This window comes from Zingiber officinale, unplaced genomic scaffold, assembly GCF_018446385.1.
Source record: "Zingiber officinale cultivar Zhangliang unplaced genomic scaffold, Zo_v1.1 ctg230, whole genome shotgun sequence".
NCBI lineage: Eukaryota > Viridiplantae > Streptophyta > Magnoliopsida > Zingiberales > Zingiberaceae > Zingiber > Zingiber officinale.
Genome location: NW_024589905.1, coordinates 25,687 through 154,555, shown reverse-complemented (window position 1 = coordinate 154,555; position 128,869 = coordinate 25,687). Strand labels below are relative to the sequence as shown.

General features: G+C 37.4%; 6 protein-coding genes, 1 long non-coding RNA gene and 1 pseudogene across 16 annotated transcripts; 2 read left to right on the top strand and 6 right to left on the bottom strand.

The window, feature by feature from the left end:
• Positions 1–6,117: 6,117 nt before the first annotated feature.
• On the bottom strand, positions 6,118–14,173 carry LOC122037022. Of its 6 annotated transcripts, XM_042596469.1 has the most exons (8): positions 13,949–14,173; positions 13,724–13,836; positions 13,448–13,480; positions 9,426–12,800; positions 7,689–9,313; positions 7,533–7,564; positions 6,959–7,447; positions 6,118–6,879 (listed from the first exon to the last, which is right to left on the bottom strand). In XM_042596469.1, the coding sequence occupies exons 5-8, from the start codon at positions 7,742–7,744 to the stop codon at positions 6,287–6,289; spliced, it is 1,170 nt and encodes a 389-aa protein (XP_042452403.1). In that variant the 5' UTR covers positions 7,745–9,313; positions 9,426–12,800; positions 13,448–13,480; positions 13,724–13,836; positions 13,949–14,173; the 3' UTR covers positions 6,118–6,286. The 6 variants fall into 6 exon arrangements, with proteins under 6 accessions (XP_042452403.1, XP_042452402.1, XP_042452401.1 ...); XM_042596468.1 differs by having other exon boundaries at positions 7,689–7,986; positions 8,733–9,313; positions 9,426–9,663; positions 9,805–14,173; XM_042596467.1 differs by having other exon boundaries at positions 9,426–13,480.
• Positions 14,174–15,185: 1,012 nt separating this feature from the next.
• Positions 15,186–25,399, bottom strand: LOC122037030 (sec1 family domain-containing protein MIP3-like). Of its 2 annotated transcripts, XM_042596482.1 has the most exons (8): positions 25,166–25,399; positions 21,997–22,140; positions 20,872–21,024; positions 18,061–18,567; positions 16,415–17,914; positions 16,269–16,337; positions 15,812–15,944; positions 15,186–15,717 (listed from the first exon to the last, which is right to left on the bottom strand). In XM_042596482.1, exons 1-7 carry the CDS (start codon positions 25,211–25,213, stop codon positions 15,816–15,818), a joined length of 2,550 nt encoding a protein of 849 aa, XP_042452416.1. In that variant the 5' UTR covers positions 25,214–25,399; the 3' UTR covers positions 15,186–15,717; positions 15,812–15,815. The 2 variants fall into 2 exon arrangements, with proteins under 2 accessions (XP_042452416.1, XP_042452414.1); XM_042596480.1 differs by having other exon boundaries at positions 15,186–15,944.
• Positions 25,400–33,115: 7,716 nt separating this feature from the next.
• Positions 33,116–33,738, bottom strand: LOC122037021. The gene is made up of 3 exons (XR_006127488.1): positions 33,721–33,738; positions 33,381–33,576; positions 33,116–33,166 (listed from the first exon to the last, which is right to left on the bottom strand). It is a non-coding gene; the product is annotated as an uncharacterized LOC122037021 (long non-coding RNA).
• A 3,672-nt stretch (positions 33,739–37,410) lies between these two features.
• On the bottom strand, positions 37,411–38,829 carry LOC122037024 (calcium-dependent protein kinase 13-like). Its single transcript, XM_042596473.1, has 3 exons — positions 38,763–38,829; positions 37,799–37,942; positions 37,411–37,571 (listed from the first exon to the last, which is right to left on the bottom strand). Exons 1-3 carry the CDS (start codon positions 38,827–38,829, stop codon positions 37,411–37,413), a joined length of 372 nt encoding a protein of 123 aa, XP_042452407.1.
• A 9,806-nt stretch (positions 38,830–48,635) lies between these two features.
• On the bottom strand, positions 48,636–50,374 carry LOC122037020 (F-box only protein 13-like). The gene is made up of 2 exons (XM_042596465.1): positions 50,080–50,374; positions 48,636–50,011 (listed from the first exon to the last, which is right to left on the bottom strand). Exon 2 carries the CDS (start codon positions 49,992–49,994, stop codon positions 48,783–48,785), a length of 1,212 nt encoding a protein of 403 aa, XP_042452399.1. The 5' UTR covers positions 49,995–50,011; positions 50,080–50,374; the 3' UTR covers positions 48,636–48,782.
• A 22,005-nt stretch (positions 50,375–72,379) lies between these two features.
• LOC122037037 (protein STRUBBELIG-RECEPTOR FAMILY 6-like) lies at positions 72,380–93,696 on the top strand. 2 transcript variants are annotated; one of them, XM_042596493.1, is made up of 17 exons: positions 72,380–72,528; positions 72,620–72,785; positions 73,496–73,628; positions 73,710–73,781; positions 73,845–73,916; positions 73,995–74,066; positions 74,139–74,210; positions 75,118–75,189; positions 75,281–75,346; positions 75,418–75,483; positions 75,572–75,876; positions 86,968–87,248; positions 88,902–89,173; positions 91,433–91,568; positions 92,973–93,109; positions 93,173–93,329; positions 93,418–93,696. In XM_042596493.1, exons 2-17 carry the CDS (start codon positions 72,680–72,682, stop codon positions 93,526–93,528), a joined length of 2,130 nt encoding a protein of 709 aa, XP_042452427.1. In that variant the 5' UTR covers positions 72,380–72,528; positions 72,620–72,679; the 3' UTR covers positions 93,529–93,696. The 2 variants fall into 2 exon arrangements, with proteins under 2 accessions (XP_042452427.1, XP_042452426.1); XM_042596492.1 differs by having other exon boundaries at positions 72,496–72,785.
• A 593-nt stretch (positions 93,697–94,289) lies between these two features.
• Positions 94,290–103,580, top strand: LOC122037038 (annotated as a pseudogene).
• A 1,920-nt stretch (positions 103,581–105,500) lies between these two features.
• LOC122037026 lies at positions 105,501–124,479 on the bottom strand. 3 transcript variants are annotated; one of them, XM_042596477.1, is made up of 5 exons: positions 124,338–124,479; positions 118,842–124,084; positions 117,117–118,741; positions 114,019–114,214; positions 105,501–106,152 (listed from the first exon to the last, which is right to left on the bottom strand). In XM_042596477.1, exons 3-5 carry the CDS (start codon positions 118,631–118,633, stop codon positions 105,817–105,819), a joined length of 2,049 nt encoding a protein of 682 aa, XP_042452411.1. In that variant the 5' UTR covers positions 118,634–118,741; positions 118,842–124,084; positions 124,338–124,479; the 3' UTR covers positions 105,501–105,816. The 3 variants fall into 3 exon arrangements, with proteins under 3 accessions (XP_042452411.1, XP_042452409.1, XP_042452410.1); XM_042596475.1 differs by lacking the exons at positions 105,501–106,152; positions 114,019–114,214 and adding exons at positions 116,053–116,550; positions 116,634–117,030; XM_042596476.1 differs by lacking the exons at positions 105,501–106,152; positions 114,019–114,214; positions 118,842–124,084; positions 124,338–124,479 and adding exons at positions 116,053–116,550; positions 116,634–117,030 and having other exon boundaries at positions 117,117–118,798.
• Between the last annotated feature and the right edge of the window lie 4,390 nt (positions 124,480–128,869).

Below are 128,869 nucleotides of genomic sequence, written 5' to 3'. Positions count from 1 at the left end.
GTCGCACACGTTCTTCTCGTCCACCGATGTACTCCTCCGCAGCTCTATCGTCCTTCGGACGTACCGAGACCGTCAGCTCCTTTCCCGTACCGTCCTTCTCGCTAGCTGCGTCTTCTGCTCGACTTTCTACGCTCCTAAGCTCCTGTACACTTAGACACAGAGATCAAATAACAAGCAGGACCTAACATAACTTGGTTGATCACATCAAAACAACCACGGGGTCCAACAATCTCCTCCTTTTTTATGTGCATTAACCCAAGTTCAAGTTAGGAAAAAATTAGACAAACAGTAATTTATAGAAATTACTAAACTAACAGTTTAAGCATAAAGATTGCAATAATAGAATTTGCAACACCAAATTTTATTTTTTTCTTTTAATGCTTAACTCTTCCTAACTTGTTCCTATCTCTTCCTATTTGATCACAGCAAAAAAATGGGGGTCATAACTATCAAGTAGAAGTTTTCTATATAAAAGTTCAAGTTTTAAAAAAATCATTTTCAAAATAATTTCTAAGTTAAAAACAATGTTAAATAAAATTTTAACTTAGGCAAACATAAATATTTTTGAAAATTTTTTAAGTAGAAATTTGTTTTTAACTTAGGCAATTATTTAAATAATTTTGAGAATTTATTTTGAAAGTTTTTTCTAAGTTAAACTTAGGTAAGATAATTTTCAAAAAGAAATTTAAGTAAAAAATTTCTAATTTAAGAAGAAATTTTACCTTAGGAAATATTATTTTAGAATTTTTTCTAATTAAAAATTTTATGCATGAAATATTTTTCTAAGTATAAAAATATTTTTGAAAAAATTGTTTAAAAAATGTTTGGAAAACTTTTTAAAGCATTATTTAATTCTAATTTTAATAGTTTATCAGAAAGTTAATTAAACATTTTATTTCAATATTTTGGCTTTCATGTCGTGGTGAGACACTAGGCCTTCTTGGTTATTGGAGCAACAACCACTTCCTTAGACAAAGCCTCTTAAAGAACTTTTAACGTTTAATTTTCTCGCTGAAAGCTTTTAACTAAAAACAATTTAGTCTAGAAAAGATTTAGGAACCCAGTAAAGGTTCCTTCCTACTGGATTAATCAAGAACTTAGGGGTATATAACTTCCAGGAACTTTCCTACGTTGTCCCTGATGTGTTTCTGATGTACCAGTTTAATTTTCCATTTAACTCGAGTCTTGATTTTGGGGATTTATTTAAGCATGCATAATTATTTTCAATTTTTTAATTTTTCAATTTCATTTTTCAATTTATCATTCTCTAATTTTAAATTATCGTACATTTCTAGAGGATATGCTTTTGCTAAGTTTAATTTCAACTCATTATTCTCCTTTTCTAATTTAACTAAGTCTTTATTGAGAACTTTTATGAATTGAAATGACTGCTTGGGAGTCAGATTATGTAGCTCACTTATCTCTATATCTGATGCTCCCCCTTTATCGCAACTTTCTTCTTCTGATGATCCTCCCCCTTCATATATTCTCATCTCCGAATTGGTTTCTTCAAAAAGATGATTGGCCATCGGTGCTAATCCCAAGAAGGCTTCGACTTCTGATTCCGAAGATGATGATTCATCCCATGTAGCGTTCAGACTTTTGCGCTTCAAGGATGTTGGCTTTTGAAACTTCTCCTTATCCCTTTTCTTCAGTCGTTGTAGTTGTAGCAACGAACTGTTCTTTTGCTGCATTAATGCCTTTTTGACTGCGATCTAAATTTATTATTTTTAATAAATTTATTCAATTTTCTTACTAATAGAGCCGCTTCAGACTCGTCGATCGACGCTTCAGAGTCGGGATCGTCCTTTTCGGCTTGTAGGGTAATATTGAGATTTGACTTTGCTTGACTTGGCTCTGCAATTCGAGACTCGTGAAGTTCGAAGGTAGAAAATAAGTTTTCTAAAGTACTTACCTCAAAGTCCTTAGAAATATAGTATACATCTACTAAGGACGCCCATTCTGGAGATCTTGGGAAGGCGTTGAGTGTGTACTGGATCGAGTCTCGGTTTGTTATTGATTCTCCGAGGTTATTTAGTTGAGTTATCAACTCTTTGATTCTTGCTTGGAGTTCCGCTACCTTCTCGTCGTTGTTCATCCGGAGATTCGTTAGTTAAGTCCGAAGGATGTCCCGCCTTGCTAGCTTCGCTTCTGAAGTACCTTTGTGGAGCTCCAGGAATTTTTCCAAGAGGTTTTTGGCGGAGTCGTAGCTTCCGATCCGACTTACCTCCTGGGGCGGCAGAACGTTGAGCATAGGGATGACAATTTCACCCGAATCCGATGGATAATCCGACATCCGCCCTGAATGGAGGAGGATATGAAGGGAATTTTTATACCCGATTATAGTAAATGCGTATTCGGGTATGGGTATTTCGGGTATGAGTATGGAGGCGGATGTGGTAAAATCCTACCCATACCCTACCCGATATATTTATTTATTTATAAGCCTCATTTTTATTGGAAAATAAAAAACTTTAGTTTTTCCGTCTTAGAAAAAAAAAACTTAGTTTGTCTCTTTATCCTGTTATTAACACGTATCTCATCTTCTTTTCCACGGAAAATGTTCACCCGATCGAAGGAGGACGAAATGAGGAAGAGCTGACAAGTACATTGAAATATTTTTTTTTAAATGAGAATGGTAGGGAATAATAGGATGATGGGTAGGATATGGGTACTCGAAACTCCGACGGGTATGGGGATGAGTATGAAAGTTAAATACTCAATGAGTATGGGGATGAGTATGGGTATAGATATAATAAATGAGGATGGGTACGGAGGATATGAAATCCTACCCATTGCCATCCCTAGTTGAGCAGGTGAAATTCTGCCTTTCCGTTGGCCACGAAATCGGCTTGCTCCTTCTTCGTCCATTGATACTCTTCTTTGTCTTTTGGTGTTGCAAAACCAAATTTCATAGTTAGAAGAATGTCAAAATCTGTTTTAAAAAATACCTCCATTCTTCATCTCCATGTAGCGAAGTCTCCGTCGAATTTTAGGGGATGAATGTTTGTTCCGGCCATCGTCTTGATCTTTGTGCTTCAGTCGGCGGTCAGTCCTTCTGAGACGGTCTGGCTCTGATACCACTTGTTAGTGCAGCGGGGTCGGCAAGAGGGGAGGGGTGAATTGCCTGCAAATAAAGAATACCCTCCTCAAGACTTTTCAACTCAAAAATTAATAGCAACAATAAAATGTAAAACAGCAGTAACAAAAGAGAGACAGGAAATTTAACTTGGTTACAACCCAGGGGGTTATTAATCCAAGGCAGTCGAACAACTCCACTAGAATATCTCATTCACTGTAGGCGGAGAAGTTTTTTTTACACACTAAGAACGCTCAGAAGTTGCTAAAAACTTAATACAGAGTTGATTGATTTATTAATAACTCCAGGGGCCTTTATATAGCTCCTGAAAATTCTATCTCAGGTCTTGAAAGCGCCTCCAAAAGGGTTGAGGGTGCCTCCAATGGATTTGACCGGATAAAACCTTATCTACTTCGCAAACGACCATCTAGATTGGGTCTGAGGCACCTCCAATGCCCTTGAGACACCTCAGACAAGGTTGAGGCGCCTTTAAGGTAATGGAGGTGCCTCCAAGACTGCAGTCAGCGCAGGCCCCTTCAGCACTTTGTTGAAGGCGTCTCCAGCTAGCTTTTCAGCTCATTTTGACTTCTTTTCTTTTTCCGAAGCTCCGATTGCTTGGGTGATTGCGGCCAACCGAAATAGGACTGACTCGAACCCAATTTCCGACATTCTCCTCGAGCAGGCTTCCGACCCGGCTTCTCGTCCCTCGGACGTCGCGTACGTTCTTCTCGTCCACCGGTGTACTCTTCCGCCGCTCTCTCGTCCTTCGGACGCACCGAGCCCGTCAGCTCCTTTCCCGTGCCGTCCTTCTCGCTATTTGTATCTTCCGCTCGACTTCCTGCGCTCCTAAGCTTCTGCACACTTAGACACAGGGATCAAATAACAAGCATGACCTAATGTAACTTGGTTGATCACATCAAAACAACCATGGGGTCCAACAATGTGAACCATAAATATTTAGTTGATAAGATATTTTATTATGGAATTTGAGATATTTAAGTAAGATGTTTGGTAGGTGAGACACATAAATATTTTGTTGGGAGAATATTTGATTGTAGAATTTGAGATATTTGATTGATGATGTAGGAGTGGGAATCATAAATATTTAGGAAAAATATTTAATGTTATTAGTAATACTCTTATATTAGTGATGGTTATGATTTGGCAAATTTAATTGCTTTTTGAGTTAAACTTATAAAACTATTAAATATAAGTTAATAGTATGACCAAGCTAACATAAATTTTAATTTGAGTAATCTATTAAGTAAATTATTCTTTTAAAAGTTTGAGACATATATTTTAGAATGTATAATTAGTTTTAAAAAAGATTTTAAATTTTATATAGTTTTTATGTTACACCAATGACGTGATTTACTTTTAATATAATTAAGAAAACATAGAATATTCGTAAGTGGCAAAGTGTAAAAAGAAAATCGAAGTTTTTGTCATGTTAAAAGAAAATTTGCACATCAAAGTTTTTACTATAAAAGGAATATGTGGTGGGTATTAGGTTAATATACATAATATTATGGGCAAGCGGTTATATATATCACAAACTTTACCCATTTTATAATAAATTAATCCTAAACTTATTTATCATAAATTTTATAAGATCATAGTAAATGTATCCCAACCTTATTCAAGTTAAGTCATAGATATGGCAAAAAAAAATAATAAAAATGTGACTCGTTCCCTCACGGGTCACTTATAATTAGCCCTATAGTGAGATAAAGATGATAAATTATAATGATTGAGCGATCTCTCTAAGTGGGAGAAATTTTATTTTCTAAAAAATTATTTTTCTGAAAATTTGATCTATGCTCTCGTATGATGATTTATAATCCAAATGTCAACCTCGATTATACTCGTGAGAGTAACTTAAGTTATATGTGACATCATGCTTACATCACCTATTAATTAAATCAAATAAAGGACAATCCGATATACAAAACCTCCATTAATATGGATTCTGAGGAAGTGCTGCATGAGATTATTTTAAAAACTCGAATTCATGATCTCTAGATCACATGACGATAATTTAATCATTAGACTTTTTTTATTAATTAAATTAAATCTATTAAAAAACAAAAGATATCCCAACAAAGATGTCAAATATCACATCATTTTCACAAAGCTACCACGTAAATATCTCTTTTTATATTTGAGAATAATTATAAACAAAGAGAAGAGAGATATTTATATGTATTTTTCTCTCAAATAAATAATTAAGATTAATTTAATCCAACGATTTATGTTATGCATGATGAAAGGATTCCAAAGAAATGTCTAAAATAATCTTTAAGGAAAAACTTGGAAAAAAAAGCCAATAGAGTGGACCAAAGAGTATATTAATAACTTTTATCGGGATTCAAAATTAGTGAACTATAACAAGCCACTTGAAATTCTTCATTTGTAATTTTCAACTATGTCCATCAATTTAAGAAATTCACATATGATCTTGCATGGTATCATTGTTCACTCAAAAATTGATTGTTCTTCTTATTTACGTAAAAATATTCTAATATTTGTCAGCGATCAAATGATCAAATAGACATTACTTTTTTATTTCACCATCTAAATAAGGAATTTCCTATTGGAAATTTAATTAATGTTCATTTTTTTCCTCTATATTTTGAAGGTGGCCTTCTCTTCCAGAGTAAAAATATTTTTAGACTTCTTTACTGAACTAAAATGAATAAACACACATTTTATCTCTATACCAATTACCGAAAGTAGCTTCTCTATATCTTCATCTTTAATGTAATGACTAATCCTCAAATCTATTAAATAGTAGCTTCCTCATCAATTGTATCTGTCAATTTATACATAGCAACTTATCGAATAGATAGATTATATGGCTACAGATATCAGCTGTGACCTCAATAAATTTATCTTCCCTACATTATTTAGAATATCTATATATGTGCACTATTTAGATCTGCAACGCAATGCCTTCCAGCTCGACATTATTATAAGGTTTTGTCCTCACTCCTCGCCCTCCCCCTTTCTAAGATGATTCCCCATACAAACACAGGACAAACACACAAATCTAATCTGTAGCCTTATCATATCTAGTTCACAGTGTGCCAATTAAACAAAGCCACCCTTCGAGATGCGTTTAATCCACCGTTAAACACGCATCAAACAATTCACATCAATTGCAGAAGACAATCAACTCGACAACAATAATAATAATGAAAAAAACACTTAGACACCTCTGTAGAGCACAACAAAGCAAGGAAGGATAGCACTGGGACTGAAGACGGACAGCTCGTCCGAGCTGGAAACTGAATCATACTCACCACCATCATCATCTGATTGGCTCTGTTTCACTCTCCCTGCAATCACCCTGCTCACCAGCATCGCCCTCATCCCCCCGTTGGAAGGCACTTGGTGGGTGCATGCGCCGTGGGCTCCAAAGCTGGTGGCCATAGTTTGGGTTTTGCCCAGCTCATCCACTTTGAAGCCATCGCGTAGAATGCCACAGAGACTGCAGAGTGAGGCTGATTGGCAGAGGGTCGGGGCGCCATGAAGGCCGACAGAGCAGCCAACACTGGTGCAGTAGAAGCGTAGGAGTTCATTGCCATCGGCAATGCACCTCGAGTGCTTCAATGGAGGCTTGTTAGCCTTGTCCCTGATGAAGTCTCTGTAGGCCTCGAACCTCGATGTGGTGGTGGGGGTGTTTTGGACCTTGAGCACTCTCTCTATGTTGGGGATTGGAGCTTGCTTCTTGAGCCAGCTTGAAAGGAATATCAGTTCAATTATTTTTCTGCTCGAGTCTTGAACGCCCATTTCAGACACTGTTTGGAGAAAGCACAGATGAGCAGAGAATAAGCTTATCGAAATTGCAAAATATAGCGAGAAAAGATTCAAGAGTACCTGCGTGCTTTTGTATCTGGTGAAGCTCAAGATCATCAGGAGTCATAAAAATGTCCCTGCACTCGTAGCACCCTGAAACCCCCCTCAAATGCATTGCTCCAAAAGATCCTTCTAAAGAGGAGGATGCTGAGGACGAGGAAGCAGTGACAGAAGAGGATGAGTTTGAAGAAAAAGAGGTTGAGATTGCTCCAGTGATGCCATCAGAGGGGGCTTTCAAGGATCTGCTTGAACTATTACAACTGCTGTCTGAGGCCAATTTGTTGTTAGCTTCAGAACTCTTTACTACTGCTGCTGGGCTTATGACACTAGAACTGTCTCTCATCCTACATAGAGACCCCGAGCATCCAATCTTCTTCCAGTTCTTCTTCTTGTTATTGCTCTTCCTTTTCAGCTCTTGCCGATATCGATATGAGAATAAGCTTCTCAGAGGTCCCCAGGAAGATCCATTGTCCATTTGCATCTTGCTCATGCTGCTCCAGTTGCTCATTGCTTCATCCATTTGGAGAGAGGAGTTTGAGTAGGTTGTCCTCTCAGGATCACAGTATATTTGATAGTTGAGAAAGGAGGAACTTACACTGTGGGCATATCAATACTTTAATAATGAAGCTGCAAAGTAGTTCCATTTTGTTTGTAATGAGGCTCCAGATAACCTTAAATTGGTGCTTACTTGGATAAATGGCCTTACCATTATATCAAATCAACTATTCAACTATTAAATTACCATGATTACCTTGTGGTCCTTGGAGTAGGAGAACTAGGAAGTTGTGCATTTTGGTCATCAGTCATGATAGCTCACCCTTCATTTGCAAACATCATGTGCTTACTGATGACAGTAATCAACAACATATCCAGTAACAAGTTAGCAAATATGAACTTCTCTTGGCCAAATCTGATGCTTGTTGGACCATTCCATAGACTATCATTGGGCTCAATTAGTGCGAGTCTTTTTAGTTGCAGGTATCATTGAACGAAGTGGTCAACTAGTTAGAGAGCCAACAGTATAAAAAAACCTGGAAATTCTAAGCCATCTGCATGATATCTTTGAAATTAGCATAAAAATCAGAAACAGTCAGCTCTGTACTAATCCTAAGAATTGATCGTATAGCATTTTCACAGCTTCAGTTTTAAGAAAAAGCATTTTTGCTCCATACTACTAAAACATTACAGAATTAATGATTCTGGCAACTTGTTAATAAAAATAAAATGAAGCATTATAGGAAGGCATGCGGCTTAAGTGAACATATGATTACATGCATTTTGTTCGTTGCTCAAGGTCACATAGTGCAGTGTCTTGTATATAGAAATGATTCCCCCATCTTGTTTGTCTCCAAAAGGGGGAGAAATCATGCACGCAAACAAAGCATACAGGAATAAATGCCTTTTTAGATACTTGCGAAATCGTAAGAAAATAGAAGGTTTGAGTTCATCCGTAGTTCGTTCTTTAGGTGATTATCCCTATCCATTCAATCCATGTAAAATATGTAGGTGAACAAACTGAAGCAGATGAGCATGCAGTGAGGAAGATATGAAGTGAATGTTACGGAGAACGCAACTCAAGGCAAGTCAAATCATGCTGACGATTCTGCAAAGTTTGTTCAAAATAATAGGAATAAACATTCTGTTAGACTAGAGGAACAGAATGAAATGGAGCAAATATAACATATCAAGGTTTAAAGTCAGCATCAGTTTATCCCCTTGTCACATCACCGAGATTTATTCTAAAGAGACAAGTTGCCTGCTAAATGATTGCATTATACAATGGAATGAAGTTGACCTCAGATGTAGCAGACTCCACAGTAGCTTCAGAGGAGTATCAGTTCAAATATTTTGAGCAATAGTCTCTTGTTGATGGTTCTTCAGTCTAATCCCAGGCCCCTAGCTGCTACCAGTTGAAATGAAAAAATGTCAATGAGCTCCGATGTAATTTACAGAAGTGCTACATCACCACTCAGATGCCATGATTCCTAGAGGAAGATCTAGACAAAAGATCACAAGCATGCAAAAAGGCAGTCAACGTGAACTTTTGCTTGTATCATAAGGTGGTGCACAAAGGTATGTTCAGCAATCTCTAACGAATGATAAAAATCCTTGCCTAAATTATTTTTGCTAACCGAAATAGACCACTGAAAATTTATTCACTAGGAATTACTTCGGAATTGTACAATTTAGGCTTGGTTAAATATAACTGTAGAAAGTATTACAATGTCTTCTAGCCCCTCATATGGATAAATTGACAAGTTCAAACGAGGTGCCATGTCACATAATTTCAAAGTCAAACTCAAATTTTCTAAAATATCTCATAAGCCCCTCCCACTCCGTCACACGGGACAGGTCGCAACTCAGAGCCATGCTGACCTGCACAAGTAGCAAATAGGAAAGAAAATGTAGATGAGCTAATGCTTCAAGAATTTGCTATGTGAAGCAGGAAACAACAATCAAGACTAGACAAGATTGAGCTTCAGACAACCTCAAACATCATGGTTGATACTTGACAAAGCATGCATTATTGGACAACTATTGCATCCACCTGTTGCTAAAAAGGGTAAGCTCCAACTATTTAACTGGGCAATCACAGAAATTAATGTAGTTATATAATTAGTAATATCCAATTCATTTAGGTTTATTTATGATTCTATCCGAAAGTCGAAGACACGGATGTTGGGGACATGAGACTCCTGCTGACCTTCAATGGACTCCACTCCCACCTGCGACACAAGTAGCGTCAGTCCCGAGCCAGGGAAGGGGTCCCCGGCGATGACCCTCCAACGCTCAAGTCAGTCTCCGGCGAAGCAAGAAGAAGCAAAGAGAACTGTAGCGCAACAGTAGAAATCGTGAGAAAAGCATACCTTCGTCGATGCCTAGACCCCCCTTTATAAAGAGCTCCTATAGCGTGTGTGCACGCTTCTTAAAGCGGGTATGCTTTCCCAAACTTTCCCTGAAAAGACATGTCAGTAAAGTATTCCTGATAGGCCGAGCATATCTCTAAAGTGACAATGGAAGTTTCCGCCGTACGATCCTCTGTCTGATCATGCCACCTGTCAGCGGCACTAGCTCCCAAAAGGATGTCGAAGGATATCCCACTGTGTCTGTTGTTTGGCCGAGTGGAATGGCCACTCGGCCAGAATTCTGATATCCCTGCGTTATCTGCTGCCACGCCGAGCGGGAGAGCCGCTCGGTTGAAAGTCCACTGTCCGTGTTGTCCTCCGTCAGGCCGAGCTGGATAGCCGTTCGACATGAAGTCCCCCGTCCACATGCTCGGCGGGTATTTCACTGTTTGCGTGCCCAACTGATGTCAAATCTGCTGTTAGGCCGAGCAGGAGAGCCGCTCAGCTCGGCTTCTACACGTCCATTGAGCGTCAGTTTGATTACTCCCTGTGCCCAAGACGATGGGTCGGTGCTCAACCCCCGATCGGCGTATAACTCGTCCGATCGACCAACAACATCCACCCGTTGATCATCTTAACTCTAACCTCCATGCGACAACAAGGTGAGGCCCCGCCTAATCACCGCATCAATTTATATTAACAGATTTTCTCTACCCAACTACATTTATAATTTTTAAATTGGTAGTTATAAAATCATCATATCCAAGATCCATCATCTTAAATAAGAAATATGTTTCTCTTGTTCTATTTCTCAATAACTGTACATGTGTATCTAAATATTCTCATCTTTATTTATATATTTTCGATCTTGTTTTTTAATTATCACAATGTACGATCATTGTACATATGTGAGGGCATATAAGTCCAAATTAAAAATGTTAATAATTATTAGGCGATAAAATGCTAAGTTATAGATAGTACACTAATCAAGTTATCTAATCAATAATTGCATGTAAAATATATAAGTGATCATAAAACATGAAATGCATGATATATAATAATCTATATGAATCATTATTGCAGAATATGTCATATATTAACATGCATATAATTTAATATCTGCACTACAAATGTTTAAATTGTCACTTACAAGTTACCAACATACTTTACAAAAGTATTTCGCAAACATTGAAACTAAGCTTCGTAGAAGAAAAAAGATATAATAAAAGCCCTTATTATTTGAGAAGAAACAGAGGCAAGTAATAAATAGAATTTTTATTTAATTTTGGTTCAATCCAAAGTGGCTTGAACAAACCACAGTTTTTGTTTATAGATGTCTACACAAACTTAGACTGCATACGTGGCCATCTAGATGACCTGCTTCAGTCCAACTACATATAGAAGACTGCATATGTTATATGCGATGTGGTCCACTCCTATTGAAAAATCCTGTGCAGCCACATATGTGGAGACCTAGGTTGGTTTGTCGAACTATGTTCACCACCCATCATATTATGATTGCATGAGAGAGGACTCTTTAAGCCCCTCTCCATTTTGACAACTTTAACGTACCAAACAAATCAAATAATGAGATTGTTTACCTTATTAAATGACACTTCAAACAACCTAGTGTTTGGTATCAAATTCACATTGTCTTAAGTTTCATTTAAGTTTCAACCCTTTTCTTGTGCAAATCTAAGAGTGCTTGTTGTTTTGCTAATTACAACTTCGAAAGAGAAAACACAAACACTTATTTGTTTGAATGGGAACAAATTTTCTCGGTTGTTCAATCTCTTACAAACCTATTTCCTTTTTTTTAGAGAAGATTAAGCATCTCAGAGTAAAACTAAATTTCTATTGTGTAGTGAGGTCAAAAGAATGATGGCGAATGTTTTTTTTTCCATTTTCAACTATGTTTACCTGAAAAACGAAATTTAAAACTGAAAATTTTCCCACTCTCTGAGGCACAATGTTCCACATTTCATACTCAATCATTGTTGATCAGAACAAAAAACAAAGATGTCAAAGCAGATCCAAATATCTATCTTAATTCAGTAATATAACACAAGCAAAATACAATGAATTATCCTCGGAGAATCAGTTGTACGAAGAAAGCTCAAGCTCAAGGATGTTGATTCACAAGCAATAGATGTTTACAACACAACAGGAAAGCTTAATACATATTGATGTTCTGCATCTCAATGATTTTTCATTGTCTTATAAATTTCTTGGATGGAAAATAAGAGCCATAGAAGGGAAAGTGAAATAGTAGATGTAAATAAATGACGGAGCTCATATGTAATTTTGTGAGCCTTTCTATCCACCATTCATCCAAGTAAATGAACCCTAGATGTCTAATCTATGAATTCAAAAATAAGTGAAGTTCAACATTTAGTGAACATCTCCCAATGCTAGACTACAAATACTGCAAATTTAAATACAATACTACAATAGTAACTAAAAACATGAAAGCCGACTTCCCAAGTTATGCAGTCAAATACTGAAAATTTTCATGTGTATTTCAGGACAAAAAAATTACAAGAAAAGAACAAGTTAAATTTTCAACTTCTTTTTTTTTAAAAAAAAATATTTTAACAAACAAAATATTGAAGCCATTATCAAATATCAACCATAATGCTTCCTTCTCTATTTTCTCATCCAAGTGGCCAATTAAAAAAAGGATAATAACTGAACTGACCAATTATGACAGCATTGCTTTGAGTTATTGTCCTTTTTCCTAGTTTGTTGTTTGAGTTCGTAATATGTTATTAAGTATCAATCTCATCCAGTCATAACTCAAAAGAATTATATAAAATGACATAACTATAGCAAAGATGTTTACTGGAACCAAGAGTCACTCTAAATCCATGATGAACTCACATAACTGACATGATATTTACAAAAGATAGTTAACTGCTACTGAGATTTCAAACGTAACAAAACATATAAACTACACTTACATTCATAGCAAGAGCTAAAGATACAAGTTTTGGCTGCTCAGATTACAAAAGCAAGTCCTGTGCATATCCCAACTATCTGGAGTTAGCTACATTGAACTAAATTTTGCCATGGAGATCTATACAATGAGCCATCAATGCCAAGGCCATTTATATTATAAAGTTTTCTCAGACATGTATCACATAGCTAGAATTTCTAATTGATTCAACTTATGTTATAACAATCAATCACATATATCAGATTCGTAAGGACATCAAACCAATGTGAAATTATTCAAATACTCATGGACATGGATTCCAAATTTCAAAGATAACACATTAAAGTAAACTTTTGTAGGGTATTTTGAAATCACCATTCTTCCTGTTCTTACCAACTAATTTAATAATTAAAACTTGATTGCGTGTGATGAATTATTATTTTCAAGTAAAAGAATAGTACTAAACAGCTTTCTCCAAATGTTCAAGGTCTTGGTAATCGCAGTAAGAACTTATAGGAATATATAATTAAACAAAAATCTTGGGAGGGGATTTCATGAGAAACTAATTGCTCCAATGTACTAACATATCAGCAAGATCTAGGTCTGATGGCATGGAACACCTGTCTTTGTCATCCAATTTCATTTGGCAAAATGGATGTGTCATGACAAAATTACAAGTTTAAAATATAATGTTAACTATTGACAAGTAAAGCCAGAATGATGACTTACCAGCACTCTGTTGTGGGTTGATACCCACGCCATCTGCAAGGGGAAAATATATCAGATATTAACAAAAATAAAAAAGTTCCTTTCGACAAGAAGGTAGGAAAACCAGAAACTCGTTCAGGTTTAACCAATCACTAGAATACCGTCGTCATCATTCATTTTCCTTTCAATCTATAACAGAGAACATTGCAACGCCGAAAGGATAAAATAGCATATCCAAGACAAGCGTATTCCTTATCAAGGGGAAGAACTCAATTGAAACTAGAGAGAAACACCGACCAATATCAAATTTGGTGAATGGTGATGACGGCGCTAGTCTGATTAAGGACCTTGAACTCCTGGCGGCGAAGTTTAGGACTGCGGTAAAAGGGGCTGCCTCTGGGACGCTGAAACTGAGATCTGAAGGGCGGATCAATAGCAAAGAAAAAGATCGAGCGAAATCCTAGGAATCGAAAAAAGGAGATCGCGAGGACGAGATTGGTCGAGAGAAAAGGGAATGCTTACACTTCGTCCGGGAGCTTGGGATCGGAGATCAGGATCACCTTAAACGAGACCTTTCCGCCGCCACAGCTTGCCGCAGCTGTCGCCGGCATCTCAAGAGCCTGCACGGAGAAGATCCCTCGAGAAGAGCTCGATTGAGGGCGATCGCCGGTCCGTCGATGTTGCATACATATATATATTGCAGCGGTTACATTAAAGTGACGTCATGCTGGATAGGGAATGGAAGCATGCATAGGCGGAGCCTTACCTGCATATTATAAATAAATAATAAAAAGATTAAATAATTAAATAAAATAAGAAAAATTATTTAAAAATTAATATATATATATATATATAAAATATTTTTCCTATTTTTTAACTTTTTAATTTTTTATTTTTTTCTTCTAATGCTTTAGATTCATTATTTAAATAGTTGATTGGACTCGTGCCAATTTACTCATGCTTGTGAGTTGAATTAATATTTAATTATTTTAAGTAAAATACTAAAAAAATAAAAAATAAAAACAAATTTAATAAAAGAATATTTATTTATTTAATAATTAAAAAAAAAAAAAATGAACTACACCATAGATTAGGAGCAGAGTTTTCAAACCACGTCATATCCATATGTTTACATTATTTTTGTAAGAATTTTAGAATTAGGTGAGTTCACCCCCTCTTCTTTAGTTGGCCTATCATCAATCCTAACACCTCAAGGAGACCATAAGGATCCTAATAAAATTAACTCCAACTAGATTCTTTTCCTCTGACCTTAATACCAAATTATTCAACTTAATGTTGTCGAGGCTATCGAGTATCGAGCCAATAAGCTTCAAATTTTCGCTATCATATATTGTAACCTCTTGAGGATTTTGTGTATAGTGCGCATCGACGACTTCCTCTATCAATCATTGATCAGAGTTCATTATCAAACTAATTAATGATAATACCCTTCTTAATCTAGAACATTTGTCGAAATCAGAAGCATGAACAACCATTACATGGTGAACATCCCTTAAAATCATAGAAATCTCTATGCTAGTCTACATGTGTGTTTTGCCTCTTCCCTACATAACAAGTTGTCTCACTTCTAAGATACTTTGTGAATTTCTTATGTTTCTTCCTTCTAACATCTTTAGCTCGAGTGATAACAATAATCTGCCATACAAATTACCAAGTAGCATTAACATTATTTTTGAAATTTTCCTTATGGTTAATACTATCTCATACAGTAAATCTTCAAGATCATACTCTTTATATGTTACATATGAATAATTAATTTGATGATTAATACCATTTTTTTGAAAAAAAAAAAAACACAACAGTAATTTTTATTACATGGTGTAGTGGGAGGCCAAGCTCACATCGACAATGTAACTCCATCCTTTTTCCATCGGTCAAAAATGTGAACTTTTCTATTTCTGAATAACAAAGGAACAAGAAAACATGTGTAAAAATATATAGGCCCCCTATCCAACTGGTATGCAACTCTCTTGCAGCATGAAACCTTCGCCATGCACTTTTCACCAAACAAACGTTAGCACATCAGTGTAAAGGGCTTAAGGCAGCAAGAGCATTTCAGAATATGATAGTCAGAGATCATCTAGTCTCTCGAAATGGCAAACTTTATATCAGAAGCATGTTTCTTCTGAGTGTTCAAAACTCCCAGGCTTGCAAGTGAAGGATTATCCGAAACCTTTTGAGGGCACATCTGCTGAAGGAGCTTAGTCGAAGGAGACCGGCATAAATAGGCATAGCATAGGATCAACAAGCCCATTCGAAAGGACATCAGGCTTCAACAGGATCATGAAGTCCATTTGGAAGGCCATCAGGATTCAGATAGATTAACATGTTATATCAGTTGAGACAAAGAGCCGGAGGTCTTACACGGTCAAAAGTAGCTGGATGAGCCCAAGAGCAAATCAAACATGTCATTGGGTGTCAGCAAAGTTGTTCCACCAACAATCAATTCTATGCCAGATCTACCGTATTCTGCAATTGCTTCCATAGCCTCCCGAACCTTAGACGTTTAAAAAAGTAGGTGTCACTCTTGGTCATGTATTTTAGTACTATAAATTACGACACTTGTAAGTTACAACATCACCAAATTGCTGACAGTGTGCAAAACATCTTAAATTGCTGAACTCAGCTTTCCTACATTGGTGCTAAAATGATCTATTGAAAAGCAACTTAGAATATGATAATGCATCCTCAAATGACTACCAACAATGTCCAAAATCTGCCATGCTCAAAAACCATAGAATGGCCCTAAGTGCAAGACAAAACTAAATAACCAGGTAGCTAAATTGATGCCAAAGAGGAAACAAAAAGGAAGCAACCATACCTCAAGACTATTCATGCCCCCCACGACAAAAATGAAAAGAACACTTTGATCTCCAAAACTTGGTTTAGCCTGAAAAAGGAAATTTTAAAAAGTTGATGCAGATAATCAATGGACAAACACGAATAAGAATAAAGTAAACAACCCACCTGTCCAAGCCCAAACCTACCAAATCCGCTCTTCAAAAACCGTCCTACTGCTGATGAATGGTACACAAGTCCAGGAACATCATACTTTGCTAATAAAGTGGTTAGAAGCTTATAAAGTAAGCTCTTCTGAGTTTCCATGTCACTTCCATATCTACTATAAGCAGCCAACCCTTCTCGGAGAGTTGAGTTTCTTTGCCTCAAACTAGACAATTTGTTAAAGAATTTAAAGAGTTGATCTACTCTATCTCGTAACTCTAATTTAAGCTGCATGTCATCATATGCTTGTGCATTTTGATTATCTGTATCTTCATCATCCCAATTACCCCATTGATCATCAAAGTCATCTAGTTCTGATGACTTGGAAAAATCATCCTTCTCCTTGTCCAACTTGGCAGCAAATTCATTAGATAATCCATGTAGGAAATGAAGCTTTGCAGAAGATGGATTTTCCATAATTGCATCCACTACAGCTTCTTTCAGCGAATGTTCTTCTTCCCATGAATAAGGTCCAGTAGATGCGCTTGTTGGAAAGCTTTCCCCAGCAAGAATATACCCTATCATTGACAGAAGCAATGCATCTTGAAAAGAGAGAACATTATGTGATGGTCCAATCCTTTTATCCTGTTCATTAGATCTTAATAAGATACTCGTATTGATGAAATCACGGATTTGGCTTGAAAGGCTTTGACTGGTGTCTTGAGAAGTTACAGCCAGTATCTTCTCAGCATTGACAAATGCTTCCCAGTGAGAACTACGAGGCTCGCCTAGGACTATTTCAGCTGCTAATGCTAATTGAATGATGCCCTTATTTCGAATTAAAGACATCTGATTTTGAGCGAATTTTTCAAGCATAGTATGAAGCTCTGAAGCAGAAAAGGATCCAGATCGACCTTTCAGGGAAAGGTTTAACTTCTCATGCCGCAGAGTTTCCAAAAGCCATTTCTTAACTAAAATTGCCCCATCTTTAGCTCTTCTATCAAGCAAGGTTTCAAGATAGTTTGTTCCTGAATTATTAGATAAAAATGATCCACCTAGCAAATCAACTTCATGCTGTACAGCATCAGTGGTAAATTTGTCAGTGTGATCATCAGACTTTGACTCAATTGCACCAGAGCTCCAACCAGATGCAAAAGCAGTCATTCCTTCGGAAAGGTTCAATACAGATTCATTTTTTCCAAAAATAGCTCCAAATGGGACCCTTATATCGAGTGGTGCACGTTGAACTTTGATATGGGCATCTATTTTTGGTGCTTGTGATGACAATGCAGGTAAAGAAGACAAGATTCTCTCTCTACGTGGCAAGGAGGATAACAATCGATCAAGAAAAGAGTCACCATGGCAGCAAGGTGTAAGAAGATCAATGGTGCGGTCAATAAGCAGCAAACCAGCTGATCTTTTATTACGCCTTCCAACATCATATAAACTTGACATGTCCATCATCATCTTGCCAACTATCTTTGATGTATCTCCTAAAGAAAATATTTCCATCTTCAAATCCATCTGAACATGTTGGAAAACAGACATGAAGCAGGTAATCTCCAGTAAATAATAGCCAAAAGAAAACTAGATAAATGAAAAAAAAAAAAAAAAAACTATGCCAAATCAAATGCACATAATTATAAGCATATCAATGACAAAAAATCTACCTTTTCTAGAAGATGATAGAGGAAATTAGCCGTGAGTGTTGCACCAGGAGGCACATCATCACCATCAGAAGATGATCCAGCCGAAAGAGAGGGAAGTCCAGGACTAATAGAATTTTCATAGTTAGTTGACAAGCATGCTTCTGCAACTGTTCCTTCCGAAGGCAAAATGAAGACTCGTGGGGAGAGAGGACAAAAGATCATTGGGAAGTGATCAACAGAAACAAACAACTTTGCAGAGAATTCTACTCTTCCTGTAAAATTGATTGAATTATCATCATATACAGTTCGATCATTTTCACAGGAAGGAAGCTTCCTGCAACCATCATCTTCAGAAGCTAGATTTTTCTCATAAATAGATCCTGTTAGCTTTTCTGAGTCCCTCTCTTGTTGGAGCCTTTTCTTGTCAGACTTTTTCAAGAGTTCTTCATAGTCTTGAACAAGCAATGTTTCATATTCATGAAAGGCATCAGATCCAAGGGGTGAATCAACATGTACTGAATGAGCAATCTGAAAGTAAAAAACAGCAACAATAACAGTCCAATACAGATCAAACAGAAGGAAATAAAGGGAATGTTTTAAATTCTTCAAAATGGTCAAAACAAGCAGCTGAGTTTATCAGAAGTTGTATATCACTTGCCAACTTTATGGTATGTTTTTGGTTCAGCAACCCCCATAGTAAGGCAACTAGATGAGAACTTTATAAGATTAATAATAGAAAATAAGAAAACAGGAGAATGCTAATAACTTAAAAAAAATGATAACCTGTAACAATAATCACTAACCCAGATTAAGTTAGACACTGAACGCAGTTGAGCACCACAAAACACAATCGAAGAATATTGATTCACACTCATTGACACTGCATTTGTCATAATCTTTGTGCGCAAGAGTCTTAGAATGCTAATAGAGATATTTAAATTGGCATGGCAGCCAAGGGTCACAAGATGATCTAAACACAGTTGCATAGACAAAACCCAGACTTTCAATAAGCTAAGCTACAAAACACATATTACCTAGTCAAGGGCTGAAATCGGGATGACAATTTTCACCACGGGTTCAGGGCCCTGTGAGGAAAACCCGAAACTGGGGCAGATTCAAGAAATGTTTTCAGGTATGAGTTCGGGTTTGGGGATTTTTTAAATTCCCATAGTTGAATTGGGGCGGGTATGGAGATGCTATCCCCATCCCCGAATCACCTCAATAATAATAATAATAATAATAATAATAATAATAATAATAATAATGGAATTTGATTTCTTCTGTTTATTACAATTATTAATATTATTATATATGTATTGATTAATTAATATTAGTATTTATATGTCATTGGATTCTTGTATTAATAAAAAAAAATGATGAACCAGGTAACACTGAACTTGGGGCAACCGGCCTAATCCCACGGAAGTTTCCCGCCAACCGCCAAGGTAAATTGGGAAGCACTCAAGGCGGGCAACCTAGAAGCCATCATCCCGTGGTTGCATGCCTCACTTGGAGGAAAAATCCCTACAAATGCAGCATAGCTAGGGATCAAACTGCGGGTGCTTGCGCAACAACTTGGTACCGTTCCGCTGCACCGTAGCCCTGGGAGCTAGATTCTTGTATTAATACTTTTATGAAAGATGTTGAAAATTAAAAACCTTTTTAGCCAAGTACAATGAACATTCGAAGCGGGGATGGGTATTCCCCAATTAGACAGAATCAGGGATGGAGGCAGGGATGGGGATGGCCAACCCACCCCCGTCCCACCCCATTGCCATCCCTAGGCTAAAATTCTTAACCTTTAGCAACCAAAATCTCCAGCTGAAATAAGACTTGAGGCTATGAGATCAGACAGAGAAGGAAAGCAAGGATGCTAGACCTGTCTCTAGGGCTATTCAATGTGCAATTACTGGAGATTCTTTGTAATGTAGGAGAAAAGGAAATTGTTTCCCAGGCTTGCAGATACAGATACTAGAGAGAGGAGACCAGCAACTTCAGTATCATAAGCATTATCATAAACATAAGTAGGCACAAATAAAATTTAAGGCTTTCAAAAGCCTCTAGACCCAGAAGAATGCAGGTAAATGTTAATGTATGTCATCACCTAAATTTAATATCAGATTTTATAACTCTAAGACAGCAGGTATAAACCTATGTTTTCCATGTAAATAACATCAAACAGACTCTAGCCAGCTAACAGGTCAGGGACAAACCAGCTGAAACTAATTAGTGTAACCCACTAAAGAATGGAAAATCAGCTACGTAAGACCAGCAACAGTTGAATCAAAATCAAGCAGAAGCTAGAAAGTAATGAAAAAATTAAGCAACACCAAATTATATGTAGGCCCTTTCAAATTATTATTATTAAAGATACAAGAAATAAATAATTTGATTCATTTCCTAACAGTTCGAACTTTTGGGATAAATGGTTAGACACGTTAATATGGTATCAAAGCAAAAGATTCAAGCTACAAATCTTGCTTGTGAGAAAAAAAATCTCATCAATTCATGATTTGGGTTTAGGCTAAACAAGTGAGGTATACCCACCCATATGAAGGGGGAGTCAATGTTAAAATTGACTTAAGCTTTTGAAATAAGTGGTTAGTCAATCCACTTAACAATTAATTTATATTCACTTCTAGTGAACAATTGATGGGAAGTAATGAACAGATACTACACCAACATATTAAAATTGAAATTCATAGTTTGCAAGCAAAAACTTTGAATCAATGATTTCTGATAGCAAAAGCAAAAATTTTCCTTGTTCTTGATAGGACCTCGTTACATTTGTGAAAATAATTACCAATTCAGATCAGGACTCTAGAGATGCACCTCTGAGATTGAAGTATAAATAATACATTGGAGAACAGTTCGATGGGTGCCCAAGCAACGTAATATATATCGGTGCGCATCACTTAGGAGTCTTGAGGTAATAATTACAACCTTCTTTGCAGGACCCACAAACATTGAGTTCCAGCTCACAATCTACAAACAAATATTGTACCAAGATGAAAATGTTAAGATAAATTTATTACGCTACTAGAAAAAATAAATAAAGAGAATTCCAATATTAGAGATAAATTAACTGTGATTTTCCGATCAATTGGGATCCTGATGTACGTCAAATTTTAAAAAGCCTATGTGAATGTGAATTTATCTTATTAAGTCATGATTATCTTGATCCTTCCTAGGAAGGTTGAGAAAGCATAGGATTGATGGGCATATTTGCAAGATCCTAACCAATCAAGGCCCTAACTGAGATTTAAATAGGCCAAAACCAATTTGAACCTTAGGATTATCAGATCCTAAGATTTGTGTTGCAAACTTCACAACTATGGTGTACAAGGTAGAGGGGACCAAAGAAAATATTAGTTAATGTAAAAAGGGCAACCCAGTGCACGAAACTCCCACCATGTGGGGTCCTGGGGAAGGATCCATTGTACACAACTTTACCCTGCTTTTTGCAAGAAACTATTTCTAGGATTCGAACCCGTGATCTTTTGGTCACATAGCAACAACTTTACCATTGCGCCAAGGCTCCCCTTCATATTAATTAATGTAATAAAAAATAATTTAATTGATTTGGATGATACTAGTGATATAGTGTTGCATACAGTTCATTGGAAAATAAGAGTTATGTAGCCAACCCAAAACATTTAGAAAATTAAGACTTGATGATAATGACATTGATTTGAATAAAAGAAATAAATGAGTAAGATCTCATTTTGGCATGCCAAATTTATGGAGCACCACTTATTTTACAATTGAGCTCACCTCAATTCTAAAAACTAATATTTTGTGTCGTTCAGACCTGCCATCTACGTTATACAAAAAAAGACATGTACTGCACATGTAAGTGATTAGTGTCTAATCATATACCAGAAGAACTTACAAGAATGAACAAAGAACAAAAGAAAGAAAAGAACTTTGACAGAAAAGATTATTTAGAATCCTTACAGCATCAAGTGGAGATGCATTTTCCAAGCTGCAAATGCTGTGCACTCCAAGCTCCAATAGAACTTTGAATGCTCCAATGAACTGGAAGGCTTCCAAACAACCCGCATCAAGATAAAGAATGGAATCTGCAAGCTTATCTGAAATCTGACAGTATGGAGCAAAGAAATAGTAAACTAGGGTTTCTGTAAAATGAATTTATGTTGCTTGAAAACATGCTAAACTTGTTTCACACATTTCAAAGTAGAATACAATAGTTTTTTTCTGTGATAAATGAAAAGATAAACAATTAACAGTAGAGTAACATGAGAAAAGAAATGAACTGGACCCAGTAATAGCTATTTGTGTTTTCTTCCACATAGATAACAAAACAATTTTTTATACAAAATGGCCTTTGTATCCTTTCTCTGTATCTTTTACCCAATCTTCTTTAGTTTTACACTCCTGCTTTTGGGGCGATAATTCCATCTAACCAAGGACAGGACTTTATTGTATAGGGAAAATAATAGTCCACTAGGTTATTTAAGTTTTTTATGTACATATTCAGATACATAACCATGCAATTGAATGAACTATTGTGTTTCAGTGAGATAATGGATACATTAGGGCATGCAATGAGGGTATTTTGTAGGTGGAATGAACCATATAATCATCTTCTCAACTTCAATGCTTTGTATATGTGCAACAGTATGTGTGAGATTATTTACAATTTTGGCTCAATTTCTAGAAAGCTTCTAGAGAACATGAGCATCAAAGTTTTGAAATTGCATCGAGATCCCTTGAACTTAAAGAGAAAACAAAAAAAATGAACATTTTTAGCAACTTTATTCTGGTATGAATTTTTGGGTTGACCAAAGATGGACAAAAGGTGATTAATCAGATTCAGAATAGAATCCCCAAGACGAAAACAAGATAACAAAAGGAGAAGCAAGCATACATCCTCACTTGTACGAACAATTTTGATAAGAACATAGTGGAGACCCAGAAAACACTCATTTTTAGATTAGCATTTGATTACAAAATCCCTTTAACATAATTAAAGGATTCAATGAAATGCATCCATTTATTTCAAACCATCAATCCATATAAGTGAAAAAAGTAGAAATCTATTTTCTACTCTTACACATTGTCTAACCAATTCATGGCAATGCTCAACTGCCCATTTCCATTATTTTCATTTGTAGATATTTTGTCACATATATCTTTCTACAGGTGTATGATAATACAGAGAAAAGCATTTTTATTATATGGTGATGTGTGACTGAATACATTTGGCACATAAATCAAAGAAACACTTATGACAAGATACTAACTAGAAAACTTCTACCCATGCTAGTCAAGATGGTGATTCAGAACTTAAGGTTAGGATCCAAACTAACCTGAACAATTCAGATCCAAAGTAGGATTTGAATTGGGCAAGGATTTTAGGAAACTATGATCCAATCATATGCATGATTAGTATTTCTATGCAAGATTCTGTCCCAACAACTTTCAATAGAATATATTTGCACAATTGCACTCAATTAGAATTGAAATTTCCCATAACAAATAATTTTTTGACATTTGAAATAAGAAAATTTTCAAGTATATAAGATTTTTTGACCCATAAGTAGAAGAATCTTTTTCTAATTAATGTTATCATTATCCATATTATAATAATGTTAAGTTTATATTTGCTATGTAGAAACGAAACACTTTTTAAAAATTGCATTTTATTTTTAATGCATTTATTGTATGAATAATTTTATTTATTCTTCTTAATATTGAAATAGTATTGTTTAAAATATTCATATACTATAAGTTAAAAGTCAATAATAAATTATAATTGCAAATATAATTCTAAAGCATTCTTATTAAATTGTAGGATCCTGATATCCTACGCTTCAGTTCTATGATCTAACCCTATGGATCTCTTCCCATTCCTATGTAGGATTTTGATCCTAACACGCTTGTTCCTATCCTTCACAGGCTTTCACAAAGTCACATAGATAAAAAACTGAAACATCACAATCAACAACTTTCCCAATATCCAACACTGAAACATCACAATTGACAACATTCCCTATATCCTACACTACAGGAAGAAACTTTTGTTAGAAGTTATATGTATAGTGCTCCTTTTCTAAAATCATATGATATTGTTTAGCGAAAATATAAAAGCTTTAGATTGTCAAGAAATCATAGACACTAAGACCGCCAATACATTTAACTCCAACAAATAATCAAAACTAGAAGCAAGATTAAAAGTCCACACTTTGTAATTCAAAATGTGAAAAAAAAATACATGTAGATAATCAGAAAATATCGCAATAAATTTTCAATCTTCCACATTGAAAGGAGATTTGTGTTTTTGTTGACGCTCACTAGTCAGTCGATACTATTCATTATGTTGTTATTCTTAATTCTGAATGTTTATGTAAATGTGCTCATTCTTGACCAAGCATTCAGTATTAATTTCAATTGTGATTTTGAGGAGATTCTCCAAATACTAACTTAAAACATACAACATTTATCATATACTTACATTTCACTAAAAAAACTCGTTTGGCATTCACATGCAGCCAAAAGCATGCACTAGCAAGATAAATCACGCACTAAACCATTCTTTAATAACAGAAACCTTATAACTGTGACCACTGTTCCTGTTAATTGTTAATTGTACGAGGAAAAATCAATGATAATTTTGGTGAGTTCTGAATAGCAAAATAATGCGACAATCTTCCACATTCATAACCACATCATAATATAAAGAAAACTAACAAAGTTAATATCGATCCTATTCAAGGTAACAAGAGGCCAATCGTCAACCATTTGCCAAACATAGAATCATCAGTCGCAGAAACCGTCACGCGTCAATAGTCCGATCCCCATCCACCGATCATGCACAAAGGTTAAACTCCGGTCGGCTAGCATGCCCTAAAACTTAATTAAACTCTTAGAAAGACTGCGCTGAGTAGCTACCGCAATAAAACTACAGAACTCTTCGACATTTACAACGCCGCAGTCGCCAACTCGTCTCGTCAGCCCAGTGATGGATCCGATGAGTTCAGAAAACTTATTCGCGAAGTAATAAAGAAAAACAACCCGATGAATTCAAAACTGACAAAAGAGGAAAGAACAAAGGGCGACGATCGAGGAGAGAGAATAGAAAGTAGACCGTCGTCATGCTCACCTGGAGAATGGAGTCTCTGCAAGTTCTGATGAGATCGGCGGAGGCCATCGCCGTCCCACGACCTCGATCTGTGGAGAATTGGAATCGAGACAGAAGGGAATTGGCTAAAGGGAATGAGAACTGGACCGATCCATTTGTTGAACCTGACGGCCGCCGGATTTGAGAACCGACCCACTTTCGTCAAGCAATCGATGATTGAATCTAAAATTTTGAACACAAATTAGATTCGATTAAAATTGATCTAATCGATTGATGTTTTTAATCAATCGATTAATATTAAATTCAATCCATTAACAATCTTAAACTTATGACTGTATCGTTAATTTATTAGAATTATTTTTAATCGATTGAGATTATTATTATTATTATTTTTATTTCGATTAAGTTTTTTCCCCGATGAAAATTAGTGTTTCAACGAAATTTCGGAAATCGAAACGAAAACCCGGTTTCTTATTAAAAAACCGTGTTTTAAAGAAATAATAATAATAATAACAATAAAAGTAATAAACTGTTTCGTTGAAACAGTAGCAATAATAAATAAAAAAACTATTTAACGAAACAGTGTGTCGTTAAATATATATATTAATACTGTTTCATGATCAAAGTTTTTTTTTGTTTTGTTATTGGAATTCTATTTCGACGTGAATTTACATCACTGTTTCAATATTAACAGTAAAATAAATTAATTAATTAAATAGTATTAAAAAAATACTATTTAATTTATAGAACTAAAAGAAGTTTAAACTTTTTAAGGGAGGTTATATATATATATATATAGTCATATATAATAAGCTTTTAAATTGATTGGGATAATCGATTAGATTATACCAATCGATTATCATAAAGTATCAATCGATTAATAAGTCTAATTTTATGTTGTTAAGGTTGATTAAGTATTTTCTGTTCGAATTAAGTTTCTAGAATTTTTTTAAGTCTATCCACACAACGTGTTACTAAGTTGAATTAATGTGTCAGCCTAAAAGAAGGTACCTTAGGTAGGTTTAGTGCATTTTGTGTTGATAGACGTATATCTATGCTAAAAGTAATCGGCCCAAAGGAAGATTATTTTTATGTCAGATATATGCATAAGGTAGCTTACAACTATAGAACAAAATATTATTTTGTTCAAATCATGCACAGAATGTGTTGGCCCAAAGGAAGACATATTATGTGGCCGATTAAAATTGTTGTAAGTTATGAACAAAAATATAACTCATATAAAGTATAATATTATGCGCACAATGAGTCGGCCCAAAGGAAGACACATGTGTGGTCAATTAAAATTTGAGTTATATAAGAGAGTATTGCTAACAAATAATGTGTTAGCCCAAAGGAAGACACATTATGTTGTACTTGGTATCTCATAAAGAGCTCATTCATATGCATTTAAAATTTTATTTTATTTGCATAATTTTATATTACTTATATGTTCTTGACTTTAGTTAAATCGTGAGCTTAAATAAATTTTCTCTTTAATTTCAGTGCAATCTATAACTGTCAGCATTAACAACATCCCAACACTAACTAGTTCGAATTTTGCTGAATGAAAAGAATACGTAACTGTACTCTTAGGCTACATGGACTTAGACTATGCATTAAGGAAAGATCGCCTCGCACCTCTGACCAGTGCTATCACTATAGAGCAGAGGGCTAAATTTTAGCTGTGGGAGAAATCAAATCGCATGTGTCTGAGTATCATGAAGCTTTCTATACCGGCACCAATAAAGGGCTTAATAACCGAGGGAGGAGATGCTAGGAGTTTCCTAGACCAATTAGCAAACCGATTCACCTTAAATGAAAAGATCGAGACTACCACACTTCTTACGAAGTTAGTAATCATGCGGTATACTAGAAAAGGAAACATAAAGGAAGAGACTGAGGCTTGAGACGCCTGAAAGTGTTCACCTAGCATCTAGATCTCAAGGTTCAAGTAAGAAGAGAAAGAGGATCAATAAAGGAAAAGGAAAACAAACTGCAGATTTTAGGAGTTTTCTCAACTTTGTTAGTTCGGAAGTCAACATAGCTATAGTACCTACTGACACTTGGTGGATAGATACCGGTGTTACTACTCACATAAGTGTCACTATACAGGGTTGTCTCAGGTTGTCTCAGGGTTGTCTCTTTTCGACGGAATTTAATTTCAATTTCTTTTTTGGACAAATCAGGTTATTCTTGTTCATTTAGAAATGGAATTTTTAGTATTTTCTTTAATTCAGTGTTGTTTGGCAATGATTTCTTGGTTGATAAGTTTTATAAATTAAACACTTTTACTCCTACAGTTGACAACGTGATAATGCATAGTATAGATACGAAACGTAAATTGGCTAACGAGAATTATTCCATGTTGTGGCATAGACGTTTAGAATATATATCCAAACAACGCCTAGAAAGGTTAATGTCACATGGAATTCTCGATTCCCTTGATATGTCAGACTTTGATGTCTGCATAGAGTGTATCAAGGGAAGATTACTAAAAAAAGGAATAAGGGGGCTAGCCGTTGTAGTGATATTTTGGAGTTAATACATACGAATATTTGTGGACCATTCCCTAAGACATCTTGGAATGAACATGTATATTTTATTAGCTTCATCAACGACTAACTCTTAAATTTTAGGACAAAATTTAATTAATTTAAGTGGGAAGTTAAAAAAATAAATTAAAAAATACTATTAGGTAAAAATACAGGTAAAAAAATACTATGGATAAAATTTGCTCCTAAATTTTCTCGACTCACCATTTTATAAAAATCTTATCTGCAGAGTCTTTGTGTTGGATATATCGAGATCAGTGAAACAACGATTACGTGCCTGTGATTTCGTTTCCCAAGAAATACGTGCAGCGAAAGATCTTGAATTTGAAACTTTCTACACCAAAAATATTCTCTTAAACGAAGGTATTCGTGCTTGGATGGCGGTTCAGGATCAACCTCATGAAAACCTTATATTCCCTGAGGAGGTTCTACCACGTGGAAACGTTCTTTAATGGAACTTTAACTTTAGCTGGTTGTGACCAAGAAACCACAGGTTTCGCTTGGTGGGCCAGGAATGCTAGACTTATTAATTTATCCGGTAAACTACTTGGAGCTCACGTAACCCATGCCGGATTAATCGTATTTTGGGCCGGAGCAATGAACCTATTTGAAGTTTCTCATTTCGTACCAGAGAAACCCATGTATGAACAAGGATTGATTTTACTTCCACACCTAGCTACTCTAGGTTGGGGGTAGGTCCGGGGGGAGAGGTTATAGACACCTTTCCATACTTCGTATCTGGAGTACTTCACTTAATTTCCTCTACAGTCTTAGGCTTTGGTGGTATTTATCATGCGCTTCTTGGGCCCGAAACTCTTGAAAAATCTTTTCCATTCTTCGGTTATGTATGGAAAGATCGAAATAAAATGACTATCATTTTGAATATTCATTTAATTTTGTTAGGTCTAGGTACTTTTCGGAAGAGTGACACTTCTGTGGTCATCGACATTGTCCTGAAAAAATTCTTCATTTATCATCAAATTTAAAATAGAGGTGACTAATAGCCCAACATCTCAAATTTTTATTTTTGCAGGAAAAAAAATTATCCTGTAATGTGTTGTGAGGGCAAACATTCAAAGCCGTGCCTATATTTGAGAGGGCCTAAATCGCATATAAAAAATATCCTTTTATTATAATAAATAATGATAAAATTCAATTTATAAATAATATATATATTTAATATATAAATAAATAAATAATAATATATTATTATAAATACTATTGGTCTAACTATTTTTGAGATAAAATATTTATAAAATCTAAATAATTTATTTATCGGACTATTTTTTTTTTCATTCTATATCATTGATAGCTCATTTAATGTATCCTGTAACATTGAAACTAATACGGTGACTGCAAGTAATAGCAAGGCGATAAATAGTAATTACTATGCAATTATGTTGTCGTTCACACAAGCGACCGGGGTAGCGTGCGACAGCCACCATGCCATGCAATTAGGTCACACGAGCAAAAGTCAACAACCAGCTCGTGTTGCGTGAGATAGCCACTGTGATAATCAACGTGATTAGATCACACAAATGACCGTTGTTGCATGATTAGGATACAATTGGTGCCACATGTTGTAAGACGAAAAAGATGGTCAAAGAAGAAGATTAGGATTACCTCTTGTTCAGTGAATCCATGCATTGATAGAAAAGAACGTTAGAGAAGAAATCACGTGCAAAGAAGAGCAACATAAGAGAAGAAATTGCATTCAAAAAGAGTCATGCATCGATGCGTGTCTCGAAGCCGTGAGAATAGGTTTAGCGGTTATTTAGGGTCCATCCCTCTCATTTTGTTTTAGGTATAATTAAAAAAAAAATAGATTCTTCATTGGGTTGGGCCCTGAGGCGATTATCTCTCTGGCCTCATGGAAGTTATGGATATTTAGGATGTCTTGACGGGGCTATTTTTTTCTTCTTTAGTTGGTATAATACATCCCGTTTATGTCAATTAATCTTAGGACGATTTCATCCTACAAAAATTTCATTAACATAAATAAAAAAATACTTGTAACAGATGATTCATCAACCTAGCGTTCTTAAGTCAACATGAGAGTGAGAGTGAGAGTGAGAGTGAAGAAATACTGAAAAATTCGGTAAAGTGTACACACCATACTAATATATATCTTTATACTGAAAATTTTAGTATACTAAAAATTTTCGAACAGCATTATACAGTAACAAATTTTTTTTATAGATTTATTATTTTTCAAAATCAAGCACTATAGACAGTTGATTTTCAAAATCTAGCTGTATTGTGGTTCGGCATGTATTTTTAAATATTAGAATTTGTAATACTACATAATATAAAATTTAGATCAATTGTTGACATTAAAAGAAATTTTTAAAAATTCATCTGTTAATTTATTATTTTTTCTTGAATTCTATGACGATGAATCAAAATGCTTTATTAAATACCGACGTGCCAAAAGTTATGCGATCAATTATCATTGCTATAATTAATCATTTGGCATCAATTACATACTAAACAGTTGAAACGAGCAATAAGGTGAGGTCCTTAAAGTCAGATCAAAGTTAAAGAGGAGTCCATCTTTAAAATCAACTCAGTCGATCATTGTAGTTAAGAAGTTATTTGATTAGACCATTTGGTCGGTCAGATGCTAAATTTTTTAATATTGATCAATAACTAAAGAGGAGTCAGTATCCTCTGGAGTCACACCACAAAAATATCCAGCAATACCGATGAAATTATCCGTCGGTAATGGGACTTACCGACAGATTACCGACAGATATTAATCTGTTGCAAGAATATGCGTTGGGACCTATTTTTCCGACGGAGGCAATATTTCCGTCGGTAGCTACCGATAGAAATCTATTTCCGTCAGTAAACACGCGGACACCTGGCGCCAAAGTTTTCCGACGGAAATATAATTTCCGTGGGGTCTGATTAAAATCTTCAGATCGTAATATTCCGACGGAAATTTCCGACGGAAGTAGGGTTTCCGTCGAAAATTACTCCGTCGGAAATTGCCGACGGAATTGGCTTTCCCGTCGGCAATTTCCGACGGAAAAGCCAATTCCGTCGGTATATTACGATATGGAATACCGACGGAATGCATATTTCATCGGTATTCCGTCAGTAAAACAAAAAAAAATTACCAGGTTCTTTTTGTTTCCCATTCACCCCATGTATACAAATTATAATCACAAATATAATCACAGCTATAATATCAAATACAGATATAAACTAACACAATCACAGATATAATGACAAATACCGACACAGATACAATCACAATTTACAAATAAACTAACCCTAATCACATGCAGATACAATCATAGTTAACAAATAAACTAACTCAATCACAGTTTACATATTATAACAAAACATATATAAACAAAATATTTCCTTGCTCAAATGTATAAATTCATACCATGATAACAAATACTCCAAAAACAACTAATAGTATAAAATCCTGCAAAAAGAAAAATACAATAAATTATGATGAGATTGATATCAATCTATAATTCGAAATGTTACATAGATGTATAATGAATTTTACATTTGAAAAAATAAATACTTAGATAGAAAGAAAATGATGATGATGATGATGATCGTGCTGAATATATACACCCTGACGCCTGAAACATATATTAATGTAAATATTAGAAATGAGCAGAGTAGAATAAAACAATCAAATATATTTTGCATGTAACTTGTATGATAAATAAAGATTTAAATAGTAGTTGAACAAACCTCGAAACATAGCTAATCATCACGGTCTGATGGGTCTTGAGTCTCCTGGGACTCAAGACCATCTGGCGTCTGGGTGCGAGCAAAATTTGCCACGATCTCTCGCATACTAGCAAAGAGAGTTTCCTGGTCGGTCCTCCTCTTCTCCTCAACAGCCCTCCACTCATCCATAGAAGTCATCCTCTCATCCATTGTCTTCAGTTGAGTGCGCAGTTCTTGATTTTCGCGTCTTAATGACTGCACCTCACTAGAAGAAGAGGAACTAGCACGGTCCCTAGGAGTCCTCAAACGATCAAATGCCACTTTGGCCTGGGAGCCAAGGCCGTAGAGGGTGGAGTTTTTTGTCCTTCCACCGACAACATCATAATATATCTCATTTAGCGCATCGATGGATAGAGATTGTGACTCCCCCCCCCCCCCCCCCCTCTGATGGTGGCTGAGAGGCCTGAGCCACTCTTTCTGTCATTTGATCCTGTGTTCAAAATTATAATATATCAATATTTAATTTGATAACAATTATTAAAATTAATCAAAATATAAATGCATGAATAAATAAAATAAAGTTAATAATCTTACGTGTAGGACCTGAAATCGAGAATCGACAAATGACCCATCTTTCTTCTTATGGGTCTTCAAAAATACCTCCATGCATGTGGGCTGCCGAGCAAGATCATGCTCCTACATACACAAATATTTTGAGACATAATTATACATACTAATGTGATAATAAAATAAAAAATTATTAAAAATTATAGCTTTAAATTAAATTACCAAATCCATAGCATGATCAACAATAGATTTCGATCCTGACGTATGTCGAGCGATTCCGGTGCTCGGGCCACCTGGCTCTGTATTCCTATTAGATCGAGCCTTTTCAGCATTTTCTCGTCATCTTTCTGCAGCCCAGGTGGCCATCCATGCACTCCATATCGTCTCCGAAATATACGCTGGCCTAGTGCCCTTTTTCCTGATATAATACATGAGGTCTCTGTACAGTTTAGCACAATAACTATTCCATGTAGCTTTAAACTGTTCTTCTTGACCATCTTCCCATGTATACCTTTTCTGCAATTATAAGTATAGATTTTAGTATACGAAAGGATAAATATATTCTCTACAACAAAAACTCTCATAGACATCGATTTTCCACCGGTGTCTTTTACATTTTCGACCGATGTCTATGAAGCTGATGTAAAAGGTCTGCCATTTTAGACATCGGGTTAAAACCGGTGTAGTATCACTTAACGACACCGGTGTTCGAATCGGTTATTAACTGGTGTAGTATCACTTAACGACACCGTTTCATCAACGGTGTAAAACCGATGTAATATTATATGTTAATAACACCAGTTTTGGCAGCGGTATACGACCGATGTAATATTAGTTAATAACACCGATTTTGCAGCGATGGAAAACCGATGTAATATCATAATTTTTAACAGCACAAATTTTATTTCCGAAACCGACAGTAACAAAAATACACAAATTACACAAATATTCTTCATTCAACAGTATCCATAAAATACACAAATATTCACAAATTACATAAATAATCTTCTTACAACAGTATCCATAAAATATACAAACATTTTTTTTACATCAAAAACTAATAGATATCAGAATCATTAAGGTAGAATATTCTTTTAACAACACATCAAGGTAGAACCGCACTTCAAATGTAATCTAGCATGCATTCAGCCCACTCGAACCGCACTTCATCAATTTCAACTCTGGAGTACTTGAGATTTGTAAACTGTAAAAACACATAAATAATATATTAGTAAATCAAGACCAAAAATCATAGTTGAAAAAGCAGTAAGAGCACCAGGTAACAAGATGAGTAATTGGAATGCTTAAAAAGAGAAACATTCATCAATTTTCTCAACCACAAATAAATAGAAAGAAGAATCATAGATGTAAGATACTGATATAGTCCAACACCAACACAAATTCAAAGAAGAAATTACCTATCTTTGTAAGCTGAAGCCAAATTTGCATGGGCTTCAGGCATAGTTGGTCTGATATTCACAGCACGTATATAATCCTGAATTGCTTCAATAACTCTACCAATCTCCTTAAATGTGTTCCCTCTATTGACAAGACCATCAGCAACAGTCTGCGAAGAACTTCATTGTAACAGGCTATCGCTTCTGCATAATTTCCCTGGTGTAATATAAGAGAACTATCAATTTCCAACTAGGGCAGCAAAGAAGATGATAGACAAATTATATGACTTTCTTCCATTAAATGAGGCAATATGCAGTAACTCTCAAACTAGCAATGAAAAAGGCAGATATAGTACTCTACCTGTTGCTTGTATATAATAGCCAAGTTGTTGAAGGGCGCAGATATCCCTGTTGTAACTGCTAAAGTTGCCTTATAGAATGATGCAGCAACACTCATCATGTTGTTGCATGAAGAGAAGTTTCATTAAGGAACAAAAATAAAGTATCCGCACAGTTGTCATCAAACATTTCTAAAGCTTATCAATCCATGTATATGTTGCCAAGGCTTGACAATGCTTGTGGATGGTTAGGTTGTAAAGCAAAGGATGACTTGGGAAAAATTATTAAAATGAAGTTATTCAACAAGGAAAAAAAACTTAAGAGAATAAAAATATCCAAATTAAAAAGTCACCCTATAATGTCCATCGTCTTTGAGAGCATGTCCAGCGTCTTTGAGAGCATTCCCCTTTTAATGTGCAAGAAAGTCGATCATTAACTAACTTGGCTCACCATCAAGAAGGATACCACATTTTGACATATTAGACCATTATCAACTTACCAGATTATTGTAAGCTTCAATAAAGGTAGAATCACAGTTGATAGCTTGCTTGTAATGCAGAATTGTCATGTTAAGTTGACTTTGTTCATAATAGATGCCAGCAAGGTTTCCTGCGTCCAGATATCCCCAATGCATAGTTGACATAATAAACTCTCTTCAAAGCATAGTTTGCAGCAAAGTTATCCACAAAATCAAAAAGAGATTAACAGTCCAATGACAAATGATAATCAAAGTGAAGAAATAAACAAGTAGATAATAGGTTCCATTATCACAACAGTTCACAGAACCTAAACATTCTAAAAATACTAAATCTAAGAATTTATTTCAGCCCTGGTCGAAAAGAGTACTCAGTTACTCAACAAGTTTACCATGAACATAGTTTCTCAAGATCACAACATAGTGGTAGAAGAGCTTTGCTTCAGGTGTCTAAAACACCTACATTACAAAAGGATTCAAAACAGCCTATCAGGATATATTTAAATTATGATGTTGTGGGTCATTCTTATGATAGGGATTGCTTAAATGTTGGAGATCTTGTGAAGGTAATCTATTAAAGTAAAATAAATCGCTCAATTATGGACAATGAGTTCCTGTATTTTATAAGCATGAACCATTCTCTGGTCTTGGTGTTATTTCAGCTTGGTGAACCTTCTGCAACATCAGTTCCAAGAAGCTCTGTGTGCACCCCTAATGGAGATAGGCCAGTATTTGCAGATTGTTGGTACAACTGCACATTGGAAGATATTTTAGGGGAAGATAAGAAGCAGCGTCTTAAGAAGGTATGACACATAATGTGTACAGATGAATTTAAATTGAACATATAAATTTAATCAACTTGTATATTTGATGATAGCAGATAATAATATGTACAGATGATCCATTATTCTGAGAGCGAAAAACGTTATAAACTTCATCCTCTTATCGTACATGTGCCTCAATAACCAACACATTTCTTCTTGTTTCTGTTTCGGAGGTGGTTTATGAAATCTCATGCATTCAACAATTTAGGAATCAATCTCTCCTGAAGCATTAATTAATTACATTAACTGCAAATATTACTCTACAGAGATTACCATTGCACGGTCATTGCTTCCTTATTCTATACATGATGGTTTGCCTTTTTTCCTCAAAATTATCCAGGTCCGAAACCCATCTCTTCCAGGAGTAGCGCCATGCTCCTGCTAGATACAAGTTGGACTAACTTACAAATAAATGAAAAATATAGTATACAACAACTCTACTCAATAACATACATTGAGAAGCAATCCTTGTCTTTATGTTCTCCAATCTCCAAACACTTCTAGAGATGTTAATTCCCAAGACAACTAAAACTTGAGGCAGTAATACCAAACTCGAGGTCCTATTTGTCCAAAGATTGTTATAGCAACAATAAATGTTAAATGATGATGCTCAAGATTTATTACCACGGCCCCTGAATCTAGATCTTAGTATTATTGAGCTTATAAGTTTGCTATAAGCTTGCAATACAATTACCAAAACCTAAGCTCCCTTCAAGACATAAGAACAATAGAGAATGCCAATAGATTGAAGAGTAATTAGTATGAGCACGCAATGACTGAGACAATGTACAAAAACTCATTATTAAATCAAGAGATTATGAGATATAATGGGCAAACAACCTTCTTATAAATGGAGGATAGCAACAAGGGTGACTTAGCTATGTGCCACTGTGATGATAACCTACATTGACAGTGACAAAGGAAGAAGAGGAGAGATAAGTGATCATGGGCTTCTTTCGATCAAGGTTTTGTAAACGATCGTGGCAAAAGGGCTACTATTCAAATGGGTGAACAGGAGGAGGACGTGCTTGCTTAGCTCGCAAGAGAAGAGAAAAGAGATGGGCCCGCTTGTAAGGAGCATTCAGGAGTTCAGGGAAAATAAGGAGTGGGTTTTGATGCACAAAACTCTAATTTATCGTTGAACCAGTCAACAGGACCATCCCAGTTTAGTTCAAGCCTGGTCCCACCTCGGTTCGACCATAAGATTAAGCCTAATTTGAACACGAGATTAACTTAAATATATCTATACCAGTTCTAACTCTCAAATATTGATTAATAAATTTCCAAAGGAAAACATGAAGCAAAGAGGTCATCAAATTCATGCCCTTTGCTCCATAATAAAATGGATTAGATTGCTCAATAAGAAAATGGGTTAGATTCTATAGGTTCAACAAAACCTATGGGAACTTAACAGTAGAGTGGAGTGGAATAAAAAGACTAGAGAGAAAGAAAACTAAAATAAAATAAAGAATAAAGCAAAAAAATAGCTATAAAAATAAATAGAAAATGGAGAGGAGTCCTAATTGTGAGTGAACAAATTCACACACAAAATTTAAAAGGATCTTTCTAATACTCAGAAAAGAATAAGGGCCAAAGGAATGATCATGAAAGATTTCATGTTTTTAGCAGTTAAATTATAAAAAAGTTTCTAATTTTTAGGACTATTGTTTACTTGAAAAATAGTTGTAAGGATTTTTCAAAAAAATTTTAGGTAAACTCAAAGGAATTTTTCAAGTATTGAAGAAGTTTGTAAAAATTCTTTGACATATAATTTTAGGACTATTGTTAACTGCTAAAAATTTTGAAGAAGTTTACTTGAAAAATTCCTTTGAGTTTTTCTCAGAGTTGCATTCTGTTTTATTTTAATTCTCTTCGCCAGGCATCAAGGTTTGTTACAGAGCAATCTTGGCCTCTTTTGATAGGGTTCAGATGGAGTTGCAAATGATAGGTTTGTGACTTTCTACCCATTTTCTATGCTTAAAAGTTGGTTGGTGAACATTACTATACTGTTATGTATATCACACAAATGACAAATCCTTTGAATTGAATAGCAGTTTTGAACTGATTTTTGTCAGACTACATTAGGCATACCCAAGAAAAGTTTTCTTCCTGATAATGATAATAGACGCTAGTTGGGCTTCATATTCTTCTAGCTAGAACTAAAATGAGAAGAAACTTAGGGAATTAAATCATGTAAAATTCAACAGAAAAGGGTTGGATATAAGGAATATGTTTATGATTAAAAAAAAAAGAAGTATGAGCAATTCTGAATCCTGAAGATATTTTGTTATGGAACTAACAGTAACGATTGTGTTTAGTTCAAGCTAATCTTTATAAATTAGCAATACCATATCAGAAAATAATGAAGAATCAATACTCACATAAAAACTTTGAATATGTGAATCATGAAAGATCATGAAAGACTGCCTTGCTTTGTAGTTAACCGAAGCTTGGGATCAGGTTCCAACATCAGCCGAACTAAATTTTTAGCACTGTCAGAAATACTAGGCCATGGTTCCCGTTTGAAATCTATTACGCCCCTAAGAATTGCTTGAGCAACTCCCTGTTCAGTTTCTGCAATTAAGAAATCATAGCTCGTTAGATAGAAAATGTATATGAAGAAATACAAAAAGTGTATTAATTAATAGACAATAAGTATCTTATTAGCATAAAGTGATAGAACTAATAAAGAATAAATCTATTCATGGAAAGCTTACAGTAGACACTAAGTAACTTATTTGTAGAAAGTGGTAGAACAAATAATGAAGTGTGCAAAATGGATTTATTGATAGAAAGCTTACCAGCCCAAAATGGTGGAACTCCACACAGTAAGATATAGAGTATAACTCCAGCACTCCATATATCAATTTCTGGTCCATAATTACGTTTTAAAACTTCTGGAGCCATGTAATAAGGGCTTCCAACTATCTCAAAAAATCTTTCACCTAGAATTGGGGTAAAAAGAGAAAAAAAAATAAGTAGAGCATGCCCTTGTAGTAAAACTAAACTTCAAGTTATGTCATTGAATGGAAGTGATCATTAATGAGACTCAACAAAAATGAAGATCATTAGTATGCATTCATATGGTAACTAATCATTCTAACTTCATTAACCAGGAGAACTTTCAGACTAAAATAAATAGATGAATACAGTAAAAATAAAACTCTCCCTCAACTCCACTGAACAAAAATTGCTTCTTGTTCAAGCAGTGCCATTGCCAATAGTTCACTCCATTCATAACATTATGAACTTAATCTTCTCATTCCAGACACTCAGAGATCAAAATATTCAAATTAGACATGAAAACAATCTCAATAAGTGCATTGCCAATAGTTCTTAAAATATTACCAAGGAGGAGAAAATAAGGAAAACATTCTTACGAAGTGTTCTTTTGTTTTAGCAAACTAACTTAGCGAAATGCAAGGAACAAAATGTTAAGTAAACAATGAATTGTGAGATAAATTCTTTCCTTAGAACAACATTAACGGCAATACACGAACTATTTTAGAAGACAACACTAGCATAGATAGTTCCACAGCTGCACCACATTGTTAGCAACACAAAATAATCAGATAAAGACAGTATCAGTGGAAGAAATGTTATGTTAATTATCTATTCTGAACCAATCACAGGATTAAATCAATGTGCCCACATCCGTACCTACACAGAAACTTCAACTGGTCCAAGCTTTTCTAATTAGAAAGAAGACACTTCATCAAAGGGGGAAAAAATCAGCAAGCAGTAGAAGATGAGGATGATTTGGACCTGCGAAGTTCAAAGTGGCGAGGGTCTTCTGGTAGGACTTCGCGCAGTACAAGCAGCCATACACCATGGGACCTAAACTGATAGATGATGATCGTTCTTTGTCAATGAAATATGCAGCGAAATCAAGTGATCATAGTGGGAAAGAAGGGAGGAAATGGGGGATGAAGGAGAAAATAAGTGTACCCAAAATGGCGCCTCTTCCGGCTTCATCAATGTCCATTATGCAGGGCTTCGCAGTCCATCTTAGAAGGGAGGAGCAGGAGAAGACATCCTCCCTTCTCCGCCCAAGTTGCTCCCAATTCCAACACAAGGAACTGAGGAAGGAACTCACGGATCATGAAGACATCCTCAACAATGGTCTTCATGACCACAGCTGCCACGCGCTCTGAGTAGTGGCCCCTCGCCACAATGCGGTCAAAGAGCTCCCCGCCCTCGCACAGCTCCATGACCAAATTCACGACTCCGTCGTCCTCGCACGCCTCCCACAGGTTCACGATGTTGGAGTTCCTCGGCAGGTGCCGCATTATCGCGACCTCCCGTCGCACGTCCTCCACGTCAACCGTCGTCCGCAGCTTCCTCATCGAGATCGACTTGCAGGCGAGCAGTTCCCCGATGAAGTGGTCCAGGCAGAGGTAGGTGACTCCAAACTCCCTGAGACAGAGCTCGCGATCTAGCACGTACTTCTCCTCGATCCCGCCAACCACCCTGGCATCTCCACTAAGAACCGCCGCCATTCACTTGGAGTGCCCGCCGCTGTTTTGGTGGAGGTGGTTCTTGTTGGCTAGTGGGCGGGTGTCGTGGTCATGATGGGGACGGGGGAAATTCTTGATGTCCTCCCGGGCGACGGCCTCCGGCGAAAGGCAGCAGTTTCCCATATCGAGCTCGGATATGATACCTCCGTTCACACAAATCGACCTAACAGCATGGAAGTGACTAGGGTTTCACATCAAATCAACCTCTCGCAACCACAACGAAAAAGAACCATTTTTTCCCTTTTGATTGGGGAAAAAGAGATAGAAGCAACTGAGAAAGCATCCGATTGGGGGAAGGTGAAACTTTTATCGCCGACTGGACCGACAAAAAAAACAAGCGAGACTGCGAGCAACGTGGCCGAGGTTTCACAACGCGGACGCTTCTCCTCCTCCTCCATAACCGTGGCCTTGGTTAGCGGAGTTACAGGCGAGATGAGGATGAGAAGCGGAAGCTGCCATGGCGGTAGCTTTATCCTCCGCTTGGTCGAGTGCGAAGTGTAATGAGGACGTTTGTCGGTCGTGCTCCGTCTTCTTCCTCGTTTTGTGTGCTTGAAGCCTTTTGAATTTGATTAGGGAACAAGAAGATGAAATTAGCGACAATGGATAATGGAAAAATTACCGGAATATGAAGAAGGACTCCAGCAGTGGCAGTGAATGCTGGACCGGAGATGATGAAGGAAAAACTACCGGAATGCGAAGAAGACCTCCTCTTCTCACCCAAAGGGAGGAGTTGGAGGAGATGCGGTGTGGTTGGACGGAGAAGCAAGGGCGTCGTGTCTTGATCCTGATCGGGAGAGGAAGGGGCGTCGATCTAGGAAGGGGAAGAGGGAGATGAGGTTGAGAGAGATGGTCGGAGGTTTAGGTTTAGGCGAGAGAGATGGTCGTGCGGAGGAAGGGGCGCGAATAGATTTAGGTTTGGAGGGAACTTCACAGTGTTGCAAATTTTGGCTGTGGGAATATTAAAATATTTTATTTTGGTTCATTAACACCGGATTTTAAAAATCGCGGTTAAAATCGGTGTCTATTAACGAAAAAAAGGGCGCTCATAGACATCGCCTAAAAAATCGATGTCTATGAGCTAAAATCTGCGCTCATAGACACCGGTTTTTGAAAAAAACCGGTGTAAAATACTCAAAGACATCGATTTTTGCTTAAAATCGTTGTTGTTCCACTGATGTCTATGAGGATTTTTGTTGTAGTGATTATTGAATACCAAATATATTAATTTTACTTACTACGAATTCATTGTAATAAAATGTCTTCATCTCCTGATCTACATGCCTCCATGTAGTACCAGAAGCACATACTCGCTCTTTAAACTTACTAGTGATATAAGAGGCTACCCGGTGTCCATCAGGAACAAATCTGCAAGGAAAAAAAATAGATATGAATAATAACAGGTCTTCAACAACTCTAATAACTTGTATTAATCATAACAAAAATACATACATATCTCCGACAACTCTAATAACCTTGTAGTCACGGGGTGCTACTGTCTGCTGCTCGGCCATAATAATATATCTGCACAAAAACATAGCATGCATGTACTAGTAATAACATTAACATTAACATCACAATACAAAAATATATATACACACATGCATAACATTAATATTAGCAACACAATACAAAATTATATAGAAAAATACAATTCAGACATTACATTAGCAACTATTTAATCAACATTAATAGTTTCCAAGTCTTCATCGCTAGACTCTGTTAGTACCAATTCATCTTCACTGTTGGGCATCTCTCCATCATCTATCTCCTCATAAGTGACATTATCAATATCAACAAGTAATTGAGATGTAGATTCAAGTTGTGTATCAATTGAATGTCTCTCAACTTCGTCAATCTGAAATGCATCAGTAGCCTGAGTGGTATTCGGCATTTCTATAATCGAGCGAGACTTCATTCGACAAACAGACAACCATTCACTGGGCCTTCTTCTCTTTGTAGGGTATTCAAGATAGAAAACCTGTGCTGCTTGTACCCCGAAAATAAAAGGTTCAAACTTGTTGAACCTTTTGTTTGCATTAACCTCAACTAAATTATACTTTGGATGTATTCTGGTACCTATTCTTGGGGTAGGATCATACCATGAACATTTAAATAGCACACACCTCTTAATAGGTAATGCAGGATATTCAACTTCTATGATTTCCTCAAGTCTATCATAATAATCATACTAAGTGTTATTGTTGTCCATAGATCCTTTGACACAAACACCAGAATTATAGGTTAATCTCCGTGAATCTCGTAGTGTCACGTGGAATTTGAGGCCATTAACATAGAAACCAGAGTAGACCTTTATTTTACGAAGAGGTCCTGATGCAAGATTCATGATCCTATCATCTGTCGCATTTGATATTCTACGGTCTTTAACCTACACAATTAGTAGACATTAGAACACTACTTAACACACACGAACTTAAATACTTAATAAAATCTCCAACTTACATATATTTCAAACCATAATGCAAATTCAACCTCTAACTTTTCAGCTACACCATCTGCATCCATTGATGAATTTTGTAGATATAGTTGTTGTTCATATAAGCTGGAAAAGAAGGTAATTTTAAGGTAAATGAGATATCAAGCAACAAATTGAACGGGGAATGCTTTTTTAATTAGAGAAGTCAACTTACTCTATGTAGGGTTTGACCTCTTCACAATTCAAGAGTATGTATGTTCTTGCAGCATGATATTCTTCTGGAGTTAAGAATCTAGAAATAGATGCACCCATTGGTTGCCAGGAAACTTAAAAATAGAAAGCATCGAATTGTCTATTTCTTGAGCATCATCATAATTTCTAGGAACCTTGCGATGTCTGGTTTTGACATTATCAGCAAAATAATAGGAGCAGAAAGAAGATGCTTCTTCAACCAGATAAGCATTACATATTGAGCCCTCAACTCTTGCTTTGTTACGAACATTATTCTTTAATTTTCTCAAAAACCATTCGAATGGATACATCCATCTATATTGCACAGGACCAGCTATTTGTGCCTCATATGGCAAATGTACCGACAGATGTTCCATTGAATCAAAAAAACTGGGTGGAAATATGCGCTCTAACTTACATAATATGAGAGGAATGTCTATCTCTAACCGAAGCATATCGTTCATCGTAATACACCTCGCTATCAAATCTCTAAAAAATAGACTTAATTCTGTGAGAGCTTGCCAAACATTATACGAAAGTAAATCATGGAAAGCTACTGGAATAAGTCTTTGCATGAATACATGACAATCATGACTCTTCATCCCAAACATCTTTAACCTATTCATATCCACACAACGAGCCATATTTGAGGCATACCCATCTGGGAATTTTACTTCCTTCAACCAACTACATAAAGCCTGCTTCCCATCTTTGTCTAATGTATAACAAGCTTTTGGAAATCTATTAGTTGTTTCATTTTGATGCAACTCTGGTCTGTTTATTAATTGTTTTAATTCTTCACGAGATTTTATAGTGTCCTTAGTTTTTCTAGGCACATTCATCACAGTGTTAAAGATATTATCGAAGAAATTTTTCTCCACATGCATGACATCTAAATTATGTCGAATAAGTAGATACTTCCAATAGGGGAGTTCCCAAAAAATACTCCTTTTTTTCCAACCACACTGGCACATCCTAACAATGTATCTATTTATCTCATCAGAACCAGATTGAGATACTGGTAGAAATCCATAACTGTCTATTTGTTCAATAATTTCTTCACCTGATATATAGAATGCTGGAGGAGGTTTTCTGACTACAACATTTTTTAGGAAATATTTCTTATTCCGCCTGAAAGGGTGATCAATAGGTAAAAACTTCCGGTGATTATCAAACCAGGATACTTTCCGACTACAAGGTAATGAAAAGGCATCAGAATCTGTCATGCAGTGTGGACAAGCTAATTTACCCGCCGTGCTCCATCCTGACAATATTGAATATGCTGGGAAATCACTGATCGCCCATAATAATGCAGCATGCAATCTAAAATTACTTTTACTTGCAACATCATAAGTCACTGACCCTACATTCCATAAATCATTTAATTCTGCAATTAAAGGTTGCAAGAAAACATCTATCTTCTCTTTGGGATTGGTTGGACCAGGAATAAGCACAGTAAGAAACATAAATTCATCTTTCATGCACATCCAGGGTGGTAAATTGTATGGAGTTAATATAACTGGCCAGGATGAATATTGTTGTCCCGATTGACCAAATGGTTGAAATCCATCAGCGGAAAGTCTCAATCTCACATTACGTGGTTCCATTGCAAACGAGGGAAATACAGTATCAAGATGTTTCCATGTAGAAGAATCACAAGGATGACACATAATACCTCCTTCATGCTCATGTTCTGCTTTCATATTCAACATAACATCTTTTAGAAAAATGATGTTCTACTTTCATATTCAACAACCTTGCAATAGTTGATAATTGCGAGTGACCTGAGGGAATGCCTTCCCACACTTCTCTTTCACTAGCCTTTAACATTTCATGTAGTTGCTGATATTCAGGTGCAGGTGTTTCATTTATATTGGAATAATCAACTGCGGCATTCATTGCATCGTGAACCATTGATTGCATTCCAATATCATAAGTTGATGAGTCATGTGCAGTAAAAGTTGTGTCAGATGATGAACCACCGGAAGGCCCAATTGGTTCATACAAATAAGGTTCTCCATGACAGTACCAATTGTAGTAATTTGGCACAAAATCATTCCTATATAAATGCATTTTTACAATATCTTCATCACGGAAAGCTCTATTTTGACATTTTTTATGATTGCACGGACACTTTAATTTTGCACCATTCATACATTCTGGATGACTTTTAGCATAGTTGACAAATTCTTCAACTTCAGCAATAAAATCATCTCTAATAAATCTATTTTCTAATCGATTGTACATCCAAGCTTTATTCATAGACATTTTCACCTAAAACTAATAAATTGATAATTATAAATTATCTTAAATTAACGTACAAACACAAAACAAACAAAAGAATGATATTATATTACAGATTAAGATACGAACATAACATATATGTAAATTAAACAATGGCAAATAATATAAAATAAAATAAACTAAAATATACTTGAAGATGTGAATGTGTACCGGAGAAGAGCAGCAATTGCTATCTGTTTACAAAATAAAAATAATTTAGCACAAAATTTATCAAAAAATTAACAAGTAGAAAAATGAATGGCACAGGCCAACACAACAACATATATCCGACACACCCGTCAGCATAGCAGTTCCGACATACCTGCAGCTGGCACAGTAGCGTCCGGCACAGCGGCCAGGAGGCCGCCGGCGTCCGGCACAGTGGCTAGGAGGCCACCGGCGTCCGGCCTGGTCGCCGCTAGCGGCCGCCACAGTGGCCTAGTGGCCGCTGGCGGTCGCCACAGCGGCCGCCACGCCGCTGGCGGCAGGCAACTGCCAGCGCCGGCCGGCACAAAGGCCAGCAGGGTGCTGGCGGCCACAAAGAAAGGAAGCTAGAAATGAGGAAGAGGAAGGAGCTTATCGGCGAGATCGGGGAGGAGGAAGAGGAAGGAGATCGGCGAGATGCTGTCGCGCGCGTGGAAAGAAAGGAAAAGGGGTCGGTTAGGGTTTATTTTGGCTTTACCAACGGAATCTTGATTCCGTCGGTAAAGCTATTTTTTTTAAAAAAAAAAACAAACATCACCGACGGAATTAAAAATTCCGTCGGTAATGTCAGTAAATTACCGAGGGAATCTTTTATTCCGTCGGTAACGTATATATTACCGATGGAATATAATATTCCATCGGTAATATGCACACTCTACCGACGGATAGATATTTCCGTCGGTAGCCCCGTCGGTAAAACTGCTTTTTTTTGTAATGTCAAATCCTCTTCATCATTCAGAACTATTATCATTAACTATTCCGATCGAGTCATCTAGCCGATCAGATCTATGGTCTGATCTAACAAAATAGATACTTAGTTTGATTGAATTAAGTGAACAAACTAAAAGGTCGAGCAAAGGTGGAATCCCCAACAACATCCCCTAAAGCCGACCCAATGGCTCTTAAAAGCGATGGCCGGTCCGACTTTATGAAGGACTCGGTTGGCTTGCTAGGGAAGCATATTATGGGCTTCTCAAGTTATTAAGTTCACAGTGTTCAAAGAAGGATCAGGAGATCCAAGAAATGTCAAAACGTTCCTTATGCGGAACCGCCGCATCAGCGGCCCCTAGAGCCGGTCCCACTGATATAGAGGGAGGTAAATGTAGGTACACAACTGAAAGCACATAGTCGGGACGCTAACCCCATGTAATGACACCCTGAGATTCGAACCCTGGACCTCTCAGTTACGAAACCATGCGTCCCCAGCTGTGCTACAGCTTGTGGACAATGTCAAAGGTTCCTTATGCCGGTGCAGCTGGTTGTCTGATGTATGTCATGATTTGTACGAGACTAGATTTGGCGCAAACAGTTAGTATGGTGAAGTTTCTCTCAGATCCTGGTTGGTTTGGGATGTAGTAAAGTGAATTTTCATATATTTAAGAAATATAATTGATTATAACATTATGTTCAGTAAACAGCCGGGAGATCCTTCAGTTGCTAGGTACATAGATAAAGACTATACATAATATTTAGACGATAGGAGATCTACTACATGATACATGTTCATTGTGGTGGGATAACCTATCTGTTGGAAATCTATGATTAAAGCTATTGTTGTGTTGTCCACTACGAAGTCTGAATACATGACAGTAGCTGAGACAACAAAGGAAGTTTTATAACTTACGAGCTTAGTTAAAGAACTACACATTTAGCAAAGTGAAGTTAAATTGTTATGCGATATTTACTCTACTATCTATTTGATGGAGAATTATGTATATTATGTAAGAACCAAGCATATTGATGTGATGTTTAACAAGATCAGAGAGTTGATTGGTTCCGAAAAAATTTAACATGAGAAAAATTACACTACATACAATGTTATAGATATGCTGACAAAGCTAGTGATCGTAAAGAAATTCAAACACTGCTTGAACTTGATTCATTTCTCTATATGCTAGAGGAAGGAAACTCAAACCTAGAGTTCCGGGTGGAATTTTGCTCAAATGCTCGTGTTCTCTGAATGTGTGGATATTCAGCATGGTGGAGATTGTTAATGGGTGACTCATATATGAGCGAAGGACAACATGAAGATCGTCATGAAAGAAAGGAGAAAAGAGGCACAACTAGGCACGATTGTGCCCTCGAACACGGCTTGGCCGTGTCTGATTTTGTACTCAATGTGTCACGGTCGTGCTAGGAGGCACAGCTTAGTCGTCTAACATTTTGGAAATCTTCACACAGCACACACAGTCGGGCCAGGAGGCACGACCTGGCCGTGTGGTGTTCTGGAGGCGGCAAAAGACCTAGCTTTTGAGGGTTTTAGTCTTTTTAGTTCGAGAGATTCTGTAAGGATTTGAGCACTATAAATATAGGGTCCTTATGGGTGGATCTGCCACCACAGTAGGCCCTTAGAGTTGGTTTCACGGGTACGAAGGGAGGTAAATTCAAGTACACAGGTAGGAGACACATAGTGGAGTGAATTATATATAGTGAATTCCTGTGAGATTTGACCTCCCCCCCCCCCCCCCCCCCCTCCTCTTGTTACACCAGAAATATCATGTGCTCATCGTCTGCGCTACTCCCTCGGATAATATAGGATCCTTAAAGGTAGATTCGCTACCTTAGCGTCCCCCTAGTACCGGCCCCACGGATATGGAGGGAGGTTCATGCAGGTACACAGGCTATAGGCTTATGGCGGGGTAAACCCCAGGTTGTCAGTTCCTGAGAATCGACCCCTGACCATTACACCAGAGATATCATGCGTCCACCGTCTGCGCTACACCCTGGAACAATATAGGATCCTTAAAATCTTATGTAATGTGGTTAAGAGAATTTCAATTAAAGCTTTGGTCATTTATGGAATAAGCATACTATCAAATTATGATGACTCTTCTTCTTTCACGTATTTATTCTTTTTTATATATTTTTATCTCGTTCCATATAATCTTTTTCTCTCTTTCTTTTTCTCTTTATCCACGTTAAAAGTTGAGAGGTGTTACCTCAGTTTGTGCAATAAGCGAGAGCAAAGATGAACAAAGGAACTGAGGACTAAGATGAACGAAGTCCATAAAAAAAAAACAAAAAGAAAATAGGAGTGGAAGGGCAAAAATGAAGGGGGTGACAAATTTATAGGATACCATTAATTCTTGCCTAACAATTAAGAAGAAATATTTAAGAAGTCTATAAAAATTTAAATATATAAGTTTTAAAAAATTAAAAAATATTTTCTTAACTTTCTTTTAAATTACTTCACTTTTTTTATAAAAAATAATGGTGGATGAATTCTAAATCCGTACGCAGGTTGATTTTGCCCCATTTTTCGTCCAACCAAAACTAGCCAAAATGAACTCTCTGCTCTCTACACATCACGCGAGGTATTCTATATGACATGTGATGTCATCTTCTTACCAGATAGAACCTACAAACTTTTCATAAGGCTTGGCCCTTGCCTTCATTTAGGCTAAACTTTAGCAATCTCATGCTTTAGCCTCTGTTTACTCCGAAAGAATGAAAGGGAAAGGAAAGGAATTGATGGTAGAAAAAAATTCATAGGGAAAGATAGGAGAAAGAAAAAAAAGAAAAGAAAAGTATCAAGGGTGAGAGAAAAGAAAAGCTCTTCATGGAAGAAGTGAAAGATATGAAAAAGAAAAAAGATAATTACCTCGCACTCGCCCTTGCTCTCACTCGTGCTCACCCTCGTAAGGCCACTGACCTTGCACGCTCACACCCGCCCTTGCCCTCACAGGGCCACCAACCCAGCACATATGCCTTCACAGGGCCACCAGCTCAAAGGACATCGAGTATAGTCGACTATCATCGTCTTGTATTGTCAGTAGCACGATGAGAAATAGATATGTGCATTGTGACAGAAAGGAATTGCTTTCAGCCGCCCAATTTGGACGGAAGTAAAAAATAATGAAAAAATTATCCACGGAAGGATTTATAAATCAATTGGTCCATTTGGTAAACAAAAGAAAAAAATTTCTCATATTTTTAGAAGTAAATAAAAGAAATGAATATAATCCCTCTTTATTTATAAAGTAAACAGAAAAAAAATTCATGATTAGAAATTTTTTTCATAGTTTTTATTTCCTTCCTCCTAAGGAAAGAAAGCATTAGGGAAATCGGAATATACAATGATGAACAAGTAAATGGAGAAGAAAAAAACTTCATTCCTCACACAACAACTTCCAATCTTGGCTCGAAAGAGAAGGCAGACATGAACTCCTTAGCACAACCATACACAAAACACTCGGGCAGCTCGACCCACTCGTTCGCTTCCATTCGAAACATCACACACCTGCTGAACCCATCGGAGTGGAAGCACATCAAGATCATACTTCCATGGCCACAACAGTTGATGTCCAATTTCTTTCCATAGAACTCATGAGCCATCGCCGGCGGCATCGTGGCTACTTGTCTCCAAGATACGTCCTCTTTGGAGAACCTCCACACCCTCAAACTTGCCGTATCAAGGAACTCCGACAAGAGGACTACTAGCATCTCCCCGTTGCACTCGACGACATCGATCGAGTACTCGGAGTAAATCGGCAACAATCTAGGATACTCGTACCATGCCTTCTGAGCAAGATTGCAGGCCACAACAGTAGCAGAGGGGCTAATGAAGTAGACAATCTCCTCCCCGTTTTCGATAATCAGAACTGACGAGTATTGCTTCGACAGGCTTCTCTGCGTTCCGGTCGCGACGACATCACCGGCCTCGCTGAGGAAATAGAAGGCCTCACCGTCTACCATGCAAGACATGGCTGAGTTCTTAGTTTCATGAACCAGCTTGACCTCATTGTCCCACAGCCCTCTCATGGAGTCGAAAACTCGAAATGCAAGGCTGGGGAATTCGCCAGAAACTACAACAACCTTGTAAGAAGATGAACTGCTTGGAGTCGAATGCATTGCAATGGCACGCACATAGCAGGCCTTGGTTGCCTGTCGCAAGTGCGGAAGCTTGCGGCAGGAACCGGTCACCGGATTGCACACCTCTAGACCGCCGTCGACTGTCTGATAACAAACAGTAGCTCCGGAGGCCGCCACAGGGATAGGCTTTCCTTTACGGCGATCGAGAAGCTGAATTGGAGGGTTTAGAGCCTTCCAGTTCCCTTCGGCGGCATCGTAAACAATCGACTGATCGAGTTCCTGGTCGACCATGAGAAACCATGGGCTCCGGGACGGTATATGCGCGCACGCCGCCTGAAATGTTCTGGATTTAGCAATGGAGTTCCATCTCTTGCAGACAGTGCGCAGTCGCATGAAGCTTGAGGCAGGGAGCCATGAGAGGACCCTTTCGAGAAGATCTTGATTCAGATCATTGAAGGAGAAGGCCCTTTCGATTTCCTTCCTCTTCCTGCTTTTCCCTGCCGCGAGATGAATCATGGCACTTGGTGAAGAATCTACAAAGGAAAAAAAACAAGATGAACAAAGCGATTGAATCTGGAATGCACAAAAGAACAGATCTTACAAGCGCATTGGTATCAATGAGAATGCGGATGAGAGAAGAAAACCGATGCCCTAATCTTGGTGTCCGTCGGCATTCCCAGAAAACCGCAGGCTCTACTTTTCGCCGACTAAGAAACCCCTAAAACCGCGCCCGAGAAAAACCGGCGAGTTAGAAACAGGTCGCCGGCATTTCACCAAATCACAACTTGCCTCCGGTTCTGGCAGCGAGTTGTGGCGCCGCCGCCTCGGGTGGTCAGATTAGGGTTTGGCAGAGTGTCGGAGGAGGCAGCTCCGGTGGCGTTGATACTGGGAGGGAGGAGCGTGGGCAGCGGACAGGACCATGGAGGTAGCTATATAGAAGTCTAATCTATCAGATTGAATTTACGAATTAGACCCATTTTTCACATCCCTAATTGATAAATTCTATTTTTATAAATATATCTTTGCCTTTAAACCACAGATTCATTATGATTTATATTAAAGTTAATTAAAAAATAAATAAATAAATAAATACAAATTCATTATATATATATCTTACTATCTTACTATTTTATTAAAAATCTCTCCCCCTTTACTAACTAATTTTGGTGAAGCCTAAAATGAATTTACGTTAATATACTTTTTTTTATTGACACTAAAAATAATTCCAAAGTTTAATAGTAATTCCACAAGTAAAACAATCAATGATCTAGAGTTCGAGACTCAGCTGCGACATATTATTATGAATTTTTCTCATCATTAATTTTCTCTGGTTATTTTATATAAAAAAAATATAATTCTCTTTAGTCCCACATTTTAGAATTGACAATACTATGATCAAAAAAACTTCTATAAATATTTTAGGTCGACAATGTTAAGGGTAAGAAAATCTAAATAATTTGAATTTTCAAAGACCTAAATATTAAAGGGTAAATGTGATTTCAATGTATTACCTTACACACGTAATGCGTGTGCACGATCACTAGTATATATATAGAGAGAGATAATCTTAGATATTAAATAAATATCAAACTTAATTTATTTATAATTCTATCTAAAATGATTATGGCATGTGAAAATGATTTAAGAAAGGCATGATTTTATTCAGAAAAATTGAATAAATCTATGTGATCTAACTATTTTCAGAATGTGTAGGACTCTACTAGAAGGATAAAGATGACTATTTTACCTTTTGATTTAATCAATCGGAAGGGAAAAAAACAGACTAAATTGCCCCAAATCAAAATAGTTAGAGATGATAAATTAAAAATATTATATATATATATATATATATATATATATATATATATATATATATATATATATAAAAATCAAACTTATAAAATAGGAAAAATAAATAAATTGTGATTTTGAATTTTCAATGCGACAAATATTATAAAGATCACAACGTATAAAAAATATACTTTAAATTTATTTGATAGGTAAATTAAGATTAATCTAAACACTTGAATTAAAAATAAATAAATATTTCTATATTTATTTATTTATCAATGCTCAAAAATTCTCTGCAAAAAGCAGAGGAGAAACAGAGAAAGACACCTGCCTGTTTTCTCGTGGGCGATGTCACATCATTGCCCCCACCTTCGCGGCTTCGCCGGTCAATGCGAAGAGAGCACGAGCAGGAGAGGGAGGGAAGAAAGAAGATGTTCGGGCGGCAACAGCAGCCGACCGACGCCTCTGCATTCTCCATTCCACAAAATCCATCCTCTAACAGAACAGAACAGACCAGAACAGGACGAGCCTAACTTCTTCCATCTGCCCTGCCACTTTTCTCCCTATTAGACAAGGGGTTTAAGTCTCCCCCTCCAATTACATCCGACTAGGCTCAGCCATAGCCTGCGATACGATACGATACGATTCTCCTCACTCCCATCTTTCTCGGACACAACACACAACGCAATGAAGCAGCAGCAGCGACTTGTCAACAGCGTGAAGCTAATGCAGAAGGGAAGGGAAGAGCAGAGCAGAAATGATTATTCCTGTGACAATACAATGACTAACTTTGGGAATTTTGGGGTTTGGCCTACAAAGTGAAGTAATCACTTCGTTGCAGCTCTTGCTCTGCTCATCGTCGATCATTTTGGGGTGCAGCGATGCTTCCTCCCTTGCGGAATGTTCCAAACAAGATAGATTTCCTCGTGAATCGCGGCCCGTCTGATCTGATACTCTGTTCCTCCTAACTTTTTTGTCTGTGTTCTTCCAATTGAATTGTTAAGGGAGTTGCTGAACCAAAAACTATCACGTTGTCCCCCGCCAGCTCTTCTCTTTGTCCGCGAGAGAAGAGATGTCACTGAAGAGGCGACAAATGACAAATGATTTAGGTTTTTTTTAAGCCCAAAAGAAAAAAAAATAAAATAAAATGTTCACCCTGCTGTCAAATCCTTCATGGTTTTTTGATTGTTGTTTGAAAAGTTAGAAGATTATATTTTACCTTTGTTATTTTAAAAATTATTTCTTTTTGAGTCGATAGTATAATGATAAAATTACTAACGCGTGACTTTAAAATCATGAGTTAAAATCATGAAAATAATCTATTATAAAACAGGAAAAAATTATGAATAATAAATCCAATATAATCTAATTTTTTCTGACCACGTAGACTGCCCTTTTTGATTAAACAATGGTATAAGTATTTGCTTTTTAAAGTAACAAAAGCTTGTGTAATAACAAATGATCATATGATAAAGGATATATGCAAACATAATCATTGAAACTATCAATAGAGAACAGAAATCAAATATATTCCTCTTCCGATTTCCAGCCAATTGCCATCGAAAAATTACAGAAAAGGGCATCAATCATAGTCAAACCTAACCCAGGTCATATTACATCGACTTGTGGCTTGAATCAAAATATCGTGTGGCTTGAATCAAAATATTTGAGCAAGAAATGGTAAAAAATAAACCTTAATTTACGTATATTGTGAGTAGTTTTCCTTTGATTCCTATCATTTTATCATGGATTTTCTAAAGTTTAGGTCGTGGGCTATATGTATTCGAACCCTAGAAAGATTTCCGATCAAATAATATCGTGATCGTCATCTCCCTTCAAGTTTCAAATAGCAATTTGAACAAAATCATCGCAGACCACTGTACTCCGACCCAAATTGAAGTTGTTTCATTTTTGAGGAGTTTTCAACTCAATCCCAAATCCTTGATTTGAGTTTTTGAGGTTGTCGATTGTTATAAACTTTGCTCGCTCGATTTAACTACGATTTTGAGAGTTTTGAAGTTCGATTCTAACTTGTATTGGTTAATTTGTAGGTTGCTTCAAGTAAGAATTCTACTCATTTTGAATTAGTTTGATTTTCGACTTATATATCACGCTAATATTATTTATTGGTTGGTTTATTGTTATATGATCCTGTCTAAAAATGAGAAAGATGACGCACTGGGCAGGTGGCTCTGATGTTGACTGTGCAAAGTCTCCTGGCTGGAAAAAAGATGAATCTGAACGGTCTTGCATGTAAAAGGGAACGTTAGCAACTAGGCCAAGGAAAGATCCCTAACGTAGACATTCCGATGCTCAAATCAGTGATCGATCGAATAGAAGGTAGTGAACAGTGGATGTATAGTGTTCATGTAATGTAAGCGTACTTGTACTTGTAGGTGGAGTCCCCCTTTTATAGCGTTAATTTTCTTTTTTACACGAATCTTGATCAATTGCCAAAAAAAGATAGACCATAATGATGCTCTGACATTTTTTCCAAAATATACCTATAATCTCTACATTTTACAAGGTTGAAATTTCTAATGTACAGCTTGCATAAGTGTAGTCATTTGATTCTCTTGACAGTTGTCACATAAAACGACAAGGAAGAATGTTAGGTCGTTGGGTTAAGGGGCCCTTAATATACTGAGGTGGTAACCTGACTGAATCCCTACTATAGTCCGATCGGATGTTACTTGCAAAAGCGGCTAGGTCGGATTTAAGGAAGGCTACCAGGGACTCGGTCTTCACTTGGCCAAGTGTCTAGCTTGTCCGATCGCACCTATGTCCAATCAGCTAGATCACTTGACCAAAATAATTAACCATACTATCCTGAGTGGCGAAGAGGACTCGGCTCTGCATGATACTTACTCGGCTCTAGCCTCTAGGTTTCATTAATACAGAGAGACTTGAGATATAATTGGAGCAAGGATCCGATCAGATGTCCGCTCGGCTGAGACGATCAACCATGCTGGCCTTGAGTGTTGACTCCTTGACTTTAACTGTCATGTCAACTGGCCTTTTGGGTTCGGATCATACTTCAAGGGCACCACATCCTTTGCTGTATCATTATAGGCTCTGAAATCGTGTGATTTTGAGATAAAATTTGATAACTTTAAAATTATATCTAATATTTGATTGTGATTATTTTAGTTGTGATAATATTGGGCAATCCTATTTATAAATTTTCAAATTTAGATTTTTAGTCTAAAAATTTATTATTATGAATTTTGATAAAATGCAATATTTGAGAATTATAATAATATCTTCCACTTATATATTAATCAATATATCTATTTAATTGATATGATGGTTTATATTATTTTAACACTACTTATTGAAATAGTTTTTTTAATAAGATGGAAAAAATTTTAGCATATTTTATAAAATTGATAACTAAATAATAATTAATGAGTTTGATTTACAAAGAATACAAAAAAATAAAATGTTAATAGTAATTTTTTCTATATTAAATATCAAATATTTTTATTATATATTTTTAGAAAATTAATATTCATATATTTTTTATTTATATTTTAAAATTAATTAATTTATTATAACAATTATAGTTGGTAGTCAAGCAATTAAGCATATCAATTTTATACTAAAGCATATAGATACTATAGGCATAGATAGCAAATGAAATAACATAAGGATTCTATAATCCATTTTTTGTGGAGCAGGGGATGGTCCATAATATAATTATGGCCAGATCGTAGTCGTGATTTGATCATAATTGGTTGCGATCCCTCCCTGGGTTCACCTTCCCATTTAGGTTGTAATTTAAGTCAGGATAGGCGGCCAAAGGTCGCTGATGGTGGCCGGGCTACCGGGCACCGAGCGAGGAGCAACCTTCGAGCATTATCCGATTGACCATCCTGATTCAAACTATAACTTGGGTGAAAATGTGAACTCAATAAAGGATTGTAATCAATTATAGTCGAATCGCTACTATGATCTGACCACAATTATATTATGGATCATCCCCTGGTCTATAAAAAAATGGACTAGAGGATCTAGTCTCTGATGAAATCAAAGATTTCTATGCATTTTTCTCCATGCTTAAACTTAAAGTCATAATTAGATTTTTTTTTAGATTTATATTGAAGAGTTTCAAACAAAGTCTAAAGAAAAACTAGTTGTTAAACATGAGTTGAAAATATACTAGCACTAACTGTTAGAATACTTCGGGAGTTAAAGGGGATGATTAGGGTTGTAAATGAACCAAGCGTTCATGAACAAGCTTGGTGTTCGGCTTGGTAAGAGTTTATTTATGTTCGTTCAATATACATAAGATTAATTAAATAAACAAGCTTGAACACATATGTGTTCATCTCGTTAACGTTCGTGAACAATATTCGTAAACAACGTTCATGAACAATGTTTACGAACCATATTCATTAATAAAACTCTTTTCAATATGCTAAATAAATAAATAAATTTAAATTATACAGCTCAATAGCTAATCAAATAACTAAAAGTTTCAAACAATCAAACAAACTTGAATTGAAAGCTTGATAACATCTAAATGAACCAAGCTCAAGTCAAGCTCATACGAAGCTTGAATTGAGAGTTTGATAACATCTAAACGAACAAAGCTCAAGCTCATAAAAAATAAACTAAGCCAAGCTTGAACACTCATTTCAAAAGTTTGGTTCATTTTAAGCTTGGTTTGGCTTGGTTACCTTATCAAACAAGCTTGAACACCCCAAAGCTCAGCTCGACTCGGCTTGTTTACAACTCTAGGGATGACTAACTCCAATTGCTTTGTTGATATTGATTTACAGCGAAAAAATTTAAAACAATACTAACACCCTTGATTTTACTTGGTATCCACCTTCTTGAGGTGACTAATCCAAGAGTCCATTCTCCTCACTCATAGTATATTATAAAAACCTCCTTCTAGGAGGTGGAGAAGCCCCGCACAAGTAAATACGAGAAATACAACAAGAAATGCAACAAGAACAGGGAAATAAATACAACAATGAAGTATCTTTGCTCATGATCTCTTGTTGTTGTTGATTGCCTCTTGATACTTGGAAAATGTAGCAATATTTATCTCCAAGAAGCTTCAAGAACTGACGAATAAGAGTGGAGAGGAAGATCTAATGATTTGAATTTTCGAACGCCTTTATATCCTGTAGATTAGGGTTCCCAATTGATTAGTCTTACCCCTAATCGATTGTCATGCCAAATCCAAGCAAATCTAGTCGTCCAAACCTCGCAGTGACTCTTTTCTTCTTCTCTTAATCAATTTGCCACTTCTTAATGAATCACCCAATCGATTCAGAAGCCTACTGTTCACTCACGAACTTCACCCAATCGATCACCTGATCAATTCATGTGGCTCAATCGATCATCCAATCAATTCAGAAGCCCACTGTGCATTCTCGAATTCCTCTCAATCATTACCTAATTGATTAAACACCTCACGAGGAAGCTATTGTGTTTCTTAAAAAAAAACTCCTCTTGATCGATCAGCTAATCGATCAAGTGTGCTCCCAATCATATCAATAACCTAATCGATTAAGACACTTATTGTTTCATGAAGAAAAGTTTCCAATCGATTACCTGATCGATTGGCGTAGCCCTTGATCGATTGTCCAATTGATTCAGAACCTTTTTGTTTCACAAAAAAATACTTCCAATCGATCACCTAATCAATTGGCTTTGACCTAATGGATTTTCCAATCGATTACCAAAGCCTAACTTTCTTAACCCAAATTTAGGATTTCCTTGCCCAACTTTCAGTCAACCGTGATTTGTTGGGACTTCTCCAGTAAGTATTAGATCAACCTCTAACCCACTTGGACTTTCAATCTTGTGTCAACTTCCTGCTAGATTTTCAATCATCAAGTGTGGTCCTTCTAAACTCATTTGGATTTTCCTCTTGTCTAACCACAGTTATGACTTTCCTCTTACCAATGTGCGGTCCTCTTTGACCCACTTAAATTTCCCTTTGTCTAATTATAGTTAGGACTTTCCTTTATCAATATGCAGTTCTCCTTGATCCGTTTGAACTTTCCTTTGCTTAACCATAGTTAGGACTTCCCTTTGCTAATGTGCGGTTTTCCTTGACCTACTTAGACTTTTCCTTACCTAACCTTTGAGTTAGGAATTTGTCTTGTCTAACCTCCAGTTAAGACTTTACCCTTGCCTAACCCTCGAGTTGTGACTTGCTAGTCAAGTATCTGGTCCTCCACGACTTACTTAACTTTCCTCTCACATATTGTCAAGTATTCAGTCAACCTCAACCTACTTGACATCTTTTAGATATTTTCTAAACATATTGTCTAAATATCAAAACTCAAGCTCAAATCAACTCGAGTTAAGTCAAACCGGTGAACCTTGACCCAAGTCCTAACAATAGCATATCAAATCCCATACAAAATTTTGACAAATTTTAAAATATCCAAATCATATATCCAAGTTTTTAATCGATTGCTATAGTATAACAATCGATTCGGAATACTATTCATTAGCACAATTAGTTCTGAATCGATTGCTACATTGCAATAATCAATTATTTTTTTTAAAAAAATAATCATTTCATGTTAAAAAAAATCACTACACTTAATATATTTGTGCAAAATTGATATTTGACATCATCAATATAATTAGGAAAATTAGATAAAAATACATATGACTTAGTTCCATATCATTCGCTCCCTAGGTACATCAGTCAATTTTGATTGAAATCGTCTAATAGACATAGAGGGCTGGAAGTGATATGAAACCAGATTTTATATATTTGTCTAGTTCTTTTGATTATATATGTGTACTCAAATATCAATTTGATTTAATATATTAATAGGTTTTTTTTAAATATGAATCAATTATTATAAAAAAAACAATCTATTGTTATATTGTAGCAATCGATTAAAGTTATGGTTCACGATTGCTATTAGCAATCAATTCATAAATCTTATTTGTGTTGGGCAAAATCTGATTCAAAAATTAAAAATCAAATTTAACACATCAATTCCTATTTTGGTCCTTTTTAGATAAAATTGATCGATATATATAGAAAACTTAAAATAATATGGAACCATATTCTATGGGTTAGTCTAGTTCTAATGATTATATTCATCCCTTAAATATTAATTTGATCAAATATATTGAAAACAGTAGTTTTTTTAATATGAATAAGATTTTTCAAATATATTTGTGTTAAAAAAAATTATTACTCTCAATATAATGTACCAGATTAATATTTGAGAACATGAATATAATTGAGGAAAAAAAATAGAAAAAGAAGAAGAAAGTATAGAAGTGAATCATACATTTGATATTCATCTAATACCGATTTATATACAAGACATAAGACACCAATTAAATTCTAGAATTCTAGGAACCAACAAAAAATAATGACCATTCTAGAAAACATGCAAAAGACATTACTAACTTAGGAAGAAGAAAAATATAGGAAAATGGTGAGCTATTAAAAGTTCACTTATCCCAAAAATCTTAATTGTCAACATTCACCCTCAAGCTGGATCCAAAAGATTTTGAGATCCAAGCTTGCTTAAAAGCCATTGAAACTGAGCTGAAGGTAAAGCCTTGGTAAATATATCAGCTAGTTGATCTTGACTGCGTATATAATAAGTTTTGATAAGCTTTGATTGAACTTGTTGTCGAATAAAATGACAATCAACTTCTATATGCTTCGTTCTTTCATGAAACACCGGATTAGCAGCAATGTGCATTGCTGCTTGATTATCACAATAAAGAATCATAGGAGTAGCACAAGGACATCCCAAGTATGAAAGAAGACTTTTAAGCCACACAAATTCACAAGCAGTAGAAGCCATGGCTCGATATTCAGCTTCAGCACTAGATCGAGCAACAACTTGTTGTTTTTTGCTTTTCCAAGAAACTAAATTTCCCCCAACGGTTATACAGAAACCCGTAGTATATTTTCTATCAAGGGAATTACCGGCCCAATCAGAATCGGTATAGCCTTCAATATTAGAGTGTCCATTTCTAGTCATAACAATTCCACGACCAATGGATCAATCCCTTTAAGTATCGCAAAATTCTTTTTACCAGGTTCAAATGTTGATTAGTAGGAGCATGCATATATTGACTGACAATATTAACAGCATATGATAAATCTGGTCGAGTGATTGTCAAGTAAATAAGCTTGCCAACAAGTTTCTGATAGTAAGTAAGATTTTCAAGAAGTTCACCTTCGCATAATGGTTTTAATCTACTGTCAAGAGGAGTACGAGCAGGCTTCGACTCAATCATCTTGGCGTCCTTGAGTAGATCAAGAGCATACTTCCTTTGATTAAGGTAGAACCCTTTGCTGGAATTTGTCATTTCAATTCCAAGAAAGTATTTCAAAGAACCAAGATCTTTTATAGGAAATAACTGTTGAAGATGTTTTTTCAGTTCTTTGATAGACTCAACATTACTTCCTGTCACGATAAGGTCATCCACATATACTAGAACCATCAATTTTTCAGAATCTCCGAGTTTAACAAATAGAGAAGAATCAGCATTGCTTTTTGAAAAACCAATCCTTTCAAGTGCATCACTCAATTTTGCATGCCAGGCTCTAGGACTTTGCTTAAGTCCATATATAGATTTGTGAAGTTTGCAAACCATGTTATCATCATTATGTTTTATGAACCCAGGAGGTAATTTCATAAAAACTTCTTCTTCAAGATCTCCGTGTAAAAATGCATTTTTTACATCCATTTGAGATAGAGACCATCCATTGTTAATTGCAACTGACAATAAAACACGAATAGTTGTCATCTTTGCAACAGGAGCAAAGGTCTCTTTATAATCCACTCCATATTCCTGAGAAAAACCTTGAGCTACCAAACGAGCTTTATGTCTCTCAATTGAGCCATCTGAGTTAAATTTGGTTTTGTAGACCCAACGACATCCAATAGCCTTTTTTCCTTTAGGAAGAGGTACAATGCTCCAAGTAGAATTCTTAACAAGAGCATCCAATTCTTCTTGCATAGCATTCCTCCAAACATCATTGGAGTTGGCTTCTTGAAAAGATTGAGGATCTTGGATAGAAGAAATTTTAGAAAGAAAAGCAGAATGTGCAGAAGAGAAATTCTGATAAGACAAATACTTTGATATTGGATATCTTACAGAATAAGCAACAAAGTCTTCCATTCTCTTAGGTTTTTGACGATGACGAGGAGGATTTCTTCGAGGCTCAACTTCTTGATTAATCGGAACAGAATGAACATCCTGTTCAGGTTCTTGATTTAGAGGAGCAACAGTATTCAAGATGTTATCAGATGCATTTAGTAAATCAGACTGATTTATTTCTGAAACAATGTTTTCAGTATTCAAGAAGGGAAATAAATTTGTAGTAATTTTCCTTTGATCGGAATAGGAAAAATATGGTCTGATTTCATCAAATCGAACATCTCTTGTGACAACTAACTTTCTGGAGCAAATGTCATAACATTTATATCCTTTCTGTGTATTTGAGTAACCAAGAAATACACACTTAACAGCCTTTGGGTCAAGTTTATCTCTAGAGTTGGCTGGAACATGAACAAAACATGTGCAACCAAATACCTTTAAATGAGAAATATTAGCCTTTTTATTCATCAAAACTTCAAGTGGACTTTTGAAGTTGAGTATTCGACTAGGAAGTCGATTAATCAGATACGTTGCTGTAAGAACTCCAAAAGACCAGAAGTGTTTAGGCACATTCATTTGAACCATGATGGCTCTAGTCTTTTCTAATAAATCTCTATTTTTTCGTTCTGCAACTCCATTCTACTGTGGTGTATAAACACAGCTAGTTTGATGTACAATGCCCTTACATGCTAAGAAATTAGTCATATTGTGGGAGGTGTATTCGGTGCCATTATTAGTTCTGAAGGTTTTGATTGTTGTAGAAAATTGATTAACAATCATAGCATGAAACTGTTTGAAAATTTCATAGACATCACTCTTAGATTTTAGTAAATAGACCCAAGTGACTTTAGAAAAATCATCAATAAAAGTCACAAAATACTTGAAATTATCAATGGAGTCAAGAACAGGACCACATACATCAGAGTAGGGGTGGGCATAATTCGGTTCAAACCGGAAAAACCGACCGAACCAAAAATTTTCGATTTTTTTTGTTCGGTTTTTTCGGTGTTTTGGCCGGTTTCGGTTTAAGTTTTTTTAAATTCGGTTATTCGGTTCGGTTTCCGGTTTTGACTCCCAAAAAACTGAAAAAACCGAACCGGCCGTATTATACTTAAAACATTATTTTTATAGATATTTGATCATACAAGTGGATTAATTTCTAATTATTTATAATATAATAGCATAATCAAATTATATATTTATATTTACTTATTGTTACCGGATAACAAAATTTTAATATTACTTTAAATTCATAATTATTTTAATAAATTGATACTTTTTCTTTGTCTCTAAACTAATATTTGTAGTAGCACAAAATCAATTTAATTCATTGTATAAACCGTATATAACCGACCGTATAAACCGGACCGTATTACATAAAAACCGAACCGAGCCGTAATAAAATGGTTTGGTTTTGGATCAAAAATCTTTAAAACAGAATCCGAAAAAATAAAACCGTAGTAGGGTAAAACCGGACCAAACCGGCCGATGCCCACCCCTACATCAGAGTGTATTAATTCAAAAGGCTTAAGACTTTCTGTCATAGACAACTTAAAAGGAAGTTTAGATGACTTAGAAAGATGACAAGCTTCACAATCATGAGCTTCCAATGACAGGTTGGGCAAAGTCTTTGAAAAAATGAGACTAGAAGGATGAGCAAGACGCTGATGCCACAACATTTGCTAATGACGTTTCGGATTAACAAGAGCTTGAAGGCTTATAGAACCATTGTGATGAGGAGAAAAATAATACCGTCCTTGAAAGAAAAACCCTTCACCAATCATTTTCTTGGTGATACGATCCTGAAAAATAACCTTAGAAGGTGTGAATAAAACTTCACAATTAAAGACTTCAATCATTTTATGAACGGATAATAATTGGAAAGGAAAAGAAGGGACATAGAGCACTTCAGAATTTATGGATTCTATCGTGAGTTTAATTTTTCCCTTTCCTTTAATTTGAACATTTTGACCATTAGCAATGGACACAAATGAAGACATGGGAATATAATCACACACATTACTAAGATTGTTAGTTATGTGATCAGAAGCACCAGAATCAACCACCCATAAGTTTGAAGTTGAACTAATTTTCAAGGCGGTAGTAAAGGCAGATAAGATACCTTCTTTGCTCACAGAATTCGAAACGTTAGCATCAGCAAGAAAACTTGCAAATTTGCTTAAAAGTGCAATTGGCTTATCTTGCCCTTGTTCAGCATCTGAAGAGGTATCTGTTTGTTGTTTGTTTTGCAAAAAATTAGCAAATTCATTAAGCAAATTGACAGGATTAGAAGTAAACGATTCCGCAGAATGAGACGCAACATTAGCTCTGTATTTGAACCTACATCCTTGATCACTTCCCTTTTTATCCTTGTCAAATTTGATTTTAAATTCCGGATGAAGAATCCAACAACGATCAATAGTGTGTCCAATTCGTCTACAATGATCACACTTTAAATCTGCACGCTTACTTTTGAAGGGGGGTTTTTTTCTCATTGAGAGTTAAGTAAGCGTGAGAATCAGAAGTACCAGACATATTAGACTTAGGCATAATTTTCCGGCGTACCTCTTCTCTCTGGATGGCAGCACAAACATTTTTTAAAGAAGGTAATTCTGTAGTCATTAGAATATGACTTCTGAATTCTTCATAATCTGAATCAAGACTCGCAAAAAGTTGGAATACCCTGTCTTCCTCAACACGCTTCTTGAGAATGACAAAGTCAGTGGTGTGAGGACGATAAACTTCTAGTTCGTTCCATAGATTTTTCAATTTACCAAGGACACCTACGAAGGACTTTCTATCCTGCTTGAAACTTGCAATCTCTTGCTGAATTTGAAAAATTCTAGCAGAATTGTTTTGATTACCATACATATCTTTAACAGCGTCCCACAATTCTAGAGAAGAAAAAGAGTAGCTGAAAATTTCAGCAATATTTCGTTCCATAGAATTCAACAGCCAAGACATAACCATTTGATCCTTGGCTAGCCATGCTTCATATTCTGGTGCAGTTTCTTCAGGAACTGTCTCCTTGCCATTAATGAATCTAAATTTTGATCGTCCACCAAGAGCAATAGTGATAGCTCTAGACCAGGACAAATAGTTGTATTCGTTGAGTAATACTGAACACAGTTTGTGAGAAGTATTAGGCTCAACATCAAAGCTGTTAGAACCAGCAACCTCAGAAGAGGATGAAATAATTTCGTCAGTGCTCATGACGAATAAGAAAAATATCAGAAAGAAACTCCCTGCTCTGATACCATGAGGAAAAAAAATAGCAAAAGAAGAAGAAAGTATAGAAGTGAATCATACATTTGATATTCATCTAATACCGATTTATATACAAGACATAAGACACCAATTAAATTCTAGAATTCTATGAACCAACAAAAAATAATGACTATTCTAGAAAACATGCAAAAGACATTACTAACTTAGGAAGAAGAAAAATATAGGAAAATGATGAGCTATTAAAAGTTCACTTATCCCAAAAATCTTAATTGTCAACAATAATAATAATAATAACTAGACGAATATATATGATCATATTTCATATCACTCCAAGCTATCTTAATTTATCAGCCAATTTTGATTCCATGAACAAGTTATTTTTTTTAAAAAAAATCTATTATTATATTATAGCAATCAATTCGGGACAAATTGTATTGATAAATATTATTTTGAATCGGTGTAGCAATCGATTCAAGATACTAATGAGAGATAAAATATGTATGGACATATGATTTGCATATTTCGAAACTTATATATACGATTTAGATATTTCGAAGTGAACCCGTAATTTGCCGAAATTTTAAAGTTAAACATGCCAAGAATTAGTAGTATCAAAACGGGCTACACTAGGTTGACACATTTCATATCGTGTCAGATTAGACACAATATTCAACTTATTCTTGATATGGACCTATTCGGCCTATGCTCAATTGGGCCCAAGCTTTCTAATCTCTCTACTATATGATTTTTAAAATATATATATTATTTTCTTAAAAAAATTATAAAAAATATATATATATATATATATATATATATATATATATATATATATATATATATATATATATATAGAGAGAGAGAGAGAGAGAGAGAGAGAGAGAGAAATGTTAGCCTGCGGTGCTTATGCTGCGGCATCGGTGCGGACTGCCTTCCTGATCGGTCTGATCGGTCTACAGACCGATCAGGAGTTTCCCTGATCGGTCAGGAGCCCATCGGGATATATATATATATATATATATATATATATATATATATATATATATATATATATATATATATATACGTGGACTAAACCACACCGATACCGCAGCATAAGCACCGCAGGCTAGCATTTCCGTATATATATATAGAGAGAGAGAGAGAGAGAAATCTTCTCATGCGGTGCAATTCTTGCGGTTTTGCTGCGGTACTTGCCACGTCAGAGGCCTGGACCGATCAGGCTCCAACCTGATCGGTCTGGGAGTCTCCTGATCGGTTTGTGGACCGATCAGGCTATAGGTGGATCGGTCCACAGACCGATCCCCCTACCTTTTTCTGCCTCTGATCGTTTCAGCAGACACAGCGCTGCCGATTCTGGCCGCGATCCGGCCGGAATCCAGTCGCGATCCTGCCGGAATCCGGTCGCGACTGGATTCCGGCCGGATCGCGGCCAGAATCGGCAGCGCTATGTCTGCTAGCGTTTTCGGCAGATTTTGGCCACGAAATGGTCGGATTCCGGCCGTCATCTGGCCGGAATCCGGCCGCGATTCGGCCGACGGTGGCCGGGCGTCCAGTGGAAGGTCGGCAGTCTGTGGTTTGGCGAGGTTTTTTTTTTTGGCTTTCCTAGACCGATCAAGTTGGAGCATGATCGATTCAGGCCTCTGACATGGCAAGTACCGCAGTAAAACCGTAAGAATTGCACCACAGGATAAAAGATTTATATATTATATATATATATATATTTCCAAACACCTTATCTCGCATGACTCATGCATCAACCTGACTTGTTCAAGTTGATTATATTAGATACAACCCAAATTGAGTTTACATCTCTACTGGGAACAATAATTTTAATTTATCTTTATTTCACATATATCATAAGAATTATTAGATAAAATAGTTATACAGGAGCAGCTCAGTTAGATAGAAGATCATAAATTAATTATAATAAAATAAGAGATTAATTTTTGACGATCACATATATTTGGAAAAAAAAATTCTCCCTCCTCTAGTCAACTTCCTATCATTTATTTTCTTTTATATAATCAAGGGACGAATTGTAAAGGATATTATTATCTTATTTTTACAATACTATGTGACAGAGACAAAAAAAAATATATGCCCTGAGTATGGTATTATGGTTACGTCCTTCATATATCACATATTTGAAGTTTGAAACTTAATTATGATATATTATGAAGGATTTTATCCCTAATAGATAGTAGACACGAGAAAGTTGGATGTCAGGATAACCTCTATGTATATTTTTTCGATTTATCTAAGTGATAAATAATATATATATATATATATATATTTTCCAAACATCTTATCTCGCACTACTCATACATCAATCTGACTTGTTCAAGTTGATTATGTTAGATACAATCCAAATTGAGCTCGATCACGTTGGGTGGTGACAACCCAACCCAATTTACATCTCCATTGGGGACTATAATTTTAATTTATCCTTATTTCACATATATCATAAGAATTATTAGATGAAATAGTTCTACAAGATGCTCAGTTAGATAGAAGATCATAAACTTATTATAATAGGAATTTATTATAATAGGATAAGAGATTAATTTTTGACGGCCACAAATACTTGGGAAAAAAAATCTCTCTCTTCTCTAGCCAACTTCCTATGATTTACTTTCTTTTATATAATTAAGGGACGAATTGTAAAGAACAACATTATCTTATTTCTACAATACTATATGGCAGAGACAAAGAAAATATATGTCCCGAATATGGTATCATGATTAGTCCTCCAGTAATAGATCATATATTTGGCGGGGGTGCTAGGGGCGAATGTATTCACCTTTTACCATCAATATATTTGAAATTTGGAATTTAAAATTTAATTATAGTGTATTATAAAAGATTTTATCTCTAATAGATAGTACACTCGAGAAAGTTAGTTGTCAAGATGTATTTTCATGTGTATTTTTTTTTATTTATCTAGATGGTATACGGAAAATTTTTATAAAACCAACCGACCACTTTAAAATTAGCGGAAAATTTTTATAAGATCAACTGACAATTTTAAAATTAATTGAGACAAAAGCTTAGATACCTCTCGTGTCAATTAAAAAGAAAGAAATATATAGTCATCAGATAAATTAATAAAACCTCATATAAGTGCATAGTTGCTTGGTTATAAAGTATTTTCGCCCCTACATTGCGGTTGATTTGCTGAAAACCCTACTCTCCAAGGATACGACTATGATCTACCTCGGAATCCCATAGTCGAAGCATGAACCATTTGTTTAATTTCCTTTAAGTTCAACTCCAACAGCTCTAAGTTCTTTGGACATGACAGTAGTGCTTTAATACTAAATAGTCCTATGTCAACACCATCTACCAACTCTCATTCCTCTACTTGAGCACCTTGCTTCCATTGAGTGTGCCCTAAAATTATCTTCACATCCGGAAGGCAGCAACCTTTAAGCAAACTACAAAATTCAATGAGTTGGAGTTGGTTGTTGCTCTGCGATGACACACCAACCTACCGATAAATAACACAAGTAGCCTCTTAGTCAAATCACTTTAGGTACCTCTAACAAACCTCATTCATCTCTTCCGACCTCTCCACTTCATACTCACTTCGATCTTTTCCCTTTTTCTTTTTAGTAATTAGTTTAAGTGGAGGATGGGGTTTCGTCCTTCTTAATTAGTTTGTTTAATTACGAGATTAGTTTAAGTGGAGGATGGGGTGTAACATGTAGACCATCAGTTCCTTCTTGCTTTTCCCCTTAAAATATTCTACCTACAGATCACCCACAAACTAAAGAATTTAATTGTGATTGTGGAATAGAGCATCTGATATTCTATCCCACAAGGTACAAGCAAATTACTTTGTGTGGCCATCCAATGTCTTGTTAAGCCAAATCGAATAGGAAGTTTTTCGTTTAACTGTTTCAAAGGTTGGTGCTTATTGTATGTATTTGTTACGGTCGAGATTGTAACGAGTAAAAGTAGTAGTTGAGTTTTGTAGGTGGTGATGAGCAAGGAATGCTTTATGACTTGGCTTGAGTCGGACAAAGCTTGTGTGAGGTTTTGGTGTTAATGCACTTGTCCTTCTAAGTTGGTTCGAGTGGTTGGAACTTCTATCTCTAATAGAGAAAATAACTCTTAAAAAATACCATCTAAAATATGCCTATTTTTCTAATAAGAGTGGCTGTTCTAATAGGCTTTGGAAAAGTGCATTGGCTCAAGTGTTGGCATCGAGTAGGAGCTGATGATATCAAAACTATCTTCATCTTACCTAAGATTCTAAATGAACCGGAGGCTCATAAAGAAGTTTAGTGTTTAGTTTGATAAGAGTTTGATTATATTCGTCTAATATATACAAGATTGATTAAATAAATAAGTTTGAGTAATTCGTTAAATTAAATAAACAAGCTTGAACATATATATGTTCGACTTGTTGATATTCGTGAACAACGTTTATGAACAATGTTTATAAATAATATTTATTGCTAAAATTTTTATCAATATGTTAAATAAATAGAAAAAAAATTAAAATAAATAAACAAATTTGAATTATCAAATTTAATAACCAATCAAACAAGTAAAAAATTTAAATAAGTTTGAATTAAGAGCTCGATAACATCTAAACAAATTATGCTCAAGCCAAACTTGAATTGAAAGCTCGATAACATCTAAACGAATCAAACTCAAGTCAAACTCAAACCAAGCTCAATCTCATCAAAACTAAATCAAGCCAAGGTTGAACAGTTATTTCAAAAGTTTAGTTCTTTTTAGGCTTAGCTTATCTCGGCTCGATTACTTTATCAAAAAAGTTTGAACACCTAAAAATTTGGTTCGGTTTGACTTGTTTACAATCCTAATCTTACCCTATATATGTTGGTCGTAAAACGACGAGATATTTGCACCTTTGAATTTATCTTGGTAATTAGTGGAATTTTTTTTTTAGGTCGAATCAATCACATTTAGAATTAATCGATTCAAAGACTTGAATAACTATGTTTGTAAAAAAAAACTTCAACTTATACTAAAAAAAATGATAAATCAGGTAACACCAAATTTAGGACAACTAGTTCGGTCCCATATAAGTTTTTCACCGATAATCAAAGTAAATCGGGAAGCACTCATGGTGGGTGGTCCAGAAACTAAGTATCTCGTAGTTGTATACCCTATTTAAAGAAAAAATCTCTATAAATGTGTCATAATTAGGGATAAAATTATAGATGTATGAATAATAACTTGACATTTATCCGCTACACTTGGCTCTGGGAGCACTTTCAATTTATACTAGTTGTCATCTAAGTTTGTCGACCTGAAGAATATCTTATTAGCTTAAAAGTTTCAAGTCTGGGAATATTTCCCTAAATATTTAAAATTTAGGGCAAAATTAATAGGGGGGTTTCTCATTGTTATTTTCGTAAAAGGATGCCTTGTTTAAAAAAAAAAAAAAAACAGAGTAAAAGTTGTGCTCGTGTATATTTTCTCATCGTCATAATATATCATATTAAAGTATTTAATAGTTTATCAAAATTATTTTAATTTAGTTAAAATTACATTACAACTAGTAGTTGCTATAACAATTTCAACTATATTTTGATCGAATTAAAATAAATCTGATTATATTTTAATAATTTTAATCAAATTGATAAAAGGATATTATGATATGACAGGTACAAATTAGAGCAATTCTATACTGTAATCACTAACATTATTAGGCTGAAAATATATTGGAGGATTATTTTATTTTTTTAAAGAGATATTCATTTTATCAAAATAACAATTAGGAATGCCTTATTTTCTTTTAAAAAATTAAACAAACGTAATACATATGGTAAACTAAAAGTCTCCTATAGTTTAGTTTGATTTTAGTATGAAAAATTAAAAACCTAAAATGTTGATTTAATTTTAAAACTTAAAACTACCCTCCTTTAATATTATATGATCATGTTCAAAAGTCGAGGAAGTGGATGTTGTTGGAGGATCAGTGGCCGCTAGAGGGGGGGTGAATAGCGTCTCACCCAAAACTTTACTTCCTATAATGTTAGTGCACAGCGGAATACAAAATCAAACTAACAAATACGAAAGTTAACCTAAAACAAGAAGGAAGAAGACAACAAACCAAACACAAACCCTAACACAAGGCGTGTACGTGGTTCGGAGATAACTTGCTCCTACTCCACGGCGTGTCCGTAAGGTGGACGATCCCTCAATCCGTCGGTGGATTAGTCCCCGGCAAACTCCGGCTAGCTCAACCTCCTTGTGGGTGGAGAAACCTCACCACAACTCCAACCAAGACCTCTTGGCACACAAAGATCTCTTGAGCACTTTGGTGACTACTAATTAGGCTTTAACGAAGTCTAATTTCGTCACCTTGGCCGGCCATCCCAAGCTCCTTCTTATAGAGCTTGGAGCAAATCAGAAAGCTGATTTGCCCGTTACCAGTCGACTAGTCAATGCACCAGTCGACTGGTGCCAACGGCTATCTCAACGGCTCTCTGTTACAGTGCATCAGTCGACTGCTACAATCATCAGTCGACTGCTACAGTACTGCTACAGTACGCTACAGTAAACCCTAATTTTAGGATTTTGCCTCGAGTACATTCACTCAGCACTCGTTCTCTCCCGACCAACCTAGACCTAGCCTTCTAGCCTCCTCCATCAGCCTCGCGTCCCTCAGATGTCTCCCCATCCTTCACGTCTTGCCTTCTGGAGCTTCCTTCGGCCTTGTCATATTGTCGGGTCTTCCTTTGCCAAGAGGCTCCTCACCTCCGGGGCTTCATCCATTGCCAAGTCACACTTGGACTTACGTTGCCAAGACTACATGCTTGGACTTACACCGCCAAGACTCATTCTTGGACTTTCCTCCTTTGCCAAGATCACACTTGGACTTTTCTTGTTGTACTTGTATCCTGCACACTCACAATGCATATCAAATACAACAATAAACCTAACTTAAACCTTTGCTAAAAAATCAAAACCTAGGGCACCTAGATTGCTCCAACAGATGCTGGGGACGTGACGCTCCTGTTGACCTCCGATGGACTCCGTGCTTACCTGCAACATAAGCAGCGTCAGTGTCAAGCCAGGGAAGGGATCCCGGCGATGGTCCTCCGACACTCAAGTCAGCCTCCATCGATGTCTGGACCTCCCTTTATATAGGGCTCCTGTAGCGTGTGTGCACTCTTCTTAAAGCGGACACGCCATCCCAAGCTTTTCTGTGAATAGTCATGTCAGTGAAGTGTCCCTGATACAATACCTTAATGAGCCGAGCATATCTCTGAAGTGACAGTGGAAGCTTTCGCCGTACAATCCTCTGTCTGATCATGCCGTCCGTCGGCGACACTAACTCCCCAAAGGACGTTGAAGGATATCCTGTTGTATCTGTCGTTTGGCCGAGCGGAATGACCGCTCGGCTGAGAATCCTCTATAGCGTCGCTCGTTGCTGGGTTGAGCAGGATAGCTGCTCGACCTGAGCGTCGTCCGGATGATGAATCCATTACTTGGCCGAGCGGAATAACCGCTCGACTATAGTGACATTGTATGGCTACTCGGCCATGTCCCTACTCCGCTGTTTTGAATATTGATGTAAAGCCGAGCGGGGGTAGCTGCTCGACCTGCTTCTGTAGACACTTGACGTTTATTCGTGTTGAACGTTGGGTGCTTAATTAGCTAGTAGTTGAGCCAGTGATGTCGTCGGGTCGTGCCTCTTCGTATCTCGGTCGTTGGAACCACTTGCCCGATCGGCGAGTTATAGTGGGGCGTTGATCGTCTTGACTATGATCTTAGTTGACCTCCATCGTGACTGCATGGTGAGATCTCTCCTTATCACCACATCATTATAGAGATAACAATTAGAAGAACACCGTCTATCACTAAGATTAATTGAATAAAATTCGACACCTAAATTATCAAAAATAAAAAATATATGTAATTCAGTTATTTCCTCCTCTCTTTTATCTTTTAATCCGTCTTAATCGAAAACCAAAGCCAAAAACACTCCCTCAAAGAATGTAACAAAGCTCAACCACAAATGAAAAATTGCCCAAAATAAAGGAAAAATACATCTAATATTTACCATATTTGAAGCAACATATAAACCTTATTGTATGCTTAACTTCAACTCTCAACTTCCTTTCATTTTTTCAATTATAAACGTGTTCATGAATTAAAAATTATAAACGTGTTCATGAATATCATAGATGGCAACATTAGAAGGCAACCAAAACTAGTTGGAGTAGTTAAATCCTCCTATTAACTTGAGATTATTTTCGACACCAAATCAAAGTAAATAATATTTTTTTTTTGTCAACAATTAAACACTTTATAAAAGAAGGAAAATGATACTTCATCCTACACCAACTCGAACACTCGTGGCATGCTAACATATTAATCGTGTTGTCTTACTTAAAAGTGTGATTAAAAATCTTAATCAAGTGATTAAGAAGCATTCTTTAAGCATTGGAGTAGTGTTTTTTTTTTTTAATGAGGAGGAAAGTCACACGTCTTTATAAATTAAAGAAAATTATTTACATTTAGATACATAAAGATGTATAAATTACAAGTTGACCTGGAACGTTGTTTTATTAATCATATTTTTTTTGTTCCATAAAAAAGGCAGAAATGTTTTCTTTTCTCCTTAAATCGATATCACACGTTAATTCTTCATCATGAGTCGGACAGTGAAACTAACGGTGGAGATCCATCCAGACTCCGCCTTGGCTTCTACTACGGTCCCGTCACCGTCGGTGAGATTTAGGATTCTTTTTGGTGTCGGCCGCTCTTGAGAAAAGAGCGGCCTTTTTGGTTTTACCGAGCTCGACTCGCAGTGAAAAGAGTGGCGTCTTTTGCTGGCGTGGGATGGAGTTAGACAGAGGCCCAATTCCAATTCTTTATCCGCTATATAATCTCGCCTTGGGATTCATCTCGTTCGCCGTGCCAGCGGTGGTCGGTGAGTAATCTGAAGTCCTATTCTTTGAAGCTGATCATTGCTCGTTAGTTTTTTATATAGGCGAAATGCGAAGCTAAGTTGCTAACCACAGGAGAGAGAAAAGCGTGGTTGGCATCTGTGGCCCTGTGCTGCACTCTGGGTAAGGGGGAGAATGGCGAGGGGGAGAGCGACGGAGATGGTGGCGATTTGGGCTCTTTTGGTTGGCATTTTGGTCGGGAATCCGGGAAGTGTGAGTGGCACCACAGACCAGAATGATGGTAAGCGGTTTGAGATTCTCATCAGCTTTTTTTGCTTTCTTTTTCTTGTAAAAAAGGGATCTTTTTTGTTGGAATTTTTTTTTTGATTTTTTTTTTATTGTATGCAAGAGCAAGTAGGAGAGAGTCGCCGCATTGAGGTCTCAATGTTGAATCTTTCTTCCTTTTTTCTGACGTTGGCGTTGTTTAAAGGCCGACAGTACGTGTTCTTGATGGCTATTGTAGATTTCGATCTCTAATGGTTAGGGTTACTGAAGTTGATTTTGGTTGGATTTTTCTTCTGTTTTTGTTACTACCGCAATTGGTATCATCCAAGTGGAACGAATATAGCTTTTAATTTTAGGCGGTCTTTGTATTAGGACGGATTTGTGGGAATATATAGTTTACACGATGAGACATATGTTGGATCACATGGGTAAGTTGCTTCATTTTTTCTCTCTGGGTTGTCATATCTAAAATAGTTATGCTTTTTCATCAGTATGGGTCCATGCCAGACAATTTTTTCTTTCAGTTAGCATCTTGAAGAACATACATAGGTAGAACAACATATTATCTGCACTGAGCTGAGTAAGATTGCCTGATATTTCTCTTCATTATTTCTGGTAGCATCTCTATCTATTCTATACTCTAAGGAATAAATAAAATGCTATTGAAACTGCAAGTTGAACTTAGATACTGATTTTGATATCCCTGTTACGGCATATCTCGTGCAGTTTCAACTCTCAATGCAATATATGTCAGCTTGAATTCACCACCTGTTTTGACCAACTGGGTTGGCAGTGGAGGCGATCCCTGTGGGCAATCATGGATGGGTATTGAATGTACTGGATCAGCTGTCACGGCAATGTGAGATTCCCCCACCTTGATTTTTTTTCTAGTGGTATCATTATTTTGCCTGATACGTTTCCCCCCCTTGAATTGTTACAGCAAATTGCCAAATTTGGGACTTTCTGGGATGTTTGGATATAATTTAGAAACCATGACTTCACTAACAACACTGTGAGTTGGATAAGTACTTCATTATGCATTTAACCCAGAAAATAATTGCCAATGTTGATGCAGTGATATTAGCAATAATAATATCGGAAGCGGTAGCCAAATACCTTATAACCTTCCTCCAAACCTCCAGATTCTGTAAGTTTTATTAATCTAGACAGTGTCAACATTTTTATAGCTGTTATTTGATTGTTCTGATGATGATAAAATGTGTAGGAATTTTGGTAGCAATCAATTCTCAGGGATCGTACCTTATTCAATCTCCAAGATGGTGGCACTCAAAAATCTGTAAGTGGCCGATACCTCTGTTTGCATTTAACCTCCTGATGCTTTCAAACTAAGCAATTCGTATTGTTGTAGAAATCTTGCACATAACCAACTACAGGGCAATCTAACTGATGTGTTTGGCGGGCTTGGTAATCTCACAACAATGTCAGTATTCATCCCTTTGGTTCTTGATCGTATCTCTTGTTTTATTGACACATGTTTTTTCAGCACTTGCCTAATCTACTGTTGAGTTTTGAGTTTAATTCAAACTATTTCATTGCTTTTTGTAATGCATAGATGTATGCATTTAGTCCCACATTGCTAAGCAAGGAAAGGTTGGAAGGCCTTATATATGGAGCCCTTCCATCCTTGCTTAGCAAAGTTAAGGGGACCTACACGCATGCGCGGGCTGAGCCCAAATCAGGTGGTTTCGGGGGGTTCGAGCCGGAAATCCATAAACCGGGCGCGACGCACGCGATCATCGCGCATTGGGGGGGTGCAAATCCCCAGCTCGTGGGCCTCGCGCTTGCAGGCGGACTGGTTTGGTCTAGCGCACTTGGGTTTGGTTTGCTTCGTGCACTGCTTCAGAGTGTATAAATACACTCCCTCTGTTCCTGGTTCAAACACACCAAAGCAATCTGCTTTCTCTCCTTCCCTCCTTTACCAAGAGTTTGTCCTGAGGCTTGGCTTATAACGATCTGAGGCTTGGCTTATAATTCTCTAAAGACAGTCGGGCTTCAACCGGAGATACATTTTTCTCGACCTCTCTTTTATTTACCTGTTTATTGCATGCTTGCTGTTTTGGTGCAATTTTACTACTGTTAGTGCTCTCATTATAAACAACATCTACTAGGCCATTTTATCTGTTGGAATGCTTATTTAGCATTTGGCATGCATAACAGATAGTCCATCTTATATTGATTGAAGAGCATAGAGTATGCTTTTTTTGTTTTTTTGAAAAATTGAAATGATAGAATATTATTTTCCAATTTGCATTGAGGTATAAGGTGTGACATTGTAAGTGAATGTTCAAAAATTCATAAGACTCAGCAAAAACTTTATTTATTTGCAGGGATTTGTCCTTCAATCAAATTACTGGTGATCTTCCAGTGAGCTTTAGCAATCTGTCAAGTTTGACAACACTGTATGCCACATATACTTCTATAGCATCAAATTTGAATCTTAGCACATTTTCTTAAGTAGTACAATTGTTGTTGATTAATTATATTATCCAGGGATTTGGAGAACAACCAGTTTACTGGACACATAGATGTTCTTGCTAATCTTCCCCTTCAGCATTTGTAAGTTCTCATTTGCATAGGTAAGCAATAATTTGTATACCATACATTTAGGTTGCACTTCTTGCTTATAGGAATGTGGGAAGTAATCATTTCACTGGATGGATTCCTGATCAGCTAAAGAAAATTAATAGTCTTCAGTGAGTACACAATGAATTCTGCTACATAATTGAATAAGTTACCCATTGCATTACCTTTTATGGGTCATTTATATTTCTTATTCTACAGAACTGATGGTAATTCATGGAGTTCAACACCTGCACCTCCACCACCACCTTATCACCCCCCTCCACCAAGCCGAAAAAGCAACCCTGGCCAACATTCTACTGGGAGTAACAATTCCTCAGGCAGTGGAGGTGGAAACAACTCCGGTATAAGTGCTGGAGCAATAGCAGGAATTGTTGCATCTGTGTTGGTCATAGCAGGAATACTTGCATTCTTCTTGATTAGACAGAAATCACACAAATCTTCAATGGAACAATTTCCTAAAAATGATCTGTCACTTGCCCCTCTCACATCTGATGATGCCAAAGGTAAATTTTCTGCACGCAAGAGAATTAATTTTTGGTGGTTACTTATCCATAAGGCCACTTATCATTCACTGCCTTCGCCTTCATGGTGCTCTCTTTTCTGTATTGGCTGTTTGAGGTTTGTTACTTCAATCCAACCAAGGCAGTCATCCTTTCCCAAATAGGATTGAATAAGGGTCTCTCTCTTTGGATTATAGGATCAAATAATAAGATTGTAAGAATTTCCAATTAAATAAAATCCTACCATACAATTCTTAGAATACCATCACCGTGATACACCTAAAAGTTCAAATATGAGTTCAAACACTGTTAATTTCTGAAAAAAAAATAAACATAAATAGAGTCCAGACTTCAAAGTTGCTAACAAGCAACTACAAGTTCAATCAAATTTGCAGTGTAGTGAAATGATAAATATAATTATCCCACTAAAAGTGCAAAACAATGGTTCTAATTTATTTTGTTTATAGCCAAGCAAGTGTTTTTTTTTGCTAATGATTATTTCTATCACTTTGTGAAAAAATTGAAATGTTGACTAATTCGTTAGAGGTGGTTATAAAGTACCGTTACAAAAAGTTACAAAAAGTGAACACATAACACAAATAGCTATTTTACACAAAGGTAATTGATTTTTTGATGTTGAATTGTCAGGGTTCTTCCTTTAGGTAGTTTACTTTGTTGATACATATTATCTCACTAGCATTTTAGATTTACCACTATGGTTCATATACTTACAAGTAGACCCCTACTTATTTACAATTGGGCCCATAACTCTCTGTCTTGAGTTGATTCAAAAATATTGAAAATCCTAATTTTTTGAAAATCTATTTGATTTAGGATCTTTTATGCTTGGTTTGCTTTGAGGAAGGAGAATTGAAGGGGAGGAGGGGAAGTAAAGCGTGTAAAGGAAGTGGAAGGGCAAGGAAAGAAAAATAAGAGGTTCCTATAATCCAATAACCCACAACATTTCGCCACTATCGCTGCAAGGATCATGTTGATCTCGGCTATCTTATGGCTCCTAAAGAAGATGACCATGGATCACAGCAAGCGGTAATCAAACTACATAATGACCTCAATTGCTCATATTGTTATTGCCTATGAGGTCAATCTACTCAATGATAAATATCACTTAACCCTATCTAGCACAATACAATGCCACAAGTGTTAGAGCAGTCTATATACTAGAATAAATCGATACCTCAAGGGTGATCCTTCTTGAAACTAGAGAAACAGTCTAATACATGCTCTAAGATGCATTGCTAAGAAGTGGCTCTCCTTCCAACACTCGAGTTGTAAGGAACCAACAGAGCTTGTGGAGGGCAGTTAAAATTGTGCCACCACTCTTGAAGTTCAAGTGGCACAAGTTTAGCTGCCCTCCACAAACTTGGTAGGTTCCTTACAACTTGAGTGTCTAACTTCTTAGCAATGCCAACGTGCTCTAAGATGGGATCCTGCTCCATCTTAGAGCATTTATTAGATTGTTTCTCTAGTTTCAAGAAGAATTATAATTATATTGTAGCAGTCATGGTGATTACCATTGAGGTGTCGATTTATTCTTGTATATAGACTTCTCTAACACTTGTGCTGTTGTATTGTGCTAGATAGGGTTAAGTGATATCTATCATTGAGTAGATTGACCCCATAGGCAATGACAATATGAGCAATTGAGGTCATTATGTAGTTCGATTACTACCTGCTCTGATCCATGGTCATGGAGAGTACCAAAGCATTATCCTCCTTCAATGAGGGCGTTGACAGTAAAATCTCTTTCCTTAATGATTGGTTCTTTGGCTCTTGTCATCGGGTGGAGCTTGAACCATGTCAAGGTGGAGCTTACTGTCATGGCTAAACTGGAAGGCTAGAAGAACATGCTTTAGCTTGCCCTTATGGCTCACAAGGTAGTGCAAGTAGAAGTCATCAGTATCTGAATTCAACTTTGCCATTGCTATTGTCACACCTTTGCTTAGTTCATCCGCATTCACTCTCTCCTTTTTCCAAGAAGAAAATCATGTATGCAATTGAAGTTTGGGGGAATGAGGACATCAAACCAAGGGAGGAAATAAGGAATGATGTTGCTGAAGGGAATGGAAGTTGTCAGCACCTTATCATTCTGTGTGTCAAGGGCATTAGTTCTTGCACTTGGGGCAAGGCTGCAACTGTCCTGGTTGTTCAATCAAGAACATAAGGGACTGTGGCATTGAGTTTGTGTACCCGTTGCAAGCACACAGGGAAGGATACTGTTAGGATCGATGGTCACGGCTAGAGAGGGGGGGTGTGAATAGCCGACCCCAAATCGTTCGTTTCTTTCTACAAATCAAAGTTAGCGCAGCGGAAAATAAAACAAAGAAACAAAGACAAGAAGATCAAACCTCAACACGCAGCGATGTAACGAGGTTCGGAGATGAAACTCCTACTCCTCGGCGTGTCCGTAAGGTGGACGAAGCCTATCAATCCGTCGGTGGATGAGTCCCCGGAAAACCGGCTAATAAGAACTCCTTCTGGGTGGAGAAACCTCACCACAAACTCTTGCAACAGCAAGATCAGAGTACAAGTACAAGAAGCACAGCAAGATACAAATATAACGATGAATGTAACAACTCTTGCTTGCCTTCTCGTCGTCGACTGAAATCAGCGAAATCGTAACGTTCCGGTCATGGTCAAACCTCGGAAGAAGTCGAGAATTTAAGCTTGGCGAGCTTAACTAAGGTGCGGAAGTATAAATTAGTACAAGAACAAGAAGAAGAGAGAGAGAGACCCTTGTGAACTCACTTTTATATCGCACACCTCAAGAAGCGAAGACAGAAGACAGAAGACCGTTGTGAGCCAACGGATAGTTCCGGACCGATCAGGTTTGAACCTGATCGGTCGGCACCTTGATCGGTCACGGGACCGATCCCACCTCTGTAAGAGAGGTGGCTTGCCTCGATCGATCGTGAGACCGATCAGACTTACCGATCGGTCTCCGCACCGATCGGATGACTTGATAACCCTTCATTTGTTATCCGATCGGTCACTAGACCGATCGATACTCAGCGATCGGATCGGTCACAGACCGATCCAGGCTCAGCCCTAAACCCTAAATGGTCATGAGAACGAGCTACCGAGCCCTCTCGACCTAGTCCGGAGGACGAGCCACCGAGCCCTTTCCGACTTCCGGTCCGGAGAACGAGCTACCGAGCCCTCTCGACCTCCCGAGAACGAGCTATCGAGCCCTCTCCGACTTTCCGTGCCAAGTCTCCAACTTGGTCTTCCGTGCCAAGTCTCCATACTTGGACTTTTCCTGCCAAGCTCCCTGTTTGACTTTTCACTGTATGTCCGGTCAACCTTGACCCATCTGGATTTCCCCGACTTCACTCACGGGACTTCCAAACCGCCTAGCTTCACTCACTAGGTCTTTCCTCCCTGGCTTCACTCACTGTGTCTTTCACCTGGCTTCACTCACTGGACTTTCTTCAACCGCCTGGCTTCACTCACTGTGACTTTCACTTACACCTAGCTTCACTCACTAGGATTTTCACCGGCTTCACTCACCAGATTTCCAATCTGGCTTCACTCACCGTGACTTTTCCACCCGGCTTCACTCACCGGACTTTCACTTACACCTAACTTCACTCACTAGGATTTTCACCGCCTGCTTCACTCATTGCCCGGCTTCACTCACCGTGACTTTTCCTTGCCCGACTTCACTCATCAGACTTTCCATCTGCCGGCCAACCTTGACCTACTCGACTCTTCTTCATTCAACCGATCGGACCTCGATCAATATCTCTCCGCATGGACAACCGCACCTGCATTGTCCATGTCATATCTTTCGTATTGTCAAACATCGAAACCATGACCAAGGTTTACGCTTGGTCAACTAGGTCAACCTTGACCTACTGGAAATTGCACCAACAATCTCCCCCTTTTTGATGTTTGACAATACCTTTAAGTTAGGCTAATCCAATAGCCTCAACTTTCTTCATGCCACTAGGTAATGAAACATAAGTTACAACCTTACATCTAAGAAGGCAACCTCCTTCTTAGATAATGAAGGCCTAACTTAAACCCTTCATTCTCCCCCTATTGGCACACATCAACAAACTCTCCCCTTGAAGAGTAAGTTATCGTTGTTCACAACTTCATTTGTTGTGATCAACAAACTCTCCCACTAACTCCAATGTTCTTCCTTGAACATTCTCTAGACATTCTCTCCCCCTTATTGATACACATCAAAAGGAGTAAATCAAGGTCAAGAGTTTCTTCCTAATGAAAGTCCCATACCTTTCATTGAAACCCTTAATTTCCCCCTTGACACTAGAGTCAACAATTAACTTAGTGATAATCCCATATCACTTAAGTCTTTTAGGAGTAAAAACTCCCCCTAAAAGTCAACTCCCCTTGACTAATAGGTAAAATTCCCCCTAAAGGTCAACTCCCCCTTGACCATTGCACCAACAATGTCTTGGAGAGTTTCAAACCTTTAGAAATCCAAAACACCAACTTCATTGCTGAAATTTCAGAAATTTTAGACAGCACAGTCGAAACTGGCACGCCCTGATCGGTCACCAGACCGATCAGGTCTTCCCTGGATCGGTCACAGTGACCGATCCACAACTGCCTGGACCGATCAGACTCCCTTCTGATCGGTCCACAACCTCTGATATCTGATTTCTGAATTTTTCTTCTCCCGAAATTCAGAAACCTCTAGAAAATCACAGAAAATTCGAAAAATTGTGAAATTTTGAGGATACATTCCTCATACCACATACTATCATGGAAAAATAGTTTTCTATGAAAATAACTTCCATTTTCAAAACTTGATACAAAGTTCGAAAAACTTTGAAATAGTTCAAGTTTAACTCAACTTTGTATCAACTTGCTCAATGATGAATGCTATCACTAGAAAAGCTTCATCAAGGTTTTTCAAATCAATTTTGAAATGATTTTAAACCCTTTAATTTAGGACTACAATCTTTGGGCTAAATGTACATGACTTGTACATAAGCTTTCCCTATGATCCCCAATTTTGAATTAGGCTCATCTAGGTACAAGAACTATGCACCTTGATCCTAACTCATCATCCTAATATCTCACACACATCTAAGGTGTATCAAACACATCCAAGTCAATTTTGATGTGAGATATGGGTTTAGGTTAGCTTATTCTAAGTTCTCATGCATTTTTCTAAACAACAATTTGATCTCCATATCAAATTGTGTTTCTTATCCTTAAATCAAGTTAATTGATCATAAATGCAAGAAATGATGACATGGCATAAAATGATATCATACATAATAACATGTGCCAATATCATGATGTCATGGCATAAAGTATGAAACTTAAATAAAGCATGACATATAAATAACCTAAGCATTATCATGACATTTCAAATGATCATAGATTAAATATGATGTCATGACATGACATATGGCAAATAACATGTAAAGGTATAGAAAATACCTAATTCTAGCCTTTGTTGCCATTTTTGATAGTTTTGATCATTTTGCCATAAGTTCTATATTCCTAAGTGTAATAGACCTAAAATCATATCCTCAAGACTTTTAGATCACTATGTGCCAACTAGATTGACTCTAGAAAATTCCTCAAACGTGGTTGGCACATTCTAATCACCTTAGGAATAATTCTTAATTTCATTTTCAAGGCTTGATTATACCTTGAAAAATCCTAAAGTGCCACCTTTTGCCATGATTAGGTTAACTACCTATTCAAGTAAGGTTGACACACCCTAACTAATCTAGCGTGATGGAATCACGCTCCTAGGAACCCAATACCTATTTGAGCTCATTGGGTTCACTAAATATTCATTAGGGATGACTTCCCTAGCAACCCTCCTAATGACTCTCCTAGGCTTTAAAGCCTTGGTCATTTGGGACTCATCAAGATCAACTCTAGGGGTGACTCCCCTTGTGACCTTGGTGATGGTCTTCCTAGCCCTAGATTTTGTTCCATAATCGAATGGAACATTGTGATAACTGATAAGTGGGCTTGACCACTTGGGACTTAGGTTTGTGACCCAAACCTTTCATGTCCTTGGACTTGGGTTTTTGACCCTTAGACCCTAGAGTTGACTTCTCTAAATTTTTAAGGGTCTTTTCTAAAGTGTCAAGTCTTGACCTCAAGACTTGATTCTCCTTTTCTAATACCTCAAGTTTTAATTTGTCATTGTTCTTTGATGTACTCCTAGGCATATGTCTAGTAGTTTTGGGATTCCTACCTAGGTTTTCCTTAGCCTTAGATGGGTTAATTCTAGGGTTGGCTTTCCTAGTGTTATCCTTATCTAGGCTCACATGTTTGGCACCTAAGCATGTGTATCGATTTCTAATGTTATCATGCTTTTTTTTTTTTTTTTTTTTTTTTTTTTTAAAGGAACCTTTATTCCACAAAGGAAAAAACCCAAGCTATCAGGGGGACCAAACCTGACCTGCTAGCCTAGGGGAACAAGGGATTTCTCTTGCAAGAGAATACATGTGAATTTGCAGCACAAAAAAAGATAAAGTAAAGCGTTACATGTGATTTTCAATGACCTCCAAACTCCTACAAACCCACCATAACAGGCCTCTGCGCTCCATGATAGTAGTGCTAACATAGTCCACGAGCCGCATCCAAGGAGGCCCAGCCCAAGCTCCATACATCACCATAAACGACATCGGTGAGGTAAAACCGATGTCGTTTCCTGCTACGCTCCCATGCAGTCCTCCAACACACCATAGCCGTCCTCTGCGCTCCATGATAATAGTGATGTTCCGCTCCCAAGCAGTCCTCCAACACACCCGATGTTCACTTTTGGCAAGTGACCAGCCCTCAACGGATTTAATGTGTCCTTACCGCAGCCGTTTGCTACGGACTAGGCAGGCCAAAGGTGGGCCTACTCACCCTATTTGGCTTTTTGGCAAAGCCACAGCCCTCAACGGATTTGTCAGCCTTTACCGCAGCCGTTTGCTGCGGGCTAGCCAGACCATAGGTGGGTCTAGTCACCCTTTTTGGCTTTTTAGCAAAGCCACAGCTATCAACGGATTTAGTGTGTCCTTACCGCAGCCGTTTGCTACGGACTAGGTAGGTTCATGGTGACCTACTCACCCTCTTTGGCTTTTTGGCAAAGCCACAGCCCTCAACGGATTTGTCATGCCTTAATGTTATCATGCTTACCATTATTAACAATAGCAATAAGGCTACTAGCATGTGTCTTATTATTATTGCAATAACGTGCCTTAGAGATTACCTTAGGGTTTGCCTTAGCTCCCCCTATCGATGTGCTCGGTCTCTTGTCCTTGTGAGATTGCCTCCCCCTCGGACATTGGCTCCGATAATGTCCCTTTCGCTTGCATTGGAAGCACACCACGTGCTCCTTGCTCTTGCGTATCGGGACTCTGACTTCCTTGATCTTTGGCGCCGGTGGAGTCTTCCTAACCCTCTTTGGACATTTACTCTTGTAATGTCCAAATTCCCTACACTCAAAGCATAATATATGCAATTTACTAGAACTTAACTTGCTTGAGTTACCTAGGGTTGAGGTGGGATGTAAGCTCTCTCCTTCATCCCTTCCGGAGGTAGAAGCTTCTTCTCCTTGCTCCGAACTTGAAGAGGAACTCTCCTCCTCTTCTTCCTTAGATGTTGAGTAGCCCTCAACTTCTAATTCCTCTCCTCCATGATGTGAGCTACTTGGCTCACTTGACTCCTCTTCATGGCTTGAAGTGGAGTTCCCCTCATGGAACTTAGCCAAGTTGTTCCACAACTCCTTGGCATTGTTGTATCCACCTATCTTACATAGAATGTCATTAGGTAATGAGAATTCAAATACTTTCATTACCTCATCGTTGATTGTGGAATGGTGGACTTGTTCCTTGGTCCACTTCTTCTTCTCGAGTGGTTTTCCTTCCTTATCCATTGGAGGCTTGAAACCTAATTGAACACAACTCCAATTTTCAAGGTTAGTCATAAGAAAATACCTCATTCTTACCTTCCAATACGCGAAGTCGTCGCGATCGTAGAAGGGTGGAATCGTGATGTCCTCTTCGAGTTGATCCATCTCTAGCTTGTGCTCCCTCGGGTGTTAATCCGGCGTAGAGTGACCTCGCTCTGATACCACTTGTTAGGATCGATGGTCACGGCTAGAGAGGGGGGGTGTGAATAGCCGACCCCAAATCGTTCGTTTCTTTCTACAAATCAAAGTTAGCGCAGCGGAAAATAAAACAAAGAAACAAAGACAAGAAGATCAAACCTCAACACGCAGCGATGTAACGAGGTTCGGAGATGAAACTCCTACTCCTCGGCGTGTCCGTAAGGTGGACGAAGCCTATCAATCCGTCGGTGGATGAGTCCCCGGAAAACCGGCTAATAAGAACTCCTTCTGGGTGGAGAAACCTCACCACAAACTCTTGCAACAGCAAGATCAGAGTACAAGTACAAGAAGCACAGCAAGATACAAATATAAAGATGAATGTAACAACTCTTGCTTGCCTTCTCGTCGTCGACTGAAATCTGTAGATGAAGCACCAACTTCACGTACGAATGAAACCAATCGAAGAAGTCGAGGAAGCTCACGCGAAAGCGAGCTTAACAAAGCTCTAGAACAGAAGCAATAAGCAAGAAGAAGAGAGAGAGACCACCGTAGAAGCCCTCACCTCTTTTATACCGCATCCACCAAGAAGAAGCTAGAAGATGCAGAAGATGTAAGACCGCCAGAGCCAACGGATAGTTGGACCGATCAGTCAAGCCCGATCGGTCCAGGCACTCGATGGTCCCGGGACCGATCAGCCTCACCGATCGGTCCCGGACGATCCCACCTCTATAAGAGAGGTGGCTTTCTCGATCGATCGTGGAGACCGATCAGACTCACCGATCGGTCTCTGCACCGATCGATGACTTGCGAACCTTCGTTGTTATCCGACGGTCACTGACCGATCGATACTCAGCAGATCGATCGGTCACTGACCGATCCAGTTTAGAGCTCCAACCCTAAACCCTAAATGGTCGCGAGAACGAGCCACCGAACCCTCTCTTGACCTAGTCCGAGGACGAGCCACCGAGCCCTCTCCGACTTCGTCCGGTCCGAGAACGAGCCATCGAGCCTCTCGACCGAGTCCGGAGAACGAGCTATCGAGCCCTCTCCGACTTTCCGTGCCAAGTCTCCAACTTGGTCTTCTCCGTGCCAAGTCTCCATACTTGGACTTTTCTCGTGCCAAGCTCCCTGCTTGGACTTTTCACCAGATGTCTGGTCAACCTTGACCCATCTGGATTTCCCTTGCCTGGCTTCACTCACCAGGACTTCCAAACTGCCTAGCTTCACTCACTAGGTCTTTCCCTGCCTGGCTTCACTCACCAGGTCTTTCCCAACTGCCTAGCTTCACTCACCAGGACTTTCTCCAACTGCCTGGTTTCACTCACCAGGACTTTCACTTACACCTAGCTTCACTCACTAGGATTTTCACCTGGCTTCACTCACCAGGATTTCCAATCTGCCTGGCTTCACTCACCAGGACTTTTTCCAACTGCCCGGCTTCACTCACCAGGACTTTCACTTACACCTAGCTTTACTCACTAGGATTTTCACCTGGCTTCACTCACCAGGATTTCCAATCTGCCTGGCTTTACTCACCAGGACTTTTCCGTCTGCCTGACTTCACTCATCAGGACTTTCCAGTTAAGTATCCGGTCAACCTTGACCTACTTGACTTTTCTTCATTCAACCTGATCAGACCCTGATCAGTATCTCTCCGCATGGACAACTGCACCTGCATTGTCCATGTCTACATGTCTTTCTGTATTGTCAAACATCGAAACCATGACCAAGGTTTACGCTTGGTCAGCTAAGTCAACCTTGACCTACTGGAAATTGCACCAACAGATACAAAGAGCACTGTCTGCAAGGTAAAACTTGAATACAACTGTCGATGACATGCCAGCTTTCAGATTGTTGGTATATGGCATTAGGCTAAACTACAAAGTACAAACATGGTGCGCCAGAAGGGTACCAAGGAAAACTTTAAAATGATGGCTTTTAAACTTATGTAAGTAATAATTTGCAATTCTTGCTTGGACAAGTGGACAACTTAACTATGCGTCTGTGTAACACATATCCACCAGTAAAAACTTTAGGTTCAAGTTCTTTATCTGGTTAGAGTTCTGGAAGACAAACTGTTTTAAATCCTTGAAACAATGAGTGGAAAGTGTTTTAGGTACTTCATTATGGTAAAACTATCACTCTTATTGATCAACTGATATTTGATGCCTCAATCTGTCATTAACTCAATATATAGCACTGGTAGAGTAGTAACATAATACATGATTTATATCTAATTGGACAAACATGAACCTCACATTCTTATGTAGGCTTCATACATCCTTCACATAATACCTTGAAAAAATCAACACTAGCCACCTTGGAATCATCATAATGCCAAATTAGAGACAAGGGTCAATCGCCATACCTTGAATCTTATCATGTATCACATCAACACATATAATGTGTCATAAACATGTAATAAATGTCATTTATGCAGCTTGTAGTGCTATCAACGTGAATATTACATCGCTATCATGTGAATGCACATGTTTTTACCATTTTATTGTGGGTTAGGTAGTTACATTATTGAGGTCTAATAAGTGAAACATGTGAGTGCAGTGGCTGTTCAAACACCAAATTTTAAGTTAATTTGGACATGTATTACCTTCATGCCCTTTTGGTGGTTTAGTAATTGATCAAGAAATTCCCATGTATTATATGAAAGAAAATTTCTTTGCTTAAAGAACACCAATTCAGTATTGTTTTAGATTTCAACAAAAATCATTTAACTTTTGTTTCATTTCAAAATTGTAATAAGATGCTTAACTTATATAACTGCCAATATGTTACAACCTGCTATATGTCCTTGTTCTTAATATCTCATGACAAACGTATAACTAGGATACTTGTTACTCTTGAAATTAGTAGATGTTGCCTGTCATTCCTTCCTCTAAATTTGTTCCTGCCATTTTGTTAGATGCTTCATCCTAAAATGATCATATACTTCCCAAATGGCATTTTATTTGCACTTTCTTAGATATTCTGCACTTATGTTCACTTTATGTGCTTATCCAACGAACAATTTTCTGTAGAGATGAAGAAAATTCAGGTTTCTTCTACATCAGAGACACGGACATTGCCTCCACCAGCTCCATTAAACCTTAAACCTCCTCCAATTGATAGGCATAAATCATTTGATGAAGATGATTTATCTGACAAGCCTGTTGCGAAGAAGGTTAATATTGCACCAATCAAGGCAGCTGTTTATTCAGTTGCAGATTTGCAGATTGCTACGGACAGCTTCAATATCTATAACCTTGTAGGTGAAGGCTCTTTCGGTCGTGTTTACAAGGCACAATTTAGTGATGGAAAGGTATCTCTTGCTTAAAACTAGGTTGTCTCCATCCTGCATCATAATTTATTGATTTCTATCTTTTTTATTTGGTTGAATATGCTCACCTAATATGTAGTGTCATTTTGGATGTCTATTTTCCCTTAGAAAACGAGTCAAACTTTAAGGATGAAGTATGAAAATATATAGTTATTTGAAGTGGACCATGTGATAGCAGTTGGTATAAGCTGCTCGAAGTTTTAAGGGATTGTGAAGAAGTATAATATTCTAATAGAACAACCTCAAAGAATGAATTATGACTCACCAATTGGAGAAGTAGAAAATAGGGATTTTAATATCTATCAAATTAGTGGCCATAGCCTAGTGTATATAGATCTCCCAAAGCAACAACATATTAATAGCTATGAGAAAAAGACATTTATTTTAAATATATCTAATTCACCTCAAGATGGATTAAATATCTAGCATGCCAAACTTGTCACGCTGAAAAACAAACTTTGTTCCACTTAAAGCATGCATTGATAATGATCATTTAATTGTCATATTACTGATTCAATAGTTCATTGCATCTAATTCAAGGTCATTGAACAACAGAAACAAAAAGAAATATAGAATTTTATGAGCAATTGCATAAAATTTCATAGTAATCTAGAAGTGTACGCTTGAGTATATACCTTTTTCAGCCTGTTAAGGTTTATACTAATTCATTTTGCCATCTGGAAGATATTTTACGTGCCTGACATCATAGATAGGTTTAAGATTATCTCCTGTGCTCCGAGTGAGAGAATAGCAAACAACTCATCTATGAATTGCTAGGTTGAAGATCATGAGATAGAAATAAGCTTCCAAGTTCCTCCTTAGAGAACACGCAACGTCTCATCTATGAATTTCTTACAGTGAAAAATTCCTACAAACATTGTGATGTAATAAGGTGATTGGCTAGGAAAACAGCTTAGTAAACTTGTGAAATAGGGGCTCCAATGTGTCAAACATCAAGAAGATGATGATTCTTGTTCTTAGAGATGCTCTATTTTGTTTCTTGATACAAGCATAGGTGGTTTTGTGAATGATGCCTTTTGAAAAACGAAATAACAAGTTGTGTATGCTTTGATGGAAATGAAATTGTTTTGTTTAAAAATAAAAGAAAACACATCCACCCTAAACATGATGGACACTGAATCCCTTCCCCTAGCATGCTAAACAAAACAAAAAAAAAACGGTGAAAACGGATGACACAAATATCTGATGAGGTGAACTACGCTGAGGCATGACTACTATTGAGGTGGGATGCAGCTAGGTGAACTGCAACGAGGTGCAGCAGTGAGTGAAGCTGAGCTCAAAAGAGATGAGGATGACCACAAAAGCGTTATGTAGTTGGTCTACCACTTGGAAACACCTTCTAAAATATTGGTTGATATCATTTGTCTGCTTGGAAACTTTGAATATGCTTGCTTTAAGCATAATAGATTGTTCCATAGCTGTATAATATTTCTTTCATTATTCTATAACAGTTTCTTGGACATAATAATTCAATTAATGCATGTCTTTGATAATATTATGTTTATGTAACAAACACTTTATTCATCGACCTTTTTTTTCCTCTCTTATGGATTCATGTTACCAGTTTCTCTTCTTAGAATGAAAGGAAATAAGACATGAATTTCACTTTCGCAGGTTCTAGCGGTAAAGAAAATAAATTCTTCAGCATTGCCTAATCAGTCATCAGATGACTTCATTGAACTGGTTTCAAATATCTCACGCCTGCATCACCCAAATTTGACCGAACTGGTTGGCTATTGCTCTGAGCATGGGCAACATTTGCTGGTATATGAATTCTATAAGAATGGCTCGCTGCATGATCTGCTTCATCTCTCATATGAGAACAGCAAGTCACTGAGTTGGAATGCTCGTGTCAAAGTAGCCCTTGGCACTGCACGAGGATTAGAGTAAGAAAAATTATTATTTTCTTTTTAATTTAATCTGGAAATTCATTTCATCAATGAGATCATTGCTTCCACAGATTGTTTTCATCAAGAATGAGTAGCAAATGCTGCTTTGTGTTGATTAGCATTTGACACTATACCTATCCAGACAAATCTTCAAGAATGTCATACTTGTTATTATATATTCAGCAATCTAATTCACATTTTTTATACGTGTTATGTGGATCCTCTTTTGATTGAGTCCATGGGTGATATTCAACTGCCTCTTGAACTCATTATGTGCATAAGCTTTTGGATCAATTTCACAAGTGATGCTCAACATACTTGTTATCATATCCTCTTGCATTGTCCTGTTTTGGGCTTGTTTATCAGAGAATCACCTATCTCATTGTTACCTTCCTCTTGTTCACTCACCTCTATATTGGTGATAATTGTGGTTGGTTTATCTAAGACATAACAGAAACAAAATCCTACTGCATAATAAACTAAAATGATTACTATACATGGAAAATGATGATGACTCCATTGTTAATTCAAAGAAGATAATGAGCAAATTACTTAACTAGCACAACAGTATGGTGAAATTGCAAAGGAAAAACATAGAAGTATACTAGTCACTTGCACTAGCTTGGACCTCGATTAAGGGAAATTTGCTAGAGGAGATCGAGTTAGGGAGAGTTTGGTCGAGTAGGGATACAGGTTCAACGTGTCTGGATTTCAGAGAGTTCAATTGAAGTGGGTTGTGATTTGGCAAGGTGCAAGCAGCTCATCCAAGGTGGTCGAAGGTTGGATAGGATTAGGGTGTTTTAGGAATTCTAATGAGACAGATCTAAGTTTTGTAGAGACGTATGGTAACAATGAGACATATTAGTACTATGGTGTAGAGAACTTTGGGAAGAAGCAAACCTAGTCAGAAGTATCAATGGTAACAAGTTATTACCCTCGCCCAGGGTACTCTGCCTGCAGAAAGCCTGCAAAAATCCTTTTAATGTGTCCCTTGGCCCCTGTTCATAGGCCTCAAAGTAAGTGCCCCTGATAAAGTTTCAACCTGTGGATTAACTTCATTGTGCATAAGTCAATTTCTCACTTGTTAAATCCAGAGCTCTTGGCTTAAACTCTTTTAAGTAATTGATCATCTCAAAATGTACGTGTCAATCATCCAACAACTGGAATTTGAAGGTGAGTTTACCCACATCACACAGTTATTCAAAATATATTTTACTCCTAAGATAAAGTGATATGACTAACAAATGCATGATGGCAAGCACTTAGTCCAGGTAATTGTATTGAAGCACAATTTTGGTTGAAGATCACGAGGCATTTTGAATAATACTGCTCTATTTTTTAATTACGTTAAAATTTGTTGTTGTTGTTGTTATATTATGCTACTGTTGTTATATATTGTGTTTTTTTATACGTTCACTAGCAATTTATATTCATGTCTGAAACATTGGACTAAGATGAGTTTCATGTTCATGTACATTAAATATTCCTAAAATTTGAAAGTTTCTATTTCTGGTAGTCAACCTTGACAATTTTTTGCTAGAAACAATAAACTGTTATCTTAAAAACAGGTGATATTTCTAACAGTTAGATATTAGTTTGCACCTTCTAAATATATTCTGTTGTGTCATATATCTCGGGATTAGAAGGATTCCTTCTTGTTTGATGTGAGATAACTTTTTTTTCTGTGATTGCTTCCATGGATGATTTTTTTTTGGTCTCAACTATTTCTCTTACCTAACAGAAGGGATAAGCCATTTTTTGGTTTAAGTTTGAATGACCTGTTATGTTGATCCTTTTGTACCATTCATCGCCAGTCTTATTTAGTCCTAAATGTTTTGCAACACAAACTTGTGATCAGCCTTGCATGCATCAAGTGAAATGATATCAAGCTATCAGATGGAGAGCGATTAGCACCTATTTTTGAACATTTGTATATTATATTAAAACTAATCCATACCAATGAGTATCCAGAAATTATTCATTAGTGGCTTAAGATGCAAACAGATTCAAAGTATTTCTGTGTTTTTTCATTACTGTTTTTTACAATTATGCGCACCTGCCACAAACACGTCATCATAAGGTTAAGCACCTTTTTTTTTTATTTGTAATTCTTAGATTTGAATCAAATATTTCCTTAGGTTCATTTAATGTCTTTCTTTTGCTGCATTTTTCATTTCAATTGAAATCCTGCCTCTTCGGAGTAAGTTTACCTTTTACTCTTCTGTTCGCTGATGCATATTGAAATTATATCCCCAGGTATATGCATGAAGTCTGCTCACCATCTCTAGTCCACAAAAATTTCAAGTCGGCCAATATCTTGTTAGATGTGGAGCTCAACCCACACCTTTCAGATTGTGGATTCGAAAGCCTTGTTCCTGATTCAGAATTTCAGGTGAAGTTAGATTCAGTAGTTTGTTGGGTTTCTATAGTTTGTTAAAGGTTCTCAAAGTGGAGCCATATCCTTCCTTAGAACATTATATTTACAAAACAATTTATACTTTAATCTCAGAATTGCCATTAATGAATGTGAAAAAAAAGTTCGTTAGTAAGTGAACGGATTACTAATGACCATCTAATGACCTAGGTTATTGACTAGTTCTGGTTAACATCAATTTTATAGCTTGATTGCCACTTTGTCAGCAGATGAATGAGAAAGAACTTTTGTATTAAGATGGCTACTTGATGGGATAAAATAGGTCTGGACCTACTTGCAGAATGACAAAAGGACGTTTGACTTTTTCTTGACCTCTTTTCTATCTTTATTGCATGGTTTGAAATTTCATACCATAGCAAGCAAAATGGATGAAACTTATCGTTTCGGTAAATTATTGAAACTCAATACCACTCGGGCACAAATAATGTCTCCTTTCTCGACTTCATCTGTTTTCTTCTTCATCCTCTAATCTGCAATGTTACGCCATGCATCAAAATGTCGGTACCCTACTGTTTCAGTATTGTTCTAGTCAAAGACCGAATTACAGACCTTATTTTATTGAGAAATTTTTGTGGTGATCATTATCCAAACCGATGGGTACTGAGATGATCTTTACACGTTAAATGATCCATTGAGTAGTCTCAATTCCTCTTAAACCTCAACCAAGATGGCCTTGCTCAATTCACGGATGAAATATCAAAAACCTACTAAATCCATATTAATATAACAATTATCTGGGCATAAACAGAGAAAATCTGAGTGACTGCCGAGCCAAGTAGCTTCAGATATTTTGGATTGTAGATTGATTACAGTATGTCTTCAACCAAAGAAGTAGTCTACCATTTGAAACACAAAAATGTTCGGCGCATTACATATACTGCTTCTATATGCCTGGTAATTAAAACAATGTAGAACGCAGATACCTTTACATGTATTCACAAAAATGTGCTGACATATACATTTAAATTGATATAAAGCTTCAGGGCATCAAGGTTGCTATTTCTGGTGCTTCTGGAATTTTGTGTTGCTTCTTAATATCACATTCGTCTAAGATACCTTTACGAGTAACCATTGATGAAAACTTCTTTTGTTTTTAAATTAATTGTTTTTATTCACTGACTCAGAGCTTGTCCATAGATGGTTTTTTATGGAATGAGAGCATACATGTTTAATTGTGTACTAATCACTCCCATGACATGTTATGTTCTAATTAATCAACCATATTTTGCATCGATATCCATGTTTCGTCAAAGTGCTCGCGATACATTTACTAATTGCTATCGAGATTAGTGTTACTTAAGTTCAGTTTCCTTCAGTGAGTTCTCATGATTGACTGATTTTCTTTTAAAAAATATCGCGTAGGCATCTGAACAGAATATGGCATCTGGTTATAATCCACCTGAAGTTTCCATGTCAGGCCAGTACACCTTGAAGAGTGATGTGTACAACTTCGGTGTTGTGATGTTAGAGCTTTTAACAGGTCGAAAAGCATTTGACAGGTAAATTGCCGGAGCAACCTTCACCAACTGTTTTTGCTATTTGACGCCCCATTGTTGTCGCAGCTCAAGAACAAGATCCGAGCAATCGTTGGTTCGATGGGCTACTCCTCAGCTCCATGACATTGATGCACTAGATAGGATGGTCGATCCTGGCCTCAAGGGGCTGTACCCTGCAAAATCACTTTCTCGATTTGCTGATGTAATTGCGCTGTGTGTTCAGGTAGTCTTGCAGTTTATAATATTTCTTCCTTTTTCCCGAGCAAACCAAGCAAAGTATGTGAGAAATTTAACCGTCTTGCCGTCGACAGCCTGAGCCAGAATTCAGACCTCCGATGTCCGAAGTGGTGCAAGCTTTGGTTCGCTTGGTTCAGAGGGCTAACATGAGCAAGAGAATGGATGAACCGGAGGACTATGTGTAATCGCATCGATAATTTATATGTAATTCAGCTAAATCTCTGTGATGTTTATATGTTCTTTCGGTTATTTACCTTGTCGATGTCTTGTTGGCGATGTTGCCTCATCGTTAAGTACACTTTCGGTCATGATTTCTTGCTACAATGAAAAAGAGGTATAATTCTCATTGATCATTGTGAAGTGCGAGTGTTGTTCGTCATGGTAGCTCATGGGTAAATCATCAGCTATCGATCAAATTTAAATTGAATTGAATCGATTTTTTTTTTGAACCAATCAAATCGAACTGATTTTCAATAAAAATCGATCCGAACCGAATTTTTAATAAAATTAAACAAATCGAATAAATCAATTTTTTTAAAAAATTTTGATTTGGTTTAATAAAAATTTGATTTGGTCTAAAATTTATAGTCTAAAAAATCAATTTGGTTTAAAAATTTGATCTATTCAGTTTAATCGAATAAAAAATTTCAAATCGAACTCGAATCAAATTAATCAATTTTTTAGAAATAAAAAATTAAATTTCTGAATAAATTGAATTAAAATTTTAAATTCGATATTCGATTTAACCGAACTTCTGCTTATCCCAATCACGATACAGAGGATCTTGACAGCGGAATGTGGGTTGAGGACAGCGGATTCACATTTTGGTTTAATGAATTTGATTAATATTTTTATTAATCAATTAAATTTCTCAATTAATTAATGAATATATTTATTCATTGATTAATTCTTTTGCACCTAAATTCTAAAAATTAATTTCATCAGGGTGGGCACGGGCATGACGCAGCATGACCTGATTGATATCGGACCTCACCGAGCAAGGCTCAGCTCTGGCGGGATCAGGCCGGGTCGCCGGCGGCCGATCCATCTGGCCACTCTAAAATCAAGTGGGCAAGCGAGAGCGCCATCAGATCAGGCAGTAGAGTGGGACGAGCATATTCCGTGCCTCCGCCGGCAGCTCCAAATGCGAGCTACATGCCAATGCCTAACTTGCTCAAGTACCAATTCACTCGTCCAGATCTTGTTATCATCTTCTTTTGGAGCGATTGCACGCCGAATCATCCTCCTCGCTTTCCCTTCGCACTTCCGAGACCTCATGTGCCGGTGAGCTCTTCCATCCCTTTTGCACTCCTCCAGTTTAGTTACACTCTGGGTTGGGATCCTATATCGCTTCTTCCCTCCACCATTGCCTGTTCCAACTCGGAATCCGCTTTCTTACAATCGCATTTATGAGGTTAAAGTTTCCATTTTTCGGTTATTCGCTCCTTCTTTATTTGCAATTTTCTTGTCCGTTCTTTTCTTTTGAAAATGTTGCCAAAAAAAAGTAGATTTGTGTTTTCACCTGATTTGCAACTACAATATAATCAGGGGATGTATCATGCAATTTTTGGTTCTGGGATGAGATTCTTGTGTCCTACAAGAGAGAACTCGAATTCTACAACAAACAAGTCAGCATGAATATCATTGGATCCTTCTCCCCTGTGAAATTAAGTGCAAGATATTGGTTGGATTCGAATTCTGGACAAAGGAGCACATTTCATAATGATTCCGGAAGCAACCACTTGCAAACACTAGGAAGTAGCGTGTTCATGGGTAGCCAGGTGAAGGCTACATTCTTATCACACGCAACCCTGAAGCCAAGCATAGAACCAAAGTTCTCCAGGTTTATCTCCTACTTTTCCTTCATTGTTTCGGTTCTTTTGAATTCTTTCACTAAGAATAGCAGGTTATTGGTTCTTCTCACAGGTTGTCTGTGAAGATTTTCCAAGACCTGACCTTTAGAACACTATAAATTATTTAGAAGCTGCACAGTTATCTTCATCCTTCAAGAGTGGTCCTTGCCAGAATATTCCTCTGAAAATTGTAATAGCTGGTTCAGGTACTCATTTTGTTATTTTCAGATGCATGAATGGAAAATATGTCAGCAGCAGCGAACTATTGATATTTCTACTCTAAATAGCCAAATAATTTCCACACATTACCCACTTTATTGTTTTGTTATAAAATATTTCGACTGTCATCTCAGTTATTAATATATTAGCCTTCTGGTAGGTTTGGCTGGCTTATCTACAGCAAAATACCTACCAGATGCAGGTCATAAACATCTACTCTTGGACGCAAGAGATGTGCTAGGTGGAAAGGTTTGTCCCTATCTTAAATGGCTAAGGATTTCAATGTATGTGTTATTTTTTTTTGTGAAGTTTCGGTATTCACAAATGAATTAGGACAGTAATTTTTGGTGCCATATCTGTAACCAGCTATGTTATACTAAACTGCTTTGATGAAAAATGAGCTTGGATTTTCTTTGTCCAATGCCACCTAGAGATAACATAGTTGAATAATTCTCAGGTGAATAGGTAAGAGGAACAGAGTTTGAATCTCATTAGGGACAAATATTCTAGAGGTCAGTTTTTTTTTGATAATCTAGGTGTCTAAGCCTTTGGTCCAACTAGTCCTAGATTTTTCATCTTATTCGAGAAAAATGCCCTGCAGTATGCTGTATCTGAGATTCGAACCGTGGGTGTTTGGAAAACTACTTGAGCGCCTTGTCGTTGCACCATGGCTCGGGGGGCATGGAGGTTGACTTTTGAGAATGCATAAATTGTGTTCTAGATTTACCCTATAGGTGAACTAGAGTGGAAAACAATATACCTCTAGGAAAACAATATACCTCTAGGATTAGTTGGGCGAAATCCAGAAGAATATATATACATAAAAGGTAGCCTGGTGCACGAAGCTTCAAGAAGGATTTATTTTATGTAGCCTTACCTACTTTACAAGAGACTATTTCCTAGATTCGAATTTGTGACCTCTAGTCACACGACAACAACTTTACCATTGTGCAAATGCTCCCCTTCATCTAGATTACCATTGCACCATAGATTGCCTCTCCTTGTCTAGTAAATTCTTTGTTAAATTTGCCTACAACATCCTGACTAATTGACATTGTGTGTATGCAGTGTTCTAAATGGCGGCCGAAGAGGGAGGCAGGCATCAATCGCACCGCTTTTGCCTGAGGCAATGCTTTAGGTGCTAATTCACCTCCTTCTGTCACCTCCGCGCCTAGAACCACTACCGCCGCTGTCGCCGCCGCCGCCGCCGCCGCCGCCGCCGCCTCCACCTCCACCTCCATTTCGCCAATGGACGCGAGCTCGTAAGTGTTGCTCGAGCCTGATGAACAGGACGCGTCGCCCGAGCCCGTCACCGAACCTGGATGCTTTGCTTGAGACATTTCTTGAAGAATTATGAGTTTAAATTAATACAATCAACTTTTTGATGAATTATTAACCTGCTGAAACTTGAAAGAGTATTGTGTACTCTTTATAGAACTGAATACACTTTGATGGATGCATGACCCATTTGATTGGTTGGCATGATGCCTTCAAGATAATTGCAGAATAACAAATCATCAGGCACATATAGGTATCTTTGTTGTTATAGGATCTCCAATTAAAATGTGTTGTTTTCCACGGGGGGTTTTTTTTTTGTGCAGTAAGTCGGTCTAAAAATGATCTCGATCAAGCTGAGTATGACAAGTTGGTCTTCACTTTCTTCCATGGTAGTCATGCTTGTTGGAAGGTGGTGGGCTCTCAAATAGCTTTCTAGGAAGAGAAGAGAAGTTGTTGTATAAAGACTTGTATTATAAAAAAATGACTTGTCTTGCAATTTTACATTACATGACTATTTATACTACTCAATAGAAACTCCTAGGCCATACTTCATTAATTAGATACATGAATTTATTCTATCTAGATACATGAATTACTAGATTCATATTTCACTTGATTCATGTACATCAAACATTTATTATGGTTCATGTATTCAAGTTTAATTCAACTTCTATCAATGCTTACATAACGTACTACTGTGGCTACTTTCGGTTGTGCCAGACGATGCCAATGATGAAGTGTTCATTGCTATGTCAAAAGCACTCAACTTTATTAACCCTGCTGAGCTCTCCATGCAATGTATTTTAATTGCCTTGAACCGTTTTCTTCAGGTATGCCATTCTCGTTTTTGGTTGAGCTCAGTGTCTTTTGTTGTCTCTCAATATAGCAAGGCTATTACAAAGATTTGTCAGTTTATTTACATAAATTTCCTATACTATTTGGCAGTAGCATCCTTTCATGTCAAATCTTTATTTTGTCCTGCAGTTTTTTTACAACAATAGTTAGATGTATAATTAGATGCCTGTGTCAACAGACAAAAATACAGTCTAATAAATCCCAAGCAATGTTTATGCCATAAGAAATTGTGATGAAGAACTTGTGTGTTTTGGATAACCAGGAAAAGCATGGCTCGAAGATGGCCTTCTTAGATGGTAACCCTCCAGAACGATTATGCATGCCAATTGTTGAACATGGTGGCAAAAGGCGAATACGCTCGCTTCCAGTGCCCCCGCCAACCCGTCCTAGGGCCAACACGGAGGAGGTAAATCACGGGCGGCTACTAGCCTTTGGAATAGTGACTAGCACATAAGGGAGACATTTACCTCGGCTTTGCCGAGATTTGAACCTCAGAACTCACGGTGGCAACACCTCATGTGCTAGTCACTAGACCGTCCCGAGGGGACATGCCAATTGTTGAACATGTTCGGTCATTGGGTGGTGAAGTGCAGCTTAATTCACGAATTCAGAAAATTGAGTTAAATCCTGATGGAACCGTGAAGCATTTTTTTACTAACTAGTGGAGAAATAATTAGTGGAGATGCTTATGTAATTGCCACACTTGGTATAATTTAGCTTGCTCTTTTCTCTTGACTAGTGAAATACCTTACAGTTTTCCCATTATTGATTTGCTTGCATATATCAGACCATTAACTAATACTTGTTTATTTAGTTGATATTATGAAGCTTCTTTTGCCTAAAGAGTGGACGGAGATATCCTGCGTCAAGAAGCTAGAAAAGTTGGTGGGAGTCCCAGTCATCAATGTCCGCATATGGTTAGTCATCAGTTGTGGGAGCTCAATGTTTAATGTTGATTGTTTTCTTATATATTCTTCTACATTCATGTGAAATAGATCCACTATTATTTGACATTTTTACAATATTAAATATTTAATTTTAAATGTTTGCATATTTTGTTACATATTTTTAGAGCATTTTTTTAAAACTTTCTAATGATCTCTTTAATGTTTCACGTTTGACAGAAAACTGAAGAACACCCTATGACCATCTTTTGTTCAGCAGGTGCTGCTCATAAAAATTGCTTGTTCAAAAGTTCACAAATTATGTTTTTTTTCAATGTTATTTGTATTTGTTTTCATGTGTGCAAATGTCCCGGAAGTTAAAGATTATAATGTGTCTTGCATTTTGTTTTTTTACTTTTGGGGATGTTATGTGATATCACACACTCACACCTGCTTCTTCAAGTACAATAACTAAGCTTCATTTTTGGGTGTCATTTATACGGTTGTAATAAATCATCTAGGAAAGCCTAAATATATCCACATGTAAGGCTTCACATTCCTATCTTCATTTGCGTGTTTTTTGCCTGATTGTGTTATTCATCTAAAAGGAAAGCAGCCAACGAGCCTAGCTTAAATCCATTTATGTAGTAAGTAGACAAATTAATAGATATTGATAATCAAGGTATTCCTTCCTTCCCTTTTGATCTTTTAACTGAGTTAAATCATTATATTGTTCAAAATTTTGATTATTATTAATAAACTTTCAATCTTTGTTGTGTTGTATGGTCGGTTGCCGGTGGGTGGGAATGATGGCTTGTAGATTTATAGCTATCAACAATCTTGAAGTGTATAGTCACTTTTCTTAATTTGTTCCCATCAAAGATGTGCTGCGATTGGTGAATTTCTCTAGTAAAGCCACTTTAGAGCTTATAGAAACTAGTCTGCATCTCTTTGTTTGGCTGTCTCTTAGGCTGCATTCAACCAAACTTAATTGTCTTTGGGTCTCAAGGACAATCCAGAAGGCACCAGCTTGAGACACTAGTTCACCCATATTTGTTGGGTAACAAGGTAACACTACTTGGGTTGAAATCAGGTTGTTGGTGTGCATGTGACCTGTTAGTTGGTTTGTTGTCTTGCATGCCAAATTGACAACTATGGTGGAAGGTGTTCCTACATGACAATAAAGTTAATAAGCACTTCCACATGCTTTTTTTTGCCGCACGCACCCATGTGTGCCATGTCAATGCACTTTTTATGTGTGCAACCAAACGTACACCCAACTGTTCATGTTCCTTGCATAAGATCCAGGCCTGTCATATATTTTGCTCCTGTTTTCTCCATGTGCAAAGCATTTGCATAAGGTACCTTTACAAGTTTCATCTTTTCTCAAGACATAGCTTTATGCCATAACTTATGCAAGTATTTATATTTAAATATCTTAAATTCTCAAGCTTTCTCCACATTTTAGTGTGAAACTAAAGTTCCCCTCTAAAATCTAAAATTTCCATTCTTCTTCCTTCATGTTTTGAAAACTCCTCTACAAACACTTTTGAGTAATCAGTTCCTTGTTTCTTGTCTAATATTATCTACAACATTTTCCTTCCAGGAGTCCACTTTTGAGTGTATATGCAGACATGTCCGTCACATGCAAGGTAACAGTGTGATGATAACTAGAATGAGACTGACAGATTTGGCTTGTGTTATATAAACTGTTTTATTCATGCACTACAATACATGACTTGCAACTTTCCTGTTTTTAATGCTCAATTAAAATAGTTGTCTATTTAAACATCTGAATTAATATATGAACTGACTACTGTAAAGAGTTAGGTGGTTCCTGTTATGGAAGCTATCCTTGCAAATATCCTGGTTTTTTTTATCTGTTTTACTTGAGTATTTGGACGTCAATTTGATGATCAGGGTAATTTTTACATAGTAGAAAAGAGGAATAAAATTGTTTAAAAATTGCAAACTGAGAGACCTAGTAATAGTTCTGAATGCTCTTTCAAACTTTGGCAAAAAAACTTCCAGATGAAACTCTGTTTTTCCTTGGCTCAGCACACTTAGATACTGATTTTCTGATAGAAGATAACTTGTATTTCTTTTTTTTTTTGGTATCACAGACTGTAGTTGGGACAAACACAGGGCATGATGTGAATCTTGGATCTGGTCTTTATGAGATTGTGATATATATTTGAATCATGACTTTGGAAAATTTGATGTATGGAGTATTATAGGCTTTAGATAACTACTCCACTCTCTGATTTGCGTATCCTGGCTCTACTTCTCTAAATTCAGTTTAAGCTATATAATTTTGTTTTGTTTACATCGTTAATTTATTATTCATACAAGAATACTGACCCCAATCATTCCATGCTAGAATTAGTCTTTGCTCCTGCAGACGAATGGAACTCACGCACTGGCCAGGAGATCATTGATGCCATCATGCCACAATGAAGGAACTTTCTAAGCTGTTTCCTGATGAAATTGCTGCAGATCTTAGTAAAGCTAAGATCCTGAAGTATCATGTTGTAAAGACACCAAGGTGAGCCTAAAGAGCTAAGGCATATTTTCCTAGTGTTCAATCATGCTTTCTATAGTTTGCCAATTTTGGGTGATTAGAAAATATTAAAAGGGCAGTACAGTGCACGCAGCTCCCTCTAATGTGGGTCTTAGAAAAGAGTCTATTGTACGTAGTCTTACCTTACACTGAAAAAAACTATTTCTGTGACTTAAACATGTGACCACCAAGTTTACACAACAATGAATTTACCATTGCATCAAGGCTCCCCCCTGAGTGATAAAAAAATATTATAGGGCAGCTCAATGCATGAAACTCTTGCCAATACGGTCCCGAGGAAGGATCAACTGTACACAGCCTTACTTTGCTTTGCAAGAGGCTATTTCCGAGACTTGAACTTGTAGCCTCTAGGTTACACGGCAACAAACTTTACTGTTGCGCCAAGGCTCCCTTTCAAAATACTCCGAGTGATCAAAAAATATTATGAACAAAAAATTGAAAGATAATACTAACTCAGAAGATAAGACATGTTAAACTCTCATTACCATGTTGGAAATAAATTTTAGCTTTAAGATGGCTATAAACCTAGCATATGAACTTTCAATTTTTTCATATAGATTCAAGTTATTAGAGGTCACCAAGTTTTTGGCAAGTACATATTATTGAATTTATTATATATGCTACCTTAGTATACAAGTCCTTGCACATAATATTTTGTAATTTCCAACATTTTCTATAGCTGGGATGCCAAAGAAAATATTAATTAATTTAATTATTATTGGTGATATAGTTTGGCATAGAGCTTAGTGAAGTGCTTACTATTCATGTAACCTATCCCACATAGTTTGGAGAAACACAACTTGATGATAGCTTGACGATGATAATCGTAATGTTTATTGAACATAATTGTTGGATAAGTCATTAAAAATAATTTCCATTGCACAACTTTTGTTGTATTTTATTGCAGATCTGTTTACAAGACTATTCCAGATTGTGAGCCGTGTCGCCCTCTGCAAAGATCTCCAATTGAAGGTTTCTACCTGGTTGGTGACTATACCAAACAGAAATATTTGGCTTCGATGGAGGGTGCTGTTTTGTCAGGGAAGCTCAGTGCACAGGCTATTGTGCAGGTATGTTCTTTCCTGTTGTTGAGTAGAATGTAATTCTTACTTGTGACATTTCCTGCAATCCTGCTTGCCTGGGCGACTTGTATGAGTTCTGATGGTGGACAGATGACACAAGTTAACCTGTTTAGTATCTCTAAAATGAGGAGTCCAAAACTTCACTGGAAACTTAGTTTGCTAGGCTAGTAAATCTGTAATGTGACTTTATGGGAAATTTGGAGTTAATTCCCTTACTTTTCAGTATAAAAAATTTGTAGGCAACTGAATGAGAAAAAAGTCTGAGGTAGCAGACCATCCTTGACATTCTAGGCGAATAGAACCAAAATATAACTTTAAGCAGTTAAATGACTATTCTAATTGTTACTGTTAGCTACTAGAAGACCGCAAATAAACTAATCTCTGAGTACTGAAGCAAAATTGTTATTAATTGCAAGGCTGACGGTTTAGTGTTTAGAGGAGTATTCATTTGAGAAGAAAATTTGAAGGATAGCAAGGAATTGGAGAGAAAAACAAAAGGAAGGGGCTGATGATCACTTTTTTCCTTAAAGATTAATTCCTCCGAATTTTAGCAGAAAAGTAAACTTTCATAGTTAAGAATGGAAAAGAGAATAATCTCTCACTTGCCCATCCTTCTAACTATTAGAATCTGTCCTTCGTTCTATGTAAACAAACATTAACAATCTTCACCACCTGCATGATTTTCTTTCTTCTCTTCTATTCGCAAGTCACAAATTCCAGCATGCTGTTTTAATGTTTTAAGGAGATTTTAATAATTTACTTACGTGGTTTGCAGGACTATGATTTGTTGGTATCTCGAGCCCGGCAAAGCCAAACTGCCAAGATGAGTGTCACCATATACAGGATATACTCCATTTTCCTTCCATGCTATATCAAAGCGAAATCTCTGATAGATGCTGGAGCTCTAAGTAGGTGAGTCTGGTTGTTTTTTCTCTGTCTGATGTACATTAAAGGACTATTTATCAAGCTCTGCAAGTTTATATTCTAAATGAATGATCTCTTACATTTAACATGCATTTGCACACTCTAAATATCACTTCTCAAATGTCGGTATGCATAAGTAGTCAGAGATAATGATGTTTAGAGCAACTGAAGAATATAATTGATAATATTTTGTCATGAACGTGAAATGTGATGTTTGGCAAAACTCGAAAGCCCAAACTCATTTAGAACACCATAGTTTGTTGTCTGAGCAAAGAGAGCTGGTGGAAAATACCATCATCGCCTGACTTTTGCACTTCATTCTATATATTATGATCTACTCGGTGCAGGATCAATATGCACAAAGAAACCGGCGGCAATAATGAAGTACCTTCATTGAAACATTGTATGGTATTCATCCTTCCCCAACTTTAGCTCAAAGCTGTGTATGTGAAACTGTATTGCTTATTTGATTTTGCTCAAAGTTTAAGCATTTTATATTGATGCTGTAAAGTTTTAATTCGCATACTAAGAAATGAAGACATTAAAGTTTCGATTTGAAACCCGATACAAAAGAGTGATAGAGATGGCACCAAGATACTGAAGAGGTTATCACCCTTTGAATTGTTGTGGACAAAGTGTTCTAATTTGGAATTTGTGTTGCCACTAGTAATTGAAATCCAACAATCAAGGTACTAGCTAGGGCAGTTGGTAAGGCCCTTGGGATGTGGTTACCAAGATCTTAAATTGGAAACCTACCTTTGCCAAAAGATTTGGGGACGAAAGCTCAATGGTTTTCATATATATCTTTCTTTAAAAAGTAATTGTTATAGAATCCACAACTATTTAGTATTTTTTTTTTTGTGTGTTAGCTTCATGGAAAGGAAGGTGTTTTCCTCATCTCTAATGAGAGTGAAGGGAGATGAGGGGCTCAAGGATGAGGTTGAGAGTGGAGGACTAAGAGTCCATTTAGTTAAATGGAAAATTGGACGATGGGGGATGGGTGAGCTCAACCGGTTGATGAACCAGGGAGTTTCAAGGGTCAACTAGCTTGAGCGATCAAATCAGTTGAAGAGGGCAATGGCGAGTCGAGCTCTTCAATTAGTATACATCGTCGGTAAGTGACTTGTTGGTTGGAGTGAGCTAGTCTAACCAATTCAGGTAGGTTGGTCAGTCTAGTCAATTCATACCATTCTCTATGTCTATTTTGCATATTAATGCTCACGTCCTTGTGTTGCATCTAGTTCCAAGTTATCTTTCGAGTTAGGTATGCTAGATTATTATTGATAATTGTCGACGGAAATCAGTAATTTCAATGTGGGTTAAGGTAGATCGAAGTGCAAGAAACTCTCCAACTGAAAGGAGAATCAGCAGTGGAATTGATTTGGGTATTTAAGAAATTATAATTAAGGGAAGCTACGATAATTGTAAACTAAACTGTCACGGAAATAACAGTTCGGGCATCCACAAAATTAGGGATGTAAACAAACCGAACCGAATCGAACCGAACAATATTAGACTCGAGCTCGGCTCGTTTTAGAATTATCAAGCTCGTGAACAGTTCGAGCTCGGCTCGTTATTAGCTTGATTATCAGAATTAACGAACCTAACTCGTTAAGCGAACTCGGACTCGTTTAGAATTCATTTTTGACTCGTTTTAAAACTCATTTTTTTACTCATTTTAGTGGTCGTTTTTTGACTCGTTTTAAAGTTCGTTTTTTGACTCGATTTAAAGTTCATTTTAAGGCTCGTTTTTTTTTATTCGCGAGCCTATAAACGAACATGTTCACAAGCTCACGAGCCGAATATCCTTAAGCTTGAGCTCGGCTCAATAAAATTATCGAGCTCAAAATCGAGCTCGAGCTCGGCTCGATAAGATAAACGAACAAACTCGAACGAGCTTTTTACCGAATCAAACTCCGAATAGCTCGCAAACCGTTTAGTTCATTTACATCCCTACACAAAATACACTTCATTCATCCAGCTCTCAAAGATGTGTGCAAAGCTGCCCACATCAATACCAAATCTCCATTACAGAATAACTATTTGATCGATAAGAAACACCAGCGTGAAGTTGAACAATACGACAAAAAAAAAAAAAAAAGACAACCGAGTGCACATTTCAGGTCCAGACACGTTTCACCAACCAATGACATTTTATTAGATAGAACTATATAGCATTAGCGTTGTAGTGGCAAATACAAGAATCTAAAATGGTTCCAGAGGACAAAGTATAGAAAGCTCATAATGCATCACATGATTATGATTGCCCCATTGTCATTTGCAGTTAAAAGGATTTCACGAGAATATTTAAAATAGAGACCTAGGAAAGAAAAGTATGCATGTTTAACTTGGCCTTTATAGCAGGTACAGTGGATAATCATGGTACAAAACAGGTGCTGGGCAAAATGACCCTGCCACGAGAGAGCGTTCCAGAAACCGACACTAGCTCCAAGCAATGCAAAGAAGGGGAACAAAGCAAAATTCCTACACAATCCTCTCCTTATTTAAATCGAAAACACTGGAGAGAAGATTTTCTTTTGTTACATTCTCATATATACAACAACAAAAAATGCCTAGACTCTACAAAATTCACCTTTTGTAGATCCCTCATACTTCTATGCTAAACCATAGATTAAGAGGTTTATATAAATGGGTATATACTAGTTTTGAGTTTGTTATTCCATTGCATTGTTGCAACTACTGTACAGTAATGTTGGTGATCTTCGCCAAAAATAGGGTTCTTTATCAACCCTACAGCAGCACATAATGTAGGCTTCTAAGTTATAGAAATCAATGATCATGAATCTCTGTTGGCTGACCATGGTTCGGCTCCGACTCCTCGGCTTCCTAATCTTGGTTTCAGTTTAACAACATTGGTAACGACTGCATTACAAAAGAAGCACCTTTGGCCATTCAATAGGTGTCTTGTGATACATCCATGGCAAGACATGTGATGACATGGCTCAAACATAGAATCTGAATCACAAGAATAACAAATGCAGCAGCAGTTTTCCTCTTCGTAGTTACCGATTACTCCATGTTCTATGGTCTCTGTTCTGCTTCTCAGATTGCTGGAAAATTCCTCGAGTTTCCTTAACTTTGAAGGAGAGGCGTCCCCTCTCAGAACAGCAGTCTGCAATCATGTGAGACTGATAATATAAGAAATTAGACTGACTCTAGTTTCTTCACATTATACATTCATTTTGTTCTGATTTGAATTTAAAAGCGACAACCAAACTTGGTAAATGCTACTAAGATTATAACATCCAGCAAAAGATCTATCGAAATGATATCGCAATTTCAGCATTGCTAGAAACCTATTAAGCACATTTTTGTGATATTTTGTAAAAGGACTTAGAGCAGCAATTCAAGACAAGTCTTGGAGAGAGTTCTTTATTGATAGGGGGAGGTTTATTACGTTATCTCATTTCTGATGATTAATAATTTAACTAACAAAATTACTAAACTAAGGAGCAAGGTTTTAAATATTGTTCAAGTCGACAAGGCAAAATTTACTGTCACCCCAACTGGCACACAACTTCGAGATGAGGCACAGTTACAGCGACAGGCAAAGTGTTCAAGCAGAGGTTCTGATTAAGGCGTCACAAAGTGTTCATCCAAGCAGTTCTGAACCTTCTTCCTCGTCCTCTTCTTTGCTTCTATTGTTTGCCATTCTTCTCAGCCCTTTCCTCTTCCACTTATTCAACCGGCACTATCCGCTAACATGACAATATGGTACAGAAGCACTTTTGTTCAAGCCAGGCCCGTAAACCCAACTCAGAACGAAATTTCAAACCTTGTTAAGAACAGCACTAGTATATTGATCACGTCAAAAAGCTGGGAAGGAAGAAAGCAAAATGCAATGGAAAGTAATATGCATATCCAAATTGCAATTGAAGGCTAAGCTGCATAAGATCAAAAGTGTCGAGTAAATCCTAACAAACAAATCTTCAACTGCTACTTAGGTTTCTACTGCAACAAAATCTTGCTTAGCTCTCAAACTACCAACTTCTTACACATCACGGAGCTCTGGACCAAGGATATAAAAAGGTGTCACCATGTGGCATGGAATCGACCAACAAGTTGTCGCATAGTGCATATGCAGGGGTATTACAATTTAGTTTAAAAATATAGCAAACAGTATATTAATGAATCATCCAATTCATAATTAGAGAAAAGGCCTACAATATTTGGTGTCACCACCTGAGAAACTTAATTTAGTGTTTCATATTAACACTATTAAGTATTATGAGCCATATGGATTCACGTTAGAAATTTTAGTGTTGGTAGTATTTAACATTCAGTTACTATGAGTAACTCGGTCCATGGCAAATATACTCCGCCATGTCCGATTCCAAACCTAGATAAACGAGCAGAGTTGTATTAGGTTGCCAACCAACATCAAATATAAGTAAATGTTATGGATTCAACAAACTATTGCGTTAATGCTATATTGTTTCCTAGAAGGAACGTGTTGCAAGATTCGATTACAACGTCTTAGCAAAGACCGCTATATCTCCATGAGAATTTAGGTGTAGTGTTAAATATGCAAAAGTTCTCACACCTTACGTTAGATAAAAATAGGCATTAGGAATATTGATTGTATTATATTTGGAATATAAAACAAAGGAACGCTCACTGATAGAACAATGGAAGTAGTAGATATTATGATTAGGAAAAGAATTAATATTTTATGCTTACTAGAGAGAAGACAAAAGATATAAAGAACTCAAATTTTAAATTATGAAACATAGGAAAAAGTAAAATATGTATTGTTGTAGATAATTCTAATAAGAGTAATTAGGAAGAGAAACAATATTATCGCTCTCAAGATAGTAGTAGCAAAATAAATTATTAATGTAGTTAGCATATATAAACCTCCAAGTAGGATTAGGTGAAGACACCAAGTATAAGTTTTGGCAGAGCTAGATGAGGTAGTACAAAAATTTATTTCAATAAGAGACATAAATGAGCATGTAAAGTAAGAAATGAAAAATATGACAGGTTGCATGGAGGTCATAATTTTGGACAAAGAAATAAATTAGGAAAAATTATATTAGATCTCCTAATAGCTATCAACTTATAATAGCTAATATGTTTTTCAAAAAGAGAGAAAAATATCCAATTACATTCAAAAGTATTGCAAATTGAATTTCTTATGGGCAGGAAGAGATTATAAAATTTGTAAAGATTAGAAAACTTAATCACCCAACATAAGTTAATGGTGTTATATATAGTATTGGTAGTAGGAAAACATTCATGGTTGAAGTGGTGAAAATTAAAAGATGGGAAATAAAATATCTTTAAAAGTTAAAGGATGAGAAATAAAATATCTTTAAAAATAACATAAAACATAAGTATTAGAGAAATTCACGACGACTCGATTATGACATGTGGTACGATGACATCAAATTAAAAATAATGGCCAAGAGCGTACTCGATGAGTCAAGAGGACACACATCATCAATAACGAACGCGTTGTGGGGTCTTAGCAGGAACCGCTACATCTACCTAAGAACTTGAGTTTGATGTTAAATATGCAAGAACTATCATACCCTACATTTGATAGAAATGACATTACGAATATTATTATCATTTTTTTGGAACATGGAACATTCACTCATAGAATAATGGAGATAATAGATACAATGATTATTAGAAGAATTAATATTTGTGGTTATTAAGGAGAGAAGGTAAAGATGACAGAGTACTCGGGTTTTTAAGTTAGGAAAGGAGATAAGATTATAGCTAGTGGTAGCAAAAGAAACTATTAATGTAATTAACATATATACCCCTCAAGTACGATTAGATGACACCAAAAATAAGTTTTGAGAAGACCTAGATGAAGTAATATAAAACATTCTGACAAACGAGATGATTTTCATGAGAGGAGATCTAATGGGCACGCAAGAGTAAGAAATGAGGAATATAGAGTTCATAGGGATCACGATTTTGGACTAACAAATGAAGAACGAAAAGATATATTACAGTTTACGATAGCTATTGACGTAATAGCTAATACATTTTTCAAGAGAGAAGAACACCTAGTTACATTCAAAAGTAAGAATAATAAGTCTCAAATTATTATTTTTTTATTGTCAGGAAGAGATAAAAAAAATTATAAAGCTTCTAAAGGTCATCCTTAAAGAAAACTTAACCACCCAACATAGGTTAGCAGTATTAGATACGCATCTCATGCATAATATCAATAAAAGGAAAATATGCATGACTTCTATAATCATGTGATTAAAGTTAAACGATGAAAAGTGAAGTATCTTTAAGGAGAGGATAGAAGCACAAAAATAAGGAGAAATATATGAAGATTCGACTATGACATAGGCTAAGAGGGCATCAAATTTGATAATAATGCTTAAGAAGAGCATACCTAGTGAATCAAGAGGATGGACACCATCAAATAAAGAATCTTAGTGGTGGAGTGGGGAAGTATTTGAGAAAGTAGTGGGAAAACAAACAAACTATAAGTTACCGTACATTTGAAAAAAAATAAAGAAAACTTTAAAAAATATACCATAGCAAAGAAAGTAGTGAGTTAAGTCGAGAATAAAGCTTTTGAACGATTTTATCGACATCTTGATAAAAAAAAAGGGAAAAGAACATATATATATATATATATATATATATATATAATAGTTAGAGCGAGAGAAAGGGAATGAAGGGATCTTACCCAAATAAAATACATTAAAAATGAATCAATAGGAACTATGAAGGATGAGAAAAATAAAATAGTGGAAGAACTATTTTCATCAACATTTTAGGGAAGGTTCATGTGACTAATTTAGCTTTTATCAAGAATTCAAATTCTAGAAGTTAAATGGGATGCAAAATGGGAAAACAATTGGATTAGATAATATTCCAATAGAAGTATAGTAGTGTTTAGGGAAACAGAGTATTAAATGGTTAACGGATTTATTTAACCTGATATTAAAAACAATGAAAATGTTTGGTCAGTGAAGGGCAAGACCCTAATCCCTTGTATACGAATAAAGGAGATGTACAAAATTTTGTAAATTATAGGGGCATTAAGTAATGAGTCATACAATAAAACTATAGGGAAAAAACAATATAGAAAAGATTAAGGAGATCAATGTGATCAAAAATCAATTTAGATTTAGACGTTAACAATATAAGATATATATTTCTCAGCTGATTGAAAAAATATCAAGAAAAGAAACAAGATTTACATATGATATTCATTGACCTAGAAAAAGCTTACAACAGAGATTTAAGGAAAATTATGTGCAAAATTCAAGAAAAAAAAAGTGTTAGTATAGCGTATATTAAAATAATTAAGGATATGTATGAGGATATAAATATAAGAGTAAAGGCTCCAAACAGATTAACTAAAGTGTTTCCTATAATATAGGATTACACGAAGGATTAGCTTTAAGTTCATACTTTTTGACATTAGTCATGAATGAACTTAATGGACACATCCAAGACACGTTATCATGGTGCATGTTGTTTACGGATACATTGTTTTGGTCATCGTGAAAAAGTAAATGTCAATCCTGAGATTAGACGTAAAAGGTTTTAGGCTTAGTAGAAGCTCTCCGCAGCTTTACTCTACTTTGCAAGAGGCTGTTTTCGAGACTCAAACATGTGACATCTAGATCATACCGAAGTAATTTTACTATTGCGACAAGGCTCCCCTTCTTTTAGGCTTAGTAGAGTAAAGACAAAATATATGAAATTTAAGTTTAGTAATATTAAACGTAGCAAGATAATTGTTAAACAGATGATGAATTACTTTTGAGAACTTTAAATATCTAGAATCATTTTTGTAAGAGAATGGAGGAGTTGATAAAGATGGTTTACATAAGATATAAGAAGGATTTTTGACATGGAGGATGACTTCAATTGTTCTTTGTGATTGTAAGGTACCAACGACGGGTAAATCTACTATGTTTATGAAGTTGAATGTTAGGTTATGAAGTGAACGACAAAAAATAAAAGTCACAGAGATGAGGATGTTAAGGTGGATGCGCAAAGATTGTAGAAATACAACGATGGAAAATAAGAAACGAGAACATTAGAGAATGTCAAGGTTACACCTATTGAGAGAAAATTATGAGTAATGCATTTAAGATGACATAGACATGTACTTAGGCGTTCAATAAATGTCTCAGTTAAGTAATGCGAAATTATAACAAATATGCACATTAATAGAGGAAGAGACGGACCGAAGAAGACTTAACATGAAATAGGATAAAATTCATTTAACTATAGATAAAGATGTAGTAAGAGATTGAGCTCAATAGTATAGGAGGATCTACATAGTTGTTCGCACTTAGTGAGATAAAGACTTTGTTGTTATATTCAGGTATTATGAGTCATGAATATAGATCCGCATTAGAAGGGGAGCCTTGGCGCAATGGTAAAATTATTGTCATCGATAAAGTTGTTGTCATGTGACCAAAATGTCACAGGTTCGAATCCTGAAAACAACCTCTTGCAAAAAGTAGGATAAGGCTGCGTACAATGGATCCTTTCCCGGGACCCCGCATGGCGGGAGCTTCGTGCACCGAGCTGTCCTTTTTTTTTGGATATAGATCCACATTAGATATTTTAGGATTATAGTCTAAGTATAGGCCTATATCATCATATTAGATGCAATACAATCAACACTTTCTACAAACTTAACATCGTATCCAAGCCCCCCATCACCGCCCCTTTTTCAAGGTTAAGATTTTCTCGAGAAACAATCCCCTGAGGGCCCCAGGGATGATTTCAGTTAGTGGCCTCCCCTCGTCCATTTTCTCTCAACATAACCGCTCCTCTAGTCCAATCTTGCCATCCTCCTAGTTCAAAGACCACGACCTTCTACTCCTTAGGAGGATGGATGTCCACATCCTGCCTCCTCTGTGTCGTGCGCCTATGTAGGAATCATCGATGTGCATGCACTTAAGGACCTCTAATGATGAGATGTTGATTCTCTCAAACATTGTCTCCCAGCACCAAGCAAAAAAAAACTGACCTTTGCGTTTACAAGAGACACCAACTCACAAGCTAAAATCCCCACATGAGATGCCAGCCTATTGCCCATGTAGCCATAGCACAAGCCTCTGCATTCCCAATCTCCAACAACTGAAGCCACTTTATCTTCCTATTCATCCAACATGCACGTCTACATCCCAACCAAAGCCACTTAACTTTCCAACTCCTACATTTTTACTCTCAACAAAGACCTCTCCAAGGTCCACATCCTCCCATCACCTTTCCTAGATCTAGATCCTTTGATGCAAAATATATGGCAAGACTCAAGGATGCTTCCTTACAAACTAGGGATTGCTTGACTATGTTGGTTAAATCCTCAGATTTGCAGTCTACAACATTTCTGAAATCCTCATCTACAATAACAGAGCGAGGAAGCTTGAGCAAGTCAATTTCCTACTGCCTCTCTGTAACATTGTCAAATATCCACTGCGATCTGGGAGTTCCTTCTCTGTTTGTTCTCATCTTCTTCCTCGACTCCAGCTTGTATTCATGGTTCATTACTTATGAGGTATCTTAAACAGCACTCCTTGCGTTGAAGAACCTACAACTTGTTCTCTCAACCCAATCATCCTATGAATAGCATTCACAGGCCTCTTCTATATGCCTGTATCTTAAAATTTTGATTCTTTTCCAAAGTCCCGTGTCCCGGAACAATCTCGAGTAGGACACTTACATCCATACCCACATCAGATACCTAAATTTGAATTTGATTAACAGCTCTAGCCAAGTTCTCCGTGCATTAGAATTGTTCTCATGGTGCCCTCTGTTCCAACACCTGTCCTGTTGTGAGCTTCTACTGATTCGAGCTACTCAGAAAGTAGACTTCTCCATCACCTTGACTTCCTTCTCAAGTAGAGTAGCAAAGGGAACCTAGTGGTTTGATTTCAGATTTGTCGACCATTTTGTTCATTACCCTTCTCTCTAGATTTCCATTCCCTTTTTTCTCTCTGTCCATATATCCAACAGCAAATTCCTTTTGTTTCTTCCCAGTAGTGCAATCTCCAACACACTTGTCTCCGTCAGGCACATCTCAAAGAGTCCTTAGTCTTTTGTCTTCCTTAAGTTGTGCTTTGTGCTTTTGCACTCTAGGCTCCTCTGCCATGAAATGTCACCTGAAGGAGCTCACTCGACAATTTGTTCCTGAAATGTCTCTTCATCCTCATTCACTTCACCCCTCATCTTTTTATGCTCTTACTTTGTTAACGTGCTAATGTGAGGTCAAAGACATTTTCAGTTACATGCTGATCTAAGGTAAAAAAAAAAATGTTGGTTGTGTGATATGTTTAACTCCTTCAGCTTTATCTCACTTGTGCGTGAGTATAATGTTTTCGTTTCATTATGGTGTCATGTCTTAGTCTACATTCTAAGTCATGTAAAAAGTCAGACACAAATAGTACCTATATTCTAAAAACTCTTAATAGTATTAGGTACTACGGGCCACATGGATTTAGTCATATATATATACCTATGGTTATATTGAATGCAATACCATATTCCTTGAAATTTTTAATATTTCAGAATAACAAGATTAGTCGTCTTCAATGGAGAAATCATTCAACAATATTCATTAAGTTCTTGAAGATCAGATGTATTGAATCACTTTTCACACTTCACCGCATGGATGGCCTGCCTCGCCAAGAGAGGCCCTATCTAGGCTCTTAAATCTTATAAAGTAACTGCATATGGCATATGTTTACAGTGTCACACGTCTAAAATGCCTTTCTAGGACTATATATTCCCATGATCAATGTAGCATGAGTTTCAATACAATATTATACATGTTTTATTGAAAAAACATATCCCAATACGATTGAGTTTTTTTAGCAACGACAGTAAGAAAACACGTGACTTAGTCCAGTCCTATGGTTGAACTGATTCAGTATATGATTGACCTTTTATTTGCCAGAAATTACTAATAGAGGCATTCAATTAGGTTAATAAGTCAAGTCCTTGCAATTATAGAAGCAAGATAGAAACATCTAACCCAATTGTAGCCTAGCAAGCATTGACAAACTGTAGCAGGACAATCCATGTTTGCAAACACTCCAACGACATCATTCAGATCCTTGTGTTCTGAATCAGAATGAGCATCCATTAGGCTAGTTATAATACCAACAAGAGGTGCTAAGATCATAGTTCGATTTGACTTCTCTTGATATTGACTAGGTCGCCTGACAGACCTGCAGAATTCAGAAGAAAAAAATCACAGTTTAACAGCCAGAAGTGTAAGTAATCTACTTAATTGATATATGCCAAAAAAACAAACGCTAATAAACAAATTGTTTCTAGATAAGAGCTTTGGAAATTTGTGAACTACCATGTACTCTTCCATCAATATCTTAACATTAGGATACTGAAAAGAGCACTTCCAAGTAAAATGGAATTAGCAGTCATAACAAAATTCACACATGCTTGTAATAATTCAAGAAAATTAAAGTTACCACACCATACTTCCATCAATATCTTAACATCAATGATTCAAGAACTCTTGCTAGTGAAATGGAACTACTACTGCACTACAGCTACTACACTATATAACATTTACAAACCATCAAGTTTACATATTCATATATTAGTGAATCAATTTCGCTCTCACATTCAATACCAGGTTGACACAAATAAGTGTGAATTTAAAATATATATATATATATATATATATACTTGCAAAAGGAGGGCAACTAATCGTTAATATTCATGTGATGTGCATGTGTTTTTGGTTTTTTGTGTCAAGGATAGACAAGAAAAAATATAAATAATAACGATAAAAATAACGCTAGCACAATTGGTTAATGTGGTTAGGAGACGCCGCTCCTACAACTCGACGACATATACTTCGTTAGGTCAGTCACTCTCAAATGTCTCCACTATACCCTGCACCCGCACCGTACTAGTTCTTACAATCCCTACTTGGAATGTTTACATCATTCCCTCTCAATACAATAAATGTACACCTTCAATCTTATCTAAAGCCCTTGGAAACTATTGAATATTGTAAGTACAACATAAAGAGTTTTAGAAACTTTTCCGAGCAACCTCTCTAAACTCAGCTCCCTATGAGCTTTCTTATAGAATATGTCCCAAAGGCTCTTGTCCATCTCTAGTTAGGGGTGAGCAAAAATTCGGTTAAACAGACCGAAATTAAAAGTTCGGTTCGGTTAATTCAGAAATTCAGTTTTTTCCTTAAAATATCAGTTTAATCGGTTCGGTTACAGTTTTGAAAATCGAAATTCAGTGAAACTGATGTTATAAGTTGAACCAATGCCCAATTAATTGATCCAATTGATTGGTGTCAGTTCCTTCGCCACCAGAAACCATTCGACTGGGGGCATTCCCCAATTGAAAAATTCAGTTATTTCGGTTGAAAACAGAATTAACCAATGTTTTATCGATTCAGTCGGTTCAGTATTTTTTTTTTTGAAAAGTTCGGTTGGTTCGAAATAAGTTCGGTTTGTTCAGTTATTGGTTTAATCAGTTCAATCGGTTCGGTTTTAACTGATCGCTCAGCCCTATCTCTAGTAATTGAACTAGCTTTCGGTCGACTCATTGGGCAACAGTAGTTGTTGTACAGCTATCTGCTCAAGTTTCTAGCTGACTGGATCCAGTTCCAGTCCACTGGAGCCCCAATATTCTGAACCCTTGCATTCAACTCTTGGTCTAGCTTTCAGTCGACTAATTGGGCAAAGGTAGTTGTTGTACAGCCATCTGCTCAAGTTTCTAGTTGGATCCAATTCCAGTCGATTGGAGCCCAAATAGAAACACTGTGCTCTCTGAACCCTTGCATTCGACCCTTGGTCGAGTAAACATTCTAGTCAACTGAGGCTCACCAGCGGTCAACTAAATTTGCTCAAAGATCTCGATTTCACCAAGGTTGTCAAAATCGAGATTCTACGTTGAAACGGAAGGGAGTTGTAGAATCGTAAACTCGTAGTATCGTAACACGAATCGTAAGTTTCTACCAAAATGTAAAATTATACATAAACATATATATACTCATAGAAAATAACATAGATAAGATTAATAACCTCAAAAACACATTAAACATTTAATTAAACTAAACATTTATAAGGTCTTCTACAATCCACACATAAAATAAGTCATAAGTCACAAATTTTAGATAACATATAAGTCTACAACATGAAAAATAATAGTCAAGTTCTAAACTTCATAAATTCATGAATTCATAATCATCCTCCATGTGTTCTTCATCTCCAGCATCCTCCATGGCATCTCCACCTTCTTCAACTTCATCATCATCATAACTAGGCAGCTCCAAATCATCATGAGGTGCTCCACTACTAGGTCCTTCTTCAACTGGAACCAAATCTTCATTTGAAGCATCCAAATCTAAATTTTCACTATCATCCACAATCCAATCATCATCAGAAGCTAGGTCATCAATGCTATAATCATTGACTTTCCTCAATTCCTTCTTCTTGGCTAATTTTGAATTAGCCATCACAAAGACTACATCATTCATCGTTTTTGCCTTCAAACGATTTCTTCTCTTAGTGTGGACCTAAATAATAACAAAATCAATTAACACATACTCATATAATCACATACAACTAGGTAATTTCATTCAAGAATGAAATGCAATACCATCTCAAATGCACTCCAATTCCTCTCACAGCCAGATGAGCTGCATGTCAAGCTCAAAACACAAATAGCAAACTTTTGCAACTCAGGATGTTCATAACCATATGATTCCCACCATTGTGCTGGAGTTTTGGTTTCAATTCCACAAGTGGCTACTGCACTACCAAAGAATTTCTTTCGATATTTGAAGTCTTCCAGTTGAGCATCAATCTTCTTTACTTCTTCCATACTTTCAACCATCCTTTGTAGACAATCATATATTCCTCTTTTCACTTCAAAGTCAGCTTTAAAATTAGGACTGTAATGAAATTGAGGGTTAAGGTAATAGCCCGTAGCATGCAAAGGCCGATGTAGTTGATTATCCCATCTTGCATCTATAATTTCCCATAGAGGCAAGTAACTAAAGAGTGAGAAAAAATTTGAATTAGTTTCCAAGAAATTATAAATTTATACGAGTATTTAATAATTAGTAATAAATTAAGTTACCTTTTCTTAATACCATTAAAGGCAGCTTGTATCTTTTCTTTGGCCCTGTCCATTTCCTCATAAATGAACCCCATGGCAGGCTTCTCATCTGAGTCTACTAAACGAAGGACTTTGATCAAAGGATAAGCACTCCTCAAGCATGTAATAATGCTTTTCCAGAAGTCCTTATCCATTACCACATTTTCAATAACCTTTCCATCTTTAGTCTTTGCAAATTGACTAGATTTCCATTCTTTGGATGTAAACATTCTAATCAATGCTCCCTTATTGTCATTCAAGCAACCCAAAGTCAAGTAAGATGTGGCAAAACGGGTAGTGGCTAGTCTAATCAAATCCTTTTCTTTGGTAAAATGATGCAATAGAGAAATAAGCGCAGTCTTTGAATAGATGTAAGTTGTGATCTTTTTACCTCGTGCAATTGTCTCTTTATGTATTGGTATCTTTTTTTCAAAATCCTCCAACATTAAATCGATGCAATGAGCTGCACAAGGCGTCCAATATAGCCTCTTTCTCTTCCCCATCAACATCTCCCCGGCTGCTTTGTAGTTTGCTGCATTGTCTGTGACAATTTGCACTACATTCTCTTCACCAACTTCTTCAACAATTTCATCCATCAACTTGAAAATCTTGTTAGCTGTTTTAGATATATCAGATGCATCAATTGACTTCAAAAAAATGGTTCCCATAGGACTATTAACCAAGAAGTTTAATATAGTCCTCCTCCTCTTATCTGTCCACCCATCAGTCATAATTGTGCATCCCATTTTCTTCCAAAATGCTTTGTGCTGCTCTATAACTTCTTTGGTGCAATCAACTTGTTGTTTCAAATACTTGACTCTAATCTCATGGTAGGATGGAGGCTTAAAGCCAATACCATGTCTTGCAACCAAGTCTAGCATCTTCTTGAATTCATCACTTTTTGCCACATGAAAAGGTATAGCATTATTGTAGAAAAAAGAGGCAATCCCTTGGCAAGCTTCCTCCCTCAAATTCTTCTTGAAAATGCCATTGATGGTAGTTTGACTACTCACACCCCTTTTCTTGAATAGATCAGCAGAATTCTTTGCAATTTCTCGCCTTTGTCTTTTTGCACCCTCCACCTCCTCATCTTCATATTGGCCAAGAGGACTTGAATCACTTGATCTTCCTTCAATCTCCTTTGCCCTCTTTATTAAATTTTCTTGCAATGAGGATACAATTTTCCACATTTCCTTCCTTACATCATCACTAACCGCCTTGCATGCTCCAACATCCTTTTGTGTTCCTGCCAAATGATGCTTGAGTCTATAAATCCCTCCATTTATCACCTTTTGACAGTATTTGCATTGCACTTTCTTTGGATTTTCATCAACTGCAATTCCATGTTTCCAACCTGGATCAGATCTATTTCCAGGAGCATTCACTGCCAATCTTTTGGAATCTGAAGTTCCACTAGTTGTGGAAGCTACGCTTGGAGTGGCTGCACCACTATTGGAGCTTGCTTCACCAGACCCACCAACACTAGCTTCTCTACTCATTTTCGTGAAATTAAAGAAGAACAAGAACACCACCACGCAGCTTCAGCTTCACCAACGACACTGCAACTCTGCAACAGCAGCTCGCGAACCACAGACGTGGCCAACAACCTTCAGAGATGCAGACGGGACAGAGACGGCCAAAGAAGTAAAGAACAGAGACCCACAGATGAGATAGATGGAGAAGGGACAGAGGCGGATGGTGGCGTACCTTTAATCGAAGTCAGTCACAGTGCCGGTCGACGCACACCGAACGCACAGGGAGGAGGAGACAGACGCATATGTGAAGGAGACGATGGTTGCTGAAGAAGAACGAAGCACAGCAGTTGCGGCGACAATGGCTCGCGACGCGACTTAGGAAAGTTAGGGTAAGACAGATCAAATCTTCTGTCCCGAAACTCTCCCTATCCCTCTGTCCCACGCAGAAAACGACAACCGACTCGTGAGAAACACGTGACGAAGGCGGAAATCAGGGCTCTGCAAGGGCCGATCGGTCTGTGGACCGATCAGGCCATAGGTGGATCGGTCCATAGATCGATCTCCCTATTTTTCTGAAGGAGAAAAGTTTCTTGGACCCGTGTTTGATCGATCGCTGCGATCGACCTTCTGGTCTTGGAAAACCAGCGGACATTTCGCGTAGAATCGCTGGACTCTTACGAGTCTACGATTTCCGCTACGCTTCCACGCGATTCTGCACGATTCCACCCGATTCCGCTTCCGCCTGGGCACGCAACGCGGAAGGCCACCAAAAATGCGTAGAATCGTGCGATTCTACGTTCCGACTCGCGATTTTGACAACATTGGATTTCACTAAGCTTACACTCCATAAGCCAACTGCAACATTACCAAATCGAGTTTATCTATGACTACAACTTGAGACTTGTTCATTGGTTGAATGCTTCCCCCAACACACTTGATAGTCCACACCTACCTATCTATACACATCATCCCTCAATGATGTTGCCCAAATACTTAAACCAAAGATTACATTTCACTCGTAATCTCTCATGGCTCTATCTTCAAGTCCCCAATCTTGTTGATATTTTTGTTGCCCTTGAGTTTGCCTCGTGTTATGTTGTTCTTTACAAGTTTTTTATTGTTTCCTTTTTCCAAGTTGTTTTACTTTCTTTTTTCAAAGTTGCTTCCTCTCATCAATAAACTTGGAAATCATAACAGAAGTGTCTTTTTTCTTTGTTGACTTACCTGATTTAAACCTTAACATGTACTATTCAATCAATACAACCATGGTTGAAAATCAAGAGGCATGCCAAAGTGATGGGCACCACCTCCTCCCAATGCATCAGTAGGCTAGCTCATCTTCGCCCTCTTCTTCCTCCAACACCTCCTCCTCTGCTTCTTCTTTCCCCTCCTCCTTGGAGTGATCAGCACCTGACCTAAACGGAACTGATGCGGACATATGGAGAGGGGTCCAAAGGGAATTAAGAAAAAGAGGAAAGGCACTTCGGTCTTTTGGCATGAGTAAGGTTTGGTGTTAAAAAGCAACACTGTTCATCTTCAAAGGGGGGGAGGGGGGTTCGTGCTTTGAGCCGCCGCGAGGAACAGGGCTTGCTTCCTCTTACACGCCTTGCCGACGCCAGCGGCCGGCCGCTCCCCTCCTCCTCTCCTCTATCCCTTTCCTCCGGCCTCTTCGCGCCGGCGCCGCCACCGTGAGGAGGGCTTCTTCGAGCGGGGTTCCGCCTCAGCCGCCACAAGAAGGGGTTCCGTCTTCTTCTTGGTCCTTCGTCGCTGCCGCCGGAGAGATCCGCCGGCGACGACCATCTTCGGGGCCACCTCCTCCCTTCTCCTCCGACTTCGGTGCCTCCCACCGCCGCCGTCGGCGCCTCACGCCGCCAACGCCACCTAAGAGGATCGTCTCTGCTATCAACGGTCGTCGCCGCTGTCGCAGCCGCCTCCATCAGCTGCTGTCACCGCCGCCACAGCCTCCAGCGGCCACCTCCAGCGACCGTCGCCGCCTCCAGCAACCTTCACTGTTGTCGCAGCCGCCTCCATCAGCAACTGGCATCGTCGCCTCAGCCTCCTGCGGCCACCGCCGCCTCCAGCGGCCGACGCCGCTCGTACTGTTTGTCTATGCCGACCTTCGAGTCGAGATGGGGTTCCGACCATTGAGCCGATGTGTTTCGCTATTCGCACCTTTATTATGCTTGTGAGTTACTGGTATTATCCAGCTCACGTGCCGTGTGCCGGCCTACGAGCCGCTATCATGTCCGGCCTACGTGCCGTCTCTTTGGATCCCTGCTGCATCGGATCCCATGTCGCCGACCTCAGATCCGGCTCCTCAACTGACTCACATCCATCCACCCGTCAAGGCCGCGACGACTCGATCAGCACCGCTATCAGCTCACCGATCCATCCGAGGGCGCCCTCCCGGGGGCCAGGGTATGTCACTGTACTCGCCTTGTATTTATTTAGTTGCTCTATCATTATTCGACTGCTTATATATTCATGGGACCCGCCTCGAGCATCGGGGTACCAGGGACCGGGGTAACCCGGTCGCTGATACAGGTACTGTTGACCAGAGGACTTCTGACGACTTGGTCAACACCGAAGACAGCTCACCAGCTAAGTCACGGAAATGCCGTCAACATTCCAGACACATCACACTGGCAATTCCGTCTTCTCAGATTCCCGACAGGAACATATTTGACGCCGTTTGTGGGAACGCACCTGATCTGGAACGTGAAGATGGACACCGGAAAATTCTGCCATATTCATGACCTTGATGGGTTTCGACGGGTATATCATATTCTCCCCACTCCACGAGTACTCGGGAGTCGAGAAATTAAGTCAGATCCTCTGTTGGTCGGCCGGTCAATTTTTCATTCTCTTTCGGTTATAGAATCTATCATAGTTTCCCGAGCGAGGTCGAGACCAGCTTAGCAGATCATCCATCTCCCCCGTTCGGGGTCGAGACCAGCTTATCAAATCATCCATCTCCCCCGTTCGGGGTCGAGAGGCCTTCACTGGTCTCGGACCAGTCTTATCAGATATTCTATCTCCCCCGTTCGGGGTCGAGCAATCTTCACGAGCATCTATCTCCCCCGTTCGGGGTCGAGAGGCCTTCACTGGCCTCGGACCAGTATATCGGATCTCATATCTTCACCGTTCGGGGTCGAACACTTCTCACTGGCCACAGACCAGCTTACAAGAGCATCTTATCTCCCCCGTTCGGGGTCGAGCTATCTCCGATGGTCGCGGACAAGAGTATCTCCACTGATTTCGGACCAGAATATCTCATAGGCTATGCACCCGTTCGGCTCACGACTTTCGCTTCCATGCGCCTTCGACTCACGGGCTACACTCCAGTTCAGTTCACGTGCGATGCGCCCGTTCGGCTCACGACTTTCATCTCCGTGCACATTCGATTTCACGGGCTATGCTCCCGCTCAGTTTTCAGGCTCCACTCCTGCCTAGCGCTGCTTCGCCTCTCGCTCGATATTTGTCCAGGCACTCACTTGGCGTTCGCCCGATAGCTTGCCTAGCAGTCGCTTGGCCCTATTTTCCGTCGCTTGGTCGACACTTTAGTAGCCGCATGATCGTCCACTTAGCCACGCGCTTGTTTTGCTCAACATCCTGGTGGTCATCAGGTTTGCATTTTATGGTCACCTGGTTGACATTTTCAGGTCGCTCGGTCGCATTTTACGGCAATCCGATCGGCGTTTTACGATCACCCTGTCGGCATTCTCCGGGCTGCTCGTTTAGCATTCTCGTAGTCGTCCGACCGTTATCGCTCAGCCGCCCGTTCGGCCATACACTTGAACTGCTCGGCCGAACACTCGACATTCTCTCGATGGTCTGGTCAGTATCTTATGGTTGATTGGCCGACATTTTCTCGGTCACCCGTTCGGCATCGCCCGCTCGTTCGCCCGATCAACATTTTACGATCACCATGTCGACATTTCGAGATTGCCCGATCACATTTTACAATCATCCGGTCGGCATTTTCTTGGGCTCGATTTCCATTCTTCCGGTCGACATCCTTCCGATCGCCCGGTCATCATCTTCGTAATTGAGCGATCGACATCATCCGCCCGACGTCTATCCACCTGATCGACATCCTTCCGATCGCCCGGTTGGCAACTTCGAGGTCGTGCGTTCGACATCGCTCGTCCGCTCTGTCTGCTCGTTATCCCGCGCGTCGCTTGGTCTACTAGCATTTTACTCGTCGCTTGCTTGACGTTTTGCCGTTCGCTCAGCATCGGCCCGGTTATCGACTTGGTATTATTTCTCGTAGTTCGCTCGGCATCGCTACCATCTCTCGCGACCACTCGTGAGGCATCACATGACGAGTTCAGCGATTTGATCCTTCACTCTGGAATGGTTCAGCTTTGGCGATAGACTGTCCAGTCAGTCGAACTCGCGCCTCCTTCGACTAGACTTGAAGGGGAAGCTTGTGATGCAGATATATAGAGAGGGGTCCAAAGGGAATTAAGAAAAAGAGGAAGGGCATTTTGATTTTTTGGCATGAGTAGGGTTTGGTGTTAAAAGGCAACACTGTTCATCTTCAAAGGGGGGGGTCCGTTTTTTGAGCCGCTGCTAGGAACGGGGCTTGCTTCCTCTTACACGCCTTGACGACGCCGACGGCCGACCGCTCCCCTCCTCCTCTCCTCTATCCCTTTCCTCCGGCCTCTTCGCATCGACGCCGCCACCGTGAGGAGGGCTTCTCCGGGCGAGGTTCCGCCTCAGCCGCCACAAGAAGGGGTTCCGGCTTCTTCTTGGTCCTTCGTCGCTGCTGCCGGAGAGATCTGCCGGCGACGACCATCTTCGGGGTCACCTCCTCCCTTCTCCTCCGACTTCGGTGGCTCTCGCCACTGCCGCCAGCGCCTCACGTCGCCGACACCGCCTAGGAGGATCGTCTCTGCTATCAGCGGCCGTCGCCGTTGTCGCAGCCGCCTCCATCGGCTGCTGTCACCACTGCCATAACCTCCAGCAACCGCCGCCGCTGCCTCCAGCGGACTTCACCGCTGTCGCAGCCGCCTCCATCGGCTGCTGTCATCGCCGCCTCAGCCTTCCTGCGGCCGCCGCCTCCTGCGGCCACCCCCGCCGCCTCCAACGGCCGACGCCGCTTGTACTATTTGTCTACGCCGGCCTTCGAGTCGAGATGGGGTTCCGACCATCGAGCCGATGTGTTTCGCTATTCACACCGTTATTATGCTTGTGAGTTACTGGTATTATCCTGCCGGTGTATCGTGTGCCGGCCTGCGAACCGCTATCATGTCCGGCCTACGTGTCGTCTCTTTGGATCCCTGCTGCATCGGATCCCATGCCGCCGACCTCAGATCCGGCTCCTCAGCTGACTCACATCCATCCACCCGTCAGGGCCGCGACAACTCGATCAGCACTGCGATCAACTCACCGATCCATCCGAGGGCGGTGATGGAAATGCCGTCAACAATCCAGACACATCACACCGGCAATTCCGTCTTCTCAGATTCCCTACAGGAACAGGAACAATACTGTTTTGAAACAGTATCATTCCAATTTTTTCTTTGTAAGATATTAAACATCGATATAGATATATAACCTAACTGTAAAACAATTTTTTTTCTTTATACTTCAACATGAAAGGAATCTAAATGTTCATGCATATGCTAAGCTTATAGAATTAGATTCAATACTGTATTGACTAACATTTTGGGAACAAGACATTTATCTTAAGCAAAATAACTAAAGATGTATGCAAACTTACATGTCAAAGAATTCGGCATCAGATGCTGAAATTATGTGGTTCAGAATAAAAATGATCAACTCTATAAGTCGTCGTAAATTCATATCAGGCCCCAAAAGAAAAACCTGGGGAATCTCCCTCGTACAAAATTCCAGAAGCCTTGCAAGACTGCATGACAGATCAAAAACAACACCGCATCTTCTTTGCTGCAAATCACCAACCTGCAATAGTGAAATCAGTACCTTAGGTATTAAAAGACCATATTGAAGGTGATAAATTATTACTGTTATTATCACAAACACATAATAAACTTGGTAACAACAACAACAACATAATAATAATAAACTTGGTAATGTAATAATATTTTTAATAATGAACATTGCAACGTTGAGCTAGACAATCTTATCATCATCAATATTTTAATTTCAATTATCATAGACAATTATAATATAAATTGAAGTACAACTAAATAAACTTAACTAATATTAAAATAATGTAATATCACTAATTAAAATATCAAATTATCCTTGAAAATGATTAGTTTCATTATCCGTATCAGTATTATTGTACTTTTGTTGTTTCTATTAATTATTGATGATTACAAATATTTCTACTAATAATACTGAATTATATTTAAAACAACGGTATTACCATAAGCATTTAATAGTGAACTATAATAAAAACCTTATGACAGAGTAAGTATTTAATTAATATAAAAAAAATAGAATCCATGACCAAAAAGATATTAAAATATTAAATTAATCCATTTACTACAATAACAATAATAATTTTATTTTTTTACATTATATATATATTAAAATCTTTTTTCCCAACATCAATATTGACAACCATGAACTGATTTGCAAGTAACCAAACATATTTGCAGATATTATCTGCAGAACTCAAATTTACCTGAGTGCCTGAGTGCTCAGTGTTACATGCACAACTAACTTCAAGCAACCAAATGCCCCTTAAATATTCAGCAATTACAACTCATTATTATCACTATTAAATCGTGCCTAATTAATTGCGTTATCCATTATACAACCTGCACTAGACAGGAGACCCTAAAAGTTCACACTTAAGCATGCACAAGAGGGTGTCCCTTAATTATATGAGCAGGAGCAAACTCCTGTTCCCAATGCACTTGTGCAAACTTCTACACACGACTTCTGAGGAACACATTGCTACTCTCTCAACATGGCCCCTCCAACTCAACATTATCAAAATGGGAGACTAGTTCTCACATCATATTAAAGCATGAGGAGAGCAACTTATCCTTAGCAAAAATGCCATGAACTTTATTTAAACTAAATCAATATTAGAATAATAAAACTATCATTAATAAAGAAATGTCAAAAATATCATATTAGTCTTGATAATAGTTATTTTCATAATCAGTATAACTGATATTGTACTTTTGTTGTTTTTATTAATTATTATTAATTACTAATATTAAAATAAAATATTATATTTATATTTTTAGCATAATAATAATAATAATAACCATATTAATTTATTTTTTCCATTTTATTTTATTTTTCTATCTCTTTTTTCTGATTCTAAACCAATGTGATACCACGTAAACCAAAATTTTTGAAACGCCATCCTAATCGAGGCACCAATATTGACAACCATGAAGTGATTTGCAAACAACCAAACAACATATTACAGATATCATTTGCAATACTTAAATTTTCCTAAGAGTGCTACTCGCAGTTACATGCATCAATGCCCCTTGAATATTCATCCATTACAACTCATTATCATCGCTATTATTAAATCATGCCTAACTTGTTTGATTATCCATCACAATGCAAGTCTTGAAAAACAATCAATATATCAATGTAACTACTGATGCCCTAAAAGGGTAGCACGACCCAACCTGCACTCAGAAAGGAAAGCCTTCATTCATATGTCACATTCAAGCGTGCACAAGAGATTGTTGCTTAACAATATGGGACAGGAGGAGCAAACTCTCTCCCAATCAACTATTGCAGACTTGTACACACATATGAAAAGCACAATGCTATACTCTCAGCATCCACCCTCATTCCCAACATTATCAAAGGTGAGAGACTAATTCTTATAGCATATTAAAGCGCAAGGGAGAATCTCATCTTAAGCCAAAATGCTATGAATTTGGTTAAGAATGGCATCATATATATATATATATATATAGAGAGAGAGAGAGAGAGAGAGAGACACACACACACACACACACATACAAATATGTCTATATTCATGCCCAAGAAGATCTCATCAAATCATATGGGAGTATTCTCAACCTGCTGGGTCAGGTGTCTCCACTTATGAGTAATGTCCCGCCATATGAACTAAGGAACTCTAGACAGCCTTACATCAGACTCAAAGATAGAAGGTATGACTAGTGATGAAAAACCAAAACCTTCATAACAACCCAGGTAATCTTCCTTGGAAACCTGAATAAAATAATTTGTTCCATAAACCTCAAGGTCCACAAAATTAAATGAGTATGGGACATTCTCAATAACTGGAAGGGAGGGTTGCATATAACCTTGGCTGAACATTTTTGGAAGGATGGTGACTTTATACCCCCATTTGTAATGAACAAAGAATTCCACCCCACAATATAAAGATACACAAACGTGACTTGGTTCACATCTTCCAACATGTTAATAGTCCAAATCATAAAAGAATGATATTAGTCGTATAACATTTAAAAGAATTGCACCTGACAGTTCTCTTGCATCTCTCGGATAGACACTGAGAATTCAGTCATGGTCCAGCTTAGTGTGTTAAAAAGACGATTCAGAAATGAAGAAAATAGAGTTTCATCACTGCAGCAAGCCTCTCGAAGTAATACCTACATGAAGAAAAATAATGTATTATGAGAAATAGTATAAAATTTTAGAGTGCCAAAATGGCTTTCTAACCTGAAAATGGGCTGATGATGAAGATTCAAGATGCTTTGATGCACCAAATCCAGAACCCTTACATAACCTGAGAATGATATTTGTAACTGGTATCCAGGACCTATTATCAAATGCCAATAACAATGCCTTGGGCAAGCTATGAATTGCTTCCTTATTGTTTTCAAAAGCTATCAGGTAATCCTTGCATTGCACCAATGATGATATTGAGTGGAGGAGAAGATCTTTAATGTCAGCACTTAGAATCCGTGGATCATTAAAGTGTCTGACAACAAATGTGACCTGATACAAGAACAAAAAAACCTCTCATTATAACTTAATCCAATAAAGGACATTGTTAATCGATAAATACCATGAAAATTTTATCAAACTCATCATGATTCAACTGCACAGACAACCACTTATGGTAATGATTGAAAGTATAGTATTATTAACCAAAAAGGAAAAAAAAGAAGATAACATTACATAAATTATATAGGATTCAAGTACGACAATATCTCATGAGGGACGGACAGAATTGTAGTTTAGCACTTATTCTCAAGATGGAGAATAATATCTATCAATGTCCATCTTGTTACACAAAACTGAAACTCTAAGAGAATCCAACAAAACAGTAGATATTGATTATGAAAATTGGAGGAGATCTAATGCTGACTGTGATTGAGCACTCTATTGCTGTGATACAAAAGTCAGATAAAATTTGACCTGGTACATGCTTTGTCTTCGTCCTTCTCCCCTTCAAACTGGAGATACAGGAATATAAAGTTTGCAAAGATGAAAAATATAAAGGACAGTACAGAAAAAGACATAATTATAGCACATCTAAAAAGAGGTGAAGAGTAAAAGCATCTCGACAGAATGAGGAAAAGTTTGATATTTAGTTTGAGAGAAAAAGATATGGTGTCAAAGTGTTAGTGAGAGCCCTAGAGCCAATCATGTGATGGTTACTTTTTGGACTCTTTGTATCATATTCTTGTACATATATTTCTGATATATAAATAAAGGCATTGTGATTATTATACTTGTGTGTATTTGTGCTATATAAATAAGTATAATAATGTCCTAGGGTAGTAGGTTCATATCTATATCAATCGATTAGTTGAATTGATAGTGAGATGATATAGAGAACACTACTCTTAATCATTCCTAGTCAAGTATTAACATTCAGGGACAATGTTAATACGATGAGACTAACATGTAGGTCAACTCGATGACTTGATCTCACAAGTCATGGATATAGAGATATCAAGTTGGCACATAGATATACATTGAAGAATGTATACTGAATGACCCGCCATGAGAAAGTATCATGAATCGTTATATGAGTATCATATACTTTCTCATGTGACTATCAGTCATTGGCCTGAAGTCACCATAATTCCCTACATAAGGAGTTGCATACTTTGGCTTCGTCAAACGTCACCCGTAACTGGGTGGACTATAAAGGCGATTACTAGGTATGTAACAAATTATACTGAGGGATGTGAGTGATGTAGATGGGATCTATCCCTCCTATATGACGGGAGTGATATCATGATTCTTGATAGAGTGAGACCACTAAATGCATGGCCATGCCCAAATGAGTCAATATGAGATATTAAACTTATTTGATTAGAGTGAGTCTACTTGGGGTTCAAGACA

Bases quoted from the DNA above. Each gene is read 5' to 3' on its own strand.
- LOC122037022 (XM_042596468.1), bottom strand. From the start codon at position 7,744: ATGACTGATGACCAAAATGCACAACTTCCTAGTTCTCCTACTCCAAGG. The intron at 7,565-7,688 runs GTAATCATGGTA...ACTACTTTGCAG, and splicing joins CCTACTCCAAGGACCACAAG to CTTCATTATTAAAGTATTGA. The intron at 6,880-6,958 runs GTACTCTTGAAT...TTCTCCAAACAG, and splicing joins CCAGATACAAAAGCACGCAG to TGTCTGAAATGGGCGTTCAA.
- LOC122037030 (XM_042596480.1), bottom strand. From the start codon at position 25,213: ATGGCCTCCGCCGATCTCATCAGAACTTGCAGAGACTCCATTCTCCAG. The intron at 22,141-25,165 runs GTGAGCATGACG...CCATACTGTCAG, and splicing joins GCAGAGACTCCATTCTCCAG to ATTTCAGATAAGCTTGCAGA. The intron at 16,338-16,414 runs GTGGGTTGTTTA...TTCCTTTTTCAG, and splicing joins GTAGGTTTGGGCTTGGACAG to GCTAAACCAAGTTTTGGAGA.
- LOC122037024 (XM_042596473.1), bottom strand. From the start codon at position 38,829: ATGGTGTATGGCTGCTTGTACTGCGCGAAGTCCTACCAGAAGACCCTC. The intron at 37,943-38,762 runs GTCCAAATCATC...CCCCAATTCTAG, and splicing joins CGCCACTTTGAACTTCGCAG to GTGAAAGATTTTTTGAGATA. The intron at 37,572-37,798 runs GTAAGCTTTCTA...TCTTAATTGCAG, and splicing joins AGTTCCACCATTTTGGGCTG to AAACTGAACAGGGAGTTGCT.
- LOC122037020 (XM_042596465.1), bottom strand. From the start codon at position 49,994: ATGATTCATCTCGCGGCAGGGAAAAGCAGGAAGAGGAAGGAAATCGAA.
- LOC122037037 (XM_042596493.1), top strand. From the start codon at position 72,680: ATGGCGAGGGGGAGAGCGACGGAGATGGTGGCGATTTGGGCTCTTTTG. The intron at 73,782-73,844 runs GTGAGTTGGATA...ATGTTGATGCAG, and splicing joins ATGACTTCACTAACAACACT to TGATATTAGCAATAATAATA. The intron at 75,347-75,417 runs GTAAGTTCTCAT...TCTTGCTTATAG, and splicing joins AATCTTCCCCTTCAGCATTT to GAATGTGGGAAGTAATCATT.
- LOC122037026 (XM_042596475.1), bottom strand. From the start codon at position 118,633: ATGAGTAGAGAAGCTAGTGTTGGTGGGTCTGGTGAAGCAAGCTCCAAT. The intron at 117,031-117,116 runs GTAACTTAATTT...CTCACTCTTTAG, and splicing joins TTTAATGGTATTAAGAAAAG to TTACTTGCCTCTATGGGAAA. The intron at 116,551-116,633 runs GTATTGCATTTC...GTTATTATTTAG, and splicing joins ATTGGAGTGCATTTGAGATG to GTCCACACTAAGAGAAGAAA.